Source organism: Malania oleifera, chromosome 6 (assembly GCF_029873635.1).
Source record: "Malania oleifera isolate guangnan ecotype guangnan chromosome 6, ASM2987363v1, whole genome shotgun sequence".
In the NCBI taxonomy this organism is placed as follows: domain Eukaryota; kingdom Viridiplantae; phylum Streptophyta; class Magnoliopsida; order Santalales; family Ximeniaceae; genus Malania; species Malania oleifera.
Window position 1 is genome coordinate 112,156,730 of NC_080422.1, and position 144,179 is coordinate 112,300,908.

The window sequence follows — 144,179 nt, forward strand, 5'->3', positions numbered from 1 at the left end:
AAATACCCGAAACGACTTCAAGAGAAATAATCCAACCATATTTAAGGTTTCGGCCAACCACTGCCAAGTCAAAAGTACAATCTGTAAGTCTGATGGGTCTGCCAGACCTGATCCGTACACCAGGGGCGCTCACACACTTCTTAAAAACCACATCGACCATCCAATCTCACACCACTTCGTACAACAGCGTTAACACAAATATCATGATCATGATGACCATGGACACATAGCAACGGTACCGTGCAAGTGCTAGCCTAAACCAAGCTAACCAGGTTCTGATATCATATAACATATACTGAAACTGTGATACATGAATATTTCATATCATTAATTATCAAATCAATCATATCATTTTGCATATATACGTATATCATGAAAATCATCGGCCCGTACGCCGATATTTCACATTTTACCATGGCTTGGCCTGTACACCGGCAAATCATATCTATAGCACAACCCGTATGCTGGCAAATCATTTCCATAGTTCGAACCGTACGCCGGTAAACATATCCATAGCTCAGCCTGTACACTGGCAAATTATACACATAGCTCAACCCATACACCGGCAAATCATACACATAGCTCGGCCCGTACGCCGGCAAATATATCAAAATCTCGGCCCGTACGCCGGTTTTCCATTATAAAAATCCGTATCATTAACACATTTCCAGAAAACAGTTTTTCATTATAATTTCTACTCATGTCACACTAAACAGGTTTTTCCTATATTTAACATACTATCATTTTCAACAGTATTTCCCAAATATAAAGCATATATACATAAAAATATATTTATTTTCCTAAAATCAAATGCTATAACAATATACATATTTTTTATAAAATACTAGCTTAGTTTATCCCCTTACCTGTGTTCTAAGAAGCCCCTAAGAAAAATACTCCTGCACTCGCAGGGTTCCCCGCTCAACACCCTGAAAACAACATTCCCCAGAACTAAAGTTCAGTATTTGTACACAAACTACACTTTCTACAACTGTCAAATAACCAAATACTGAGTAGAAAGTCTTACCCTGAATTTGGGATGGTTTCCAACTCAGCCCCACCGATGATCCGCTCCGACAGACTTGTAGAGAACTTTCCCAAGAGCGTCGTGGTGGCTTTAGATCGTTGAACCGGTGGAAATCTGGCCCAAAAACTTAGAGAGAAGGAGGAGAAACCAAATGATGAGAGAGATAAAAGTTCTTCGCAGGAAAATGAACTGAAAAATCACATTTAACCCTACTTATACTGCGAGATTCGTCAACAAGCCACGTCACCTTGTCGATGAGTCCTATAAAAAATTCGTCGACAAACCTCAACCCTCATCGACGAATTTCAGGCTTCCAAAAATTCTCTCTCAATATCTTCTTTCGATGAGACGGAACTTCGTCAACGAGATCCTAAAGAACCCTCGTCGACGAAACCTTTGTGTTTGTTGACGAGGCCTACAAAATTTCTTGGAATTATCCCATCCAAAATGCAACATCGTCGACTGCCTCCTTCTGTTCCTGTTTCCATTTCCCTTTCTTTTTATTATTTAAATACCATTATTCTTCAGGTCATTACACATAAGGTAAAAAGGGAAGTGGAAGCCAAGACAGGACTTAAAAGCGAATACAACTTGGTGTATTCCATGAAAACTGAAGAGCAAAAGACTAGAAGACATTTGAATTTGATTGTAATTGCATTTTGTTTTCTATTTGGTCTATAATAATGCATGACATGCATGATGTGAATGAAAAGGTCAAACTGACCATAGATTGACCATTAGGGATCCTACCCTTTCAAGAAAAACCTTTTTATTAAGTGTTAAAATCATATAAAAGGTTTTAGGGTCAAAAAGTAGGGCCAAACTGATACTTTAACTAGGCCTAACCTATGGAGACCCGAAGAATTATAGTAATTAAATAATAAAAGAAAGAGAGAAAAAGGAATTTTCTTAAGGGATTTCAGCAGGGTCTCGTCGACGAGTGAAGAAGTGCTCGTCGACAAGCAGGTTCTTGGGCTCTTTGACAGGGACATGCATCTCGTCAATGAAAAGTTATCGAAAGGACTATTTTCAGACTCTGAAACTCATCGACAAGGAGAAGGTGTTCGTCGACGAGCTCCCTTCATTGACTCGTCGACGAGGAAATATGACTCAGCGATAAGACACGTGGACAAGCTTTCTATATAAGCTCAAAAACCCTTTTTTTCCTGCGAAAAATTTATAGAATCTCTCTCTTTTTCTCTCCTACGACTCTCTCCCCCTTCTCTCTAGAAAGCCGGCCCCGTTCTTTGTCGGTTCGACGATCCAAAGCCGCCACGTTACTCCTAGGAAGATTCTCTACAAATCTGCTGGAGTGATTTGTTGGTTAGGCTAACTTGGGAACCATCCCAAAATTTGGGTAAGTTGATTATTTTAATATTTATTAAGGTATTTGGTATTTTTGGGTTGAATAAGGTATTATATGGGTTTATATTGAAGTTTTGTTGGGAAAAAATGTAAATTTCAGGGTGTTGAGCTGGGGAACGCACGGGTGTAATTTTGGAGTAATTTGTGGGTTTTTCCATAAGTGAGGTAAGGGGATAAACTAAGTCAGTATTTACATGAAATTATTTATTAATATTTAACTCTTATTTTCAAGGAAATTATGTATGTTATAGAACTAAGTTTGGAAATACTGCTGTTAACAGGAAAATGATTTTAATACAGTTCAGCATGGAATATGATATCGTGCAGATTTTACAAATTGGGCAATACACTAGTGGTTAAGGAATTTCCAGACGTTTTTCTAGAAGATCTACCTGGGTTACCTCCCGACTGCTAGGTAAATTTCACTGTTGATCTACTTCCCAAGACGACACCGATCTCTAAAGCTCCTTATAGGATGGCTCCAACAGAGTTGGGTGAGCTAAAGGGTCAATTGCAAGACTTGCTGGATAAGTGTTTTATTCGGCCTAGTGTATCACCATGAGGAGTTCCAATGTTATTTGTAAAGAAAAAGGACGGGTCTATGAGAATATGTATAGATTACAGGGAAATTAATAAGGTGACAACCAAGAACAAGTATCATCTACCCCGTATAAACGATTTATTTGACCAGCTTCAGGGTACGCAGGTCTATTCCAAGATTGACCTCAAATCAGGCTACCATTAAGTGAAAGTAAAAGCAAAATACATCTTGAAGACAGCCTTTAGGACTAGATATGAGCATTATGAATTCCTAGTTATGCCTTTTGGTCTGACGACTGCTCCTATTGTATTCATGGACTTGATGAATAGAGTCTTTCACCAGTATTTAGACTAGTTTGTTGTAATTTTCATTGATGATATACTGGTCTACTCGAGGAGTTTTGAAGAGCATGAAACGCATTTACGACTGGTACTTTAGATGCTTAGGGAAAAGAAGTTGTATGTCAAGTTTAGTAAATGTGAATTTTGGCTAGAGGAAACATCGTTTCTGGGGCATGTTATTTCAGGGGATGGTATTTTAGTGGATCCCAGCAAGATTGAGGCAGTGGTAAATTGGGAAAGATCGAGGAACGTTCAGGAAATTAGAAGTTTCTTGAGACTAGCGGGTTATTACCGTCGGTTTGTTGAAGGATTCTTAGCTTTATTAGGGCCTCTAACGTGTCTGACCAAGAAGAATGTCAAGTTTGAATGAGGTGATAGTTGTGAACAGAGCTTTCAAGAACTGAAACAGAGGCTTGTCACTACACCAGTGTTGATCATTCTGTCAGGGGTGATGGTTATGTAATTTACAGTGACGCATCTTTGAAAGGGCTCGGCTCTGTATTAATATGGCATGGTAGGGTTGTAGCTTATGCCTCCTAACAGTTGAAAGAGTATGAAAAGAACTACCCTACCCATGATTTAGAATTGGCTGCAGTGGTGCACACATTAAAGATTTAGAGGTATTACTTATATGGTGAGAGATGCGAGATATTCTCTAATCACTAAAGTTTGAAGTACTTCTTCACTTCAAAGGAGCTGAACATAAGATAGAGAAGGTGGTTGTAACTTATTAAAGATTATGACTGCACCATTAGTTACCACCCAGGAAAAGCAAACGAGGTAGCTAATGCTCTGAGCAGGAAATCAGTAGGACCAGCACTGGCAGCTTTGGAGGTTCAACATCCGATCCAGATGGATCTGGAGAGACTCGATGTAGAGTTGGTAGAGAGTGATCCTCAGGCATTTGTTGCCAGCCTGGTAGTGCAGCCTACTCTACAGGAAAGGATTAAGACAGCTCAGAGAGATGACGCAGAATTAGCAGAGCTGATAACTAAGGTACAGGATGGATAGGATAAGGAGTTCAGTATTTCAGATGACAGATTTCTGCGGTTCCGTACCAGATTATGTGTGCCTGTACATGCTGATATCAGAAGGACGATTTTAGAAGAGACTCACGGGTCTTTGTACACGGTTCATCCAGGTAGTACTAAAATGTATAGGGATCCGCAAGAGTCTTACTGGTGGAGCAGCATAAAGAGGGAAATTGCTGAGTTCATACAGCAGTGTTTGACGTGCCAACAGGTAAAGGCTGAGCACCAGAGGCCGGTAGGCCAGTTGCAGCCACTTTACATCCTAGAGTGGAAGTGAGATCATGTATCTATGGACTTTGTGATAGGTTTGCCACCGGCACCGCATGGTCAGAATGCTATTTGGATGGCCGTTGATAGATTGACGAAGACCGCTCACTTTATTCCTATTAAAGTCAACTACTCCATGGACAGACTAAAAGAGATTTATGTTCAGGAGATAGTCCATTCTCATGGTGTGCCAGTGTCTATAGTGTTAGACCGAGACCCACATTTCACGTCACGGTTTTGGAGGAGCTTTCAGGATGCTCTGGGTCTCAGTTGTCTTTTAGCACGGCGTTTCATCCTCGGACGGACAATCAGACTGAGAGGGTGATTCGGATATTAGAAGATATGTTGCGGGCGTGCGTGCTGGATTTTGAGGGTAGTTAGACCCAGTATATGCCACTGGTAGAGTTTGCGTATAATAATAGCTGTCAGGCTAGCATTGGCATGACACCCTATGAGGCGCTCTATGGTAGGAGATGTCATTCTCCTTTATACTGGGATGAGATAGGTGAGAGGCGAGTGGTGGGGCCAGAGCTAGTGCAGCAGGCATATGATAAAGTTCGGCTCATCAGAAACAGGATCAGTGCTGCTTGGAGTTGGCAGAAGAATTACACTGATACTCGCCGTAGGAAACTAGAGTTTGATATTGGAGATCACGTGTTTTTGAAAATAGCTTCATTAAAGGGAATTATGAGATTTGAAAGGAAGGATAAGCTTAGCCCTACGTTTATTGGTCTGTTTGAGATTCTGGAGAGAGTAGGGTCAGTTGCCTATAGGCTAGCCTTACCGCCCGTTTTGTTCAGAATACACGACGTATTCCATGTTTCCATGTTAAGGAAATACGTCCCAGACCCCTCTCATGTGATCATTTATGGTGAGATAGAGCTCAGGGATATTCGGGCATATGAGAAGGTATCGATGCAGATTCTCGGCAGGAAAGAACATGAATTGCGTAATAAGAAGATTCCTTCAGTAAAAGTCTTGTGGAGAAATCATGTGATAGAGAAAGTTTCATGGAAACTCGAGGAGCAGATATGACAAAAGTACCCGTATCTCTTCAGCGGGGATCAGTAGTAATCGAGAAAAGTTACCGGTGAATATGTGATGCCCCGAACCCTTAAACCCGGGTCCGGCACGTTGTACCTGATAAAATCCCTGATAATCCATAATCAACATATATGCAGCGAAAAACATAAATATAATCTCCATACATATAATACCATAATACTAAAGTTTACTAATTCCTATCTATAATCCATAGTAATCATCCATTACCTGCATTTCCATAAATCTACATAACTCCCAAAACATTTCAGTATTTTCACAATCATTCCTTACTCAACAGCCTTAAAACATAAAGACATAAAATATAAATATTTACATTCCCCAAAGTATTATTAGTATATACCCTTTCTTTTAATACTTCTCAAAAAGTCTAAAAACCCTCGAGCTCTTTAAGCCCGACCTCGAGGATGTCCTGAAAAAGAAATAATTATATTCAGGTGAGACACATCTCAGTAAAGGAAAAAAATATATATTAAAACAGTGTGTGACTAACATGAGTTTATATAACAACATAAAATTTAACATTTGAAAATCGTTAACATAATTTCTAAAATCATTATCTGATCCTAACCAAACACATGTAAAAGATTTAACCCACGAGATTACCCAAGGATATGGGTGATTAGCCACCCAAACAAGTAGCACCCCTCTACTCTGATACCTAGGCAACCCAAAGGTCACAACTAAAGCATACCAGGGTACTCACCTTACTCAATAAGCCCTCAAGTGATAAATTGATCTCATACTCACACAGTTCATGCAAAAGTTTACTGGCGAAGGCTTCCAAGAATAGGGAAATCTACCCACTCATACAAGTAATTTTTCTCTACCCTAGCACATTATGCAGCCTACTGCTACACCTGATACAACCAGAGCACTCGCCTTTCTTAGCAAGCCCTCGGGCGAAAAGTTTGCCTCGCCCAAACATAACATGTTCTACTAGTATAAATACTGCTAATACCATAATACATTATTCTTTCTGTCATTATTCAACCATTCACCTATGTTCATGTTCATAACTTTAACATTTCACTTCATTTCACTTTAAGTGACTCTTTCCCATTTTACATTGTTCACATTTCACATTTCACATTTCATTTCCATTTTATTCATTTCCCTTTTCATTTCATTTCATACCCAACATCTTTCAACTGTTTTACCCAACATTTTTCAACTGTCATACATTTACCCAACATCTTTTAGCTGTTTTACCCAACATTTTTCAATTGTTACACATTTACCCAACATCTTTCAGCTGTCTTACCCAACATCTTTCAGCAGTTTTACCCAACATATTTCAATTGTTTTACCTAATATTTTTCAGTTATTTACATGGTTGCATTAACATACACAAGCAACATAGTCCATATCATGTTTTATTCACAATGCATTACTTACTTAACTACATCTCATACATTTAACATATATTTCCACACAACATTCCTATTTACTCATGCCACACAATTTAGTAATAAAATTCATACACTGCCTGTAAAATAAGCAACCAACATTTAATGTTTATATACTGAAAATACCTTTCATTTCTTACATAATTATCCTGAAAATATTTTCTACTTTTATCAGTTTATTTTTACATATACGTGTCTAATGAACAACCCTAAACTCGAAAAAACATAATTTAAATGGTTGACATTTTAAATCCATACCGAAACATATTCACGTATATGTAACACAATTTATTTTTCATTAAATTTAATATATATTTTTCCCCTTACTTGGTTTCTTGAACTACACCAACAGGAATCTCGAAAAATATCTGCGGCACTCACCCAAATTCTGAATCAAAAATCCTAATTCCATGTAATTAATCCTGAATAAAATATTATTTTAATATTTTCTAGGCCATTAAATATCAAATAAATAATTATACCCTTAAATATAACTAAATTACAAAGTTTATCAAATCTCACTCTCGCTTTGGAGTGGGGCCTAAAAAATTCCAATTGGAACTTTACTTATGTCAAAATGACGACAATCACGACAAGGACCCCATGGTGGTGCCTAATCGTCAATTCAACAGCAGATTTAACAAGAAATTGAGAAATTAGGGGAAAGTTGTCTTATCCTAAGAATGGTACCTAAGCCGCTCCCACAATAAATCCGCTCCAGTAAAAATGTCTGTGACGGAGTTAGGAATCCAACGGCATCCAACGACACCTTCCATTTCTCGATCAATCGAATATTCGTCGAGATATGAGGAGAGAGAGAAAGGCGGAGACGGAGACGGAGATGGCTGAGAGACGTCGCAGCAGAGAGAGAGCGTAGAGCTCTCTGTAATTCAATCTCCTTCTCAGCTTCTTTCCTTTTCTTTTTTTCTTTTTTTCTTTTTACTTACTTTACTTATAATATAATAATATTATATTTTATATATATATATATATATATATATATATACTTTAACCATTATATATATATATATATCATATTATTTATTTAATACATCTGATTTAATAAGACTTAATTAATTAATTAATTCTTAATAATTTTTTCTTTAACATTTTTATTTATTTATTTATTTAATAATGTTTAATTAATTAATAATTACTTTTAAATTTTTTTTTTTCATACTATTTCTTTTTACTTGTTTATTTCGTACATTAATTTAATAATGTTTAACTAATTAATTGATTAATAATTTTAATTTATTAATTAATTTTTAAATTTTTTTTTCAGGTTATTACTGTGATGACCTAAAAATATATATACGATTAAAGCACAATAATAATAAAATAATAAAAATGGTCATTAAGTTAATATCAATACAGAAGTATTTTTTTGTAGGATCTTTGATTCCATGTTTGATGTCTAAGAAAGACCTTATCTTAGCAAGTGCTCAGAGAGCCTTGCGGCTTAGTCGCTCCTTGGAGGTCGGTCTGGTCTCATAAGATAAACAGGATAGACACTGTTTGTACACGTAAATAAGTACATAAAATAATGTTATAACTGACATAATTTGCAGAAATATATGATAAAATAATAATAATATAGGTATCCTATGCGGGACCGACAAGACTGTGTGGGGCCCACATAAGTCTCGAAGCCGTGTGAAGGTTTACACGAATCTCGAAACTATATAGGGCTCATAAAATCGTATGAGAATTATTGGAGTTACGTAGGATCCATTTGGGTCTCGAAGTTGTGTGGGGCCCCACATTAGTTTTCAAAATTTAAATTTAATTCTTTTTTAAAAATAAATAAATACTAAAAATAGTTTAAAAGTAATAACAATGATAATAATAATAAAAGAAAAATAAAATAATAAAATAATTAATTAAGTAATTAGAAATTTATTTAAATGGTGGCAAGCACTCCCACATGCCCTCCATCCTCATCCCATACTCAACCCATACCTTGCCCATCCCTTACCCATTCTTTAATTTTGAAAAAATTATAATTTCACCCATCTCCCCACACTTTTATAAATTTCATTGCTTCCCCAAAATTTTCCTATAAATAGGAAGCTCTCAATATTCATTTTTCACAATAATTTTTCCAAGAAAGAGAAAGATTAGTGAGTGAAAGAAATTGTGGTGGAGAGAGAATTTTTGAATAAGTTCTCATTCACCCACTCTTTCCGATCTCATTTCTTAGAAATAGTTATTGTATTCGTAGCACAAGGTAAAAGAAGAAGGTAAGTAAATTTGATTATGTTAGTTTCTTTTTTATTTAAAATTCATACCCGAGTTTATTTTGTAAGTAAATTTCAATTATGTTACTTAGTTCCATAAAATTTTCATGAGTTTATTTTTACGTATATTTAATTATACCAGTTCTATCTTTAATATACTTGCATTTATTTTTGAGTTAAGAAATGTTCTAATCCCCTCGGGTAAATTTTTAGCATATCTTTCTATTAAAAAAAAATTATATATATTGTTAATACAAAAATTGTGTGGCATGAGTTTATTTCTACATTGCATTATTCATGAAAATATGAGTAAAGATGAAATTTTCACGAGACTATTTTAAATTGCATAAATTATAATAAGATTAAAATCCCTTATGGTAAAGCAAGTTCAAAGTTATAGATGCTCGATACCGCAGCTTAAAGTTTATACGGATCAGAGTGCACCCACACTATTTACAGAGTGGTTATTTATGTTAGTGGATTTCTCCTGAGTGCACACCTGATTCCGGACCAGGACTTAATAAGGAAAATCTCACTTAAAGTTTACGTACGTTGATTTAGTTTGGTCGGTCAGCCAGTTAAGTTCAGTCTTCAGACCGCACAACCCAGTCATGGGGGTAAACATGACTTATGACAAATAAGCCTAAGGGTGGTTTTTACAATATATGTTTATACATATTTAATTACGTGTACAAAGTTACTGATGATTTAAAAGAAAAATGTAAGTTTACATGAAAAAGATCATTCTAGTGCTTAAATGACGATCTAAGGAAAACGTATAAAGAAAAGTATATGTATGTTTATCATTAAATATTTTTACAATTTTAAAGTTAAAAGTTTAATTTAACAGTTATAATATATGATTATAAAATTTTACTTTTGTAATTGATGGTAAAAGTTTTATGTAGTAAATTTTTTTAAATTTATATTTATTCTAAAAGTAGTTTTGAAGTTATAGTATTAAATATTATTTTATGAAATTTTTTTAAAACTCATTTTGACCACACACTAATAATAATCTTATTTACTTACTGAGCGTCGTCTCACTGAAATCATATTTTTATTTCAGATAACTCTGAAGAGCATTTTGGAAATCAGGCTTAGTAAGCATGCGGGTGGGGATAGAAAAATAAAGATTGATTAGAAATATTAGTATGATGTCAGATATTTATGCTTGTGTAATTTTTCTTCTTTTTAAATAAATGATTGTAATATGAATAATTAGTGCTCTGATTTAATAATTATTGAGTTTATTTACTTCCACTGTAAATCAATAATAAAAAGTAAATATCTCAGACCCTTCGGGGTTGGGGTGTTACAATTACATTCTTCCCTCCTTAAGAAATTTCGTCCTCGAAATTTTGCTAACTAATCAATCATTTTCTTAACCTCTAAAATCAACTAACTAACCTCATACCACACATTTCCATATACTCTAATTTAAATATCAAACACCCAACTTGACCACAAACCATTAAATCACATCACTTAAATTATTTTCCTTCAAAGATTTTCCTCTACTAATCAATCAACCTAACCTTCGAGTTCAAATTCCAAGTTCTAATTTCTCTACTCGGAAATATCACCATCGATGGATTTACCATAATTTTCTGAAGTTAGCTACTTCTTCAGAAAAACACAGAAGACCATCAAGGGATTTCTGCCCCCAAACTTAGGAAACACGACTCAGAATTCTTATTGATATCTTAATCTACCCATCTCTATCCTTATCACAACTCAATCCTATACTTTGGTATAAATGATCCCTAACCTAATACTCTAACATTTCCATATCTAGGCGATGTGAAATTAATCACACTTCCAGCTAGACATGGCTCTGATACCATAATGTGACGCCCCGAGCCCTTAAACCCGGGTCCAACGCGTTATACCTGATAAAATTCCTGATAATCCATAATCAACATATACGCAGTGGAAAACATAAATATAATCTTCATACATATAATACCATAATACCAGAGTTTACTAATTCCTATCTATAATCCATAGTAATCATCCATCACTTGCATTTCCATAAATCTACATAACTTCCAAAACATTTCAGTATTTTCACAATCATTCCTTACTCAACAGTCTTAAAACATAAAGACATAAAACATAAATATTTACATTCCCCAAAGTACTATCAATATATACCCTTTCTTTTAATACTTCTCAAAAAGTCTAAAAACCCTCAAGCTCTTTAAGCTCGACCTTAAAGATGTCCTGAAAAAGAAATAATTATATTCAGGTGAGACATATCTCAGTAAGGAAAGAAAAAATATATTAAAACAATGTGTGGCTAACATGAGTTTATATAACAACATAAAATTTAACATTTGAAAATCGTTAACATAATTTATGAAATCATTATCTAATCCTGACCAAACACATACAAAAAATTTAACCCATAAGATTACCCAAGGATATGGGTGATTACCCGCCCATACAAGTAGCACCCTTCTACTCTGATACCTAGGCAACCCAAAGGTCACAGTTAAAGCATATCAAGGCACTCATTTTACTCGGTAAGCCCTCAAGTGATAAATTGATCTCGTACTCACACAGTTCATAGAAAAGTTTACCGGCGAAGGCTCCCAAGAATAGGGAAATCTACCCGTCCATACAAGTAGTTTCCCTCTACTCTAATACGTTATGCAACCTACTACTACACCTAATAGAATCAGGTCACTCGCCTTTCTCAGCAAGCCCTTGGGCGAAAAGTTTGCCTCGCCCAAACGTAACATGTTCTATTAGCATAAATACTACTAATACCATAATACATTATTCATTCTGTCATTGTTCAACCATCCACCTATGTTTATGTTCATAACTTTAACGTTTCACTTCATTTCACTTTAAGTGACTCTTTCCTATTTTGCATTGTTCACATTTCACATTTCATTTCCATTTTATTCATTTCCCTTTTCATTTCATTTCATTTCATACCCAGCATCTTTCAGCTATTTTACCCAACATTTTCCAATTATCATACATTTACCCAACATTTTTCAGTTGTTTTACCCAACATTTTTCAGTCGTTACACATTTACTCAGCATCTTTCAGCTGTTTTACCCAGCATCTTTTAGCTATTTTACCCAACATCTTTCACCTATTTTACCTAACATTTTTCAACTGTTTATATGGTTGCATTAATATACACAAGTAACATAGTTCATATCATGTTTTATTCACAATGCATTACTTACTTAACCTGCATCTCATACATTTAACATATATTTCCACACAGCATTCCTATTTGTTCATACCACACAATTTAGCAATAAAGTTCATACACTGCCTGTAAAATAAGCCAACCAATATTCAACGTTTATATACTGAAAATACATTTCATTTCTTACATAATTATCCTGAAAATATTTTCCACTTTCATCAGTTCATTTTCGCGCATACATATCTAATAAACAACTCTAAACTTGGAAAAACATAATTTAAATAGTTGCCATTTTAAATTCATATCGAAACATATTCACGTATATATGACACAATTTATTTTTCATTAAATTTATAAAAATTCTGATTTAATATATATTTTTCTCCTTACTTGGTTTCTTGAACTACACCAATATGGATCCCAAAAAATATCTACGGTGTTCACCCGGACCTTGAATCAAAAATCCTAATTCCATGTAATTAATCTTGAATAAAACATTATTTTAATATTTCTTAGGCCCTTAAATATCAAATAAATAATTATACCATTAAATATAGTCAAATTACCAAAATTTTCAAATCTCACTCTCACTTTGGAGTGGGGCCTAGAAAACCTCAATTGAAACTTTACTTATGTCAAAATGACGACGATCATGACTAGGACCCCATCGTGGTGCTTGATCGTCAACTCAATAGCATATTTAATAAGAATTTGAGAAATTAGAGGAAAGTTGTCTTACCTCAAGAATGGTACCTACGCCGCTCCCATGACAAATCCGCTCTAGTAGAAATGTCAATGGCGGAGCTAGGAATCCAATAGCACATTCCATTTCCCGATCAGTCGAATATTTGTCGAGATATGAGGAGAGAGAGCGAGAGGCGGAGACGGAGACGACGGAGAGACGTCGCTTCTTTCCTTTTCTTTTTTTCTTTTTCTTTTTATTTTACTTACTTTATATATATAATAATATTATATATATACATATATACTTTAACCATTTTATATATATATATATATATATATCATATTATTTATTTAATACATCAGATTTAATAAGACTTAATTAATTAATTAATTCTTAATAATTTTTTCTTTATAATCTTTATTTATTTATTTAATTTAATAATGTTTAATTAATTAATTAATAATTAATTTTAACTTTTTTTTCATACTTTTTCTCTTTACTTGTTTATTTCGTACATTAATTTAATAATGTTTAACTAATTAATTGATTAATAAATTTAATTTATTAATTATTTTTTTTTTCAGGTTATTACATAATATGTAAAATTTCTTTTGTGCAGGTTAGTTAGATGTAAAAATTTTTATGGTAGTAGATAGTATTTTGGTTGTGGGAGAATTTTATTTTATTTGTATATGTAATCTCTCCCATAACCTTTAATGTAACCACGGTATTCCTTCGCGACAAGTGAGGGTAAGTAATAAAATAAGTAGCCCATTTTTTTTAAAAGATAGTGTCAATACAGATAGTAAATTTCGAGGACGAAATTTTTATAAGGATGAAAGAATATAGAGACCCAAAGAATTATAATAATTAAATAATAAAAGAAATAGAGAAGAAAGAATTTTCTTAAGGGATTTCAGCAGGGTCTCGTCAACGAGTGAAGAAGTGCTCGTCGACGCGCAAGGTTCTTGGGCTCGTCGACAGGGACATGCGTCTCGTTGACGCGAAGTTACCAAAAGGATTGTTTCCAAACTATGAAACTCGTCGATGAGGAGAAGGTGTTCGTCGACAAGCTCCCTTCATTGACTCGTCGGCGCGGCCACGTGGACAAGTTTTCTATATAAGCTCAAAAACCCATTTTTTTTCTGCGAAAAATTTACATAATCTCTCTCTCTTTCTCTCTTACGACTCTCTCCCCCTTCTCTCTAGAAATCTGGCCCCGTTCTTCGCCGATTCGACGATCCGAAGCCGCCACATTTCTCCTAGGAAGATTCTCTACAAATCTGCTGGAGTGATTTGTTGGTTAGACTAACTTGGGAACCATCCCAAAATTTGGGTAAGTTAATTATTTTAATATTTATTAAGGTATTTGGTATTTCTGGGTTGAGGAAGGTATTATATGGGTTTATACTAAAGTTTTGTTGGGAGAAATGCAAATTTCAGGGTATTGAGTTAGGGAACACACAAGTGTAATTTTGGAGTAATTTGTGGGTTTTTCCATAAGTCAGGTAAGGGGATAAACTAAGTTATTATTTTCATAAAATTATTTATTAATATTCAGCTTTTATTTTCAAGGAAATTATGTATGTTATAGAACTGAGTTTGGAAATACTGCTATTAACAGGAAAATGATTTTAATACAGTTCAGTGGGGAATATGATTTCGTGCAGATTTTACGAATAGAACAATATTCATTTTTGTGTGGCATGTGTATGCAATTATATGATTTTATGTAATATCAGAATATTATGTTTTCAGAATAAGCATGTTATTACTGATTTTCAGGAAGATATTAAAAATGATATAGGGATTTTCAAAATATGAATGTTATATGATATGCCAACGTGGTTTATATGATGTCGGCGTAAGGGCCGTGGTTTTTATATGACATGCTATGCAAGCGTAAGGGCCGTGGTTTTCATGTTTTATTGTGCCAATGTAAGGGCCGTGATTTACAAGATACAAAATGTCGTCATAAGGGCCGTGAATTTTGTACGATATGTTATGCAAAATTTTATGAAAATATTATCATGACATATATTATTATGAAATAACCATGTATCATTATTTGGAAATATACTATAGGTTACCAGAACTTGGATGGCTTGGTTTAGGCTTTCATGAAGCACTATACCGTAGCTATATGATCACGATTGTGTATATGTTAGTGCTACCACATATCGTAAGGGACAGTGGGAGATCGACAGTCGATGTGGTTTTATGGTAGTGCAGGCGTCCCTCTGGCATCCGAACCAGGAGGGGCAGTCCCACCGTATTTACAGACTTAGGTTGATCTAACGTGGTCAACCAGTCATTACTAGGTCCCGCCTTCGGGCCGCACAACCTAGTCATGTAAGGGTAAGACATAACACCAGCTGTAGCGACCTGAAGAATAATGGTAGATTTTTCAGTTCATTTTCCTGCGTAGAACTTATCTCTCTCTCATCATTCGGTTTCTCCTCCTTCTCTCTAAGTTTTTGGGCCGAATTTTCGCCGGTTCGATGATCTGAAGCCACGACGACGCTCCTGGGAAAGTTCTCTACAAGTCTACTGGAGCGGATCGTCGGTGGGGCTGAGTTAGAAAACATCCCAAATCCAGAGTAAGACTTTCTATTTAGTATTTGGTTATTTGACAGTTGTAGAAAGTGTAGTATGCGTAGAAATACTGAACTTTAGTTCTAGGGAATGTTGTTTTCAGGGTGTTGAACAAGGAACCCTGCGGGTGCAAGAGTGTTTGATTTAGGGGCTTTTCAGGACACAGGTAAAGGGATAAACTAAGATAGTATTTTATGAAAAGTATGTAAAATATTATAGTATTTGATTTCAGGGAAATAAATATATCTATATATGATCTATATTTGGAAAATATTGCTGAAAATGATGGTATATTAAATATATGAAAAACCTGTTTGGTGTGGCATGAGTAGAAATTGTTATGAAATACTGTTTTCTGAGAATGTGTTAATGATACGGATTTTTATAATGAAAAGCCGGCGTACAGGCTGAGATTTTTATATATGTTTGCCGACGTACAGGATGAGTTATGTGTATGATTTGCCGACGTACGGGCCGAGCTATGGAAATGATTTGCCAGCGTACGGACTATGCTATGTGTATGATTTGACAGCGTACGGGCCGAGCTATGAAAATGATTTGCCAATGAACGAGTTGTGCTATGTGTATGATTTTCCGGCGTACGGGCCGAGCTATGGAAATGATTTGCTAGCATACGGACTATGCTATGGATATGATTTACCAGCGTACGGGCCGAGCTATGGAAATGATTTGCCAGCGTACAGGCTATGCTATGGATATGATTTGCCGGCGTACGGACCGAACTATGGTAAAATGTGAAATATCAGCGTACGAGCCGATGATTTTCATGATATACGTATATATGCAAAATGATATGATTGATTTGATAATTAAAGATATGATGTAGTGACCCGAAGAATAATAATATTTTAATAATAAGAGGGAGAGAAAATAGAAATAGAAATAGAAGGAGCCCGTAGACTTCGTCGACGAACGCACATTGCATTTTGGAGATAATATTAAATAATCAAAATTTCAGAAAATTGTCAGGCTTCGTCGACGAATATAGGGTTTCATCGACGAAGGCCTTAAGGATTTCATCGATGAACACAGGGCTTCGTCGACGAGAAAATACCGAGAGAGGGTCAAGGGGCGGTCTGAATTTCGTCGACGAATACAGGGCTTCGTCGACAAAATTACTAAAGATTCATCGACGAAGTGACGTGGCTTATCGACGAATTTGACAGTATAAAAGGAGGAAAACCGGGATTTTTATTAGTTCTCTCGCTGCTCTCTCTCTCCTACGACTCTCTCTCCCTTCTCTCTTCATTTTCGGCCCCACCAGTCGCCGGATCGACCATCCGAAGCTACCACGACGCTCCTGGCAGAGTTCTCTACGCATCTACCGAAGCGGATCGTCGGGAAATCAGAGTTGGAAATCATCCCAAATTCAGGGTAAGGCCTTTTAGTCTCCTTTTGGCCTTGTGGTAGTTATAGGAAATGATACAGGCAGAAAAATACCGATGTTTAGTTCTGACAAATATTGGTTTCAGGGTGTTTTGTAGGAGGCCCTGCGGGTATCGGGCTAGAGTACAGTAGGGGTTTTTCAAAGATAAGGTAAGGGATATATGTTATGTTAGGAAATTTCTAAATATTATGCGGTGTATTTATTTATGAAAATTATGTACTCAAGTATGATGTGGCTTGAGAATATGTATGTAGTATGGGAGTATGTTTTATGAATTGTTGTTTCATGATTTTATGTATTTTAGTGCTATGATTATGTGAATTACAGTACCATGATTTTACGGATTTTAACACCATGATTATACGAATTACGGATACAGTATTATGATTACGTAGTTCCAGTATTATGATTTACAGAGTTTAAAGTATGTCATGTTTTCTATTACCATAACATTCAAAGTATACAGACAGAGCATTTACAGAATATATAGACAGTTATACAGAGATAACATCGAGATGCTACAGTTGTAGTATGTACAGAACAGAAAGATAGCGTTATGGTAATTTTGAAAACATGATGAAAACAGTGAAAGAGTATATATATGAATATGTATATAGTATCAGACCCTATTGGACCATACAGTTTACAAAGCATAGTACCGTAGCTACATGCAGTACACAATTTACAGAGTGCAACCGCCTATTCAGATAATAGGCTGTAGGTCAATCGTATAGTGCCCTTGACGTGGACAGGCTCCCCATCAGATATGGGTAGAGGTGGGCAGATCGACCGAGGGAGTATAGTGATTTACCTGGTCGGCCAGCCAGTGCAGATCCCACCTACGGGCCGCACAACCCTGTCATGAGGGGTTAAATCTGACATACAGATATCCATAGGGGAAAGTTTACGGTTATTATTATGTATATTCTGATTTATAGAGACAAGGGAATTACTTATGTATGTTAGAAGTATTTTGAATACAGATGTGTTAAATGACATGAAAATGGTAATGAATATTATGATTTGTACTGTATTTATAGATCCAGATATACATGATTATATGGAAACAAATTTTTATGATATGATGACTCATTTGCCACACACTAGTAATAGCATATATTGTCTTACTAAGAGTTGGCTCATCCCAATATTGAAACCTTTTTCAGGTGATTCAGGTAGGCGAGTAGATCAGGCTCGCAGGTAGAGGGGCGTCCGTAGTGCCCTGACAACAAAGTGAGTACAGTAGAGGGTTTTGTATTTGCCCTAACTAGCTGAGGGCAATTTTGGGGATTTAGTAACACATGTATATATTCTTTTGGGAAACATGATAGCACTTTGGTATTGTACAGGATGGTATATCATTATGTATGGAAATGTTCATTTGTATTATGCTTCTCGCTGCTTAGGATAATGTTATGGTATCAGTGTATGATGATTATTATAGTGGGAAAAAAAATCATGTTAATTAAGTAGGTCGTTACATATAAAATATCCATGTATCACAGTTTCAGTATATGTTATATGATATCAGAACTTGGTTGGCTTGGTCTAGGCTAGGACTTGCACGGTACATGATCATGATATTTGTGTTAACACCGCTGTATGGAGTGGTGTGAGATTGGATGGTCGATGTGGTTTTTAAGAAGTGTGTGAGCGCCCCTGGTGTACGGACCAGGTTTAGTAGACCCATCAGACTTACAGACTGTACTTTTTACTTGGCAATGGTCAGCCAACCATTATCAGGTCTCGCATTCAGGCCACACAACCCAGTCATGCGGGGGTAATACATGACAATAGCCAGCTAACCTTCTAGGGATGTTTGTTTTGTATTATTATTTATATGAGATGAATTATGCTATGGAAACCATTATGTTCTGCCATGTTGATTACACATGTTTTCCTAGAAAAGATGTATATATTGTTTTACTGGTTATGTTTACAATTATATGTATACCACAGAAATGCTCATGTTGACACACACTAGTGTTAGTTTATTTCCCTTACTGAGAGGTGTCTCACCCCGAATTTCATAAACATTTCAGGAGCCCTAATAGGAAAGCGGGTAAAGCTCTGATGTTATAGTTTCGTTGATCTGCCCTCTCTGAAGGGTAAGTTTTGGTGGGGACGGTTGGATTTTTTTTGTGAAAATGTCCCTAGATTATCTTTTTGGGATGTATAAGCTTAAATATAGTGGATGTAGTAACTCTGGTATTATGATGGATGAGTTGTGTTTATGATATATTGATTTTATGTTTCGCTGCTTAGGCTTCCGCATTGTGTTTCTGATGTAACTGGTTCAGGTGGATTATGATCTGCTGAACTTTGTGATATTGATTTTATTATATTATGAAAAAAAATGTGGAAATTAAGCAGATCGTCACACCAGTTAGCTATCTATCCGGGGTGTTATTTCATGTATAATTATATATGAGGATTTCATGTATAGAAACTCAATATGTTATACCATGTTATGATAAATTATTTTTTACCCAGATATGATTTACGTACTGCTATAAGTATAACATGAAAATACTGATACTGTCACATACTGATATTAGTTTATTTCCCTTGTTGAGAGGTGTCTCACCCCAGATATATAAACATTCCAGGAGCCCCGGATAGAAGAGTGGATAGAGCTCCGCAGCATTAGAGGTTGACTATTCTACCCTGTCAGAAGGGTAAGTCGTTATGCTAGGATCTGATGAATTTTTGGGTTGTGACCCTAGGGAACTTTTTGATCTTTTTGGGATATGTATATGTATATAACAATTTTAGTAAAACTTTGGTATTGTGTTGGTTGGATGATTTGATATGTATATGATTTTATATTTCCCGCTGCTTAGGTATCAGTATTGTATTTCAGGTATATCCCTGGTACCCATGGGTCCAGGTTGACTATGGTTTGTCAGGATTATTATATTAGATATTATTATGGAAGGGAAAAAAATCATGGTAAAATAGGCAGGTTGTTACAAGCCCGACCAACCTCTTATGTACTAAATGACTCGGTCGACCGACCCTGCCACGTGAGGCATGTGTTGTGAAGCTTCAATCAACCGAACCATTTACTATTTAAAAGGCTTAGTCGACCAACAATCCTTAGGCGACCGGTATTAATGACTAAGGTAGCCTCGGCCGATCGAACCTACGAAGGTTTGGAAGATCGCCTTTGGCTCAGCCGACTAACTATGTCCTCAGCCAACCGAGCCTTGAATAAAATTTGAAATTTATAATAAGGTTAGCCGACCGACATTGTGCTCAGTCAACCAACCCTCAAGAGTTGACTTTTATTTTAAAAGGTCAGTCGATTGGCGATGCGCTCGGTCGACCGAACCTCTTGGGAAATTCAAAATTCCAGCACTAATCAGGATTAATTTTTCAATTAAACATTTTCCAAAATTTCCTCCATATCCCTAAATGGTCAGATTTTCCAAAAATCTATATATACCTCTCTTATAAACATAATTAAAAAGATGATTAGTCTAAAAATTCTCTAAAAATATTTTTGCTAATTTTTCATCCCCAAAGCTTTTAATTCACTCTCTTCATTATTTCTTTAAAAAATCTTTTTCAAGAGAGCTATTGATTATTCTTTTACTCCCTTTCACTTGCAAATTAATTGCATTTGAGGGTTGTCTGAGAATCATTTATTTGGGCATTTTTTTAAGGCATATACTCTCATTCATTCTTAGTTTTTGAAAATCAATTTTTGAGAGTAGTGTAACGCCCCGAACCCTTAAACTCGGGTCCGGTGTGTTATACTTGATAAAATCCCTCATAATCCATAATATATGCAGCGAAAATATAATCATAATCTCCATATAACATAATACCAAAGTTTACTAATTCTAACTACCAACCATAATAAATTAATCATCCACCAGTATTCAAATATATGCATGTCTCCAAACCATTATTCACTAATACCAGCATGTTTCACAACTATCCTTTCATAACTGACTTAAAACATAAATTATAAAACATAAAATATACATATCAAAATTAACATAAAGATATACCATTTTTCTTATATCTTCCAAAAATGTTATAAAATCTCGAGCTCTCAAGCTCGATCCTGAGAAATCCTGAAAAGAAATGAATTCATATTCGGGTGAGACACATCTCAGTAAGGGAAGAAACAATATATTAAAACAGTGTGTGGCTAACATGAGTTTATATATAACATATTATTTAACATTTGAAAATCGCTAACATAATTTCTGAAATCATTCCCTGAACCTAATCAGACACATGCAAATGTTTAACCCACGAGATTACCCGAGGATAGGGGTGATTACCCGCCCATACAAGTAGCACCCCTCTGCTCTGATACTAGGCAACCCAAAGGACGCAGCTAAAGCATATCAGGGCACTCAAATTACTCAGTAAGCCCTCAAGTGTTAAATTAATCCCATACTCACGCATTCAACAATAGTTTACCGGCAAAAGCCCTAAGGATAGGGAATTCTACCCGCCCATACAAGTAAGTTCCCTCTGCCCTAGCGCGTTATGCAGCTACTGCCACATTTGAAGCTACTAGTGCACTCGCCTTACTCAGCAAGCCCTCAGGTGAAAGGTACGCCTTGCCGAATCGTAACATGTTCTATGTACATACATACTTCTAATATCATAATACATCATTCTTTCTATCATTATTTAATCATACACATCTTTTTATATTCATGGCTTAACATTGCATTGCATTTCACTTTAAGTGACTCTTTCCCATTTTACATTGTTCACATTGCACATTTCATTTCCATTTCATTCATTTCCCTTTTTATTTCATTTCATTTCATACCCAGCATCTTTCAGCTGTTTTACCCAGCATCTTTCAGCTGTTATACATTTACCCAGCCACTTTCAGCTGTTTCACATTTACCCAGCCACTTTCAGCTGTGACACATTTACCCAGCCACTTTTAGCTGTTTTACCCAGCATCTTTCAACTGTTTACCCAGCATCTTTCAGCTGTTTACATGGTTGCATTAACACACACAGGCAACATTGTTCATATCATATTTTATTTTCATGGTTTTGCTTACTTAGCCTGCATCTCATACATTTAACATATATTTGTACAGATTCTCATGCCACACAATTTAATAGTAAAATTTATACACTACCTGTAAAATAAGCCAACCAATATTTAATGTTTATATACTAAAAATACCTTTCATTTCTTATTTAATTATCCTAAAAATATGTCTCACTTTCATCAATTCATTTTCACATATACATATCTAATAAATAACCCTAAGCTAAAAAAAATATATAATTTAAACAGTTGGCATTTTACCCATACTGAAACATATACACGTACATATAACACAATTTATTTTTTCCATTAAATTTATAAAAATTTTGATTTAATATATATTTTTTCCCTTACCTGATTTCATGAACTACGCCAACAGGGACTCCGAAAAATACCTGCGGCGCTCACCCGGACCCTGAAATTAAATTCCTAGTTCCAATAAATTATTCATGAATAAAATATTAATTTAATACTTTCTAGGGCCATAATTCCTAAATAAATAAATATACTCTTAAATTTAGCCAAATTGCCAAATTTCTCAAATCCCACTCTCGCTTTAGAGTAGGTCCTAGAAAACCCCAATTGAAAAATTACCTATGTCAAAATGACGACAACAACGATTAGGATCCCATGGTGGTGCCTGATCGTCAATTCAATAGCAGATTTTACCAAAAATTGAGAAATTGGGAAAAAATTACCTTTCCCCAAGAGCAGTACCTAAGTCGTTCCCACGACAAATCCGCTCCAGTAGAAATGTCAGTAGCGGAGTTAGGAACCCAACGGCACCTTCCGTTTTTCGATTGGTTGAGTATTCATTGAGAAATAAGGGAAGAGAGAGAAGCGGAGACGAAGGAGTGAAAGGCGCAGGAAATCAGTTTCAGGGGGGGCGTGTCTCAGATGCCTGCAGACTTCTTCTTCTTCTTTCTTCTTCTTCTTCCTTCTTTTTGCTTTACATATATTTATATATATTTATTACTTTAACTTATCATAATAATATTATATCATATATATATATATATATATATATTATACTTTAACTTTTATATATACATATATTAAACTTACATATATATATATATATATATCTTTATTTTTTTTCTTTACTATTTATTTATTTAATTCAATAACATTTAATTAATTCATTAATTAATTAATAATTATTATTATTTTTTGTTTATTTAATACATTAATTTAATAATGTTTAACCACTTAATTAATTAATTATTTTTTTTATTTTAAAAATTTTTTTCTCGGGTTATTACAAGTAGTGTGAGGTTTCTCCACATATTTCTTCTTAACAAATATCTTTTTGGAAAAACAAATTTTTGCTTGTGAATACTTTTGCACACTATATTTTAAACCGAAGATCATACATTTTCACTTGTGCAAAAATCCCTTTGGGTGAAAACTCTAGGTTCTCCTACCTTTTTCATTGAAAAATATTGAAGGAGAAAATTTTCATTAGGGTTTAATCTTTGAAGCTTATATCATATATATTAATATTCAAATATTGCAAAATCATTTTAAGAAAACCATTTACTCACTTAAGCTTAAATTTCATATCATGTGTGAGAGCATTTGTGTTTATTGTTGTACATCATTTGCTTAGTGTAGAAGCATTCTATTTGTACACGGTCTTTTATTTTGTTGTATTTCCGACGTGTAATCGGAAGATGATTGCACTGGCCTATAACGTGCACTGGATTGGCTCAGACCCAATTAGGAGAGTTCCGGATAGACTTAGACCCGGCTAAGAAAGTCCCAGACTAGTTTAGACCCGGTTAGGAGAACTAGGAGTGCTGTCCTATAAGGTGTGGCTAGGTTGGGGTCAGCCGTGTAATGTGACATGGGGTATTCCTCACCCAGTAAGGAGAGGAGGTTGTAATTGGTGATGCTTCGCTCGTTAAGTGAGCATTAGTGGAATCCTCTTACTTGTGAGCTTGAGGTGGGGACGTAGGTAGTATTGGCCGAACCCCGATATCATATCGTGTTGTGCTTTTTCTTCCCTATGCTATTTAAATTTTAGCACTTATATGCTTATATTTTAATTGCTGTGAATGTTTGGGAAATATTGAGATTGCTTTAATTGTTTAAATTTCTGTTCAGTTAAATTATTGTTGGATTTTATGATTGCATAGAAAGACTCTATGTTGTGTATTACTGTCTGTGGTTTAAATTGAACACACTTGACCTAGGGGAAATTTTTAAATACCCAATTTACTCCCCCCTCTTGGGAAATACACCGATACTCTCAGCATTGTTGCCCCATTTCCCACCAACTAAGTGTGAGTTTATAAGAAATATCAAATTTCTTATTAACTGAGACAACCGTGGTCTTCATTCACATTTTTTCAGTCAACAACAAACTTCATGTATGGAAATGCTATATCATCCACTAAAGATTATCAGATATACTTTTCACCAACTAGCATCTTTTTCAACCAACTAAAGCAAGCTCTAGCTCCTCTGTAGTTGTTCAATGTTACCTAGTACAGACAAAATAACGAATTTAAGCTAAAAAATATAATGCCTACTACAGGCTGGCAAGTTTTCCAAATGCTAATAACTTATAGAAATTTAAATAAATCTACTTTTCTATACATGATAATTGATTGCCGAGGAATCAACCTGGAGTTGAGAGTAGCTAAACCCAATTTGTTTGCCTCAAAAAATTTGTCAGGTTTTTTTTTTTGGTCCGGTTGAAGTGTGGGAAGAAACATAGAAGGAAAAGAGCAGCGCACTATACCTAGTATTAGGATTGCCTTTCACCACTTTTTGTCCATACGTGCACCAACGATATCCATCATCTAGTATATCAACCTCACCAACAATCTGAACAACAACTCGTGGCTCCCGATTTGGCTTATCTAGTGGAATAATATCAGCACTACTGGAGTTTTGTTTCTTGCGCTTTAAGTCGGGATCTGGCTAAGCAAGTCCATGGTCATATCTATAAGTTTGGGCCAAAATCGAATAGCATGATAGAAAATGCACTTATAGATATATACGTAAAATTTGATAATTTAATAGAGGCGCACAAAATGTTTGAAGATATGACTGACAAAGATGCAATTTCATGGAAAAATTTTATTTCTGTATGTGCTAGATGGGGTCAGTTGTGTGGGGCAAAATCAATTTTTGACGAGATGCCCAATAAGACGATTGTTTCTTGGACATCAATGATATCTGGGTATGCTAGAATTGGGTGCTATGCCAATGCCTTAGGTGTTTCTCTTTAAATGCAAAAGGTTGGTATTAAACCTGATGAGATCAGTATTATTGCTTTCTTGCCTACTTGTGCGCACCTCAGAGCTATTGAACTAGGGAAATGGATTCACATTTACGCAAATAAAAATAAGTTTTTTGCAGAAGACTTACATTTGCAATGCACTTATTGAAATGTATGCAAAGTGTGGAAGCATAAATCAAGCCTTCCAGGTCTTTGATCAAATGTCTTAGAGGGATGTGCTTTCTTGGAGAACCATGATTGGAGGTTTGGTAAGTCATAGAAAGGCTAGTGAAACTGTTGAACTATTTCGTGAAATGCAAAAAGCGAAGGTTGAACCAAATGCTATTACCTTTCGTGATCAAGGATTGAAAAAGAAAGCCTCTCAAGAATTTCTCATAGATGGCGCCTGTAAGAACCTGGAAAAATATAAAATGGTTTTCTGTAGATTTCATCGACGAAGGCAGTAGACTTTTTGTTGATGAAATTCAGAGGTTCGTCGATGAAGAGAAGCCGAGAGGTCTGGAAAAGTTTAAATATTAGACTTCGTCGACGAGGCTGCCCACATCCACGACGAAATCCTTGACTTTTTGTCAACGAAGGTACTTTTCGTCAACAAAAACCGGGCGGGTCAAAGGCTTATAAAAGGGATATTTGGGTTTTCTTCTTCACTAAGTTTCTCTCTCTCTCTCTCTCTAAACTCTCTCTACTCTCTCTCTCTCTCTCTCTAGATTTCCTCACCGGTCATTGATAGAATCGGAAATCTGAGGTTATCACGAGGATCGTGGAAGGATTCTCTACGTTTTTGGTGGATCGGAATCTCGGTTCGAGCATTTTCGAGTTTTGGGCCAAAATCGAGGTAAGACTCAATTTTCATTTCTGATTGGGTATATGTATAGTAGTATGGATCGTAAGCATGTTTAGTACTGTGGTTTGTAGATTTCAGAGTCTTGGTTCGTAGTTTTGAGGGCTGTAGAGTTCGTGGTTTGGTTTCGGGTTGAGGTAAGGGGATTCTGTTTATATCAGTTCATTTTCGAAATCAGGATCGGTAAGCCTGTAGGCTACGATTGTATGTATGTTTTGGCTACTTATTTGGGGAAATCTATCAGGTAAAAACACGGGATTTTAGGTTACAGTTTTCAAAAAAATTGAGGATTTCGGGTATCATCTCTTACTTGATTGGAAAACCGTTTATGTTGTTTGAACTGTATTATTGAGGTGACTGTAATCCATATTTGCATAAATCATATACTTGAAATTGTAAACGATATGATTTGCTGTAAACCAAATAAGTGTGGTATGTGTGTATGTATGTATGTTGTTCCAGATGTTTGTGAAAAACAGCTATGTGGCGGCTTATTACCGTACGCTGAAATGTATAGGGACGTGAGTTCCAAAGTGATTCCAGGTTTTGTGAAATCGGCTAGGGGAAACTAATTACCGTACGCCGAGAGTGGCTGGCTCTATATCCAGAGTGTGAAATATCATCGAGAGTGGCTGGCTCTATATCCAGGGTGCGAAATATCACGGAGAGTGGCTAGCTCTATATTCGGGGTGAGAAATATCACCAGTATGATTCGGTCGGTCACCGAATGTAGCAACGGACCACAATGGACCTAGGTTGACGCAACGTAGTTTGCACATGGTAACGTAATTAGGGTTAGACCAGGTGACCTTGTGTAGTTGCATATGTAGCAATGGATTCACTATTGGGCCTGAGTTGGAAACCTTCGTAGTTTAATGTGTTGGAACGTAACCGCTGTGAGACTAGGTGACTTGTGTAGTTGTGAGTAGTGTGACGACACTGACCATATGTATGTATGTATGTATTTGAGTATCGTATGAACTGGAATGGTTTTGTGAAAATACTGGAACTGTATGGAATTGTATGGGAATGTATGGAACTTATTTTGAAACTGTACGTATGTGTTTCAAACTGTATAGTATGAATGTGTTATAAAGTATGAAAATGACATTGGTATGCCACACACTGATATAACCTGTTTTCTCCCTTACTGAGAGGTGTCTCACCCCGAATATATACAAATGTTTTTCAAGTCCTTCGAGTAGCCGAAACTAGCATCCTAGCATCCAGAAGCGGGGGTGTGTTTAGCTACTATTAGTACCTGATAGGTACGAATTTTGTAACTGGGATGTCCTGATGGATTTCATAGACACCAGTGGTATGTATGGTATTTGTAGGTATGTTTAACCCTGTATGGTATAGACTCTGGTATGGTACAGTTTGGTGTAAAGAAAGACCGTATTCTGTTGCGTATATTGATGAGTATGGATATGTGTATGTATGTAAATAGGGCATCCGTTCACCCCACGGGGTCGGACTCTCTTTGTATGTTGTATCATGAATGTTTTAATCGATATAGAGACAGGTTAGGTTACTTAAATTCACCCCTGGGTCCCATTTCCAGGTTCGGGGGGTGATAGCGCCAACTGTTGTTGCCAAAAATCGAACGACTTTCACGAATCGTTCATTGATCACAACCACCTGAAAAGAAACAAATAAGAATGAGTTGAAGGACCCCGGGTGTACCCCGGGGGATCACTCTGATGCCTAAGTAAGAGACTTGTTGAGAGGTTAATTGCAACAGTAAAAAAAATGGGCATGAAATTAGATGCCCTTACCTCTTCTTCGGGTCCCCTTTTATAGTGGTAGAGTTTGACCTTGTAGTGATATGGTTTTAATGGGTGCATTATTGCGCGGACATGAATCACTCTAACCTTTAAGAGTCTTGACTTGGGTGACATTGTAACTGCCCCATTAATGAGTGCTTTGGTCTTCTCTCACGTTTATGAAAGTCATAATAATGAGTGTGGTCAACTTTCGATAGTCTACTTAATGATGATAATTTTGGGTATATCATGTACCTTATCATAACCTTTTTTTTTTAAGTTGATGAAAACCATATGCAAACTCCTTTTATTTTTCTTAAATTTTTTATTAGTCTTTTAAAAAATATCTAGCTTGTGTAGTTGATTTCCCATGCATAAAACTAAGTTAATTATATGAAAACCTTGTTCACTTTCTCAATCTTTGTTCAGTTTCATTTCATTGTTTATGAGTTTAGTTGCATGATAGTTATTATAATTTTGAGTATCTCATTTATTTTATATGGTATTAAAGTGATTTTGCTCAATTTATATGATATATTTTTTTTAAGTTTTTATAATTGTATCAAATAAACTAGTTAATGAGATAACTAATTTTGATGTCATTTACTCCTATAAATTTTATATATTTTTTTTACGTAAACTTAACTTCAGTAATTTTTATTTTAGTACTTCCAATTTATAAATAAATCTCAAAATTTTAATTTTTTTCTCACATATCAATTATAGCTTTTAAGCCACAATGCTTGGATTTTTTTTTAAATCTTATTAAAATAAATTTGCCATATTATTGATTATATATATTTAAATATTTTTATTTAATAAATAAATAAATAAACCTCTGTTCTTTCTTTATCTAACTAAGCAAATTGAAAGTAAAAGAAAGGGGCATGACGGTCATTGTATATTGAACCAGCTCGAGCGACGGACCCCATAAGTGCCAGGGCACGGTTGGCGGAGCTGTAATAGAAAAGGGGAAGGCGTATTTCCATTGCAGTCTGACATTGCCCGACGGCGAGAGAGTGCAGTTAGGGTTTGGGGATTGGATATTGAAGATCAGTCCTTGCATAAGCATGGTAAGAGAAAGAGAGGCTCCGAAGCAGCCGATTTCTCTCACGGTTGAGCAACTTGTTGCTGTTAACCCCTATAATCCCGACATTCTTCCCGATCTCGAGAGCTTCGTCAACGAGCAGGTCTCTCTCTCTCTCCACACACACGCACACGGACCTCCTGTTGTTTGAAATTTTATCTTTTTTAGTATACTTCGTATTGCCAAGAGTAATTTTCGCATGTGTTTAAACAAAAGTTTTTTCTTCCAGGTTTCATCACAAACATACAGTCTCGATGCAAATCTTTGCCTGCTTCGACTCTATCAGGTCAATGCACGTGAATGTGCATGCTTGATGTTTCTTTATCTTTTTAATTATCCATGCTTTCAGTCATGTTAGTTTATTTTAACTTAACTGGTATCACATTTCTAATTTGCAGTTTGAGCCGGAGAGAATGAGTACTCAAATCGTTGCCCGCATTTTGGTCAAGGTCTAATTGAGAATTTCTGCAAAACCATTTAAAGTATGTGTGTTCCGTTGTTTTGTCATGCGTATTTGATGGTATTTCTTTTCTCCTTTTTTTATTTTTTATTTGTGCAGGCCCTTATGGCCATGCCGGCCCCAGATTTCAGCCTGTGTCTTTTTCTTATCCCAGAACGAGTGGTACCATTCCTTTCAATTTGTTTTTATTTTACCATAATCCATTATCAGTCTCTGCATGTGCACAATAATGCATTTGTTAAAGTTTCACTACTGCGGTGACAATATGATATTTTATGCTACTAAAATGAGTGAAAATATTTGAGCTTTGGAATGATTAAATCTGCAAGGATTGATTTCCTTACAGAAGTAAGCTAGTTCTCGTGATTTTGTTTAAATTTTCTTTTAAAAAGTGGTGTTTCATTTGTTTACCGGTTGTTAAAAAAATTTGCTCATATCCCATTGATTAAATTATTGAGAAAGTTCAATGATTGCACTGCTGATCCCCTATGGGATAGAGCAGTGTTCCTGGCCTCTCTTTGGGTCCATTCCTTCAGATTTTTTAGGGGCTCGTCACTGCCTGATCTTGTCAGAGATTGGCAGGCAGTACTATTGTAATTTTTTTGGTTGTTTCCTTTTGGTATTTGGAGGACATCTTGTTCTCCCACTCTTGTACCTTTTGGTTTGCTGTTAATAATCTTGTTTTCTTGTGAAAAGATTGTAGAAACTCGCTTTAAATCAATGATACCCAACCTTATTGTTAGCAGTAAAAATAGCAGCCATATAACAGGAAATTCTATTATACTGCACTGATAAAAAAGGAAATTATATTATATTGACAATTAGCTTCTTGACCCAGAGGACACTGGTTCTAGAACTCTAAAAATGGCTCATTTGGATAGCACAAAGTTGAGCTAATCATTGGCTTTGTTGACTCATTCTCTAGTCATTTAAAATTAAATAGAAAATGTTAGGTAGTTAATTAAATTGATTTTAATGAATATATGATGTAGTGCTCATATGCTAGCATCCTAAAGAAATAGAGGTTGGGTTTTAGAAGAAGAAACACGTTCAGAATTATGGATGTAATTAAGGGCGGGCACAGTAAGATACTAGCTAATATGAAAATAGTTGTAGGAGAGAGGTACATTTCATAAACTACAAATTGGCACCAAAGGTTGACTACTTCCCCACGCCCACCCAGAGCAAGGTGGCGGTGGATTCACAACCCATTGCCTTGATGCACTTGGCTATACTTGCCCCACTTTTGCTTTCTACTGTGTTTAGAATATTTAGAAGTTAAAAAATATTTAATTTATATGTTTTATCATTATTTCCTTCGTATTTTAATGCTGAACTATAAATATCAATTATTGAATTATATATATATTTTTATATTTATGTATGGCATTTATTTTGTTTATATATTATATTTTTGTTATATTCATTTCATATTGAATGGTCGTTCATGTCAGTTCTCTTATGGACCAAACTTGTCCTCCTTGTTGATATATATATATATATATTTGATTGAGTGAATGTTTTTGGGTTGTCTAGTTTGCGGTGGATGGTTGTGGGGGTGGGATTCAATGTTATGCGCAGTTTTGAGGATAGATTAGGGGGTTTGAGGGTTTCTAGCATGAGGAGGTGATTCAGGTCAGCATCAAGGTTTTGCAGCCGTGGAGAAATTAGAAGAGAGGGAGGAAGGGGAAGGGAGAATAAAGGAGATGGTATGGAGAAAACTCACGTTCAATTCAATTCAAATTCATCAACAACTATCTAGTACATGGCTTTCACATACTATTTATAAGAAAGCCTCTTCACCTGAAATTACACAAACCCCTAAAACTACATTACGTTACAAACATATCCCTAGAATACACGAATACTACAAACAAGCCCCCAAATATGCACAATACTCTACTAATGAAACTAAACGCATAATAAACTACTAACTTAAGTACTTAACCCAACAATTCCTTGACCCAACTCTTCTTAATTATTATTTAGCAAGGATAGTCCCCAGGTCTTGCTTATTGTCCTACATCAACTCTTCTCCAGTTAGAAAAAAATGGCCTTGATTTTTTAAATGTTGGAGGATCAAAAGTAAGAAGCAAGCTTGGATTCTTCAAAGCAAGCACTTTAGTGATATAAGAAACCTCGATCCTTTGGCAGCATCATAGACTTAAAGAGTTGAAGTGAGAGTTGGTATCAATAAACACATCGGGAATGACAAAATCAACAATAAGAATGTTTGAAAGACTTTGGATGTCTTCAATTCATTGCCTTGTTTATGGTGCCTTCAAGTTGAGTAACTTTGATAGATTCTGTCTTGGTTGACTGATAATGCAAACTATTCTTCCTACCATTATAGCGGAAGACGTGTGTTCTCATGTCCTTGATTCGCAGTCGAATCATCCAACCAAAGAGAACCAAGGAGAACATGACCAATCTGCATAGGTAGGATATCACACCAAACATTAGCCAAATATTCATTTGGATAAGAACCAAACATCTCTCGCAAACATGTTATCAACCCAAGATATCACATAAGGCTCTGGGCGAGGTTTCAGATGAAGTTGCATTCGAGTTGCTCCATTTATGGAAACTTCACTCATTGAACATCTTCCATCAATGATGATTTTGCAAACCTGTGCTTCACATTTGAGGAAGGTGTTGAAAAGCTTGAAATCGTGCCCAAAGTTTGGCAAATGGCATTCCTTTTTCCTATTATTTGTGACCATGTTGCCGAATTTATGCATATAAAGCAGCTATATTCATCAATAGCTAGCTGTACTCCAATTTCTCAGAAACTATATTCAATTTACCTTGGTATTGGTTGTATTGCTGAAATGAAACAAATCCACAAAGAAAACTCACAAATTACAGCAACAAACCTGATTTTTAATGTTGGGTGCGACAATTTCTAGGGTTTTGTGCCAACAATTATTGCGCTTGCTTGCAATATATTATGTACACAATCAAAATGTCTCCTTGCAGCTCAAAATATTGCAAAGAAAACTCAAAATATCGGGGCTGGGCAATTTGTTGTGAGACTGGAAACAAGATATTTTGGTACACTCTCACTTGCAGTTGCCAGTGTGTTGGCTGCCGTCGATGGTGCTCCTGCGATGACTTTTCAGGCGAGGGTAGATCAGGAGGTGGGGAATGCAGTGATGGTGGCTGTATGCCAAAATAACTCCGGCAAGGGTGGATTTTGAAGGGGTTGGTGACTTGAGAAGTTTGGCCGGACCATGGGACCACATGACTGGTCGGATGGTGATGCAATTTTGAGGGGAAGGGTTTCAGAGGTTTCTGTTTTCAATTGAATGGGTGGTGTTGCAGGATGGTGGCTGGAGAGGTGTTTGAACAAATAGGGACACGACTGGAATTTCTGAGAAAGTTCAGAAACTGCAGAACTGCTTTCTGTGTGTTTTTTTTTCAACTGAAATTTCAGAACAAAGAAGAATCAGAGATAGAATGATGGAAGGGAAACAGAGAGAGAAGAAGACAAGAAGGAAGAACGAAGAAGAAGAAAAGAAGAAGAAGGAGAAAAGAAGATGGAAGATTTTGAGGAATTGTTGGACAGAGACTGCTGCAAGTAGAGGAGACAGCAACAGGATTCAGAAATCAGAGAGTTGAGAGAATTATGGGAGAGAAGTAAGAGAAGAAGAAGACAAGGAGAAAAGAAACACATAATAAGAAGAGGGCAGAAAGCTGCTGGGCAGCAGGGGATTATGGACAGTAGATCAGAACAGAGAAAAGCAAGAAGAGAAGGAAGAAGAAGAGAAGAGGAGAAGAAAGAGGTAGAATGGGTGGACTGAAATGGAAGAATGGAGATCGTGGTTGGGATTTGATACCAAATGATGCAGGGGCAGCATCAAGGTTCTGCACACGTGGAGAAATTAGAAGAGAGGAAGGGGAAGGGAGGAGACAAGGAGATATCAGGGAGAAAACTCACGTTCAATTCAATTCGAATTTGTCGACGACTGTCTAGAGCATGGCTTTCACACACTATTTATAAGAAAGTCTCTTCAAATGAAATTACATATAAGCCCCTAAAATTACGTTACATTACAACAAATTTGTCAACTACTGTCTAGAACATGGCTTTCACACACTATTTATAAGAAAGTCTCTTCAAATGAAATTACATTTAAACCCCTAAAATTACGTTACATTACAAGCATACCCTTGGAATACACGAATACTACAAACAAGTCCCCATAGTAATAAAACTAAACACATAATAAACTACTAACTTAACCCAACAATTCTTGACCCAATCCTTCTTAATTATTCTCTGGCAAGGATATTCCGAAGGTCTTGCTTTCTTATCTACATTAGGAGGTTTGGTTTCTTTATTTGAGATTCAGGCTTAGGGACATGCCTTTGGGCAATGATTGATTCATGGGTGGCATTGACAGGTAGGTATCTTCTCACATTAATATATTCTTGTTCTTGTGGGAAGATGTTGGCTGTAAATTGATGACAAAGCTGTAAATTGATGTCAAACTGGAGACGGACCTTTTTTTTTTTTTTTTCGAAATAGTTGTTCTCGGCCTCTTTATGAATTCTCTATATAGATTTATCATTGCCATAATTGTGCAGAAACACCGATTCCTTTTGAACTGTACTTTTAACTTTCTTAAAATTTGCAAGATTGACTTTAGCCTCAAATAGACCAAGCTTGTGAATAGAATTAGTATTAACTAATCTAACGACCTCCTTCTACCTAAGTTGGTCATTTAGTACTTGACACCATTGTGTTAGTTTCCAGCCTGTTGTTAGGTAATCTGTCTTCTTCCAATTTTGGCTTGTAGTTGGCTCAAGTGTTAGTGCAGCTGGGAGTGAAAGTGGCCCTTCACGCCCAAAATAAGTTATAGCTAAATGGGCCACCTAATTAGACCCAAATTTATAACTCACTTGATCATGGTACTCAGCTCAATTTTGATTTGAGAGAAGGCTTTCCATCTCAATTACCTTCTCCGAAGCAAGCTCAATTTGCATCTATGCTTTGCAAGATATTCTTGTCAGCAATCAGGCCTAAAGCTCGCTTAATAATTTCTATGGGCTGCCATTATATAATTTTTTTTTTTTAAAATTGATATCTCATGGATTTAGTCAAATTTCCTTCTTTGAAGCAAGCTTGATGTCTATCTTTAACTTTACAATATGTTGGGGGCCAAAAATTAGTTAATATAGACTTGAATAAAAAAACTCTAGGAGTATGGTTGATGTTTTGTACCTTTAGTGCAAGAGGAAATCCTTGTGAAGGGGAGAAGAACAAGCGAGTCTCTAGTAGTGTTTGTTGTAAAAGGGGCGGGGGGAGCTTATAAAGGTCTAAGGAGCTCGTTTGCGCGAGATTCAGGAGCAAATTGATGTTATCTATTGATAAGTGAGATCCAACTTTGAAAAGTTTTAAGTGCTAGAAGGTTTATGCTTGACGGAAGGTGGTACATATGGATTTTGAAACGAGGAAAGGCTTGAAAAGAAACTAGATTTTTTTGTTGGAATAATGACCAAAATTCAATGTAATGTTGTTATTGAGTGGGGATTGCTTTTGGACAAGGTTCAGGAACAATATAGATGTGTTTCTGATTCATTTGATCTACTTGTGCATATATTTTATGTGCCACCAGCTCCAATGGAAGGATTAAAGGGGGTTTTATTTTTGGGGATGATGAATGGATAAAAGCTACTATGTAAGGATGGAAATTTGCCCTCCCCTTATGGAAGAGATTTTTGAGAAGGATATATTAGCTGGGCACTTGATGATTAAGATGGGCTCATGTTTGTCTGATCCTCCAAGGGAAATGGAGTTTTGAGTTGGTGGTAATTATAAAATTTTTATGTAATGATAGCAAGTTTCCAATCATTCGTAGGCACATGAACATGAAACTGTTAACACATCTTGCACTATGGATTCCATTTGTTTTTGTCTTATGTGAACTGTGCGTATCCTAGGAGGGCTTACAATCCTCTTCCCTTGCCAAACTATGTAACTTGATGGGGAATGACGCCAAAATTAGGGTGAGAGTAGGCCCTCTACTTGTTGCCTAAATACTGACATAAGAGAATCCAACCTGTCATGGGTTATTTGTGCAAACAAGGTGCACACATTCTCAATTCCAATTATTTGGTGCACTAAGCCAATAACAAATATGGTGACACTTACCAAATTACCATATGACCATCTTACATTAATTGTCCCAAAAGTTGTGACATTTATTCAGTCCAGGTTTTATAAAATTGCCTATGCAAATCCACAAGATTCTAATGGTAAAAGTTAGGTGAATAAGGTTTGAGCGAACTAGAAAATTTGAAGTGTTTTGTACAATGGAAACTACTTAAAGAGTGGGTTTCTTGGTTAAACCAGTTGTGTGGCCCCTGAGCTTCACTTTGTCGCCCTTGTTCTTTAGCAAGCCTAAGCCTAACCTCCTCTTGCTACTTCTTCCTTGACCGAAGACCATCGAAGGGAGGAGCCTTTGATGTCTGGATTTCTAGCAGATAAGCTAGCGACATCACTGTTGAGGAGCCAGAAACTTCAAATGCAGAAGACTACCACCCTTCTCATTCTTCAAGTTAGTTTATTATGCTGGATTTCGGTAGGCCCAGCTTCAAGTTGCAGAGTTTTGTGTCTCTTTTGAGGAAATTGAAGAAAAGAGAAGGAGATGAAAGGAAAGTCTTTGAGAAAAAGCAACAAGGCAGCAGTTGCAAGAAAGGTACAAGTAGGGAGCTGATGAGGTTGGAATTTTCTAGTTAATTATCACAAATCAGAAAGTGTTTTAAGTTGCTATTAGTAGTGTTTTTTTTTTTTTGAAGAGCTAAGAAATTCATTAGATAGAGTAAGAATGTACAACTAGGAGAAGAGACATCTCCTTAACGAAATTTGGGAAACCCCAGAGAAAACAAATGAAGAATTCAACAGCACAAGAAAATCGGTGCGCCCTAAGAATTCAACAAAGAATGCCAATTGTGCTGAATATCTGAAAAGCATATCCCCTTGAACTTTCCATTACCCACAGACCATCAAAAGCTAAATAATGAATCTTCTCCCACACCAACAAATATGATAACTTCTTCTATGAAAATATACGCAAGTTATATTCCTTCTACAAACCCCAAAAACTGTAAATAAAGCACGATTCCATAGCACTTTTCCTTCTTCCTAACAAACTCAACAAAAGATATTACCAAAAACTCGTCCACTATATTTGGACAAACCCAACTTTTTCCAAAATAAATGAATAGCTTGGTCCAAACCTTCCGTGTGAAGTCACAATACAAGAAAAATGTGGGGCAGATTTTGAGCAATTAAAACAAAGCGCGCATATATCTGGAGAAAGAGCCTTAAAGGCATGCTAACTTGCAGCAAGTTATTTATCCTGTTAAGCACAACCAACCATAGACTAGTTTTGATTTTAGAGGGGGATTGTGGCCTTCCAAATAGTTTTGTAGGGTGGAAAGGAAAAAAACCGCGCTAACGAAGAATTCACGAAATGGTTTGCAAGAATAAAACCCCGAGGAATCCAATCACTAGGATCAACTATCAACTTATGAGGATACTCGACAATCATTCAACAAGACCAATAATTAAGATAATTCATTTGTTTTCCCAATCATTGAAGGATCTCATAAAATGAAAATCCCAAGAAGGTAAGGATCATTTGGGTCTACACTAAAAGAAGAAATGAGATCATTTTGCCCTGAGCTCAAACGAAATAGGCGAGGAAAAGATGTGGACAAAACAACATTCCCCAACCAAAGGTCTTTTTGAAGACCAATATTACATCCTTTACCCAACACAAATTTAGTATGGGGAATAAATGGAGGGTAAATATGGGAAATAACTTTCCACAAACTTTCCAAAGAATATCTAAAACCCAAATTAGTATACACCCATCCCTATCAAGTCTAAACTTGCTTTTTATAACATTATGCAACAAGGAAGAATCTTCTAAAGGGATCTGCTAAAGCCATTTGGCCAAGGGAGTTGTGCTTTTAGACACCAAATTTCCAAGAGCCAAACCACCTTCCTGTTTAGACCTACAATCCACCTCCCATCTCACCAAATGATCCCTTAAACCCCTACCCCTAGCCAGATAAAATCTCTCATAATTCTCTCAATCTTACTAGAAATACCCGCTGGAAATTTGAAAATAGGAAGAGAATACAATGGGGACTAGAAAGATAAGCCTGAATTGTGGTAATCCTACCTCCTAAAGTAAAAAGGGCTCACTTCCATCCATTCAAATGCTTGGACACTCTCTCGACCACTAGACCCCAAAAGTAATTGATCTAGGATTACCCTCCAAAGGAACCTCTAGATTTGACAACGACCACTCCATCTTAGTGCACACTACCTCCAAAGACAACTCCCTAACACCCATGTTAATTGCCGCAATACCACTCTTCTCCATATTAATCTTAAGTCTTGAAACTTTTTCAAAAATATGGAGAAGGCCCAATATATTAAAAAAATGTTCTATGATAGTCCTAGAAAAAGATGGTATCATCAACAAACTAAAGGTGTGAAACTGTAATCTCCTCCCTTATGACTCCCAAACCTTTACCAAACTTCTATCTACCGCCTTATCAACCATCCTACCCAAAGATTAGCCACTAAAATGAACAAAAACTAGGAAAGAGGAGGATTCCCTTATCTAATCCCCCTCGTGACCCTAAACCAAGATTTAGGCTCACCATTCACGATCATTGAGTAATACACATGTGACATACAACCTTCGATCCATCTTTGCCATCTCTCTCCAAACCCCTTCCTTAAAAAAATCTTATTCGAAGAGTTTCAATTGACTTTATCGTAAGTCTTTTTGAAATCCAGCTTAAAAATGAGTCTGTTCTTCTTCCTCCTCTTAATTTCCTCCATGATTTCATCGCAATCAAAATGACATCCACAATTTGTCTTCCCCCCACAAAAGTTCTTTAGGCCTTAGAAATAGTCTTATCAAGAACCACACTCAACCTATTAGCTAGTACTTTAGTGATTATTTTATAAACATTAGGTACTAGACTAATAGGTCTGTAATCACAAATCTTAAAAGACCTACTTTTTTTTGGCACCAAAGTAAAGTATAATTAATACTCTTTGGTTAAAGTCCCATTCCAATAAAATTCATTGAAAACCTTCATCAACTCATTTTTCACTACCAACCAACAATCTTGATCGAAAGCTAAATTAAAACCAGCCAGCCCAAGAGCTCTATCCAAAATTGTAGTCCTAATTTCCTCTCCTCAAAAAGTCTCTACCAATGCTATAATCAACAGACAAAGGATCCTTGTCCAACCCTTCCACCATTGGTCTACTCTTATCCTCCTCAGAAAACAAGTTATAATAAAAATTAGTGATCTTAGAGGCAAAAATCTAGAATTACAATCACCATCTCTTACCCATTTAAACTTAGGCTTCTGGCTTCAACTTCTCATTTCCTTAAATATCGGCTCTTCAAATCTGTTCTTCAAGGAAACCTTTTTGCCTCTTCTTCCCTTGAAAGAATAACGCCTTCGTCCTTTCTATCTCTCTCATCCAACTCTATTAAAATACTTTTAACCTAATATCTCTAAACATCTTCATGTTCTAGTATTTTAGTTTTTCTTCAACCTCTTCATTTTCTTCATAAATCTAAACCCCTCCCAATCCCCTCTCCACATCCTCACTCCAAGAATTCCTTATTGAAAATTGGAAGGAGCCATGGTCTAACCATATATTTTTGAACCTAAAAGGAGTGGGACCCAAAGCACCTTCCTTGATTCCATTAAGATAGGAAAATAATCGTAGGTTGGTCTAGTTAGCATGACTTGGTAGAGATTAGAAAACTCCTCCTCTCACTCTCTAGTAAACAATAACTTGTTGATTCTACTAGCCACTTCCCTAGCTCCACCCATCAACCACGTAAAATTAGTTTTTCCCAAAGGAAGAGTCCTCAAACCACATTCCCTAATAACCAAATCAAACTTCTACATAGTTTTATTAGCCTTACCACTCCCTTCTCCTCTTGAGGGAACCTCATTGCATTAAAATCACCATCTGTAATCCACCTAGGCAAGCAAAAGCCAAGAGACAAAATAAAGCTTCTCCAAAAAGAGCCTCTAAGAGCAGTCGTAGAAGGATCATACATAGAGGAAACCCACCCACCATTGACCCCAATCTCTAAATTCTAGCAAGATATAAAGGGGAAAAAACCCACTAGACTATCCACTCTAATAAAAGAACATGTATCCCACAACATGAGAATGCCACCTGTCGACCTCCTTGAGGTACATAAACCTAGTCCTTGTAGCACCTTTCCAAAGTCTCTTTGACAACTTCCTCGTCAACTAAATCAAGCTTAGTATCCTAGATTAAAACAATATCAGGAGAATTCTTAAGCAAAACCTCGTGAGGCCCTTGTCTCCACTCAATTCAAAAGTGGTTTTTTTTTTTTTTTTAAAATTTCCTGAAACTCAAAAGTTCTTCCCAAACACCGAGTAGAGTTCTCCTTAATAGGACTCCAATGAAGGCCTTCTAGCATCGGTCTATTTGGAATTTCTTCCAAAAAATGGAATTTATAGAAATTAGTTTTCTCTACCAATATATGGTCTTTACCCCTCACCACATAACTAGAGTCCAAAACCAACTCCTTGATGTAATTTTTCTTCCTATTTTCAATCTTATGGAAATAACTTGAATTGCAATCCCCTTCCTTAACCCATTTCACCCTAGATTTCTAAAACCTACTCATGGCTTCTCTAACAGGAGGATGTCTAACTCATTTCTAATCTCGACCTTCCTACACCTATTCTCTTCCTCAAGAAGACCACACTCTTCTATCTATTCAAAGCCTCAATCTCAGAGAGGGGCACATTTTTTTGCAGCCATGACATTCCCAAAAGTCTCCATATTCCTAGCTTTCAACTTCAATTTTAGGAATTTCAGCACCTTAACAAATTTAGAACTCACTCAACTCGTCATTCAATACTCATTCCACCAACTTCAAACATTCTCCTGGAGGGAAGGATGAGTTAACCACATGTTCTCAAGGCGGAAAGTAATAGGCTACCATTGCATAGGTTGGACTATAAAAGGATAGGAAAGTGATTAGAGATAGGCCTGGGGAGTATTTGCTAGATGAGATGTGGAAAAGCATCCTCCTACTCATTAGTGAACAAAAATTTGTCAATACGGGAGTGGGCTCTGCTCTCCCCTAGAAGCTCCCTAGGCAAAATGGCCATTATCAATAGGGATATCTCTAAGCCCACACTCCCAATGAAATAGTTAAACTTCCTCATGGTCAAAGAAGTCCTAGAACTCCTCAGGATTTCTTTAGCATTGCGAACTACATTGAACCCCCCATTCCTTGCCATCCAACAAGGGTTGCATAGATAGAAAATGTCCCCCAACCCTCAAAGAACTAAGCCCTCAAAGCAGACGCTACTCCATAACCCCACATAATAATCGACTCCTAGAAGCCCTAACGAAGGGAAGACACCCGATCTCTATTTGTAATGTATCTAAAACTTCTAAGAAGGAAAGAATCTACCCTCTTTAGCTTAGTTTCTTGAAGGAATAAGATGTTAGGGCTGGATTTTGAGGTGAGTTCCCTAACCACTCTTCTTTTTCCATTACTACCTAGACCTCTCACATTTCAAGAAAGGATCTTCATTTTGTATGTAAGAAGGCCCTAGTTGGGATTCCGCCCTTGTCATACTCAACCAAAGACACCTACCTACTAGACTTCCTCCTTAACTTCTTAGCCTTCTTTCTATCCCCCAAATTGATACTTTTTGTTCCACAATTTTGATTATCTCCTTTATTTTTTTTGTATATAGTTAGTAAAATTTTTCCCTCCATTGCATTTTTTTACTTATCTAGCAAAAGCTACTTTGCCATAGAGTTGATCAAAATGCATAGCTCCTTTGGCAATGCTACTTTTCCATTGAGTTGTTGTATGATTTTGCTCCTCCGGTGAATACATTTGTGCTGTCGTGTTGAACTGGATTTTTACTATTCCCAAAGTGATGGGGGAGGTCAATTTCTTTCTAAGTAAAATGTTCTTTTCATTTGTGGACAATAGTTAGCTTTTTAGAATTATAAAGAAGAATGGTCGTTGTTTCTACCACATTTTCTTGGCAAGAGACGAAAGAAAATGGCTTTCCAAACAATTATAATGCTTTCTCTTTACAAAGATTGAAAACCTTTGGATCAAGACTTTCAGGGCACCAAACCACTTCTTTATGGTATTGAGAGCCCACGTTCTCGTTGGGTTTCAATCCTTGTAGAAGATACCAAACAAAGACATTGTAATGTTGACTTGTATTTAAGGAAAGGAAGTAGGCTAGGATGAAAGAAGGTTTTTGTGTTTGTAAAAGGAATTACAAAAGGAAAGTGATAAAGTTGATAATCATAGGGCTACATTGATATTGCATTGCATGTGTAGTGGCTACATAAACATATTGACTAGAATCTAAGAGCACATATAAACTTCTTTGTAAGAGTACCATGGAGTTACATGGAGCTTCAAAGCAACAACTTGGGAGGAATTTTGGTGAGGAACAACAAAGTGGGAGGAACACCAGCAAAGGAAAGTTTTTGTTTAAGGAAGGTTTGACCATCTTTAAAATGGTGGGATTGGGGAGGGCTTTGAGAAAAGGACACAATTTATTCACCACATTTTTACAGGGTAATCTAAGGTGTACAACTAAAGATTAAAGAGACATGGAAATAATGGGATTATTGGGAATTGGGCTGAAAGGAATAGGTTTTTGGGGCCTAAAACAATGCAGGAGAATACTAGGCCCAACCAAAGGAGTCACTTAGGTCTTGAAATCTAGGTAGGAGGATATGAGCTCACACAAGGCCCAATCAGAATTTCAATAAGGCCAAGGATTTTTGGGCTGAGGGATTTGTTGGGCATATGTTCAATTTAATGGGCAGGAGCCTTCTCTTTGAAATAGAGGGTTTTTTTGGGCTTAGAAGAAAGAGCAAGAGAGGAGAACTATAGCTTCACAATGGCCTTTTTTTAGAAATGTTGGGAAGTGCTAAAAGAGCATGTCTTGAATTTTTTTGAGAAATTCCACATGAGTGGTGTGCCAGAGCATTAACTCTACTTCCATTGTTCTTATATTGACGAAGGAATGGTCAAGGAGTGTGAAGGATATTATGCGTATTACTCTTGTTACTAGTGTCTATAAGGTGTTAACTAGGGTCTTTCAAAAAGGATCAAAGGGGTCTTAGGGGATACAATGTCTTTAGCCCAATATGCTGTTGTCAAAATGGTTGCAAATGACGTGGTTGAGGATGTGAGAAGGAGAGGTAAGAAGGATGTGGTCTTTAAATTGGGTTTTGGAAAAGTTTATGATATGGTTAAGTGGGGTCTATATTCTAATGACAAGTCTTTCAACTTTCACTATATCCATTGCTCTTGGAGATGCCTCTTCTTGTTGCTTCCTCTAGTAGACCCCATCCTTCAAGTTGACAACCATGTTGGATCCTCTTTTGCATCCTAGCCTGACCAAGAATCTCTTAACCTCCCCCTCTTGCCTATTTCTTCCCTTGTCCTCACTCCCTCTCCTCATAGGTAGCCATAAACCCTCCCCCTTCGTTCTACTCTTTCCTTCTCTCTCTTTTTTCTCTCGTGCTTTGTACCAATGGGGGTCTTCACCTATCCTTCTGCATTCATCCATGGTAGATGCGAAGTGCTCTAATTAATCGACTTGGTTATCAAAGGTGAGAAAACCGACATCTTGAGGTTGGCAAAGTATCGCAAAGGTCATTGCTCTTTAATTCTTTTGATGCCTAAGGAGCTTGCCTAGTTCCTTCAAGCATGGGAGGAGTTCTGGACTTCGAGTATAGCCACTCCCTCGACCTCTGTGTAACGCCCCGACCTAGGTCTGCCAGGGAGCACTGCGTCTCTCCTCCTCCACTTGGACCAGACAATAGGGGGGCGGGCCTTATCAGAGTAATGACTGGCTCCACAGACCAACACGTGTCATTTTCAGTGTGTTTTGTCCTCACTCACACACTTCCGGAGAAAACTTCCTAGAAGGTCACCCATCCCAAGATTACTCCAAGTCAAGCACGCTTAACCGTGGAGTTCCTATGGGAAGACTTTCGAAAAGAAAGGTGCACCTTGTTGATATGGGTAGTAACATCAAATCCTTTTTATGTCTTTCTTCCACGAGGTATCACACGTTTTGGTTTTGCAGAACGAGGTTTCTCACTCTTCTGGAAACAACAATGGTAGTTGGAGACATCTGGTCTTCCTAGAGGGATTTGATTAGAAGGGGTGGGAAAAAAAACTTAGATGCGGCTTTTGACCTAGGCCGACGCTTGCGCCCATCCTCCTTTTGGAAGCCTACGCTAGATTGCATGACTGACCTTCATCTCTCAATTCGAACTTGGAGGTAAAGATAACTTTAGCCCCACCTGAAGCTTCTTTGACCTGTGCAAAGCTTGCAACATTTCATTATTGCCCTCATTGTGGTGAACCCCTACAACTTATCCTCAGAGTTGACCAGCCGCAAGGGTCACATGGGATGGGTAAGAAGACTAGAGGTGTACAATATTTTACGAATGTCGTAGAGAAGGGCAAAAGCTTGTTTGGTTTTGGTTTCTTCATACCAAATTCTATCAGCTCCATGTATTTCTCCTCTGTTGAAATTGGGGTAGACACGAAGGGGGGGCATAAGCATTTTGTTCGAGGAAGATTCAGCCTTTGAATCTTCTTGATCAACTCAACCCAATGCTTTCAGGTTCTTCAATTTCTGAAGGTCTACCTAGGGCAGTGGGGAAGGTGGATAGCTTTTTGAACCTCCCTTTGTAGCCTTCATTTAATCCTGATTCCAGACCCCACAATCCTCTTTGAGGCTTTACAAATAAGCTCCCACATTCTGGAAATGCAGGAAAGCCCTAACTTTGGAGCGTTGAATGGTTTAGACCCACATAACACACATTTCAAGGAGTAGGTTTCTGATTGGTTGTCACAAAAGGTCAAAATGGTTGCAAAGCCATTGTTGTTTCTTTTGATGGCTTTGAAGACATAGTTTTGAGATTGTTTGAGGAGATTGAAAAGAAGAGAAGAGAAGAGAAGAGAAGAGAAGAGGCACAATTTAATTCTAAAAAACTTATGCGCAGCAACAAGGTATCGGATACAAAAAGGGAGCTAAAGTGCATGGAATGTTTAGTAACTTATGATAAATTGGAAGGATGCACATATATGGAGGAAGCAAGTAGTGGTGGGGCTGCTTTGTTAGATTATGTTGAGGAAAATCATCTCCTAGAATGTGAAGGGGCTAAATAAATTAATCCAAAAGGATTCTAATAAGATTTTTTCTTAAGGAGTGCAGAGGTGACATTGTCTGCTTACAAAAAACCAAAGTGGAAATTATTAATCAACTATAAGTCAAAGTTCTTTAGGGATCGGAGATTTGCGTTTGGGTCACCTTTGGCATTGTGGGAGATGCAGGTGGCATTCTTGTTTTGTGGAATCCTCAATGTTGTGGAGATGTTAGTTCAAAAACATGGATGACAACTTTTTATAGGTTCTCATCGGGGTATATGGCCTAGGTGAAGGACCTTACAGACACCTTTTTGGATCGAGCCCTTGGAGATTAAAAGCCGATGGGATGCATCATGGGTTATTGGAGGAGATTTCAATATGGTGATTTACCCTTATGAAAGAAATGGGGCCAAAGCGGAGAAGCATGAGAGAGTTTTTGGACTTCATCAATGTAAATGCCCGAATTGATCTTCCACTTATGGGTGAAACTTTCGCTTTGTCCAACACTAGAGAGCCACCTTCCTTCTTGAGGATTGATAAGAGTCTTTATCTCGGCGGATTGGGAAATGCACTTCCCCAAAGCCACGTAGGGATTCCTTCCAAGACTGCATTTTGGATCATTTCCCATTCTCATTGACATGACAAGAATCAAGTGGGGGTCAACCCTTTCCGTTTTGAGAACATTTGGTTGAAGCACAATGGTTTCAAAGATCTCATTAAGTTTTGGTGGTTCACACTTCAAATTGAGGGGAAAGCTAGCTTTGTGCTAGCATTGAAACTAAAGGAGTTGAAAGAAAAGCTCAAAATGTGGAACAAGAGCACCTTGGGAAATATTCAAGCAAATTAGACCACTATGCTAAATGACACCAAGGATCTTGACGAGCGGCTATTAGGACAAGGGCTCAATATTGATGGAAAGGGACAAAAAGGTATTGCTGAAGAAGGAATTTATTGAGATTATTAGCTTTGAAGAGATTGTCTAGAAGTAGAAATCTAGAGCCTTATGGCTTAAGGAGGAGGGAGATTGTAGTACCTGACTTTCCCATTGGATAGCATACTCACCGCAAATTGAACACCGGTGTAGCATTGACATCAAGGAGAACACCTTGATAGAGGAAGAGGAAATCAAGAGGGTCATTTGTGAGTTATATAAAGTCCTTTACTTTGAAATTGAAAACTAGAGACCTATGGTGAATGGTATCAATTTTAAATCTCTCAGATCCTCCATTGGAGTGTCCAAAGAGACCTCTTGAGTAAGATGAAATCCTCCAAGCTATTATAGATTCTAATGGAGACAAAGCACCTAGTTTGAATGGGTTCACCTCATCTTTCTTTTAGTCAAATTAGGGCACGCTCGAGCGGGACTATATCAGCACCATTGAGGATGTCTTTAGATTATGTAGATTTGAGTGCAGCATTAATGCCGCTTCTCTTACTTTGATTCTGAAGAAATCTGGGGTAGTTAATATTAAGGACTTTAGTGTAATAAACGTGGTGGGAACAATTATAAAATCTTTGTTGAAGTCCAAGCTACGAGGATCAAAAGAGTCATTTTTGAAAGTTATTGGGAAACACCAACATGCTTTTGTGACTGGAAGACAAATCATGGATGCAACGCTCATTGCTAATGAAGTGGTGGATGCCCATCGAATGGAAAGGAAAAGCAGTATGGTATGCAAGCTTGACATGAGGAAAGTCTTTGATCACCTCAATTGGAACTTTCTTCTCCATCTTAGAAAGATGGGTTTGGGGAGGGATGTTGTAGATGATTCGCCTATTGTATCAATACACCAAGATTCTAAGTGCTCATTAATGGGTGCCCTACTAATTTCTTTTGCTCCTCCAGATGATTGAGACCAGGGAAGCCTATGCCCCCCTTATTGTTCATTGTGAAGAAGTGATGGAGGTGTTGAGTTTCAAGTTGATTAAAACTATCAAAGGAGGGCTCCTTAAGGCCTTGCTCCTCCAGATAATTGAGACTAGGGAAGCCTATGCCCCCTTATTGTTCATTGTGAAGAATTGATGGAGGTGTTGAGTTTCAAGTTGATTAAAACTATCAAAGGAGGGCTCCTTAAGGCCCTGGAGTTGGCAAGAAATGGAAGGTCCATGGAGGTCTTATCTCTTGCTGTGGATGATACCGTCATTTTTTGTGAGGATGACCCTGGACATTCTAAATTTTTTATGTATTTGGCAGCATTTGAGGCTGTCTTGGATTTGAAAGTATATCTTGGAAAAAGTGAAATTATTATAATTGGTGTTAGTTCAGTAGGACATTCCTTGAGGGACGTTTGGGCTGCAAGATGGGTTCTTTCCCTATTAGCTACTTTAGCTACCTCTTGGAGTGAAATTCGAAGATAAGAGTGTGGTACCCCATTATTAAGAAGTTAGAAAAAATATTGGCAAGATGAAGAAGGAATTTTTTGTCCAAAAGTGGGTTACTCTTATTGAAAGCACCTTGACAAATATTCCTGTTTATTTCATGTCCCTCCTTCCACTTTTGGTTTCTATTGCCAAGAGACTTGAAGTAATTCAAAGGAGATTCCTGTGGGGGAGTTTGGGGCCGAAATTCAAGTTCCACCTTGTCAATTGGGGTATGGTGAAGCAACCTAATTGCTTAGGAGGCTTGGGTTTAAGTCCCTCCACATTTTCAATAAAGCCTTTCTTCGGAAATGGTTGTGGAGATTCATGGTAGAGAAAGATCATCTTTGGCAGGGTATCATAGCCACAAAATATGGACTTGAGTATAATGAGTGGATCTCTTGGGTTGGCAAAGGACCACATGGTGTAGGGGTGTGGAAATACATCAAGAAAGGCTACAATCACTTCTTTTCTTGTATTAGATTCCAAGTGGGAAATGGGGATATTTATTTTAGCATGATCAGGAGGCGCATAGGGTCTTATTTTGAGCCATTTAAAACATCGCCCACAATAATGTTGCCCACATCAGTCAACACCTTCAAACATCCAATTAGGGGTTTTTTTGGAACATCCCCTCCCATAGAAATATGGAAGACTTGGAACTCCATCAGCTCACCATCTTCCACAGTGATCTTTACAGTTTTTGGCAGCATAACAGTCCAAATCATCTAGTTTGGACCTTTGATTAGAAGAAGTCTTTTAGATCTTTCTATGGGAAACTTACTCCCCTTGGACTCAAATTGGGAATACAATTGCCCATACAAAGGTTGTCTTTTTTTTCATAGGAAGCAACTCATTGTAAGATCTTGACCTTGGACAACTTGCAAAGAAGCGGTTTGTTCGTCATCAATAGATGCCCCCTTTGCAAAGGAAAGGAGGTAGCGAAATTGGGGGATTTATTAGATAATTAAAGTGATAGTCTTAGTGGTGAGGGTTTACCGTTGGATAAAATTAGGGAACAGTGTAGATACGGTTCTTATTCAATGACGTTTTATAGGACTTATCATATGTACGTCCATCCCCTTAGAAGGATTGGAGGGGGAGATATTTGAAAATGATGATTTGCTTAATTAGATGCAATGCAAGGAAAGTATTTTACCAACACCATTGAAGGTGATAGGAAGGATTTAGAAGTTCAAGGTCTCATGGATAAATTGGATTTAGAGTTTTGTGATCCTAGGGAAATGAAGTACATTTTGATGGGTGTAAAAACATAACTGAAAAAGATTTAACGGAGTTAGCTAACTTGAAGGGTTTAGTGAATTATGAAGGAAAAGGTTCCTTGTTTAATTATCAATTTTTATTATTTTCTTATTTATCTTATTAATTTTTTCATTTCATTTTATTTTATTTTACTTTATTTTTATGAGGTGAACTTCTTGTTCTCTTTTGTTGTAATTTCTCTTTCTCTATCTAATACACCTTTTATTAACAACAAACAACAACAAAATCAAGCCTTAGTCCCATTAGGTAAGGTCGGCATATGAATCCTTTTCCGCCAATTTATGCGATCATGGACTATTTTTTTTGATAGATTTAAGGATATTAAAACTCACTATCTCTTTCCAAGTTATTTTAGGTCTACCCCTACCCCTTCTACTACCACCCATAGTAACTAAGTCAGTCTTCCTCACAGATGCACTATGTGGCCTACGTTGCAAATGTCCATACCATCTGAGTCGTCCTTCTCTTATCTTATCTTCTTTAGGAGCTACACCTAACTTACCACGAATATGTTCCTTCCTTAATTTATCTTTCAATGTTATACCACTCATCCATCTAAGCATTCTTATCTCGGCAACATTTACTTCTTGGATATTATGTTTCTTCATTGCCTAACATTCTGATCCATATAACATAGCTGGTCTTGTAGCTGTCCTATAAAACTTCCCTTTCAATTTTAAGGGTATTCTACGATCACAGAGCACACTCGAAGCACTTCTCCATTTTACCCAACCTACTTTAATTCTCTGCATTTCATCATCTTCGATTTCTCCTTCAGCTTACATAATAGATCCAAGGTATCAAAATCTACAAGTGCTACTTATTTCTTCATCATCAAGTTTAACTTTGTTTCCAATATTCTGCCTATCATTACTAAAATTACATTTAATATATTTAGTCTTATTTCTACTTATCCTTAAGCCTCTAAATTCCAAAATTTCTCTCCATAATTCTAACTCAGCTTCTACTCCGTCCCTAGTTTCGTCAATTAATACAATATCATCTGCAAACAACATACACCCTGGGACCTTCTTTTGAATACTCTTAGTCAATTGGTCCATCACTAAAGCAAAAAGATAAAGACTCAAAGCAGATCCTTGATGTTCACCTATGGTGATTGGAAATTCTCTAGTTTCTCCATCTATAGTCCTTGCACTAGTCATTACTCCATCGTACATATCTTTAATGACATCGGTATACCTACTACATACACCCTCTTTTTCTAAAACCCACCATAGAACTTCCTTAGGTATCCTATCATATGCAAGTCCCTTTTCTTTTCCCTAAACTTTTCTATTAATTTTCTTAAAAGATAAATAGCTTCTGTGGTAGATCTCCCAAGCATAAAACCAAATTGATTTGTGAGACCTTCGTTTCTAACATTAATCATTGCTCAACTACCCTTTCTCATAGTTTCATCGTATGACTCATAAGTTTAATTCCACAATAGTTATTACAATTTTGAATATCTCCTTTATTTTTGTATATAAGTATTAAAGTGTTTTTCCTCCATTCATCTGGCATTTTCTTAGTTTTTACAATTGTATTGAATAAATTAGTTAACCATATAATTCCGTTATCACCTAAGCATTTCCAAACTTCAATTGAGATGTTATTTGGTCCCATAGCTTTCCCATTTTTCATTTTTTTAGTGCAAACTTAACTTTGTTAACTCTAATTTTGCAAGTAAGTCTTATATTTTTAGTCTTTTCCTCATTTGACAATTCTAAGTTTAAGTCTTCTATTTGGTTTTCATTAAACAACTTACTAAAGTAACTTTGTCATCTTTCTTTAATGTCTTCGTCCTTAACCAAGACAATATCATCCTCATTTTTTATACATTTTACATTTCCTAAGTCCTTACTCTTCCGTGTTCAAATATATCTCTTTCCCCTTCTTTTGTACCTAATCTATCATACAAACTATTAAATGATCTATATTTAGCTTCATTAACGACCTTTTTTGCATCTTTTCTTGTCTCCTTATATTTTTCATAGTTATCTCTGTTTCTACATTTTGCCACGTTTTATACCTACTTTTTGTCTTTATGATTTTTTGTACATCTTTATCCCACCACCAACTCTCTTTGTTAGTTGAGAATTTTCCCCTTGATTCACCTAAAATCTATTTTGCTATCTTTTTAATAAAGCTAACTAATCTATTTCAAAGAGTATTTATATCTGTCCCATCCTCTATGGTCCAATCCCCATCTTTGATCATTTTATCTTTAAATTTTATTATATTTTCTCCTTTTAGGTTCCACCATCTAGTTCTCTTACATTGGTTTATTTTATCCTTTTTCTTCCATTTTTTTTATACATATATCTAACACTAAGACTCTGTGTTGTATGGTTAGGCTTTTACTTGGAATAACTTTACAATCCTTGCATGATAAATGATCAACCCTCCTAGTTAGAAAAAAAATCTATTTGACTTCTATTTTGTCCACTTTTAAAGATTATTAAGTGTTCTTCTTTTTTCTTAAAGCAAGTATTCATTATACTAAAATCATATGACAGAGCGAAGTCTAAGATCATCTCCCCAGACTCATTTTTGTCTCTATATCCATATTCTCTATGTATCCTCTCATAATTTTTATTATCTCTTCCAATGTATCCATTCAGATCTCCTCCTATAAATATTTTCTCAATTCCTGGTATGCCTTGTATAATTCTATCCATATTTTCCCAAAATTGGCTCTTAAGATTTTCTACTAAGCCAACTTGAGGAGCATAAGCACTAAGGATATTTATTATCTCTTGTCCTAATACCATCTTGATTTTTATAATTTTATCCTCTACTCTAGTTATATCCACAACACTATCTTTTAAGTTTTTGTCTATAATAATGCCTACTCCATTCTTATGTTTTTCTTTTCCAGTGTACTAGAGTTTAAATCCTGATTCATCAATTTCGCTAGCTTTCTCCCCCACCCACTTAGTTTCTTGAAAGCAAATTATATTAATTCTTCTTCTGATCATTATATCCACAATTTTCATGCTTTTACCCGTAAGTGTCCCTATATTCCAAGTTGCTAATCTAATCCGAGTTTCCTGAACTAACGTCTTTACCTGTCCATGTCCAAAATGACGTAGGAACCCTCGCATATTTGACACTATACCTAGGCGCTGACATGGCGCGTCACTTTGGGGCGACGACCTAGCCCACCCTCGCCCGCTTTTCGCTACACCCGGGAGGTTCAAGTGCAACGCGTCGCTTATAGGGGACGCCCTAACAAATATTCGATAAGGATTCATATCATAGTGATCTGACAAATTTTACGCTGGCTGTCAGCTTCCTAACGCAACCTCCTCCTTTTCTCGGGCTTGGAACCGGCTGTGTGAGAAAAAATTTGGACATTAAGTGCATCACAGGCGGAGTTAATACACCTTTTATTATCTCAAAAAAAAAAAAACAAAAAAAACAGACGTTCTCGTCCCTTTGCATGGCTGATGCAAAATGAGTTGAGCACATCTTTCTTCATTGTCCATGGACCATAGATCTTTGGGACATGGCTCTGACTCTGATTGGGCAACGGCGAGTTATTGCCATCTCTTTTGGGGGGGAGCTCTGGGGCTGGAGGGGTTTCAGGCAAAAAAGAAAGGACAAAGGCTTTGTCTCTGATTCCTATTGCAATTTTCTTGTGTGCTTGGATAGAGAGGAACAAAAGAGTGTTTAAATATTCAATCTCACTGTTTCAGATCAGCAAAGAGCAATGATTTACTGCAGTCACTGGCGTAATTTTTTTATTTTTGTGACGCTCTTTAGGATGATTAATTTTATGTATTTCAGGCTGGCATCCTCTTGATGCCCTTTCAATAAATTTCTTTTATTGATAAATATAAAATGGTTAATTTAGGTTTCCTGGAGAAAGTGCTACAGAAAAGGTCTTGCAGGGTTTAAGAGAAGAGGATTTGTTATCCCCCTTCTTGTTTACCTTAATAGTGGATGGTTTGAGTTGGATGACTGCTTGAGCATTGGAGTTGGTGTTATTAGCACTCTTTCTATATGTAGGGAGAATGTGGAGGCATCTCATCTTCAACTTGCAGATCCACTTTTCCCTTGAGAATAATGCTGTGAAAATTCGCATGGTTGTAACTTCTCCTAGAATTTTGGAGAAAATTTTATGGTAGAAGATTAATTTGTTCAAGTGGCTTAGCAGGTATCAATTTATGTAGTAGGGAATTAGATGTTTTTAGATGTTTAGCAAGTTGCGAGTCTCAAGCCTGGCCTTTGGCGTACCTTGGCCTTCCTTTAGGGGGTAATATTTTGTTCAATGTGTTTTGGGATCTATGATCGAAGAGTGGGGAAGAGATTTAGAGGGGTGGAAAAAGGCTTCTCTCTCATTAGGGCGTAGAATGACTCTTATTAGTGTTTCCCTTGCTAATATCCCTATTTATTTATTTTTTCTCGTTTCAAAATACTTTCAAGGGTGGTTGGGAATTTGGAGACCACCTAGTTTGTTGGGTAGTTGTGAAGAGACCTAAATCTGAGGGGGATCTGGGGCTTAGTAATGTGATTTCTAAGAACAACTCCTTAATTAGGGAATGATTGTGGATGTTTCCATTAGAATCTAATTACTTATGCACCAGGAATCTGATGGTGGCTTAACATCACTATGTGGAAGAAAAGAAAGAAGCAGTCTAGGGTATTAACGCATCCTTAACAAGGCTCAGAGATGAGTGGTTAAAGAGAGAAGAATTCTGATGTGCTAGTATTATTAAATGTGAATTCGCACTGCAATTTTAGATTTAGTTGACTTTTCATGTAACGCCCCGAACCCCTAAACCCGGGTCCGGCGCGTTATACCTGATAAAATCCTTGATAATTCATAATCAACATATACGCAGCGGAAAACATAAACATAATCTTCATATAACATAATACCAGAATTTACTAATTCTAACTATAAATCCATAAAAACCAACCATCACCTGTATTTTCATAAATACATACAGCTCCAAAACATTTCAGTATGTTCACGAACATTCCTTTCATAACTGACTTAAAACATAAAGACATGAAACATAAATTTTATACATTCCAAAATTAAGATAGAAATATACCATTTTCTTTTTCTATTCCTCAATAATGCTATAAAAACCTCGAGCTCTTAAAGTTCGATCTCGAGGAAATCCTGAAAAAGATAAATTTATATTCGGGTGAGACACATCTCAGTAAGGGAAGAAACAATATATTAAAACAGTGTGTGGTCAACATGAGTCTATATAACAACAAAATATTTAACATTTTAAAATCATTAACATAATTTCTGAAATTATTCTCTGAACCTAATCAATCACATGCAAAGATTTAACTCATGAGATTACGCGAGGATAGGGGTGATTACCCGTGCATACAAGTAGCGCCTCTCTGCTATGATATTTAGGTAACCCTAAGGTCACTAATAAAGCATATTAGGACACTCACCTTACTCAGTAAGCCTTTAAGTGTTCGATTGATCTTGTACTCACACTAGCTTACCTGCAAAGGCCCTAAGGATAGGGAAATCTACCCGCCTATACAAGTAGGTTCCCTCTGCCCTAGTACGTTATGCAACTACTTGCCACATCTGAAGCTACTAGTGTCCTCGCCTTACTCAGCAAGCCCTCAAGCGAAGAGTGCGCCCCGCCCAAACGCAAAATGTTCTACATACATAAATACTTCTAATATCATAATACATTATTCTTTTTTGTCATTATTCAATGATACACATCCGTTCATGTTCATAGCTTAAACATTACATTTTATTTTTCTTTAAGTAACTTTTTCCCATTTTACATTGTTCACATTTCACATTTCATTTCCATTCCATTCATTTCCCTTTTCATTTCATTTCATACCCAGCATCTTTCAGCTGTTTTATCCAGCATTTTTAGCTGTTTTACCAAACATTTTTCAGTTGTCATACATTTACCCAACATCTTTCAGTTGTTTTACCCAACATTTTTCAGCTGTTTACATGGTTGCATTAACACACACAAACAGCATAGTCCATATCATGTTTTATTCACAATGCATTACTTACTTAACATGCATCTCATACATTTAACATATATTTGCATAGAACTTACATTTACTCATGCCACACAATTTAACAATAAAATTCATACACTGCCTGTAAAATCAGTCAACCAACATTTAATGTTTATATACTGAAAATACCTTTCATTCCTTACATAATTATCCTGAAAATATTTTTCCACTTTCATAAGTTCTTTTTCCCATATACATATCTAATAAACAACTCTAAACTCTAAAAAAATATAATTTAAATGGCTGACATTTTACCCATACCGAAACATATACATGTACATATAACACAATTTACTTTTCCATTAAATTTATAAAAATTTTGGTTTAATATATATTTTTTCCCTTACCTGGTTTCTTGAACTACGCCAACAGGGATTCCGAAAAATACCTGTGGCGCTCACTCGGACCCTGAATAAAAATCCTAGTTCTATGTAATTAATCATGAATAAAATATTATTTTAATATTTCCTGAATCCATAAATTCTAAATAAATAAATATACCCTTAAATATAGCCAAATTACCAAATTTCTCAAATCTCACTCTTGCTTTGGAGTAGGGCTTAGAAAATCTCAATTGAAAAATTACCTACATCAAAATGACGACGTCGACGACTAGGACCCCATGGTGGTGCCCGATCATTGATTTAACAGTAGATTTAATGAGAAATTGAGAAATTAGGGGAAATATACCTTTTCTCATGAATGGTGCCTACGCCGCTCCTATGACAAATCCACTCCAGTAGAAATGTCGGTGGCGGAGTTAGGAATCCAACGATACCTTCTGTTTCTCGATCGACGCTTGTTAGGCCGACGAAATTGAGAGAGAGAGAGGCGGAGACGGAGACGGCGGAGAGACAAAAAAAGAACAGAGAGAGCTGCGTGCAGAAGATAAGGAAGCTCAGACTTCCTTATCTTTTTTTTTTTTTTTTTTACTTTATATATTATAACATATCATATTATATACTTACATATATATACATAACCACCATTTCACTTAACTTAATTAATTAATAATTACTCTTAATTAATTTTTTTTCCCTACTATTTCTTTTATTTGTTTGTTTAATACAATAATTTAATAATGTTTAACTCATAGTAGTCAGAGGCGCAAGGCGAGCCGAGGCGTAAAGGGTCTTTGAAGCCGAGGCGCGAGGCGCGAGGCGAAGGCGCGCGCCTCACGAAGGTGAGGCGCACAATTATTAAAATGGTGTAAAATATCTATTTGGGGTAATTTATATATGAACATATGAATATCTAGTCATATTAGAATTTAAAATGTCAAAACATTCAATAAAAAAATTGAAAATTTAATAAAATTGCCAAGACAAAGCCCAAAAGCCTCAACAATTCAACATAGTTCAACATCAAAAGAAAAGAGTACAATAAAAGATTTCAAAATATAAAATCTAAAAATCCTCCTCAATCATCACTCATCACTCATCATCAACTAGGTCGGTGAAGATATCATCATCTTCCTCTTCATCATTAGAACTGTTTTCTCCAACATCTTTTTCCTCTTCCGTCTCCTCTACACTATCCACTTGGATTTCATCCTCATCTACAAGTTCCAACATTGTGGTCTGACCCCTAGCAGTGGTTGCACTACTAGATGAAGCCCTTCCTCTTCCTTTAGACGATGATGGCATATTTGTACTTATTCTTGATCTAGTGTGATGCGGGGGGTTATTTAGTCCAGCGGCTCTAGCAACAGAATCCCAAGTCAAATTATCATCTTCAAACACAAGTTCATCATCCTCATCAGAATCACCATCCATCCTACCAATCAACCACTCATTACTATCATCAATGTCCTTTAGGAGGATGGGATCAATGGTGTCACGTTTGTCGTATCGACGCCTCAAAGTTCGATTATATTTCACAAATACCAAATCATTCAAGCGTTGCTGGGATAGCCTATTTCTCCTTTTGCTATGAAGCTGCAAAAAGTTTAAAGTAATATGGTTAATAATGATTCTAAAAAGCAATAGATTGGTAGTTCTTGTTCTTTAATAATTAATCCATGATATACTAATGACTTACATGTTGGAATATGCTCCAATTTCTTTCGCAGCCGGTAGCACTACACGTGAGGCTAAGAATTTTCACAGCAAACTTTTGCAAGTTTGGAGTTGTTGATCCATATGCCATCCACCATTGCGCTGTTATAAAATAAATTTTAAATGAATACCTACTAGGTAAATAGCAAAAATAATTTTCAAAAATGAAGAGGTAGTACAAATGCCACTTTACCTGGTGCTTTTGTCTTCCTTTGTCTCACTGCCAAACTAATTCCAAAGACGCCACTAGCGGCATTGTATTTTTCCAACTCATTTGAAACTTTATCTTGCATTTCAATAGTTGGCACTAACCTTCCAACACATTTGTACAAACCCGTCATAATTTCTTCATCTTGCAAAATGTTGGGGTTTGAATTAAAAAATTCTGGATTCAAGTAGTTTGCAGCTGCATGCAACGGTTGATGGAGTTGGCATCCCCACCTCGTATCAATAATTTCAAATGCCTCCTTGAATTTATCCTCTCTCTCACCAAAAGCCTTAGCTATGGCTTCCTTAGCCCTATCCATTGCTTCATAAATATATCCCATTGCAGGCTTCTTTTCCCCATCAACCAAACGGAGTACACGAACAAGTGGACCTGTTAACTTAAGAGCATAGACGATGGTACTCCAAAAAGTAGGCATCAAAACAATAGTAGCTGCTCTTTTGCCAGCCGTCTCCTTTGCCCATTTAGTAGTATTCCAATCTTCAGAAGTAAACATCTTCCTCAAGTTATTCTTTTGAAGATGGATTGAACGAAGAGTGATGAAGGCAGTTGCAAATCTTGTAACTGCAGGTCTTAGCAACTCCTTTCCTCCAGTGAATTGTCTCATCAAGTTGACAACGCCAACACGATTATAGATATAGCCATTCAAAAAAATTGCCCTTTTCAAAGTTGCATGAATTGAAGGCATCTTCCCAATATCCTCCAAAATTAAATCAATGCAATGAGCAGCACACGGTGTCCAATATAAATGTGGCCTCTTTGCTTCCAACAATCTCCCTGTTGAAAAATCAAGGAATGAAGCCATTAAAATATTAAAATAAACAATATATACACTATAGAAAGTAGTTCTAAAAATAAGTTCTTACCTGCTGCAACATAGTTTGACGCATTGTCAGTTACCACTTGAATCACATTTGATTCTCCAATTTCTTCGACCATCTCATCAAGTAATCTATACATTCTATCTGCATTCTTGACAATATTAGAAGCATCAATAGACTTGATGAATACTGATCCCCTTGGAGAGTTCACTAAAAAGTTGATTATGTCCTTATTAGCAACTGAATCTCTCCAACCATCAGACATAATTGAGCAGCCATATTTTGTCCATTCCTCCTTATGGACCTTCAACAACTCTTTCATTCGACTGACTTCCTCCTTTAGGTAAGGAACTCTCACTTTATGATAGCTAAGTGGCTTTATTCCAGAACCATATTGTCCAATCGATTCAAGTGCCACTACAAAGCTACTCAAACGTACAGCATTAAATGGTATCCCAGCATCATACATCCACCTAGCAAAATCTCCCATTGCCTTTTTTCTAAGTTCTTTTTTGCACGCTTCATTTATTGATGTTTGCTTCATCTTCCCTTCTTTCCTAGCTTGAATCGCTTTCTTTGGATCGGGAGTAAAAAACAAGTCTATAGGCCCCTTCTGTTTTGGTTTCTTCAAGTTGGATTGGTATGATCTTTTACTTCCATCACTAGTAAACACTCTCTTGCCACGAATGTCAATTTCTTGAACTTCATCTTCTTCATCTTCACCGTAATGATCTATATCATCAAAGTCGGGCAATAACTCATTTTCCTCCTTTTCCATATCTTTCTTCAACATGTACTCTTTAATCTCCTCACGTACATGAGTAGGGCACTTAGAGCATTCTTTCACATTTCGAAATCCTCCGACAATGTGTTGTTTTGCTCGAAATATTCCTCCCCTTGTGACTTTAGCACAAAAATTGCAAGTCAAATTATTTCTATTTTTTTGATCCTCCAAATGTGCATACTTCCATGCGGGATCTTTCTTTGACGAGGCCTCACATCCTGAACTAGAATCCATTTAAGATTTTAGACTTGGTATCCCGTATCCTAACTGAAAAAACAATGCATCATATATTTATAATTTAAGACTTACATAATGCATTTCCAAACAAATTAAAAAACAGTACCTAAATTTCAATAAAAAGAATAAATATTATGTATTAGTTATAATTTATAAACTTACATTAATTAAACTAAATATTATAAATTAAAAAACAGTAGCTAAATTTCTGTAAAAAAATTAAATATTATGTATTAGTTATAATTTGTAAGCTTACATTAATTAAACTTAATATTATAAATTAAAAAACAGTAGCTAAATTTCTGTAAAAAATATACATATTATGTATTAGTTATAAATTGTAAGCTTACATTAATTGAACTTAATATTATAAATTAAAAAACAGTAGCTAAATTTCTGTGAAAAAAATAAATATTATGTTATTAGTTATAATTTATAAGCTTACATTAATTAAACTAAATATTATAAATTAAAAAACAGTAAGCTTACATATAAAGAAGAAGAAGAAGAAGAAAAAAAGCAGGCAGCAGTCAGCAGTCAGCAGCACGCAGCAAGCATGCAGCAGGAAGAAGAAGAAGAAGAAGAAGAAGAAGAAGAAGAGAAGCAGCAGCAGAAGAAGAAGAAGAAGAAGAAGAGAAGAGAAGCAGCAGGCAGCGGGACGCAAGCAGCTGCAGCAGCAGAAGAAGAAGAAGAAGAAGAAGAAGAAGAAGACTTACAAAGGTTCGAAGTGTTGAAGGCGACGTGACGAACTCATGTCGTGCTCGAAGGCAGTCAGACGAACTCACGACTGCTTCGAAGGCAGGCAGACGAACTCGCGAGGGCTCCAGCTGGTTCGAAACGAAGTTGCGCAGGTCGTGCTTCTTCAAAATGTCGAAGATGAACTCACGATCCTGGTCGAAGCTCGAAGACGAAGTCGCGAAGGCTTCCGGCTGGTTCAAAGGCTCGCAAACGAACTCACAAAGGGCTTCGAAGGGTCGAAAGGGGCTAGGGCTCTGTTCGTTTGAGTCGAATAAGGGATACGAGTCTGGCTTGGGCTATTTGTCTCCTTTAAGTGGCTTAAAAATACACAAGGCGCACCTCACTGCGCCTCGTCTCGCCTAGGGTCGCCTCTTGCAGGTCGCCTCGCCCCACCTGGTATGAGGTGGCGGACTCATCGCCTCACTGCGCCTTGCGCCTAGGAGGCGCGCTTTTAACTACTATGGTTTAACTAATTAATTAATTAATAATTTTAATTAATTAATTTAATTTTTTTTTTTTTTTTCGGGTTATTACATTTCACTTGTAATATGAGTTTTTATTTGGTTGGCATCCACATTTTATATTTTTATTGAACCAAAAAGGTCAGCATACTGACCAGTCTTTTGAAGAGAAATGCTTGGGGAGAAAGTGTTTGGGGGAGCCACCACTATCAATATACCTTGAGCTAGGTGGTTAAATAAATCTGGATTCTTACCAAGGTTAATTCTTGAAGGAGAGCCTTGGCGCAATGGTAGAGTTGTCGCTATCTGAGCTGGAGGTCACTAGTTCGAGGCGTGGAAACAGCCTTTTGCAAAAATGCAAAGGCAAGGCTGGACCCATTCTGGTCCACCCCTTGGACCGTACATATGCAGGAGCTTTGTGCATCGGGCTGCCCTTATCAGGGTTAATTCTTGGACCCATGTTAATTAATCAGTTTACCATTGGGCTGACATCATGTGCTGGGAAATTTAAATTAAATGGTACCTGGTTTTTTGCAGATCTTGTAACCTAGATCATCAAATTTTAAAATGGACGACAATGTTCAAAATGAATCTAGGCAGCCATTCCAAATTTTTAAGTTCCCTAGGGTTCTGCATTCTTGAAATTTGATTGAAAAGGACCCCTTGGGAGTTTCATTTTCTTTGTCTGTTATATGCACTTGTTTTGAAGTTTGAATGCTAGTAAGTTTATTGTTACAGTTACTGAAACTTTATTCTTTCCTTTTTTCCAATTATTAGCAAATGGAGGAACAATTCAAGACACTGATTGTCCTTTCCCATTATCTAGAGGTATGTCTTCATTGTGCTTCCTAACTTGCAGTTTTGAGTGTACTAACTTACTTACCTACAGACAGCGAGATTTCGTCAATTCTGGGATGAAGCAGCTAAGAGTCGTCACATACTTGAAGTTGTTCCTGGTAATGACAAATGGCATGGTAGTGAGTTGTCATGCATGTGCCTAGTGAAATATATAGTTTTGGTTTCTTTAATATTCCAGCTAACTATAAAAGTTATTTTTTATGGCTTATTTTTACCCTCCTAAATTCTCTTAGTCTAATGTTTAGGAGATGTTATGACTCAAAACCCAAATTTCTCATTAACGATCCCTCTCCTTACTCTCCTAATCTTTCTGTTAAAGTCTGTTCACATTCCTATTCTCCTAATCTTTCTGTCGAAGTCTGTTCACATTCCTATTCTTCTATGTGATCCCTGTTCATTCATAATAGTACCTTTTGTAATCATGAGAACAAAATATAATCTTTAGAGATCAGATAGCTGATGAGGCAATTATGAAATTTGGGGAGCATGACCTACGGAATCCCATGGATCCAGGATTTTGGGTTCTGGTGCATGATGTGTTAATTTTGATCTGTATGTTTTACGTCTTCTGTTTAAACATTTAGAGATCAGATAGCTGATGAGGCAAATTATGAAATTTGGGGAGCATGACTTATGGAATCCTACTACAAATGGTTTGGGTTCTGGTGCATGATGTGTTAATTTTGATCTGTATGTTTACCCCTTCTGTTTAAACATTTGGAAATTAACTCAATTCAAATTCATCAAAAATTGACTTTGGCTTTCACACCCTACTTATGAAAAAACCCAAAATACTACATATATACCTCTAAAGATACATGAAACTATGAAAGTACAATCCAACTCCTAAAACACATATATTGCAAGTGAACCCCCAAATACACGTAGTCCTACTACAAATAAACTGAACGCATTTGGGTTTAGGAGCCAACAGTCCCTTGGCCTTATTAGTTGAAACTGGTCAAATTGATCCATCCAAGGACTCTACAGCAATAGGCTACGGACTAAGGCCCTCTAGTAAGTCATATTCTTAGATGCTATAGTTTTTAATAATAAATAACATTTTCAGGGATCAACTTCATGCTAGGGTTTATAGATAATTAACTCCTAATATCTACTAATTTATGAAGATTTAAAATAATTCTTTGGATAGTAAAGTATTTGAGTGTCTAAGTGTATATACATTATTATTGATTTAGAAAAATTAAATTATGCAGGTAAAACCCAATGATTTTTTTTTTTTAAAGTAATCCCTAGGTAAAATGAAAAAGCTGACCTTTTTTTTTGGCTAGAAATAAATTTAGCTGGTTATAGAATTAATATTGTGCTCAGCACTTTTTACAGTTCTATAGAAAATCGAAGGCATACAAACAACAATCCAAAGGTAGGGTCAAACTATACGAATCCTTTTTCTCCATTTATGGATCGTGAGCCGTTTCCTTTGATAATTTAAGGGCTATAATATCTTTACTCACTATCTCAATACTTGATGCAAATTATGGAGGCCTGTTTCAGCTAGATAATTTACGAAGAAAATAGATTATGTGCCCATTTAGGCATATTTACATTTTTTTTTTCCTAATTAACTTTATGTTTCTATTTTATGTTTAGATTGAAATTATCATTGGTGATATCGCTTGTAATGATATACCTAAAATAAGGCCATAGATATTATTTTTTTGCATTTACTGACAAATCAATCTTTAATACAAACAAACCAAAGCTAAATATTCAGCTTAATTTTCTTTGTTGTTTGGTTTAGCCAAAAATATATGGTATATAATAAATTTTTCGTGTATAAATATATAAAAAAATATTCTCTATATGTTTTATATGTACTCAGTTATGTATTAATAGCTCAATTTTAACTTCGGTTTGTTTAGTTCATATTTTCAAATGATTTCATTTGTTCCGTTTCTTTGTCAAGTCTTTGCCTTTCAATTCTCTGTTCTATGAGCACGGTAAAAGGAAAGAATTTATTTAGTTAATTATTACTACAATGTTTATACACAAACATTTTTTCTTTCCATCATGAAAATTTTTTATGTTGGGGTATCGTCCTCAGTTATGTTTTTGTCTTATTTCTTTCCTTGATATGTGCGAGCCACGACTTACTAGGGATAGAATGCAGGTTTTGAGCAAGCAATCCAAGACTATGCAATTCATGTCCTTTCCCTGACTTATCAGAAGGTTCCCAGGCCCTTGCTTGCGGAGGTATGTTTGATTGTGCTCTTTCCACTTAATATTCTAATGTGCTTTGATTGTTGACTTCTCTTTTTTAATGTTATTTCTTTTGAAAAGCTTCTCTTCAAAAATGGGGTCTATATTGTCAGGATATTGCGTGAAGTTTTATATGCTCTGGAAAGTTGGTTTGAGGAAATGGATAGTAAAAAATGGATAGTTTAATTTTATCCTTTGGTTGACAATGAGTTTTATTCAATGGCTAGCAATATTTATTCATGGTTACATCACAGGCTATCAATATTGAAGGCCTCTCACTAGACAAATTCCTTGAGCACCAGGTTGCCAATTGTGGTTGGATTCTTGAGAAAAGTCATGGTAGGGGGCAACTCATTGCCCTGCCTCACAGTGAATTTAACCAACCAGAGCTAAAGAAAAAAGTTGCAGATGGCATCCTGATAGAGCACATTACCCGAATCTTCCCTATTCTTGGCTAACCTCTGTGCCATGAGTCTGAGAGTATTCTACCTTGGGATCCATGGATGAGAAAATTAGTGCTTCAGTAATCTTGTTTTCTGTGGTTGTTTCAATTTACATTGGTCTTGTGTTTTTGTATTTTTTTTTTTTTTTTTTTGGGATTATGTTGGAAAAAATATATTTGAAGTGCCTTACATGAGATGATAAAACATTCGAGCTATTACTGAATGACTGCATTCTTATGCCTTTTACTTTACCGAAAGCTTTTTTTGTACTAAAATCTGAGTAGACCAATTTTTGCCCTACGTCTTCTTAACATGCAAGCTATTTTGTACGCCATTCAGGCTGTCCTCGCCAATTCAATTTTCTAGCGTTGAAATACTTCAGAACATACAATTGCTCAACACACATTGACCTTGTGCTAATCAAAACCCTTGTATTCATTTGACCTAATTGTCAGCTGGGCAGCACAGACGGATCAAACTTTCATTGTAGGGAACCCTGCGATGACTAGAACGCATCAATGTTCCTTTTGCCAATTTAGCTATGGCGCATAACTGACATCTTAAATTAGGCATGCGTTTAGCTCACGAACCAATCATTTTTACCAGAACACGTCAATGTTCCTTTTGCCAATTGAGAAATGGATGAATCTTAAATTAGGCATGTGATAGCCAATTGTATTTAGCTCACAAACCAATCATTTTGCTGCTAGATTACCATGTCAGTGGTGGTGCTAGATCAGCCTTTGAATTGCTAATACTCATCTGACTTGTAGAAAACATACAAAATAAGCAACAGCTAAAAAGTTAAAATCAAAATACATCCTAGACACAGAAATCAAAACGGCTGTGGCTCATTAGTGTAGCCAAACACCACCTGTCTGGGCACTCATCCAAGGATGACGGGGATTTGGACGTAGCTTCCTAATCCAACACAACATTAAAGTGGTCATTTTCCCTTGTAGAAAACTTCCATGCAATTTTTACACCACCCACAGCATAAACAAAGATTATCAGCATTCCCACAAGCCACCTCTCTCCTCTCTCCCTCAAGACCAAATGGGGAGGGAGAAAAAAGAAGAAAAAAGAATTGACATTGAAGGATATAAAGAATCAATGGCCTACAATGGTAAATGTGGAGCCCCAGTGAATGCCGTGTTTATTTACATGATTGAACCCTATGGAGTCCACAAACTGATGGGGGGAAAGGGAAAAAGATGAAACTCCAAACACCCCACCCCCACCCCGGCAAATGGTTGGCTATTTACTTCAGTATCAGGTTCATACTGAAATCTTGACAATAGAGTTGATGTTGAAAAGGATGGCTTCCTTGCAGAAGATTGCTGGAACCACTTCCTCAGTTTCTTGTTGCAAATACTTCAATGCTCTAGAAGAGGATGGCTTCCTTGCAGAAGGTTGCTGGAACCACTTCCTCAGCTTCTTGATGCAAATACTTAAATGCTCTAGAAATTCTCCACAGATTATCATATTCTCAGTAAAGGCAGGAATAAATATTTAGAACAAAACTGAGCCAAACTTCAATGGCAGAGCGTCTCTCCATGGGTTACCCAGTGCACAAAGCTATCAGAAAATTCCTCAAGTGCATCACAATTCTGCATACTACTGTAAGAAAGCTCTGTTCCTGTCTGCTCCCTTCCCTACAAAGTGTAACGTGCAAAACTGTGGTTATCTCAATGCATCTCATGAAAATGAAAACGTCACTGCATTCACTGTTGGACCTGTAAACTGAGAACAAATTATGGTAGTTTCGCAAGGCACCTTTCAAGCTTACCATTTTGGTTTTATTTTATTTTTGTAATTCAATTTCCCCATCAAGATCACTGCAATTAGTCAAATTGGGCACAATTGTGATACATATTTCTTATTTCAATATTGAACCTAGAGAGAAAATATAAGAAAAACCAATCAAAAACATAAATATAAATCAATATATGCCAAAACAAAAACAATCTTTCTAGGTTGGAATTGGCGGCTTGATATTTTTTTTTTATAATAAAAGAAAATATATTAAGAGAATGTACAATTACAGAGAGGATATTAAGTCCTCAAAACAACAAGCAGCCTCGAGTGTTTTCCTCTATTCGATTAAGGGCTATTAAATTCTTTCTCACTATCTCATTCTAAGTTATTTTAGGCTAGCCCTACCGCTTTTCATGCCAAAAACAATAATCAATTCACTCCTCCTCACAGGTGCTCTACTAAGCCTGCACTTCAAATGCCCAAAACATTCAAGCCGCTCCTCTCATCTTGTTTTCAACCGGTGCTATACCTAACTAATTGCGTATATGTCATTTCTTGCTTTATCTTTTTTTAATGTTAAACCATTCATCCACCTCAACAAAGTATCTCAGCAACTTTTATTTTTTGTACATGTTTCTTAGTTGCCCAACATTTTGAACCATAAAGCATAGTTGACTTTATAGTCATCTTATAAAACTTTCTTTTTTTATTTTAAGGATATTCTACGATCACACAACACATCTAATGCACTCCTCCATTTTAACCAACTTGTCTTAATTTATATATTACATCTTCTTCAATTTCCCTTTCAATTTGCATAATAGATCCAAGATATCTAAATCTATCGATGCTATTAATCTCTTGATTATCCAGTTTAATCTTGTCTCTATTGCTATTCCTTACATTATTGAAATTACGTTTCATATATTCTCCAAAAATGTAGCTTAGATTTCACTTTGCTTTTACTATCATCAATTAATATGATATTATCTGCAAATAACATATACCAACGGATCTCATTTTGGATATTCCTTATTAGCATTAATTAATAAAGTAAAAAGATAAGAAAAATAAAATAAAATAAAAAAGTAAAGTAATAACACAAAAAGAAAAGGAAAAAAAAAAAGAAAAAAAAAAAGGTACTTTGATCAACCAATAAATTCCCTCCTTAATCCCTTCCCATCATAGTTCACCAAACACTTCAAATTAAATTAGCTCATTCCTGTTGATCCTTCTTCACCTTGGATTAACCACCATCAAGCCTAACTTTGTTTGCTCCTTGATCAGACAACATGAGGCCCAATTCATCTAACAATGCTGAGTTTCAATGTGCTTCCCAGAAATTTCTTATTGAACTGGAGTAGGCAGAATTCCAACATGCTCAAACACAACAATTTCTCTCTTTTTCAATGAGCATTTCTCTTCAGTCGAGTTGATCGGCCTTTGACCTCGGTTCATGACAGTTCGAATTGGGTCGACTGGGTCAATACCGATTCACCTCATTTTCAGTTCTAGAGTGCTGACTGGACCGGCCTATTGGCCGGTTCCAATTGAACTGGGTTGAATTGGCCAATCCGGTCCAGATTAAAAACCATGCTCTAAACCTTCTGAAAAAGGAGGTGACACATAAAATAAATCCCCAAGGCAATCAATAGAATAATCAGAGGAATATCCACATTTATCTTGAATATGATTCAAAATCACTACTCCTTACGTTGTCCTCACCTGAAACATCTCCTCATCTCTTCCTTTACTTATCTAAATTTTGCCCTCTTACTGAACACCTTTGGAGTCCCTCTTTATAATTTTGTGTGTTTTCTTACCAAACAATTCTCACTTATCTTCATAAAGTTTCCTCCCTTTAGAACCCATTTGCACTTCCTTGCCTGAATGTAAAGTTACAACTCCTCAAGTTATTTGAATTGGCTCCCGTACTAGCTAGATTTCCCACCCAAAAATAAAATCCTGGTTTTCAAACTCAAAAGAATTAAAATTCTTAGAAACAAACTCCCCCCTTTACATACCCAAAGCTTCCCCTACTATCATTTTCCTCCAGCCGAGGAGAAAGCAACATACCTTTGTGCTTCCGTTGCTTGCTCTTTACTTTTACGGGAGCATCCCCCTCCTCATGACCACCAAAGATGTTATTCGAAGAAGAGCTCACTAGCTTCATTCTCATCATATTATTGACATAGTTTAAAAAAAAAAAGCGAACGGACAAACCAAGGCCAACGATTTGGTAAATAAGCAATTAAGGAAATACTTCATGCTTTTATTCACATAAACACCTCATGCATTTTTTATTTTTTTTTTGGTATGGCGGTGGTGAGTGGGGATGGTTTGGTAAAAGGGGTTATGGTGTAATGGTCCCATTATTAGATCTAATTGGCCATGTAGGAACCAAGTTGTCAACTTTTAAGCTAAAATGTCTTTCAAATTTGGCAACGCATCTATCAATCAGAAAAATCTCCAGAAATTCAATACAATCTAGACTCAATTAATTCGAGTAAAAATGTTTCCCTTGAAACAAGATTAAAAGATGATATTTTTTGGATGGCTCATGCATTAAATCAAAACAAGGGTAATCAATAAAACTAGTGAGAATGACTTATCCTAGTAAACCTACTCGTTCATAGGGTCAAAAGATAATTATGAATGCCAACAAGCAGATTACCAACATAGAGGTACCTTTACCATTACACAAAAAGTCCACAATATATTGTATAACAATTTTATGGATCCATGTTCACTGTATTCATCAAAAGATAGCTGATGATTAAAAACATCAAAATTTTTTCAGAAAGGTTTTTGATCAGATATTTTTTTCACTGCAGATAACAGGTGGATAATACTCATGCAGCTTATCCCCATATACGATGTTGACTGTCTCACTATACAGAATAAATCATGTTTATTTTATCATAAAAATGCTACTAGTGTGGCAGAAAAAAAGTACCTTAATGATGGACCCATATTCACTCGTGGATGGAATTGCTTCTCCCATGATTCCATTGATGACATTCTCTGATGACATCCCAGCAATTGGAGAATTTGGGAACATTGACCTGTAGCCATTAATATAGTGGGAAAGTAAAATTCTCTGCAATTGAAAAGCTAAAAAAGCAATTAGGATTAAATGTCACATGTCCTGCACGTTCACTGTGAGCAAAATAATGAGCCACTGACGACAGCATAGTGCATAAAAAATCATGAAACCAAAGACAAAATCATGCCCTATTTTTCATAAGTAAGCAGTCCAAAAAAACTGCAATGTTAACCTCCCTGCATGGCACTACTCAAACCCCCAACAAATTAATAATTAGTATAGACCATGGGCTCCATAGAACCCAAACAAAATACAATTGGGCAACAGGATTTTCACTGACAACATTAATAAGCCAGGATGAGAATAAGATTGGAATAGTGTTGGTTTGCATTGTTTAGATTTTTTGTTTTCACAAGACAAAAATAAATCAGTCAAAAAATAGTTGTAAGCTTTTTAGATAACATGTTTTCACATTTTTGGAATCAAAACATGTGTTATAAACATACTTCATAGATTCATGTTTTAAAAAAGTGAAGGGAAAAAAACCAACATGTTCCGTACGCACTGAGATCTGCAAAAAAAATTAACTGGCAGTGAAGCCAGTTTATTCATTCTAAAACAATGTAGGGAGGAGAGTTATCAGTTATCGCAATGTTAGGTATAACAACTAGCAGCAACTCCATTTATATTTTCCAAAACTATTTACCCAAAAAGGGGTTATTACAATGTTACAGATAAGCTTAAATTATCCCAGTGGTTAATCCTAATAACAGCAATTCCATTCAGCAGATAAAGTGATTTGAATAATCCTTTAGAGTAATTTAAACTAACAGCTAAAACTTTTAGGTGAAGTGGTAACCCAACATGGTATAAGAGCTGGTTACCAGAGGTCTTGTTGCCTGTGTTTATTGTATGGTGTTTAAAAAAAAAAAATTGTATTCCCTGTAATGGGTTTCCTTTATTGTGTGATTATCTCTCCATGTGCTATAGGGCTGCATGTGTGGGGGGAGCGTTAAAGCTTAATATATATTGTTGCCCCCACAACCTAGCAGCTTAAGCTTTGAGGTGAAGTGGTGACAGATTGCATACATAAATTGAACATACTTTCTGATCAAGTACAAACATTGATGATCAAATTCATCCTGCAAACAAAACAAGCTAAGCATAACCTAGGTAAATTATAATCACTCCAATACCAAAAAAAAAAAATCCAAATAATTAACATGATTTATATTGCTCAATTCAACACTATACATACCTAATGATTGCTCATTTTTCCAAAAACTAAATTAAGATGCGCGCTCCTAAATTTCAGTAAAAGAAACTTCTTGCTCATCAGCACTCATCAAAAGAGTTACCTCTCATATGGGTCTTCCTCACAAGAATTTCCAGAGGAAGATAGCCAGTCTAGATCAACAAAATTTGAGCAGTTAATTCCATCCCCATGTTCATTATGGTCACTGTCAATGCATCGATCTCTTTGTATATCTGTGAAGAGCTGCCTGCGGGGCATTGAGGGCATATACCTACATAAAAAACAGTTGATCACAAAGCCATACCAATTGAGAGTTCACATTGATGATCACCACAAATATTATGAAACTGAAATCTATACTAATTCTACAACAGCATTAATAAAAGCAAAGGAGGCCCAAAATCACAAACTAAACAAGCAGTTAGACAAAGCAGCAACGTCGAATGTAGAAGTTGCATACGTTGCAGCATTGACATGACTGTCAACATGCACATGAATCATGAAGTGATTGACAAATATTATAGACTCCCTTCGAGGGAGTCCTCTCCATCACAGAAGTCCTCTTCACCTCTCATCTCACTATTGCTCTTCGTTATTGTGCTGTTATTTCTTGATGGTGGAGATTCATTCAGTCCAGATCAAAAAGAAATCCTTCAATCTGAGATTGGATAAAGTGGGGAAGGTTGTAGCTTACTTTGTTCTTGAGAAAAATTGCCAACGCGATCAATGGGCAAGACTCATCACTGGCAGGTAAGTTCTTGGAACTAGAGCATGGATGAAGAGGCTAAAGGAATTCTATCTTTGTCCCTGAAGGGTCCAAAGGCGACGGGTGGCTTCAATTTCGGGAAGAATTTAGTGCCTTAGTGAGTTCTTTACTTCCTAGCACTGTTGGTGAAGATAGCAAAAAGATCACCAAGAATCACTCTTGGAGTCTAGTAGTTTCAGGAAGTACTGATGATGTCGGTGTTCATTTACAGGGTGTGTTGGAGGCTGTTTGTGCTCATAGGGGGAAGACACAAGAGGAAGTCCTTTGGCCTGCTTTGCACGATCAATTGAAGTTGTTAAAGGTAAAGATTCCGTCTTGAGGGGTTGAGTCCAAAGGCAGCTAGGGTTTCATGAATGGATAAAGGGATGATGAAGGCTGCCTGAGTTTTGCCTAGGTCTTTGATGATTATTTTAGACCTGGGCTGGGACTTAAGACAGTTATGAAGGCCTATTAAAACCACTGATGGGCCAGTAACTCCGCCATCCAAGCACAAATACCTTCGTTTAAGAGAATATTTTTGGTGTAGAAAGTCTCAAATTCCAGATCTTCCGCTGCACGGATTTCCTGGGAAACAAAGTCATAGGCACGCAGGTTCAAAGCCAAACCAACTACTCCAAGAGCACTCATCCATAAATCGGTTACTAGTACAAATAACATAAAGAAATGTAACCAACGTTTATTAGAAAAAGCAACCCAAAGATTTGGGACCAAAATTGGTTAGCGGTGATCATTGAATAAGTTTCTTCAGCTTGGGTTGGATTAAAAGCACGGAATGTATTTGCACCATATTTATGATTCTATCTTGGGCTTGGTTAATGAGAAGGAAAACTCCTGGAAAGTCTCAGCTGGGCAAGCCAAAATTTAATCCCTGTAACTAATATCCTGATCGAATGTCAGGTCTCCACTCAGAATGAAGCCCATTGTCCTTTTATAACCTGCAGCGGTGGGACTTCATCTTCCTTCGGAGTGGAAGCAAGTAGCGACTGTCATAGTGCTTTGCTTGACTTCTCATCAGATCCATGGCGGTTAGGAGAGAAGCAGCAGTACCGAAAAAATAAAAATAAAAATAAAAAAGAGAGAAAGAGGTGGAATTAGAAGGGTAGTTTCTAAAAATTCAATCAATATTCCAGAGGTAAATTTTTCTCCTGTTAAGGAAAAAGAATTTAGCGAGCAGGGTTTTAGGTATGAAAAAGGGGGAGGAATTTTTGTGGGGATGAGGAATTTGTTGTTTGTTCTGAGGGACAATCAGCTGATGAGGGAGTAAATTCAGATAATTTGAGTGTCAAAAGGTTTACATTGCTGTAAGGAAGTGCAAATGGGTTTTGAAATGAAGAAACATCTTGAAAAAAATTGAGATTTTTTCTGGTGAGAAAATTATTAAAAAAAGAAAACCTTGAGATTTTCAAAAAAGTGTTTTGAAGCATAATGGAGGAGCGAATTGGTGAGAGGGCTAATACTTGTAAGGATAGAAAGAGATGGGGGGATGTCTCGGATGATAATAGTGCAGGCAGCAGTGATTTTTCATGTGACAGCGGCTTAATTTTGGATCAAATTCAGGATCAGCATAGACATTCTTCCAACTCTTCTTCTGATCGCCTCAGGAACCTATCTTATATGCCACCACCTCCTTAAGAAGGTTTGGATGGAATTAATATCTTTGAGGATGATGCTTCTAATGAAGACGAAAAGGTAATAGATGGAATTCTGCCCACTCTAGTTCAAAAAATTTCTGGGAAGGACCTTCAAACTCAGAGTTTGTTGGATAACTTGGGCCTCAGTTTATCTGATCAAGGAGGCTGATCATGGAGGAAATGAAGTTAGGCTTCATGGTGGTAATCAACGGTAAAGACAGGACAGAAGGGAATTAGCTAATTTGAATGTTAGTGAACTATGATGGGAAGGGCTTAAAGAGGGGTTTTCTTGGCTGATCTTGTTATTTATATATTTTTATTTTTTCTTTTTATGTTCTTCTTGTTTTTCCATTTTATTTTTATGATTTAGTATCCTCACTATGATTGTATATTCTCTCTCTTAATATATCTTCTCTTGTCATAATACAAAAATAACAAGACACTGAATGGAATAATGGACAAATGGATTACAAACTAAACACATATTTACATGAATGACACAATATATAGCAGCTGAGTAAACTGCACATAATCAAAGTGCAAACACTTGAAGCAAGATTCTTGACAAAGTAACCACAAAAGAGTGCAGAATAGTTATATCATTTCAATGCATGTCCAATGCACATAAAGGCCAACATGGAGAGGGAGGGTGGAGGGGAGAGAAGCGGAGCTGGAATCTTTGAGACTTAGTAAAGCAATATTCCTAATCAACTCTCTGCATATGGAACATGCCCACAGAACTTTCACCTATGAGGGGGAAGGCAACTAAAACAGCGGAGCTGGAATCTTTGAGACTTAGTAAAGCAATCTTCCTCATCAACTCTCTGCATATGGCACATGCCCACAGAACCTTCATTTATGAGAACGCAATGGGCTTTGGATTGACTTAGGGCTTCGGTATGGCAATGGACAAATTCAGTACATGCATTCTCTCCCTAAGCTTACGAAGATTATATTAATGAACTTATGATTGATTGGGATAATCATTTACAAGAAAGTTTGAGAATTAGGTATCTTGTCACTGGAGTGAGCGAGGGCATTAGTTGGATTTATGTTTCTTATTTTTTTGGATCGGATGCAATATTTTTAGGGCAATAACCTTTGAATAACATCCACCCAATTTTATCAGGAAATAATTTCCTATAGGTTTTTATTGCACAAGACATAATTATAGAACATAGACAGAATTTGTATTGTAGTAAGGTCATCAATGTCATTGAGAAGACTTGATGGCAGTTTATGTAATAAAGCAGAAAAATGAAAATTGGATTCTTTGTTTCACAATTGACTTTCACTGAAACAATAGGAGATGTTTTCATCTTGATATTTCTTTCTAGTTCATGTAAGGATTATTTTCTACATTCTTCTAACATCAGCAACACCCACATGCATGCATGTGTAAAAAGACATTCTCATGATTTCTGGGTTTATTGAATTTTCAATGCCTACAATTGATGAATTTATTTCCCTACAAGAAAGTAGCTTTCCAAATTGTTTATTGACCTTTTTTGTCTTTATATTGATAAAATATTATTATTTTGTTTTTCCTTTAGAATCTCTAGTTAGAACTTTGTTTTCTCATTTACTAGATGGAATCTATTAGTGAAAATACTAAATCAATAGCAGAGTCCAAGTGACAATATTGCTCATACTGTGGTTCCACCTACTCAGCACAACAAAATGTTGAAGGTTTATAAAAAAATCCACCCCTTTCAATAACTGTTTCTTTAAAATTTAATGGTTCTAAGAAATGATCATGGACATGGGATCACTTTACTAAATTTGACAATGACGATAAAGATGATTCAAAAGCATCATGCAATTATTATGATAAATTAATTAGTTGTCATATAATTTTTGAAAATATTTTTTTAATCATTTCTTGGACACACTAATACTTTTTTGACATATAATGGCACATTGTAATATGACATTGTTGTATGTTATAAATTTAAAAAATCATAATCATAAAAAGAATAACTCCTAAAATCTTAAATTTTACAAAAATTACAATATTCTTGTGGAGTGCAATGATTAAACACTTGGGTGGGTGTACAAGGATTAATGAAGCTAGTAATATGTGTGAAGAATGGACTGGGCTACAAGCTTTATTCTCTAATGAGTTTCCTTCAACATATTACATTGGGCTGCAAGCTTTATTCTCTAATGAGTTTCCTTCAACATATTACATTCATTACCTTGCTCATTGTCTAGCATTATTTGGGGCATCAAGAGAGGTTATCCCCACCCATCGATTTTTCTCCAGATTGGCTTTTGTTGTGAGTATTGTTGGCTCCTCTTGCAAGAGGTATGACTGATTGAAAGTTGCTCGAGTTTCAAACATTGAAATACTACTTAATAGTAAAGAACATGATAATGGTAAGGAATTGAATCGAAGTTGGCACTTAAATTTTGGAGTTCTCGAGCTATATTTGTAGCTTATTTATGTTTGCAGCCACTTGTTCTGTCTCAAAAAATATAATTGTTGAAGGGGCTAACTATGCTCAAAGAGTTGATGCAGAGGTAGTATATGATGCAATCACTTGTGTCTGTCCTTCATTTGATGATAGAGATTATGGAGATCACTAGTGATCTTTGCCAAGCATTGCAATACAAATCTCAAGATATAGTAAATGCAACTCATTCAGTGTCAACAACAAAAAATCTCATTAAAAAAGTTAGAAAAGATAAACATCAATGCATTGATTCCAAAATTGATCCATTGTTATAAAAGGTGGAAGTGTTTTGTGAAAAGCATTACATAGACGTTCCTGACATGAGTTGCCTGCATACAGCAAGTCAAGGTTGATCTGAGTGTTACCCAGAACGCAAAATGTTTTGGTTCATGGGATCATGGCACATGCTCTAAAACGTGGAACATTAGGGGCATATTTATGTCGATTAATATGTAATGAAATTTGTATATTTTAGGGAGGATGTTGAAATGTTTCAAAATCTAGAAGAGATTTTGTATCGCGAAAATAGGTAAATAATGAACTAAGATGTAATATTAATGTGATAATTCTCCACTTTAACTAATAAAAAATCTTAAGTGAAATATTGAATTAAAACTTAGGATAATTGGATTTACCATTCTAGAACGAAAATGTACCACATTTTGGAATGTTTATGCCAATCCTTGGTTCACTAGGGTGTTAGTGTTTTCTAGTAACTGTCTATGGGCGATCTCATCATAAAAAAGAAGCTCATATAAAGGGCCATCATTTCCAATTGATGTGTTTCTTGCTGCCATTAACTCTCAATTGCAAGAATTGAACACAAGATTTACGAAAGATGCAATGGAGCTGCTTCTTAGCTCAACATTGGATCCCCAGTATGGTCACAAATCTTTGTCATATTCCAACCTTGCAAATTAATTTTATCCCAAGGATTTTAGTGAAGAAGAGAAGTCACATTTGAGATATTAGTTACAACATTATCCAAAGTTCCAAAAACTGTCAAAGCATTTTCAAATTATGAAGAGAGCTGGTGAAAACAAGGAAGTTGGTAACCTATCCTCTTGTCAACAAATTGATTTGACTCATTTTAACTCTCATTGTTTCTACAGCTACAATAGAGTGTGCTTTTTTAGATATGAATCTTGCTAAAATTAGGCTTTGGAATATGAGAGAATATGAGTATCTTGCTAATTACTTGATTATATACTGAGAAAGAATTGCTCTTTGATTATGATTTGACAATTGATGATTTTTTTCCTTCAATGTTTCATCTTACTTCACGTCATATTGCACTTCTTTGTTCTTCCCTGAGTTATGGATATCTATGAGGTTTCTTGGGCTTTTCAGTTTCATAGCAATCTCATTGATAGGGAGGTGAACTTTCATCACACGTAGGTTGTTGGAATCTTTTTGTTATTCTCAATGTGGTGATGTTACGATCTGTGTTTGGTTGATTCCATTGTTTCCTACTGTAATGTTCTAAACAAGCCTTTTCATTCTTTTCCCCTTGCCAATAGATTGTGAAGAGCTAAAGTTCCTTCAATGGCACAGGATTTTTTCTAGATAGCCATTAATATAACTAACACCAATGATCTATTCCAGGTTTAGAGAGGCTGAGAGACTACACATGGCTCTATCTCTAGAGGTGTATATTATACCTTTCGTAGTAATGAGGATCATTCTCATTTACTTTTGTAGTGTCCATATCTTGGTGTCTATGGAACAAACTATTTAGTTTGTTGGGAGAGTGTTGGGTGTGCATTTAGTCTTTCCAGCTTTCTTGATGGCAGATTTTAGAACTTTTGGTAAGCATAAAAATGCCAGGACTTTGTGATTTGTGGTTATTTGGTAGGAGAGAGATGCCCAGATTTTTCAAGATCTTGGGACTTCAATGGAATTGATTTGGCACAAGAGTGTTTCCTCAGCCTCCATGTGGGTGTTCACTACGAAGTGTTTTGGCAATACGGCTTTTGCTGATATTTATCGCACCTAGATAATTCTTCTAACTTAATCTTGGTTTTTTCTTGTAATAGCTTCCTCTGTTTCTTTTTTGTTTTATTTTAGGATTTCTCGTCCTTCTTGTACATGTTCACCCTAAATAATTTCTTTTTCTATCAAAAAAATCTTTATTAATTTGTCTGTCCTATATATGGTCTAGTCAACGTGTGTCATTTCATAAGTCCAACTTTACTTACAAATTTTATTTATGAGCCTAGTTCCAAAGAGTATTGATGAGGTATTTTGAGTCCTAGGGAAGTCAAGTCAGTTGCAGTCAAGAATAGTCATTTTCCTACACACATTTAATGGCCATGGCTGTCATGTATTTATATTTATGTTAGTCCAGATAAAGAAGAAAACAAGAAAAAAATTTCGCCTTTCCATTTGCTTATCAACTCTAATATGTTCGTAATTTTCATGAGATGTCAGCAGACTAGGTTGAGGATTTATCTAGTGGCACCTTCAATAGCTTCAACTGCGGCATTTCTGTGCAAGGATCCCTCGTCGTCGCTGAATATCCCTGCAATTAATCCTACTATGCCCTATTTCTAATTTGACAAATTCTACATGCTGTTTGCACCACTCATGCTGCATCAAAAATATAATAGAACTTACAGATTAAATGATAAAGAAAGCAACTGGAATGCAGTAGTTGACGCAGACAAACATTCTATGGATGTGATAGCTAGTATTATTAAAGAGATATCAAAATAAGGTTAGATGAATCTAATGGAAGATGCATGACTAGTACAGTGAGTAGGTGTCTAGGTGGTGGGATCAAGACATCTATAAAAGCAAATAAGACCCAAAAAAAGGACAGTTAGCTAAACATAGGGCATATAATAATTTATACCCTAGAAGGAATACTAAAGGTAAAAAAGACATTTAAACTTGCTAGCGCTAGAGAAAGAAAGAGCAGAGACTTAGGTACTATCAAACACATAAGAGATGAGGATCATAGTGATTTAGTTAAAACACAAAACCATTCAGATCAAGGAAAATCCTTCAATCTGAAATTGGATAAGATTGGGGAGATCTCTTTTCTGTTCATGGTCAAGAATAATATTTCTCATAATAACTGGGTTAGGTTTTCTAGAGAGGCTGTAATATGGTCTGCGGACGGATTATCAGTTTTTGGTCCGATGGAAAGGGGTTTTCGAAGTGTTTGAATGGTCTTATGCAGCATTGGGTGTCATTTAGGTGGACAAAGGTGGAAAGTATTTGAAATTATCCCTGTTGATGCAAAAGCTGATGGGTGGTGAAGCTTTGCTATTGATTTCTGTACGTTAGCTAAGGAATTTCATCAAGACTCTGGAGGTAGAGTGAAGCTAGCTCTTCAGCTCACAGATTGTGGAAACCTGTGGTGTTGGAAGGGAAGAAAGGAGAAGATGATGGTTGCAGAAGTCAAGTCCAATCTGGTAATCAGGGTGTGGTGGTTGGGAAAGAAAAGCTGTGTTGTCATTGTGGGGATAAGTTGCAACTGAAGGAATCAGGGGCTTTGATGACAAAAACCATTGTAGCTCCATTGTAGGTGAATGATCATAATGTGAAGGTAGCTAGGGTTCCAGAAGGAGCTGCGATTCTAATAGAGGTGGCTAGGGTTGCATTTGGGGAACAGGAAGCGAAGAAAATTGGCCAGGATCTTTACTCCTCATTTTCGATCTAGCCCAAGTAATTGAAAAACGAGGAGCTTCTTTTGTGATTGAAGTTGAGTCACTTAATTGAACAGGTCCAAATTCAGGCTTTTCTATGGATCCAAAGGGTGGCTCTTTTCATTTGGCCTAGGGCCAAGGTTGTAATCAGGTCCATTCTTCAGAAAAGGTGACCTGGGCACTTCCTTGCTTGATCCTGTTAATGGGCAGGCCCAAGCTTCGACGCAAGTTCAGGATGCTAGCAGCCTGGTTTTGAAACAGCATCACAGAGCGTTAAAAAAGTTCCTAGTTTCATAGAGGGAGTAGAAGGGGTGTGGGAAAGAGTAAAGAGAAGATGTTGGTTTGGGGGAAAATCTGATGCTCGGGTTTTAATTCTGATAAATTTAAGGGTAACAAGGCATATGCTCGTTGAACAGCAGCTCAGATGGGTACAGAGATGAGAAAGTTATATGAAGATAAGGACGAAAATTCTGGTGAGTTAGCAACAAAGTCTTTAAGGAGAAATCCAAAAGGAGAGTTAGGTATGTGGAAGACCTACATGCTAAGAAGGATAGATTTGGTGATAATGCTAGTAAACGAAAGGAGGTAAATAAATGAGGGGGCCTTTTCAGATATTGACAGTGATGATCTTAGTGAGTTTGATTGTGGTGGGGATTGCTTTTGGCTGAGAATCAAGAGCAATATGGGTACGGTTCTGGTAATGGTGATGAACTAGGGGATTTATCATATGTTCATCCACCTCCGATGAACAGGTTGGAGGGGGTTTCTCTTTTTGATAGTGATGGATCAGTTAATAAATTACAGTGTAAGGATGAGATTCTGCCTACAACTGTGGAGGAGATCCCTAAGGAGGAGTCAGAAGTTCAAGATCCATTGGATAAAATGAAATTAAAGATGTGTGGTTCTGGAGGAAATGAAGTACTTATGAATGGTGGTAAAAGTAAAATGATAAAGGGTTAAAAGGAATTAGCTAATTTGAGGACCTTGATGAATTATGATGGAAAGGGACTGAAAAGGGATTTCTTTCATTAATATTGTTTAGTTTAAATTTGGTTATTTTTTGTTTTGGTCTTCTTTGTTTTACATTGGTATGTTTTTTGTTTTTTCAATTTGTTGGACTTCATCCCTTTATGATGTACTTTCTCTTTTCTCTATCTAATGCATCTTCTTTTTATTTTTTTTTACCAAAAAAAAAATAGTGGTTTGGTTAAGGAAGAAGAAAGATTGCAAACTTGGCAGGCTTAAACTTAGACTGAAAAATGAGGAAAAGGTTAGAAATTTGAGATATATCTGCAAAATTAGAGTCAATGAAGTCAAGCATCCATTAAAATGATGAAAAATGGGCAAACTACAGGATCATATGACATCCTTTGGAAATGCCTAAGAGGAATATTGGATAAAATTTTAAACTTGATGGTCAAGAAATTCTTACGATGAGTAGATTTCAAGGCCTTAAATCTATCACACATGAACAAATACAAGAGTTCAAGAAAGTCACATAAAATGGAGAAATGCTTCAGGTGTGTTGGGTGATCATAGAACACCATAAAATATAAAGGAAAGTTCTATAGGGCAGCTATAAGACCAGCTATGCTATGTGGATAGAATGTTAGCAACTAAGAAGCAACATATCCAGAAAGTAAAAGTTGTTGAAATGAGAAAATTTAGGTATACGGTCGCTACAACTTTAAAAGGTAAATTTGTGGTATGTTAGGCATAGAACCTTTACGAGATATAAGACTGTTTAAGATGGTTTGGGCACTTTCAAAGTAGGCCAATCAATGCACAAGTGAGGAGTAGCTAGTTTATATTAGGTGCAATTATTATTATTATTTGTTTGGGTTGGGGGGGGGGGGGGGGACACCATCTAGTGTAGAATGGCGGAAGAGTATTCAAGCAACGGACACCATTTAGTGCAGCCAAAGGCTTAGTTGTTGTTGTCTTTGTGTTTGTACTTCCAATAAGGGATAAAGATTATAGGTGTACTTATAAGTGATAGCAAACAGAGGCTAGGTTGATAATTGGAAATTTGAACATGCATACTTCCATGATTAAATATGAAAAAGGTAAATATTTATAAATCACGACATATTCATAGAATATAAATGTTTATAAAAGTAATGTAGTTGTATCATAATGAACACTCATGCTCAAATTGCATCACAAAGAACTTTACATGCTAAAAAATTGCACGTAGAGCAGTGACATGTTTGGGTACTGGTTCAATTTGAACCTAGAACCATACAATCCCCAAAACACATCAACCACCCAATAATGAATTCAACCAAAATTCTGAAAGAGAGAGAGGGCAAGAGAGATTACAATGCTGAATTTTTGCAACTGAAAAAAATTGCAGATCCAAGAACAATCGGATCTGTCCAGAAAGGAAACTCACTCTCCAGAGAAAATATTGAAATCGCAGATCAAGCCTCCACAGGCCACAACACCTTTCACATGTTGTGGAGAAAAATTAGTAGAACAAAGACACCACAATTGCCTCTGATCAAGACCCATGGTCACCAGACTCACCACTGATCGAGAGATGCCTGTCTTGAGAGAGAGAGAGAGAGACAGAGAGAGATGGGGAGGAAAGGAAACAAGAGGGCGAGTATTGTGAGCATTGAAGAGCGAGTTACATAAGCTCCACTGCATCAACTCTATAAATTGCTTTAAGCAACATATTTGTGATTAAGGGGCAAATTGGAGGCAAATCAGCCATGCAAGTAAACCAGGCCAACCTCTCAATTTAGTGGAAAGTCCCATTTACAGCCTATTTAGTACAAACAATGCCACCTTAATCCTAACAGGAGCAGAATCAATCTCCCTGTGTGTGTGTGTTCGTGCAAATCAATCTCCCTCTGTGCATGCGTGTGTGTTCATGCATGCTCTTTCAATTCAATTAATAACAACTTCTGAAGAAAATTTAAAATGATTCTGATTTTAAGGATTGTGCAGTGCAACCTACCCTAGGCATGGGGCCAAAAGGCACGGGGCTTAGACTTTCATATTCTTACTCTCTCCTGTTCAATATCTAAGCACTTTCAAACCCAATAATCAGAGTCAGACACTCAGACCTTGTTTATCATTCTTATTAAAATCAAATACTACTACTCTCTCAATAGCTCAAATATTATTTTGATAAGCTTGATCCTTCCATCAATATTCAACCTTAGCACCCTAAACTCCCAAACAATCATTGTTACTCTCCACAACACCAAAACTTACTGTCGTCCAATCTACAATCCATAACCTAACTAAACTATTTTTCCATCCATATAATCTGCACCCTTTCTTCCATATTTAAAACCATAAAGCCACAATCTTTACTAAAACCATAGCCGAACATGAAGTCAGTCATAAACAGCATTATTTAACACTGTTCTACATTTTAATCTCTAGCTGATTGAAAGTTTAAAGACTTAACCCACACTTCAAGCATACGCAACATGAATAGTGAGCATGGGAAAATCACACATTTTCATCTCAATGGCATATGCCTCAAAGGTTTCCGTGGCTCTTAATGAATAAAAGATGCATATTTATGAAGGAAACAAGTAGTAATGCATCCAAAGAAAGAAGAGTGAATATGAAGACCTGGAAAAGGCTACATCACTTTCAGCATTAGATGTATCTGGTGATGACTCCAATAGAACCTTTTCTCCTTGCAACTGCCCATGCAAATCCGAGTTAGAAAGTTTCTCCTCGTCAATATTTGTGGCTGAAATAGGTGAGCTGCCTTCACGAAGGATGTTTCCATCCGATAAGGACCTTTTAAAAAATGCCCTAAAATACAGAACTCAAATGTTACTATAAAAGCTGCATCCAGCAGGAACATAATTTGTCAGCAAAAGAAAGCATAATGGTGAACCACATTTGGCGAGCTTTACAGTCATTGACCAACTTAAAAAGATAAAATAAGAAATGAAGATATCATATCATATTGGGAGTAAAAGCCAAGGGAAGGACATTTCTTAAAAATTGTACCTTAGACAGACCCGCCTTTGACTGACCTCACATCCTTAAAATGTGCAACCATCAACACTTTACAGAACAAGTGAAGCGATAGAGCAGATTCATACTTATGTATTTTATCCATTAAAAGTGATGAATTATAAAGTTAGAGAGGTTTGCATGACCAAAGCTCAGTACCTTCCGTTTTCATCCATAGTTGTATGTAATTGCCACCCAGCGTTGTAATGCTGGTCGGAGTCCAGCTCCCAGAGTGCAGGTTTACCTTGTTGTGGCTGGAAGTGCCCCAAGAATCTGAACATTTTTTGCATAAAAATTATCATTTATAACATGAAATACACAACCTTACACACATGGAATATAAAACAAATGATATGCTTGCAACTAAACCTTATCTCACAATAAGCCAAATTATTATCTCAACAGAAACAAGAATTAGATAGGTTATATAAATAGCCAATTAACATGGGTTTGAGCATGTAAATAGCAGATGTGGGTTAAATAATACAGGATTCAAATCACATGCATATCCAACTTGTTGAACAGAGTCTATGTTAAACACTTCATAGCGCGCGCATGAAGAATCGTGTTGCACATAACAAAGCATAGGTTCATAGGTATCGGTATGACATGTTTCAAACACACACCGAGCATTGGAAGCAAAATCTACAGTCATGTCCAACAAGGAAATAATGTTCTGGGCTAATCAAGAGATTTCTAGCTCTCTATATTTGCTTCTTTATATGTAAGACATGCTATGTCAGGCAAGACTGTAGAGTAAGGAAGAAAAAAGAATGCCATATCTTAATAATTTGGCAGTGTCCAAACTTCAAGGACTAAACACACCTAGACACACCCCACCAAACACTCATGCCCAAGATATCCAAGTCTTCGTCGTGTAGAGCAGCATATAACAGCCAGACACGAAAGATCATACCACGTATTTCCTTTGGTTGTTTTTTCCAAAGCAAAACATGATTCAGTATGAGTGACTCAAAAATTGACTTACACATTTATCGCATTTTGTTTCTCCGCATCCATATATGCATTGCTATAATAACGTTGAAGAGTTCTGAAGAATTCCTGGGACTGGGTTGCTGCTTTCCATTGGCCCCTTCTCTGAGAGAATATCTATTTATCATCAAAACGTCAAAAGGTCAAGCATCAAGATAGACCATATAGTTTAATTGCAATTGTCGATCAGGCTGTTTTCTAGACTATAAAGATAAGATGGTAGGAAACTCTTCAGCCGAACCATACAATTAATAAAAATTAAATTTCTAATCACGAATGCAAACAAAATCAATTGATGGAACTTTTCAGCACCATAATATATTAGCATTACCTTGTTGTGAGCAGCTGAGCCACCATATTGGTGTGCAAGTGTGTCACCCATTCTCTCATATAGCCCCATCAAATCATCAGCTAAAGGTGCATCAAGGTCTATCTTTGGGGAATCTATAACTCCAAGAGCATGAAGCTGGTGTCCAAGAGCAGCCAACCCATATGCATATTGTGCAACATTTGTGCGATCTAAGCAGTCTATGCAATTGGTTCTGAGAACCCCTTTTTGAAACATTGGTGCCCTGACAGAATGGTTTCCATTGGCAACGTTGTTCCGTTCACTATGTTTCCTCTCTAAACTATCAGCATCTTCATTGTTCTTATCAAAACGTTTCAGGGGATACGCATCACAAGTGGACACACCACAAGCATCCATATTCCTGCATTATATGTGTGTGTGTGTGTGTGTGTATCCAGTATAACCATCAGCAAAGCAAAAGTTACAGCGCAAATAAAATACAAATGAAAATATGGCCAATCTTACCTTCTATATTACCTTTTGTATATGTTTTTTTTTTAATTACTAGTCAATATGTCATTGCAAGTGAATAGTCTTGAGTGACATATTTAGATTTTTTTAATCGAAAAAGAAGAAATATTATTAAGAAAGAAAGAATGTAAAAAGAAAGAGAATAAGGAACCCTCCTAAGAAAAAACACAATAAACCTAAAAAAGAAGAGAACAGTCGATGCAAAACAGCCAACCAATCAAACTGAGCACCCTCAAAACACGTCCCCTTGAAAAAACCTGCAGCACCAGCTCAAAAAGAAGCCAAATGTGTCTTATTCCAAGCCAAAATCCAAGAATTCTTCCCCTTAAAATTGAGTGTGTTCCTTTCCATCCAAAGACCCCACAACACAGCATATAACCCACATCTCCATAAGGCTGACATGTTTTTACTCCTAAAAAAAAAAAAAAACTGAAAAAAACTGAAAAAAAAAAAATGAAAAAGTTAAAAAAACAAAGATGAACTGGCCAATATATCCTTCACCAAATCCAATTTTCTCCAATAATATCAAATAATGTGTTCCATATCCTCCAAGATATGCAAATTCAGAACTATTGAAGCAAAACATGCACACATCTGGAGATAATGACCTAGGAGGCCTACTACTCTCAAATAAACGGTTAGTGCTAACTCTATTAAGAACAACCAACCAAATAAAAGCCTTAATTTTGGAGGGAACTTTGCCCTTCAAATACTGTGATGGTGTGAAAAGGCACATTCACCCAGATCAAAAACTCCAACAAATATTTGCAAAAAAAAAAAAAGCGCCCCCCTCCCCCCAAAAAAATCCAGAAGAATCCATCACTCACTTCCACACACCCTCCTTGTTGGAAGGACAGCAACCCTCCAAGGCTCCAACAAACACAACAAAGACAATAGCTCCTTTGCCACCCTATCATTAGGAGACATGGAAACAGAAATCCCACAAAAAATTCTCCCCACTAGATTACGAAAAATAAGAAATGTCCTAATTATGCAATGAAGAGAGACGATATAAAATGAGGAAAAGGCAAAATGTCGATCCACCACATGGGTTTTCCTAGAAACAAATGCAAAGCCCATTGGCCATCCCAAAGTTGGTGCTTGGAATAAACATGGGTAAAGCTGTGATATACATCTCCAAGGAGGAAAAGAAGATCTAAAACCCACACTAGCATCCCACACATTTACTTGTAATCCAATTTTACTTTTAATTACTTTATGCCAAATGGAGTTCTCCTTTAATTACTTTGAGAGGGTTACCATTTTCCCAAAAAAGGTAAGTAAAAAAAAAAAAAACTAACACTGAAGCTGCACTCAACACCTCACAATGGACAAAAGTTCACTTGTTTCATTAGAAGCTAAGCACTCACACAAATATCCAGGCTAATAGCATTATTAGGCCTCCTCGCCAATAACAGACCATTAGTATTAATTGTGAAAAAAACAAAGTCCATGTGTATGCCTTAATTTTAGGACGTGTTTTGGGCGGCATATCCGGCACTATTCATGGGAATGTGGCTCTTGGAATGTTGGATGCCTATGCTTGAGAACCCATGGGATTGCCAAGGATCATAGGCTCCATCAGAATGCAAGATGCCCCTAAAACATGGGCATTCATAATCCACATCTCTTAGATAATCTTGGATTCCCTAGGAATCCAACCTCATGGGACAAAAATAACCCAGGACGAAATTGCCCCTCCTCATTCATTATTATTGTACTACTATTGTTTGATAAAAAGTAAAAACAGAAGATATATTACAAAGAAATATGAGAAATTACAACCTACGCGAAGACACGAAATCCTCCAAAAATTAAAAAAACCATAATCCAAAGAGAAAGAAAAGTAAAAACAAAAAACTCACCAACAAAGCCACTTTTTAATACCTTTCATTGTAGTTCACCATCCACTTCAAATTAGCCAAATTCCTCTATCCCACTTCCCCTTACTTTTACCACCATCTAGTCGAATTTCATTTCTGCTAAGATCAAACAACTATAAAATTCATTTTATCCATCAATTTCTAAGCCTCTGAATTCTTTCAAGAAGTCTCCTCCACAGGGGTAGGCAGAATTTCATCCTAAAATTATTATTTTATATCCATTCCATCATCCTCAAATAGAAATCTCCTTCAATTCTACCATTAGAGATGAAGGAACATACGATATTCCCAAGAAAATCAAACGAATCAAAACCATATCCATTCTTAGATTGCTACTTTACCTAAAAGCTTAAGTTGTTAGGTTGTGGGCCAACAATGTATACAAAGCTTCAATACTCCCCTGCATGTGCAGCAGCCCAACAACACGTGGATGGATAAACACACAACAGATAATACCCATTGCAAGAAATATAATAATTTTTTAGCCATGACATAATAAACGTGGGCAAGAAGACTAGAACTAAGGACCTCCTGATAACCAGCTCTAATACCATCTTGAATAAATGGATAAAATGGAAGAGCTAACCTCAATGATAGGTCTCTCCTTCTATTTAAAATATATGTCAAGTACATACTAATGACATTAATGTCCTTACTAAGTCACACTTACTAACATAACTCTAGCACATACTAATAATGCCAAATGACTAAAATAACCATTAACAATCCCCCTCTAGCTCAAGGAGGCTCTCCTCCTTTGAGTCATCGTGCGTATACCAACAAATTGGGATCATCCAAGCGACAAGAACGACTCAAATTGGACGAAGATGTAGGAGGATTGGGCACAATCATTAGGCTAGGATTTGGAAGGCAAGGCAGAGGAAGAGACACATTAAGGTCAACAAAACTCAAGAAATCAAAGTAGAATGGTGTAGACTTAAACAAGGTGACATAAAAAAAGAATCGATGTAAACTAGAGCTATAACATCAATATCCCTTTTGAGTATAGGCATACCCCAAAAAAATACATTTGATAGCACGAGGATCCAACTTATCCGTTCGTGGAGTTAAGTGATGGACAAAAGACACACAACCAAACATACAAGGAGGAAGGCAGAACAAAGGAACCTTAGGAAGATAACTAGATATGGATTTTACCACCACGGACAAAGGATGGCATTTTATTAATGAGAGAACAAGCAGTGTGCATAGCATCACTCCAAAAAACCTTGGAGGACATTCATTTGATACAATAGGGTATGAGTGGCTTCAAGATATTTGTTTTTCCATTTTGCAACTTCATTTTGTTATGGAGTGTAGGCACAAGATGATTGATGGATTATACCATAATTAATCATATAAGTAATGAATTGGGTACTGAAGTACTCCTTGGCATTATCACTAGGAAGTATCCTGACTAGCATATCAAATAGGACAGAATGCACAAAAGATATTAAACAATTCAAAACGATCTTTCATTAATTAAAGTTGAGTCATTCTAGAGTAGTCAATTTGACATGACACGACTAGGATCCCAAACATCATAATGGACAGAGTGAAATGACTAACTGCCCGTTTATTGACCTAGAAGCAATGGGAACATGATGATGTTTTCCCAATTGACAAAACTCACACTCAAGACTAGACGCAGAGCTCAAGGTAGGAACTAGCTATTTCAATTTGTCCAAGGACGGATAACCAAAGCAACAAAGGATTTGAAGTGGTGTAGCAATGGCTGTGTAGGCAATGGGAGTAAAGAGTGACTCAAAGCATTAAAGTCCACAAGCCTCGCGTCCTGTGCCAATTATCTTCCTCATCATCAAATCCTAAATAACCAGAGACCAATAAAGAAGGTTACAAAACAATTTAGTGGCTTTGTAAGCTTACTAACTGACATAAGATTGAAAGGAAGCTTAGGAATGTACAATACAGAACAAAGAGTGATGGAGGAGTAGGATTTACTGTTCCTATCCCCTCAATTGTAGTTGTGGATCCATCAGCAAGGGAAACTTGAGGTAGATTTCTAAGATACTGAAGGGTAGAAAAAAAGTTTGTTACACCAATCATATGGTTAGTAGCAGCAAAGTTGATAATCCAATTGACTAATGGGAGAGATACAAGATGGCATACAAAATGTAGGATTACCCTTTTAAGCAAAAGATGTAATGTGATGAGATGCTTGTTGGGATGCTTGATACCGTAAGAACCTTGAATACTCTTTCTCCAAGATAATTATGGTATGCTATTTACCTAAACAAATGCCCAATGAGGGAAACAAACTGTTGGGATTTGAGGACATCATCCCAACACACACACAACTTCGATACAGCAGCAAATCAGATATACACAGCAAACAAAATGCTCTTGGGATTCCAAAAGTGAACTTCTGAACCAAGCAAAACAACAACTGAACTTTCAGACCAACTGAAACAACACGAGTCAACCATTAAATCAACCACGAACGAGTCACCAACAACTAGACATAGCACAGCCACAACCCTACGAAATCGATGTATAAACACTGGTGCTGCTCCAAGAGACTCACTAATGAACTTTACTAATACTGAACAACACCAGATTGCCATGAGTGCATGGTCAAAAAAGGTTAGATTTTTAAAAAAAAAACATGCCCAATAGCCCGATATTTTGGTCAATGGAAGTGATCAAGACTTCCTGCCAAAAAAAATGCAGAAAATGGTGGCTGAAATTTGTTTCACGCGCCGGCATGTAGGGTCAGCACTGCCAACAGTCAGCCTGTGCGTGAAGGCGCATGAGGAGGTTTCTAGCAAAGAGGTTTTGCAGATCTACAAATCGAAGGGTTCTGTTGTCGGTTTTACTGTTGGTTTTGTGAAATATGAAAGATTTTGAAGGTACTGAGTTGGGCAGCGGCAACCAGGGAATTTTCTAGCAACAACAGAGTTTCCAACAATCCCTGAACTTGTTTCTAGCCTGTAGGAGTGTGGTTAATCCTCCTATACTGACTGATTTGCATGGGATGGCTAAGCTTAGGGTTTGGTTTGATGATAGGGTTTAAGGTTTTGTTTTGTGATAGGGTTTAGTGTTTCATTTCGTGACAGAGTTTAGGGTTTGGTTTGTTGGTGGTGGTAAGGTTTAGATTGGATCTTGCTCTAATACCATGTTGAACAATTGGGTAAAATGGAAGACCTAACATCAACGAAAGATCTCTCCCTCTATTTATGATATATGTCAAGTACAATACCAATGACCAACCCTTACTCGCACTTACTAATGTAACACATACTAATAATGCTAAATGACTAAACAACCATTAACACCTCCCACCAGCTTCCTCTCAAACATTTTGACCACCCCATCACAAACTGCTTTTGGCTTGAAAGAAGCACCCCACTCCACAATGCATTTTTTATAGGAAAAAAATTATATTAAGGAAGAAGAAATATGCAGATTCTTAGATCTGATGAAGCTTGAAACCACAAAAAAACAAATCTTAGGTAGCTAACATCCTCTTCATTCACTCAACAATCAATCATCTGCAAAGAGCAGATGAAATATCATAAGCATTTCAGTCCTCAGCCCAACCAAAAAGCATCTAATGAAGCATTCCTCCACCATTCTGCCAAGAAGATGAGTTAGGGCTACTATGATCTAAAGAATATAAAGGGAGATTGGATTTCCCTGTCTCAACCCCGTGGCACTCAGAAATTTTTTGGTGGCCTTCTAACAATAATTGAGTAGCACGTAGTTGAGATGCAAAATCCAGTCTACAGCATTTTCTTCCAAATCCCATTCTATGTGACAAGTGCAAAGGGAAATCACAACGGTCACAATCATAGGCCTTTTTATATATGACTCCACAAATCATCATTGGCTCTAAGCTTTTAATTCTTGAGTCTACGCACTCTCCACTAAAATGGCATCAAGGATTTGGCCCTCAGGTACAGGAGCATTTTGATTATCCAAGACCACTTCCCAACTGCCCCTTTCAGTCCAAGAGCCAACACCTTTGCCAATGTTGCCACCAAAATTTGTCAAGGAGAATTTGGATCAATCGCGACTTTGATCACCTGCCAAGAATGAGAGAAAAAGGGCTTGGAGGACCCGGGGCGTACTCCGGGGGATCACTCCAATGCCTAGTCAAGGAATTTGGAAGGATTATATAAATGCAAAAGTAAAGGAGTGAGGGATGATGAGATAAGATCCCTTACCTTCCTAAGCAGGTCCTTTTTATAGGCATTTCGTATACCTCCTTATTGATTTCCCTACTAATGGATATTCATTTGGATCACAAGAGTTACACTTCGGCTATTGATATGTTACTAGGGAGTAAAGCTTGGTGTACTAACCTCTTGCTTTAACTAATGGACGTTACCTCCTTTCTATTGGTCCCTTTATGCCTTTTCATTTTTTGATCTTACGTAAGTTAATGTTGAGTTTAATGTTGGGGTCTCTTTTAGTTTACATCAGCCAGCAACTTTGAGGAACTCGAAAACTCCCTGCCAAACTGATCAGTCTTAGTTTAGACTCCTTTCAAGCCTATGATGCTCAAAGAACTAATGGAAGGCTGACATTACCTCACCTTTGTGGTGTTCCAATCATGCTTGCAGAACACCGTAGTGATTCCATCAAGACCAGTGGCTAGGCCTTTATAACATTGGCATGTCTTCAAAGTTGCCTCCACTTCCTCATCCATTAAGGCCCCCCAAGTCGATCCTATCTCCCTCGCCACTAGGTTTTTAGTTCCATGTTATAAAGGGGTCTTCTGTACCCGCTTCTTCATATAAGAACCCATAAAACCCGCTATTGTCACACCCATCATCCCATCAATAATGATATAACCTCTCCCGAGGATTAGCAATTCTAAGGGAAAAAAATTTAGTATTATTGTAGCTTTCTAGCAGCCACAAAGATCTAGCTTTTTTTTGTGAGACATCAATAGCTTCACTACCTCTCCTTAAAAGGCTATCCCCCGCTTTTGTTATGCTCCTCCACAAACATGTTACAATTTCCTTCTTTGATATCTAGCTCCTTGATTTCCATGAGAATTTGAGACATTCTCACCCAAAAGTGTCTTTATTCTACCCCTTTCAAATCATCCTTCAATACTTTTATTTTCCTAGCCAAATTGCAGTAGGATCAAGGTCTTAAATTTCTATTTCGACTCAAATTTCGAAGCTCCAAAAGTACGGAAATTTCGATTTCGATGTCAATTTCGATTTCGATTTGAAAAAATAACAGAAATTAGTAGTAAAGCATGGAATTCTTTGTGAAACTTTAGAAATGGTTAACAAACATAATAATATAAGTTTTAGGACTAATATATTACAAATTAAATACATCTATGTTTTGTGTGAGGTGGAAAAGTTGTAAAATAGTATGTGTATCAAACATATGTGTAAGATAATATACATTAAACATATTCAGCTAATGCAAATGGAATTCATAAATCATTTAAATATTATTTGTTATACAAATAATGATAATTTAGACATGAATGGTTAAATAAAATATCACTGTAAGTTTATTTTTTCATATAATTTCAAAAGCAATTGTAATAATCTTTTGCTTTGATAATATAAATGAAAGAAATTAAGATAGAAATTTCACTTTACTCCTAAATTTCTCATTTGAATCCTGACAAAATTTCATCGTATGGTTAAAATTTCGACAAGTTTCGCTAAAATTTCAAGATTTCGAATTTTCAGATGATTCATTGATATTTTGACGGAAATTATGCAAGACGGAAATCGACTGCCATTTCGATTTCAAGGGTGGCGGAAATCGGAAATTTCGACGGAAATTTCAACAGTTTCGTGGAAATTTAAGACCATGAGTAGGATATCCTTCCATCTCACGGAGCTTTTCCACCACCCCAAGTCAACTCCCTTGTCCCAATCTATTTAAGCCACATATTTTGAAATAGAAAGTGTTTTTACCTTTGTCCATGCCTCCACATTCCATAAACAAAGGCGAGTGACCTGACATAGTTTAAAGAGACACTACAACATATCAGAATAGTTCCCTCACACTCGGTGGAAATGAGGAATATGTCAATTGTGGACACTTAACACCTATAGTTTGACGGTAACAGTTGCAGTGGAACGGTTGCAGTTATCGCAAACGTTATGTAATAGGTAAAGGTCACCACAACCATGAATTCATTTTTTACATTAGCAAACTTCTTAAAAACATATAATTCACATGCTTTAATCCTAGAATCCTATACACTAATGCTTTAAATGATTTTTAATAAATTTTAATCAATCTAAATGTAATATATACCACAAGTATTGGATGTCATCATGGTCGTTTTAGTTGTCACTGGCGAGAAGAAGCATGCATTTGCTACTTTTCATTACTTTATTGACTATAAGTAAATTTTAATCTAGGAAATCATAAATATAAAGAAATATAAATATATAGAAAGCCATCTTTTGTACTCTTTTAAGTCTTCAATGGGATTTTTGTTATCCAAAAAATAAAATATTCATATGTTAAACAAGAAAAAAATTGCATACAATAGGACCTATTTCACTCTCCAAAATAGGCGAATGAAAAACTGGGGGAAAAAAATAAAATTGAAAGTACTTAGAATACGAACATATGTAATTTAATGAGGGAAAAAGTTGGGTTTATTATGATGGTAGTTAATGAAAAAAATGCACACTAAATGTCAAGGAAAATAAACCATTTTTTATTTTTTTTAAAAAAATCACCAACTAAATAAGCAAACTTAGTTTTTAAGGTTCAGTAAAGGGAAAAGAGACTGGGGAAATGCACAAAAAGGACTAAAAACCTATTTTAATCATTCACATCCAGTTTGGCACTATAACAACCCGTAACAGCCTATAACGGCCTGTAATATTTTGTAATAGCCATTATGGTCTCGTAACAACCATTACGATTGTGAATCAACATTCCTCCTAGATACATGTAACAATCTCAAAAAGGCACTGATACTATTACATAACATCTACAACGGCCATTAAGTTCCGCTTTTTAATACTATGCCTGGGAGAACACCTTTTGTTCTAGAGCACCTTTTCTTTCTTCTTGAAACCAAAATTAGCCATCTTACTGGGTAAAGGGCCCAAATCCAATACAATTGTGAAGGACCCAGGCCCAAACCAACCAATCTTCAATCTCTGATTTACCTCGAGCAAACCCTACCCACCAATGTTTCATGCCCATAGTCTTCCTCAACTAACCCTTGTAGCTCCTCACTATTTTCTGTTGGTACTTAGTTCTTCGCATCACCAAACTTTGAACAATCATGGACATTTTCAAACAACCACTATTCCTTGCACCATCAATATCCTCGTTGCCCAGCAAATACAATGCCCTTAACAAAAGGAGGATCTTTCTTACTTGTAACTCCCACCACCGATAAAGCTCCCCAATTGCCCAACCACCGAGGACAAACTTTCAGCAATCCATCCCTCTGCCTCCAAAGAAACCCTAACCCATGATTATGTGCTGACTTTCTCTCTAATTCAAACACAAAGCTGCCCTTTCCCACTTTCTCTAGTTGCGAATTGAAGGATTCCCTTCAAATTCGATAGTACACGCCATGGTTTTAAATAACGGCCGTTACGTAGCGTAACGGCTGATACGTAACGGAAATCAGAGGGCCCGAAACCGATAAGGGCCGATATTGCGGTTCGGAAAAAATTCACGGCCGTAACGGCTGTTACGGAGGCGTAACGGCACGTAACGGCCGATACTCCAACGTTACATGTCGTAACGTCCGTTACGGACCGTTACATGGCCGACAGGTAGCATATTCGCTGAAGGGCAGCAGGCAGCAGCGGTACTTTCCCCCTCTCCCCAGTCCCCACACCCATCTGCCATTCAAAGGGTAAAAAGGAAAGTTACAAACTGACCTTGAAAATTTGTTGGCCTTCGGCAATAAGAAGGCTTCGAAGCCTGAGAGTGAGCACACCGAAGCTACCGAGCAGATCTACTCAGAATTGCAGACTTGCAGTTCCAGGCTTCCAGTTCCAGCAACTTGGCGAGTCACCGGCGACGGCGAAAGGTCTGCAGCAGCTCCGCCAGTCGTCGCAGTAGGCACCTTCCTCCGCCAGTCGTCGCAGTCGGCACCTTCCTCCGCCAGTCGTCGCAGTCGGCACCAGCCAGCCTCTCGATTTCAGCTTCGGAGGCTCGGAGCTTGGAGTCATCGCTGGCTCGCTGCTTTGTGCTTCGCTCCTTCGACTGTTCGAGGCTCCTCCGAGTTCCCTCGAATCCCTCCCCTCTCTCGGTCTGACTCGACTACAGGCCTCAGCGTATGAGACACTCTAACACCCACAGCACTTTTCATTATGTTTTTTTTGTTTTTTAAATTATATTTTGTTGTACCACAGCCCTTTTCATTCTTTTCATTCTGTTTATTTTTTTAAATTATATTTTGTTGTAAAATAGGTTTGTTAAATTGAATTAAAAAAAAAGTAATTTAATAGAGTAAAAAATTAGAAATCATTAATAATTATGTAAAATAAAATTTTCTTAATTTATAAATATCTTAATTGTATTATATTTTTTGAAAGATAATTATGAAAATTAATTCCATGACATAGCAAGCAATTATTAATATTATATAATTAATATTTTTTAAGGTTAGTAAATAATTAATATTTACCAATAATAATTGAAGCCTTTTTTATAATAATATTTGAATATCAATAATCCACTACTGCATTCACCATCTAAACAAAGCATTAAAATAATGTATGTACACAAGACATCCATGTGATGGCATTTTATATTATCTAGGCTTAATTGAGCTCTATTTTTCACCATTCTTAAAGAATTCCAAGGAATACTCTGCACAATTATTATAATATTTAGTCTTAGGATTTGCCAAACTTATAGAAATAAAATTAATTCATGGCACCAATTGGCTAACATACTATTTATGTCAGCTGGACAAAGTGGTCATTTTGATAAAGAAGATATCATATTCACTCCCATCTATTGAAAAAATATTAAATAATATTCATATTATAAAAGAAAAAAAAATTAAATAACATCACCCATTTTATGTTACATGTGTATCTACTTGCCATTTCTTGAGTAGGTTGACCCTGTTTATTAATATTTTTTAAGTTTTAAAACATTATTTTGACCTTAAATTTAAAATTAGGTAAAATAAATGTTTACATCTATTTTTTGTTTTTAGTTATCAAATAAAGTAAAAATTAATAACTTAATAAAAAAAAAATTAACCTAATAGTTAATACATTAATAAATTTGATTTTTACTAATTACTACTGGAATTTGTAGAAAATTTTAATTTTAATCCATATACTGAGAAAATGTTTAAAAAATTAAATAGTCAATTTGTAATGTATGGATCTCTATTTGTGATGCTATGATGTATATGAAAGTAGAGCAAAAATCTTTTTCACCTGTTAATTTCTTATAGTTATAAATGAAAATAAAATCAAGCTATAAAAAATAATGAAAATATCTTTTTAAAGATAAAGGAATATATTTTTTTGGTAATAAAATATCTAATATTTTATAATTTTGTTTATTTAAATATAAAAATAATAAACATTACTTATTATTTTTAATCAAATATTATACTTATTTTTACGTAATAAGTATTTAAAATTAGGACTATTTAGTACTTATTATTTAATATTTACTAAATTACTAATTATATTATTCCTGTCATTGTAGGAAGGTTGTAACTTTGTATTTTCTTTATATTTTGGGTAGAGATCATCAAATTAAATCTATCAATATGTCACGTGATAGAGGAAATGAAAACTTACCTAGTGAAGATATTGGATGGCATTTTGGTACTGCGGTAGACGGTAATAGACATGTTATTATGTGTAAGTTATGTGGGAAGATAATCAAAGGGGGCATTACACACTTGAAACAACACTTGGCACATTAAAAGGGTCAAGTAGCTGGATGCTCAAATGTGACCACACAAGTAAGAAAACAAATGATGAAACATCTACAACAGTATGCTGAGAAGAAAAGAGATAAACAAAAAAGGCAAGAAGAAGCAGAAGCCCAAATTAGAGGAGATTTTAAGAATTTGGGCGATGAAGAAGACTTGGAAGAAGAAAGTATGAGATTTGCTCGACAAGAAAGCATGCGATCACAACAACAATGGGAAGAGAGACAAAGATTTCGAGCAAGAACAACTGGAAGGGGTAATATTTATGAAGAGGGAGGTGGCTCTGGCAGTGGTGCTACCAGTGGTTTCAATAGAGCAGGAGCTCGATCTTATAGTGGTCGAGAAGCTGGAGGTAGTGGACGACAATGGATCAATCCTGATGCCCCTGAAGCTAGACTAAAGGCAATGGATCCTATTTTAGAAAGAAGCAAGAGTGCGAAACAACCAAAACTCAATACAAAGTTACTGAAAGGTTTAAGAAGTAAATTAGGAAAAGCGGTTGGAAAATTCCTAATTTATAATCGGATTCCAGCGAATGTAGTTGACTCTCCATTTATGCAGCCTATGCTTGATATTGCTGCAGAGGTTGGAAAGGGGGTGAAGGGTCCATCACCCTATGAGATATCTGAAATTTATTTGGAGCAAGAGTATCAAGAAATGAAAAATTATATAGCTTCTTTTACTGGAATTTGGAAGGAAAGAGGTGTAACACTTATGTGTGATGGTTGGTCAGGACCAACTAGAAAACACATTATAAACTTTTTAGTTTATTGCGATAGAGGCACCGTGTTTCATAAATCAGTTGATGCCTCTGATGTGCCAAGCAGAACAGCTGAATATTATTTCAGGTAATTTTCTAATTTTAATTGTATATGCAAATAGTATTATGAACTTGCATGTTTTTAATTAAATAGTAGTAATTATTGAATCTATAATTTCATTTCAGATTAATGGATGAGGTGGTTGAAGAAATTGGAGAGGAGAATGTTGTCCAAGTAGTGACTGATAATGAAGCTGCAATGAAGGCAGGAGGAAAATTATTAATGCAGAAGAGGCCCAATCTCTATTGGACAGCATGTGCAGCTCATTGCATAGACCTTATTCTTGAAGATATTGGTAAGAAAAGTAACGTGAAGAAGGTCTTAGAAGATGCAAGAACAATAACCTCATTTATTTACAACCACACATGGACAGTGAATTTCATGAAGAAATTCACAAATAATAAAGAGTTACTTCGCCCTGCCATCACTCGATTTGCCACAAATTTCATTGCTTTGGAGACTATTGTCAGGCATAAACAAGCACTAAGGGAAATGTTTACATCTGATGCTTGGAAAAACTCAAGGTTTGGAATGGCAAAATCAGGCCCAGCATATGATTCAAAGAAAATTATCTTAGGCAAAGAGTTTTGGCAAAAGGCCTCTGATATAATTAAAGTGCAAGAACCCTTGGTGAAAGTTCTTAAATTGGTTGATGGTGATGAAAAACCAACCATGGGCTTCATATACGAGGCAATTGATAGGGCGAAGTTGGCCATTCAAAAAGATTGCCGGTTTTACAAAGACTATTGGAAAATTATTGACAACCGGTGGAGTTTTCAGTTGCACCAAGATTTGCACGCTGCTGGTAAGTGTAAATCAAATACAATTTCTTATTATTTTAACTTTTAAATTATGCATAGTTGCATTAGAAAACTACTGATTAATATGTTTCTAAATTTAATTGTAGGGTATTTTTTGAACCCACAATTTCTTTATGGTGCCCCACCCTCTCCTGAAGTTGCTAGAGAAGTCATGGATGGAGTTAAAAAAGTGATAACCAAGTTGGTACCCGATATAGATACTCAAATTCGGGCTATTAATCAAGTAAGTATTGGTTCCATTAAATTGAATAATGAATTGTTCTAGTATTCTGTAATACTTTCAAGAATAATTATTAATACATCTAATTAATTAATTATATTTCACAATCATCATTTTTTAGTTGTTGCTATATCGAGATAGGCAGGAGACTTTTGGAACCCCGTTGGCTCAAAGGGCAGTGAAACAAACAAATCCTGGTAAATATGGCTATATAGCTAAATAATGGAGAATTACTCTATTTTCTCTCTTTGTGTTCAAATTTGACTTTTGAAATACGCTATACTAACATAAAACTCTTTTTAATTATTCATGCAGCTGAATGGTGGATTCATTATGGCTTGTGTGCTCCTGAGCTCCAAAGAATAGCAATTAGAGTTCTTAGCCAGACCACATCAGCTTCGAACTGTGAGCGTAATTGGAGCACCTTTAGCCTCATCCATACGACAACAAGAAATAGATTAAAGTACATGAGACTACAAAAACTTGTTTTCGTACATTACAACATGAGGTTAAAGTTAAGACGTACAATGAGAAGAAGCCAACGAGAAATTGAAGAGGGTTTCAATCCTATCAATTTGGACTACATTTTCGAAGAAGATGATCCTTTAAGTCAATGGTTAGAGGAGAGAGAGACACCACTACTCGACGGTCAGGACAATTCAAATTGGTTAAATGAAGAGGTTGGTGGTACTACAGAAGGAGGTGATCAACCACCAATAAACGCGCATGATGATTCAGGTTCAAGCCCTGAACGTACACAAAGTGATGACAATCTTGGTTTGAGCCCACCAAGTGATGATGATGGTAATAGTGGTGCTGGAGCTGGGGTTGGGGGGGGTGGCAGTGGTGGTGGTGGAGGCGGCGGTGTAGAATATAATTATGGATATGATACAGGGACATCATTTGGAAGGGATATATATCCTTCTGATCCTTATGGACTACATGACATACCTGAAAATTATGACTTGGGTATTCCTCCAGGGAACCAATCTTCACAACCCAGGAGAAGGAGGAGTGCTGTGGTGACCCTAGCGATTCTACTGAAGATTCATATGGTGTGGTTCGTAGTTTTGGCGAGTTTGGTTTAGATGGTTCATCATCACAATCATATGGATCTCATCCAGCATATCCACATTATGCATCTCGTGACTCACATTTTTATCCCAGTGGATCAGGAATCTCAGGATCTAGTGAGTCTTCTTCTACACACTACCCAGAGCCAGCCCCTGCCCCAACTTATAGACATTATTCAGGAGAATTTTCATCACCAATACATTTTCAAGAGCAACAACAAAATGATGCAAACTTGGGTTCATTCAACTATGTATTTCCACAAGGATGGGGAGATAATTTCCCATCCCAATCTCAAGATACAGATGCAAATTATGAAGACCCTCCACGTCATTCTTTTTGGTGGTGACATGTGTTATATTATAAATTTGTAATATTGTATTCATGTATTTTCAACTATTTATTGATATTTGATATTAATCACTTTTTAAATTCATGTATGTGTAATGTGTATATTGAGTATTAAGTCTATTGAGTATTGATTCATTTTTAGTAACTTTATGACTTAAATTAATTGATTCTTACATTTCTACATCTTTTTACTCATTAAAGTAATATAAACTATAAAAAAATATGCTTTTTTTTGTAAACAGCGCACTAAAATTAATATAAAAATCATAATGCCTATTAAAAAGCATTTGTAGGTTGAATGAAAGCCTTCAAAATTCATTAAAAATCATGTATTAATGGATTTCATGCTTATTTTTTAATTTTCGCATGGTTGTGCATGCGTGAAAAAAATTCACGACCGTTACGCCCGCTTCCCGTTACGTAACACCCGCGTCTCCCGCGACCCGCGACACCCGCGACCGTTTCGCGACGTTATCCGCGACCGCGATTTCGAACCATGGTACACGCCAAACACAATCGTCTCCCATAGTGAGAGATAATCATGGTTGAAAATCAACAATAAGTGCATGAGAGCTTCAAGAGAGGTGGGGGGAAGTGAGAGCAAGAGCAACATCCTATAGTGGAGTCATAGGTGAACTTCATTACATTCAAGGAGATAAAAAGGCAGTCAAGGAAAGAAGATTAAAGAAGAAAGAAAGAGGCCTCATCCATTGCCCTTCACGCTGTCATTGCAGAAGCAATCAGCCTACTTAGTTGGATGAATTCACATTGTAATCAGAGGTCATAGTCCAAGCATTATCAACCTTGATCTCCGCCTTTTCAGATAACCATGATATGGCTTTCCAGTTAGAATCCTAGTTTGAAGGTTTAATTGCCTTCAATCTCCTCTTGCTAGCTAAGGATCTTTTTCTTTGCCCTCTTTTTTTGGGGAGGGAGGGAGGAGGGTCTAAGATATAGAGGGAGGTATTTTTTTCTTTTGTGAAATGACCTATGACAAGTTCCGAGAGTTATTTTGCCAATATGTGCCCACTTTAGAATAAGATGGATTGCATTGCAAAATGTTTTTGATGTTTTACTTACTAGCACAAAAAATTTCTTTTTCATGGGGGATTCAAATCAAAACAAATCAGTCGGGGGGAAAAAAAAAACAGAAAAATTGCACAAGTTTTTGGTTTATTTTGTTTATTATTTTTTACATAAACTGCAAACAAGGCAAGAACAACTCAGCAAGTCACAGCCCATGGTTTGCAGAGAGTTGTAAAATGTTCAGTTGTTTTACTTCTTCAAATGGAAGAAAACTTTGACAAATCATGGATGAGTAGTTAAGGCTATTTGTAGAAATTATGTATACAATGGGTCATACAAGATGGAAACCAAAACTATGGTTGTCAAAATTCAACAAAAAATGAACTTCTTACCCAATATAGGGCCAATTTAGCTGCTCCTCACGTCTCAATGCTGGTGTTACTTGGCAATAAAAGAAACCAGTTAGCGTCAACGCATATGCAGCCACTCTGCCTAGTAGTAGCAAAACATTTGTAGCTTTGCTGGGAGAGGAAAACAGGATTTTTTTTGTTACCCAACAACAATCAAATTCTCAGAAAAGCATACAAGCATACAACAAGGCCTAAGTTTAAGAGGCTACAAACCAAATACCTCCGTGAATGTTTGTGTAGGTCCCAGTGAAGAAACTTAAGACGGTTCTCCTCCGATAAATCTTTATTAATATAATCAATTGCATTAGCAAACTCTGCACGAAGAATGGACTCTCGTGGCTTCTTCTCATATGTCTGTTGATTGCATGGAGCGGCATCAATCAAGATGGAATTAGAAGATTAAATAATTCAAAATCTGAGAATTAAGCATATAACTTGATTTTCCTTTTTGGTAGAAAAATAAAATAAGAAAGGGCATTCAGTTTTTCAAGTTTTTCTATCACCCACCATTCTTTGTGGTAATAATATCATCAGCATCAATTAAGTTACTCACCTTCCACTTAAAATCTTTTCCCAAGCAGATGAATATAAATATTAAGATTATGAAAAATATGAAAACTTAAGAGAACTAAAAGTTGTACACCCATTAATCAATTCAAAAACATACCTTAATCAAATTCAAAATAATTATAGGGTTGTCATATCTCTTGACAAGATTTTCAAAATGAAGTCTGGTGGCTTCATAATTTTGATCCTTCTTTGACACTGAAAGAGACAGAAATCAGCAGAAAGATTGAAACACATACACCATTACCTACTATGCTACACTTGACATTCAAGGACATACATATAATATCAGGTTTAAGATTCAATCGTGAAGTTTCCTGCGACCAGAAAAGAGGGATTGACCCACGGTTCTGAACAACAGAACTAATTCGCACAGGAAATCCTTGAGGGACATCCTCAAACACAATCTGTTCTGTCTCAACATCATTAGCTACTCTGCCCTTCTCGTTTACACCTCGCTTCAGATACCTGAATCAGGGACAAAGCAATGAATGACACGCGTTAACATCAACACATTATGTAGAGAAAAGAATGGTCTATGCGCTTCAGGACACAATCTCCATCTTCCCTTCTATTTTTTTCTTTTAAGACAAAGCAATGCGATAGAAGAAACCACATCAAACAAATCAGATAATCATAAACATATCACCTTCATTCACTTATTCAAAATATATAGTGAGTGGATTACACATTTAAATTTTTACATGACACACAGTAGTGACCAAATGGCCAACTTGAAATCAGGAGACACAGCAATGCAACAATAGAAACCAAAATCAAACAATCAGATAATCATTAATATATCACAGTCAATCTTATATTCAGAAAATACAGTGACCGGATCACACATTTAAATTTTACATGAAATTAGTTAATGACAAAATAATCAACTTTCTATTCAGGACAGTGGGTTCCAGAAGAAGATACAAAAAACACAATCTGTTTCCTTAAAAAATATTATCATTATTAATAAATGACAGACAAGCAAATACATTCTTTTCATCTACACAACCAGTCCTACCTTGTTCCAGCATAATGGCGTGAGCGTCTCGCAATGAGGGTCAGTTTGAAGTCCCGCCCAGATACTGAAAGTTTGGCCTGAATTCAGAGCATTAAAAGGCATCAATAAAACAGAAAACTCATGAAGCTTTCAGAAAAAGTAAAAAATATTCAAATTATTGAATGAAAAACGCAAACAAGAAAGCCCACTACGTCAAATCATACAAAGAAGCCAACAGTAACAATTTCCAGCAGAAAATGTTACACTCAAGCAATATGATCCTGCCTCATTATAAATCCCTAGGAAATTCACTCTAGTGCTCAATGATAGGTTCACAAACATGTTAAAAAAACCAGTCATACTCAATATAAACAAAAAAGCTCTCAAATTTTTTTAAACAAAACAAGCATTAAATAAATTGCAGAAAATGACTATCTATCAAGGTAGACATCAATTGAAAACATTGAAAAAATGAAACTTTCAGGCTGGAAAACTTGGTTTTACATAAATCATCAAAGCTAAAATTAGAAGGGGACAATAAAGGTCAATAAAATTCCTGTATAACACAGCCAAAGGAAAAGCTCAGAAAGATATAGTAGGGAAAAAGTAAGTGGACATATCATGCTCAATATTTTTATTCCCACAGACCAGTTAATTTATTCATTTGATTATATGTCAGAAGAACTCATGCAAACGTTATACAAGCCTCACCTGTTTGAAAAAACCATACACCAATGCAACAGTCCAAAGAGTATTTTGAAGGTGATTCCTGATTCCCCGTGTCAAGAACTCATTCCAGACAAACATAGTTTCATAGAGTACTTGCCCTGATGCATTATCTAATAAGTTCTTTTGAAGACTGCGCATAACATGGTATGAATAGCTGAAGAAGAAGTCCTTCGTAAGATCCACTGTGCACAGGAGCTTCTTGTACCTGCACCATGAACAGAAACATGAAACAAATCACCGAAGCCATGCAAAAAGCTAAATAAATCATAAGAAAGATATAAAGCATTATAAACTGCAACTAGGAAAAAAGAAGTTTCGTGCCCCCTTCAAGCATCATGACATCTAGCTTAAAAAGGCTATATATTGATTCTAGACACACAATCAGTATCCAGATATAACCACCAAAAAAACAATAACCAAACAAAATGCCAAAAATGAAATGTTCTAATGTCTGTTGCTAGAAATTCACAACTATCATTTATTGAGAAGTATAGGACTATGGTACACAATGACCTGAAAAAAATACATAAACAAAGACCAAGTTTTTTTCCTGTTTAAATGACATATACAGTTTCCTTCAGAAACACAAGGGAAAAATTACATTTACATGGAGCATGGACAAAAGACCTGTTCTCATTCTTAGAAATGGCGACGTTGGACTGAACAGAAGAATTTGGAAGAGGAATCATCTCACTCTTGGAGACAGCATACACAGTATGGCCACATATTGCACCAATCTGCCTCCTCCTTGTGATAAGCAGCATGTAATAAGGCCCCAAAAATTTAATGAAGCCTAATAAAACACAACGCACAGAAAGCACTGTTAGACAATGGAACAAGACTTGCAAGATAATGGAGACTTGGGGCACAAATTCAAACTAATTTTTACCGACCAACAATTCCATAACATGTAGTTACAAATTTCAGTCCACCAGTTGACCTGTTGCCTTCATGTATCCGTCTCAACAGGTCAGAGCATTCACTTTCACTGTATGTGGTTGAATCTTCACGAATGTTTAGCTCAGATGGCTCCAACCTATCAATCTTTAGTACTCTCCAAAATGTCCTGCTCTTGTCCCTACCTATCATGTAAAACTTCTGTAGAATAATACACCGGAAACAATGGTGTAAAATGATTTAGAAATACGAACACAAAAATTCTGCACAAAATATGATACATTAACTCTTATCCAAATATATATGTGGTATATATGTTTTTTACTCATTAGAAATAGATATTCCACTATTGCTTTGTAAAGCAAAGATAAAAATAAAATTGTGCAAAAAAAAAAAAAAACAAATCATAAGTCTAACAAGTTGGGCTCACCTATATGAATCATTTTGCACAATTGTGCAAAATCTAGGGCAAGAACCAAAGAAATTGAAGTGCTGTTGACCAGCATCCTCTAATTTTGCGTGATCTACCTCTACCCCTATCTCTCCTACATCCTCTAATGACAATTACATCACTCTTTGTAACAGGAAATCAATTAGTCTGTGCTGCAAATGCACGACCCATCGTGGCCTTCCTTCCCTTTTCTCATCTTCTACAAATGTTATGCCCCTTCCACCGGTCCACACTACAAATGCGTTCGTTCATTAATTCATTCTTTTCAAGGTTATGCCACTCATCCATCTTTACATTCTAATTTCAGCTACATTTACATTTTGAATATGTTGTGTAGCTGCCCTATAAATTTTTCATTTTAATTGTAGGAATAATCTACGATCACATACACACCAAATGCACTTCTCCAATTACCCAACCCGACTATGTATCATCCTCTTCAATTCTCCTTCAGTTTTCATAATAAAAGACAAGTATAACATTGTTCAATGGACAAAAGCACAAACCTGAAGTGGGGGAAATACTAGAAACTCAATACAATAAAGTATCACACTACAACTCAAAAGGAAGAATGCTAAAAAAAAAAAAAAAATTAGAAGTTCAACAATTGCTCATAAATTTCTGGCAGGTAAAGAAAAAAGCTAAGTGTGAATTAAATAACAATAAAGACCAGGCAACGGTTGAATAAGTTGTGATAACATAGCCTCACATGCAGTACGTGACTAGGTGTACATTTCACAATCATATCAACATAAATTTGGTATTTGACTGCAATCTCAATTAGGAGCAATGAAGAAAGAGAGAAAAGGATTAAGAAAATTGAAAATAAGGGGGTAGAAAGGGAGAAGGTTTAGGCCTTAGAAAGTTTAAATAAGAAACATAAGTCTATATACAACAAGAAATATATCTTTGTCCTGATTCTTTGCATGTGTATGACAAATTAATGTACGAAAAAATAATAACAATAAATTGATTGATATTTGTTAAATAGAAGAGGTTTTCCCATCTCTATTTTGAAATTAAAAAAAAAAATTGCATTCAACAAAATGTTTTGTAATGAAGAAGTTTCTTAGGGTAAACTCGGTGGGGAAAAACTAGCAGTTTCCGGATAACTTAATCTCATACAAGGTACTTTGAGACCCAATAATGATTGAACTAAATAATGAACAAGGGTCACACATTCTAAGTATGCTTTATGTAAGATTTAAAACAAATTGATTAACGTTCGGTGAGTATTATGGAGGCATCAGTGTCATCATTAAAAGAAACTATTAAAAAACCAGGGTATAGGATAATTCCAGGCAAGCATCTCTTAAAAAAGACCAGGTACATGGATGTCAATGATGTCAACAACACCAGCGCGAACACAACGTTTGATCAGCGATCATTTTAGACAATCTAAAGCCCACAAGTGGCAAAGGGATGCTAAGATCCGCATGCAATTACACAGGCACATACACCCAAAACCCCCCAGAGCAACAATGCTCACGAGTATGGACTAATTCAGAGGTCCGGTTAATAACTTAATCGAGGTCTAGAAAAGCACCCCCAAAAAAAACATACATGGGAAAGAAACATGGGCTTATATACCGAGCGAGTCTCGTAGAGCCTGAATTTCTGCATACATCCAGGGGCAGGGGCAGGAGGTTGTTCGTCTTCAATGAAAGAGTGCGATTGTGTCCGCGGGGACTCATTCTCCGATGTCATGGAATAGGAGCTCAGATCCCGAGCCTCGGGCTCGGGAACCGATCAGACCGGCATGCGAGGGTGGGCTCGAAGAATTACTCACCGGAGGCCCGAGCACGAACAACGCCGACGCCAATACCACATTCTAGTGTTTGGCTGCTTCAAATACAGCATCTTTACTTCGAATACAATTCCTCCTCTTCCATTCACCAGGGATGTCCAAGCACCAGAATCGCGGATCTCATTTATGGAAATAAATGTGTCTGCACGCACTCAGGCGCACCGGCACGGAGAAAAAAATAACCCAAAAAAAAAAAAGAGGAAAGAATTAAACAACCAAAGGATCGAACGAATTTAAAACAGCTAGGAATAGTTGAAAATTGAAGCTTCGCCGATCAGAAAATCAAAGAAAAAAAAGTTTGCAGGCTTCGTTTGGCAAAGATACGGAGAGAGAAACAAGAAAATTAGGGATAAAAAATCCAAGAAACCAGAGTGGAGTTTGTTTTGCTGCTGTTGTCGGCGATGATGACGACGATCATGATGAATGATGCTGCTAGAGAGAGAGAGAGAGAGAGAGAGAGAGAGGGAGAATGAGAGGGATTCAGATCCCAGAGACCGAATTGAAACCACTGCTTGGATGACCGCAGCACCGTCCACTCAATATACCGAAATGCAGAAATTATTAATCATGGTTTGCTTCTGCTGACCTTCTTATTTTATGCCTCCGGCGGCACTAAAATACTTGCTTTTTGTTCTTAATAATGGTTGATTAATGACTCCGCCTGCCGCTGGCTGATTCATCATTGCGTTTTTTCATTTATAGCTAGCCATCCGTGGTCTCTATTTTTAAAATTTTAAAAAAATTATAAAAATAAAATAACAAAAAAAATTAAATTATATTAAGGCCATTTAGATAATTATAAGTATATTTTGAAATAATTATACGTAGTTATATGGATAAATATAACATAATCATTACCTTATATTTTATGAGCATTTGAATTTGAAGCTGTATTAAATTGGGATAAAATGTAATATAAAATTGTATTAAAATTTGTTTAAATTAATGTTAATCCAAATCCAAAATCTAAAATTCATACTTCCAAACGTAATATAAGGGCATTTAAAAAAGTTATAGATAATTAAAAAATTATTTTAAAATAATTATTGATAATTATAGGATAAATTTGTCATTTTTGAAAAATAACACCCAAGAAACAATATTCGAGACAAGACTAAAAAATGATCATATGATGAAAAATAAAATTTAAAAATATTAATATATTTTAACATGATTATTTATAGAATTAGTAACATGTCCATAGGACTCAAATTTTAAATTACTAAGCACATTAAATTAAGCATACATTCAAAATTTTTAAACAAATATTGTCGATTGAATATTGAAAATAATAATTTAGTTGCATGCTAAAGAATTTAAGAATATTTGTTAGGGCAACTAGTAATATAAATTGATAAACAAATATAAAAAGTACAATTTGAAGTACAAATCTTTTGTGTATGCAAGTTCCGAAAAAGGGGCGGATCACGGGAGGTTGTTTCCACAGTTCGAATCCGTAACCTCCTATTGATTTTTTGAGTTCTATCCCATTTTGATAATGACAAATCACAGCATCTCTATGTGCATTTTGTATTTGAAGCTGACTTTAAAAGAATATTCAGTTAAAGTTAAGCCACGTGATACATATGAATGTATCCAATTTTATAATAAGTACCATGTTTATGTTTAAGCATTATTGTGAGTTTTAAAGATAGAGATAAAAGCAAAAATAGTTATAGTAACTTCTTGCTTGAAATCATTTCCACTTTTGAAAAATAAAAGGCAGGAGGATACCAATTGTAGAAGGATTATGATAATTTTGTATTTTGCTCAAAAACTTTTCCCCCTTTTGTCATTAGTTAAAGGGCTAAAATTCTCCCCTTTTCAGGAATAGCAATTTAAACAATAAAGCCCTAAAATTTTTTAACTTCATGACAAAAATTAAATTTTAAAAAATTACAAATAGCACATGTTATGATGCCTTTAAGCTTACAAATTGCTGCAAGAGATAAGATTTATCTCTTATAAGTTCATTTCTTGTCATAAAGATTTCAAAAAATTTTGCCCTTTTTATATCATCAACAGGAATTAGGGATTATGCTTGTTGTACATTTCAAAATGAATTTAAACATGAAGCTCAATAGTGTATGGGTAATCCTCTCAAAAATATTTTTGCAAGAAAATGAGAGTATGGAAAATGATTTCTTCAAGATTGACCTTTGAAATATCAAATTGCAAAAAGGTTTTCAAACAATATATATGAGTGTGAATAAAATGCTCAAGCCTTTCAATAATAACTCACAAGATTTTCTCCAAAAGAGTTTTCCAAAAGAAGAGAAGGAGAAATTTGAATTTGATGCTCAAAATAGTATAAAATATGTTTAAGAATCAAAGGAATTGCAAGTATGCTCCCAATATATTTTTCTAACCTTATCCAAGGGATTGGGCAAGGTATTTTAGCCAAAAACCCCTTGTGGCCGTTTTATGGTCGTTTGGGAAATAAAATATAATTTCATTTCAAAAAATTTGATTGTTTTATAGTCGTTTGATGCTCTGCCCGTTGTTAATCATCGATGAGTGGCCTTCATTCGTCAAGGACTCACCTCATTTCGTCGACGAGTCACCTGGGCTGAAAAACATATTTGGCTACTGGAAAAGTTTGTTGACGACTCAAATACCATTCGTTGACGAGTAATGCCCATTCGTCGATGAGTCAAGTCCGTTCATCAATAATTCACCTGGGTAGAAACTCAATTAAGGCTACTGATTTAATTAGTCAACGGATGCATGCCATTAGTAGACTATTCCCCTGTTTTTCACACTAACAAGCATCTAAATGAAATTACTCATGCTAGGACAAGTTGTATATTAAATATATTGAGTCTAATGATGATTAAAACTTGTCCTAATGATTTTCCAAAAGACCATAAGATATCTTGTATATGAAAACGCCTTTAAAACTTATTTTGATATCTTATGCACTAGTATGAGTTTAACTTTTTAAGTAAAAAGTTTTCCATGAAAAATATGAGTTCCTAGGGTTAATTTATGGTTATATGAGAGCTTGAATTCAAACCAAATGATCATGCATGCATAATTGAAACCAAATAACATTACAATTGAAACATAAGGTCTTCAAGCTTTGCTCTTCGGTATTCCATGGAATGCGCCAAGATTGTGCTCATTTAGGTACTTCATGGCTTCCATTTTGTATCGACCATTTGTGCCTTCTGAAACTTAAACTTGTTCAAATACTCAACGCATAAATGAGATGTTGTGATTTGTTAATATCAAAATGGGATAAGACTAAAAAATTCAACAACCTCTCATTTTTTTTATGATGACAAACACAAGAGTAAAATGAGGTTAGCTTGACAAAGCTCCTCCTTACAATATGCATAATTTCAAGAAATAGTCAATATAATTTAGGCATATTTGAAATGAAGACTTTGGAATTTTTTTTTTAAGTTGAGAATTTAAGTTTAGTTTAGTTTGGTTCAATGTGCATTTTGTATTTGAAGTTGACTTTTAAAGAATATTTAGTTAAAGCTAAGCCATATGATACACATGAATGAATCCAGTTTTATAATAAGTATCATGTCTGTAATAACCCAGAAAAATTACACAGGGTCTCGTCGACGAACACAGGGAGTTCATCGACGAGCGCATAAGGAGACCTCGTCGACGAAATCACGTCTCGTCGACGAGAAGATACCGAGAAAGGTTTAGCGCAGTCTGAAATTCGTCGATGAGGAAGTAAGGTTCGTCAACGAAATGACTTAAGAACTCGTCGACGAGATGACGTGTCTCATTGACGAATCTAGGCCTATAAGTACTTCTAAACCCGGATTTTCACACGGAATTTGCGCAGGAAATCCTCTATTTCTCTCTCTACGCCCCTCCCTCCTTCTCTCTTCGATTTCGGCCCCGTTTCTCGCTGAATCGAAAATCCGAGGCCACCACAACGCTTCTAGTGAAGTTCTTTGCAAGACTGCTAGAGCTGATCATTGGCGGAAGTGGTTTGAAATTCATCCCAAAATAAAGGTAAAGTGTTTTATTCAGAATATGTTTTCCTTGCAATTATAAGAAATGTTGTGTATATAAAAATACTGATGTTTTGTTATGGAGGATGTCGTTTTTAGGGTGTTGAGTGGAGGACCCTGCGGGGGTAGGGCCAGAGATCAGTAAGGGCTTTTCAGAAACTAGGTAAGGGAAATATGCTATGCAAGGAGATTTACTCACGTTATCAGAAATTTTATATATATGCATGAATACCAATTATTATACGGAATATGAATTTTTAAAGTATATGTCGTCTGAGTAGATATTATCTGATATGGAGTTTTATACAGTTTTTCAGTATATCAAGTTATGCAAATATAGTTAGATATTTACATATTTTATATAGACAGAATGTGTATACATATACTGTAGTGACCCGAAGCATATTGGTATTTAAATAATAAAGAGGGAGGGAAATGAAAACAGAAACAGAAGGAAGCAGCACTTTGGGAGTAATAACCCAAGAAAATTTATTAGGGATTCGTCAACGAGGGTACAGAAGGACCTTGTCAACGAGGGCAAAATTCGTTAAAGAGAAAATACCGAGAGAGATTTTAGGTAGTTTGAAATTCGTCGATGAGGAAGTAAGGTTCGTCGATGAAATTACTTAAGGAATTGTCGACGAAATGACATGGCTCGTTGACGAAGCTCGCAGTATAAATAGTGCTGAACTCAGATTTTCTCGCAAAATTTTCAGCGCAAACCTCCTCTCTCTCTCTTTCTCCTATAGTCCCTCACCATTCTCTCTTTGATTTCGGCCCCGTCAGTTGCCGGATCGACGATTGGAGGCCACCACGATGCTCCTGGCAGAGTTTTCTTCAAGTTTGTTGGGGCGGATCGTTGGTGGAATCAAGTTGAATTTCTCCCCAGATTCAGGGTAAGGTCTTTTAGGCAAATTGGCTTCCCAGCAGTTGTAGGAAATGTTGTAAACGTAGAAATAGTGACATTTTGTTTTGGGATATATGATTTTTAGGGTGTTGAGTAAGGAACTCTGCGGGTGTAGGACCCGTCTTAGTAGGGGATTTTAGCAGGAGTCAAGTAAGGGAAATATGCTATGCTAGGAAAATCAATTTTGAATTCAGTATAAATTATATAATTTTACAGATTATTATTCAGAGTAGGAATTTATACAGTACATAGATATATTTCTTAATATATTTCAGTTATTGTGTGGCGTGTGAATACGAATATAGTACAAAAACATGTTTTATAGTATTTTCAGAAGTATGATTTACAAACTAAACAGACAGTGAAATGCCTTTACAGTATTATTCAGAATACCATGACTATACAGTTTTACAGTACCATGACATACAAATTTACAAATCAGTTCAGAAATACAGTTGATTCAATTACTGTTTATTACAGCGTCAAGGTTAATACAGTTATTTTAGAATCATGGTAAAATAGTTAATTGTATATAGAAATGTATTATATAGTATCAGACCCTGTTGAACAATACAGCAGACCATGGTACCATAGCTACAGATATTCAGTTCAGAGTGCGACCACCTATTCAAATAACACGTGGTATGGTAGGTCGATCGTGCCTAGTTGGGACAGGCTCCCCATCAGATATGGGTTGAGGAGTGGGCGATCTGACTGACGGAGTATAGTGGTTTATCCTGGTAGGCCAGCCAGTGATAGATCCCGCCTGCAGGCCGCACAACCTTGTCATGAGGGATTAAATCATGACATACAGTTATCCATAGGGAAGTTTTTAGTTATTATATGTATATACAGTTTTACAGAAACAGATGATATACCTATGTATAGTAGAAGTATAATGAATAGTAGACATATAAAGATAAATAAGTTAAGCAATGTGAATTAAGGTGGGATATGTTATTTGTACCTGTATTCTTAAATTTAATTATTCATGATTTTATAGAATTGGATTTTAATGGAAATGTAGCTCACTTGCCACACACTAGCAATAGCATATTTCTTCTTACTGAGCATCGTCTCATCCCAATAAATTTACATTTTTCAAGTGATCTAGCTAGGCAAGCCAATCAGGCTCGTAGATAGAAGGGCCTCAGTCTTGCCTTGCTAGTAGAGTGAGTATCATTTGGGGAGATTGATTTTTGTATAGCTCTAGTTCAGATGAGGATGTTTATATGGAACATTTATTATATGTATATTCTGGGGAACATCTTAGCACTCTAGTATTGTGTTGTATATGTATATGATTGTGAGTACTTGACTTTAGCTTCCTATTGCTTAGGTGGATGTATTATATATGTATATGACAGATGGTATTAGATATGGGATTTTATAGTACTTAATATTGGGTAGTTATAAAATATTTATAACAGATTATAGTAGGTCGTTACAGTTTGGTATCAGAGCAAAGGGGTAGTTACCCCTGATTCCCGGGAACTCTCACTTATGAATGATTATGGCGAAGTAAGACTCTTCGCCCGGGGGCTTGCTGAATTGAGGGATGGCGATACGTAACGCCTCAATCTCAGTGAGTGCTTTGATAGGTACCCATTGTTGCCACGGGCGCAAGGCCCACAAGGTTAAGTGACAACACCCATAAGGGGAACATTACATATACAATTTTATTAAGATGATTACACAGACAGATATATATATATATATATATATATATATATATATATAAGTATATAGATGTTTATTCAGATTAGTATATGCAGTGTATATAGAAAGCTATGTTTTCTTAAATGCCATAACACTTAGAGAGTTAGAGTATATAGATAGATTATACAGACAGAGTATACAGACAGATGATACAGTTTAGCATCAAGATGCTATAGTTATTTAGATATTACAGAATTTAGAGTACAAAACTACAGTGTTATGGTTATTTTGGAAACATAATGAAAACAGTAAAAAGAGTATAGTATATATGTATATAGTAACAAATCCCTGTGGAAAAGATTACAGACAGATATAGTTTATAGAGCACGGTACCGTTACTATATATAGAATAGAGTGCAACCACATATCTCAGATAATGTGTGGGTACCATCAAACTGTGTTCGAAGAGAATGCAACTCCCCAGTTCACTGGGTTAAGGGGGCCAGTTTGACGAGGTAGCAGCCAGTCCCGAGCTTAGGAGTGGATGCAATTTAGTCAGGTTGAGGTAGTGTAGAGTATGATGACTTACCTGGAGGGCCGACCAGCTTTAGTCCCACCTACGAGCCGCACAACCTTGTCATGAGGGGTCAAATCATGACATACATAGTCCCAGGGAAAGAGCACAGTTATGTATATGTATATGTATACTGTTGACCTGATAGGTCACACCCAGTTTTGATAATGACAAATACTCGGGTATTTAATGTCTATCAAGTTTGTGTGCAGGTTCATAATAACAAGATCATTTGACAGCACGTGAAGACTTGAAGACTAAAGACCCTGAAGACTTATTATAGTTTATATTTGGTGTAATTTGGGTCTGTAATAGTTATATAGAGCAAAGGTCTGTAATAATCTACATTGCATGCATGTAGGAACTTATAAAGCTCAAGACCTTAGAGACCTTACGGTTGACTTACGCCAGGTTTTTTGGAGTATTTAAAAAGGCCTTAGAAAGCCCCTAGGTTCCTACATATTGTGCACAAAGTCCTCAATATCACTTAACATATTAGGGGAATTAATCAAAGTGAAAATGAATTAAAATGGCATAAAATGTGTGAGGTCAGGCGACCGAACCCTTAGTGTGTAAAACACTTCGGGGGACCAAACCCTTGCTAAGTCAAAATGTTGACCAAGTTTCGAGCTACTGAAACTTATTGAACCTATCTTCCTCGGGCGCCCGAACCCATGTCAAAGTGCTTTTCACCAACCCGAGCGACCGAACTGTATAGTTCAAAATGACCTCGGGTGACCGAACTGTGAGTTATGGCCTCAGACTTAACTCTCTGACTTTTGTTCAGCCAACTGAATGACAATTCAGGCACCCAAACCTCGGACTTAACTCTTTGACTTTTGTTCAGCCAACCGAATGATAATTTAGACACTTGAACTATTTTATATGAATTTTCAAGATGAGTCTATTCGGGGGACCGAACTTAAGTTCAGCCACCCGAATTCCTTCGGGTTGATTAATATTTTTACCGAGGTTAAAGGGTTAAATGGGGTCAATTTTTGCTAACTTTTTTTAAAAAATTTAAGAATACCCTATGTGTCCCCCAACAGTCATAATTTACCCTTTCTCTATATATAGGGGTTCATTTGTCAAGATTAAGTGGTCATTAGCAAATAGGATTAGCCAAAAATTCTCTCAAATTTCCTAAACCTTATTTGTTCATTCTAACCCCATAACACTCAAATACCTTCATTCCCTTGAGAACTCTTACTTTGTGAGCGTTTATTTATTGTTTGATATTGCTAGATACTCCCACTATTTTTCTTGATTGATTGTTATTGATTTTGGGGAGTTAAGCAAGAGTTTTCCCATAGATTTTTATTTGATAAATCTAGTGTTGGGAAAAACTCATTAGCTTAAGGATCTTTGCATTGTCATTGCAAAGATTCCTATAGCAATAATTTTTTGTGTGCAAAATAATTTTCTTCAAGGTATACACTTCAAACTACTCTTGTGCTTATTTCATTGAAAGAAAATATTTTGAGTTAGTTTGAATATTTGATCAGCATCTTTGAAACCCTAATCTAGTATTGAGATTTGTTATAACTAGTTTCAAAGAAATAACTTGTTAGAACTCTCTTGCGCTTGATTGTTTATAGACATAACATTGAGTGTAGATTGCACAAGTAGAGCACCGAGCTTATAGTTCATACATTCATTGAGGTGCATTGATTATATTGTGCGTACTGGTACACATACCTGCTTATGTAAGAAGTGTATTTCCATGTACAAAATTTTATACACATTGATTGTATTCTAAGCACGAGCCTGAAGAGGGAGACTAGCCCTATTGAATAGTCCCGGATTGGCTTAGACCCGGTTAGGAAAGTTAGGTGCGCCATCCTGGTAAGGCGTGTTGGTTGAGGTCGGCCCCTTAATTAACCTGGTTAAGGTTGAGGTCAGCCTAGTGGTAATTGACCTGATTGTAATCGGTGCCGCTCCACCCTTTAAGTGAGCTTTAGTGGAATCCTCAGGCTTGCGAGCTAGAGGAGGGGACGTAGGCACAGTTGGCCGAACCCCGATAACATATCGTATGTTTATTTACATTTCCGCACTTTATATTTACCACACGTGTATGTTATAGTGTGAATGATGCGCTTGATTTAAATTTTCGCATATCTTATATATCAGCGCATTTGGAATTATATAGACCGACCCTAGGTTGTATTATACGGGCATTTCATTTAACCTAGGTGATAAATTTGAAAATTCCAATTCACCCCCCCTCTTGGGAATACACCAAAGCTAACATATATAGTTTTACAGCTTTTGTCGTATGTAGTATGATATAGTAGTATGAATGATAGAAAGTTCAGATGATATAAATATTTTAAGCTACTATACATGTGTTTTACCGTTTTGCCAGATCATGCAGTTTTTAATACTATTATTATAGTTTTACGACTCGGTTACCACACATTAGTAATAGCATATTTCCATTTACTGAGCGTCATCTCACCCCATTATTTTACCACTTTTTAGGTGAGCCAACTAGGCGAGCAGATCAGGCCCATGGATAGAGAGTTGATTTGGTTACCCTAGTTGTAGGGTAAGTTTGTGACAAGATTTTGTACTTTTGAGGTATATGATATTGGAGGGAGTTATTGTATATGACTATGGTCTGAATGTACCGAATTCTGATATTATTTAGTATGTATGGTTGTATGACTTGTTTATCTGCTGCGTAGAAATGGTTATTTAAAAAAAATGATGAGTATTTTTTAGGACGTTACATTTTGGCATCATAGCCTAGGCTGCTAGGTTCTGTAGACTCTGGAGTGCAGCAGGAAACAATATCAGAATATAGGAAAACGAATTTGAGGGTTTGTTATGTGATCTGGATATATGACTTTCGTGATGGTTTCTGTGTTTTTCCTGAAGTGACGATTTCAAGAAAGTCATAGTAAACTATCGACGAGTTGTGTGTTTGGGTTTCAGGATTGGATTTTGGGATTAGGACCAGGAGGGATGATTAATAAAAGATTTGAAGTTTTAGTTGAATAAGTTAGGTTTGTATGGGGAATTGGATTCTAAAACGGTGTTCTACATATTTGCAGGATGGACATAGGAGGCAGTAGCGCTCACACCAGTGGTGATGACGGAGTGGGTCCTTCTAGTGCAGGAGGTGAGATTCAGATGCTGTGCTACGTAGTGTGGCTCGGCAAATTATGGCTGCGATAGCACGGAGCTCTAAAGAGCAGGGAGGTCCACCTCCAGTTCAGGGATGTACCAAGGACAGGAGGAATTGAGTAGCCAAATGAAGAGGATACTGGACTTGCTGTTAAACAAGGGAAAGACAGTCCAGGATTAGGATCATGAAGAAGAAATAGATCCTATCCATCCACCAGGCTTCACGCCGATTCATGGGCAGTCATCAGGACTGCCACCATTCACCTCAGAGAGACTACCGCCTGGTGTGCCCCCCTTTGTTCTAGCAACGATGACTCCAGGAATGGGAATGCCTTCGTTAGCAACGGCAGTTGCGAGGACAAGCAAGACTGCGACAGAATACTGCTATGATGAGCTTGAAGAGCGGATAAGAGCCATGGAAGGAACCCGAACCTCCAATACCATCGGACCCTCAAATTATTGCTCAGTGTACAATGTAGTGTTCCCTCTAAAATTTAAAATGCCTGACTTCGAGAAGTTTGATAGAACTACATGCCCCCGAACCCACATGCACATGTATAACCAGTCAATGGCCACTTATGCTAACAATGAGAAATTGATGATGCATTGCTTTCATAGCAGTCTTACGGGGGTAGCGGCTAGAGGGTTTGTCCAACAAGACAAGGCCCAAATCTACACATGGGGGAATTTGGTAGATGCTTTTGAGGCACAATACAGCCATGTCCTAGAAATGGCTTCTGATACTCTTCAAAATGGAGAAGAAACCCACAAAGACTTTCATAGAATACGAGTATTGTTGGAGGAATGCAGCAATCAAAGTGGACCCCCAGGTAGGCGACCGGGAAGCTATCACGTTATTCATAAATACACTGAAAGACCCCTACCACGGGCATCTTCGGGGTGCAACTCCCCATGACTTCATGGACATCGTGGCTGTGAGAGGTAGGATTGAAGCCAACATCAAGGCAGGTCTAGTCAAAGACAGTGGAAATGTGACTGATTAGAGCAAGAATTGGATTAACAAGAAGAAGGACGAAGAAGCCCACATGATTCAGGGGCGTTATCACCAAGGCAACCGGAATAGGGGGTTAAAGAGAAATTTTGTTGCCAAACCCACCATTAATCAGGTAGCACATGCAAGCACTAGACCTACGTTCACTCAACGAAATGTTCAGACACAGGGAAGCGGCCCTAATAGGATCGAGCCAATTCCTATGTCCTATTCAAAACTATTCCCCCAATTACTTAAAAGGAAGCTTATCTCGGTCATCCCTGAAATAGATGTATGACATCCCATGCCACAGTGGTATGACCCGGACATTTGCTGCGCATATCACTCCAATTCACCGGGCCACAACGTTGACCGATGTTGGATATTTAAGCACAAGGTACAATCGCTGAGGGACTTCGGTTCTTTGACTTTCGATGATATTTAGTCAGGGAAGGACATGATTAGCATGTCAGAAGTAGCTGAAATCGGAGTATCAACCATGGATCCTGGAATAGCCTGAATGGAGGGGTTTATCATTTTACAATAGGAGTGGAAACACAGAATTGACAGACTGTTGACTATCCAATCCATTTCATATGATGCTTTTGTTTTCTTTATTTCTTTATTTCCATTTTCTCTTTGTAATTCTATGACATTTCCATCTTAGAAAATTTCATCCTCATCAGTGAAATGAAGTTATGCACTTTCTTATATCATTTGTATCATGAGTTCAATTGCAAAATTTTGTTTGCTCGTGTTTTTATGCGAGAATAGGATAAGTAACATTGTTAGTATTCACGAGCTAGGAAGAGATTTTGAATTTGAAAATCTAACCCAAAGGCAGAAGAAGAGGAGGATGGAATAATTGTATTTACCCCCATTGAATTCAAATGTTCTGAAGGAATATTTTACTCTAGAAGGAACTCAACAAAATGACTGTGTTGTTCTAACAACTTCTTGTCGGTTCATTACTCTCATTTTCATCAAATGATAGATGGCCATCTTTGGCCAACCAGACCTCCTAAAATGAACCCTAATCTGGATTTACCATTTGTTAACCTGTTTGAGCTTGAATGTTAAGCATTTTCCTTCAAAAGTCATTTTCCAAAAACTTAACTGGGTTTGGGGTTTGAAAGGTCCGACAAATCATATGAAACAGTAATGGGTTACCCAAAGTGACGGCAGGCCATTTTTCAGCTACTGAGAAAAGAAAAGAAAAAAAAGGAAAAACCCCTTGCAAACCCTCTTGAGCCTAAAAGAATTCAATTATTGATCAACTCGTCAAAAGATCACACCCCACACTATGGCAGTTTGAAAAAATCGGTCCCAATTGAGCTTCCAATGAACATAATGCCCAAAAATACTCCGTAAAAGGAAAAGAAAAAAATAAGAAAACACAGAAAAAGCAGAAAAAGAAAGGAAATGAAAAGGGACATGCTTAAGATGTGATCTTTAGCCAAGGATTACCCCTTTTAAATCTAGCAAAGTTTGAGTTGTATTGTACCTTTTTTCTTCTCTAACTAATACCCTAAGCCTACATTACGGTCCAAAGGAAAGACCTAACTAGATTGGTACTCACGTTGTTGTCTCAAAATGATTTGTCAAGCTCAGTGTTGAGTTTGAACTACATATTGACCTAATCTTGAAAAGGTACATAGGCAGCTCATTCAAATAAACAAGTTCAGTCAAATTCTCGCAAAAAATGCCTCGCCACAAACTGGGGCATCAAGAGATATCATTCGGGGAACGAGATGTTTGAGCCTTTGTTTCCATTTTATTCTGAGAGCCTAAATCCCTAAGCCTACGTTTCGTCCCGAGTCTTAAAGACCATCTTGAGATCAAAACATAGGTCGGACTAGCTAAACTAGGAACAATAGTTAAACAAGAGATTTCCAGTGGGTTCACAACAAAATAAGACAGAAGAGGAGAAGTTTCCCTCAATAGAACAGGGGCAATCGAAAAAGGGAGAGAGTCAGTTATTCGTCCTGGTAGACTAGCATCAATGTCACTTGACTTTTGAATACTGACCTAAAAATTTTTCCTTTCAAAAAGCATGAACATGATAAAACATCTATTTTATGTATCTGATCTCTTGATTTAGCAAATTGATGACCTAAATGCATGAACCCTCATCCTTTGAAAAAGAGACTCCCTTTATCACTCTTCAAAAGCTCTAAAATGTGGAATGGATAGTCAAAGAAGGTATCTTGCAAGGAATCGCCAAGAAAGTCCCTATTGAAAGAATGCCAAGTGAACAAAATCAGTCACAAATGAATGTAACTGGGGCAAACTCAATGTTGAGTTCCTGTTGAAATGTCACGACCTGCTCATTCTCACATATATTTTTTTTTTCAACATCAAAACATAAAATCAATATCATACATCTCACATTCCAGCTCAGTAGGTCACCATCCACCTGGACCCGTGGGTACCAAGGATATAACAGAACATACAGCAGAAGCCTATGCAGTAGAAAGTATAAAATCATGTACATCTCATCATAATGTGCATAACATATACCAGAGTACTACAAACACCATCTCTCAGTATATACATCCCAAAAATAAATCTAGGGATAATTCCCACAAAAATCTAACTGTCCCAATCAAGACTTACCCTTCCAACAAGGGCAGATAACTGCTCTATATCAGCTGGGCTTTTCTCGCGTTCCTATCTGGGGCTCCTGAAAAGTTAATGAAATTTAGGGGTGAGACACCTCTCAGTAAGGGAAATAAACTAATACTAGTGTATGGCAACATGAGTATCTATGTTATACATATATCATATATAACATATTCAATACTGTTTATCAAATCTGGGAAAACATATGTATTTTAAAACACGACAGAACATACTGCATTTTCATCACATAATATCTCATCTCATATCATAACAATAATATCGTAAAACAATCCTGGTAGGTTAGCTAATTGTTGTCATGTATTACCCCCATATGACTGGGTTGTGTGGCCCGAAGGCGAGAGCTGACAATGGTTGGTCAACCACTGCCAAGTCAATAGTCTAATCTGTAGGTCCGATGGGTCTACCCAGACTGGTTCGTACACCAGGGGCGATAACAGCACACTTCTTGAAATAACCACATCGACTATCCAATCTCACACCACTCCGTACAGCAGCGTTAACACAGATATCATGATCACGAGGACCATGGACACATAACAACGGTACCATGCAAGTGCTAGCCTAGACCAAGCTAACCAGGTTCTGATATCATATACATATACTAAAACCGTGGTACATAGATATCTCATATCACTCATTTTCACATCGATCATATCATTTGCATATATATATATATATATATATATATATATATATATATATATATATATATACGTGTATCATGAAAATCATTGGCCCGTACGCCTGTAATACACATTTTAACATAGCTCGGCCCGTACGCCAGCAAATCACAAATCCCAGCCCGTATGCTGGCAAATCACATAGCCCAGCCTCGTATGCTGGCAAATCACATAGCACAGCCCGTACACTGGCAAATCTCATCCACATAGCATGGCCCGTACGCCGGCAACCATATCCACATAGCACGGCCCGTATGCCGGCAAATCACATATATATATAAAAATATATTGGCCCGTACGCCGATTTTTCCATCCACATTCCCAGAAAACAGTATTTCACAACATTTTATACTCATGCCACACAACCGAATTTTCCAAATATTCAACATATGATCATTTTTACAGTATTTTGCAAATAAATAAATAAATAAATATATATATATAAGCATTTTCTCAAAAACAGAAACTAGCTTAGTTTATCCCCTTACTTGGTTCCTGAACAACCCCTAAGAAAGTCTTCCCCGCCCTCGCAGGGTTCCTAACTCAACACCTTGAAAATGAAAACTCACAAAATTAAACTTCAGTATTACTAAGCATATAATACTTTCCTCAACTGTCAAAAACCCACATATTGAGTAGAAAGTTTTTACCCAAAAGCATTCAAGTTTAACACCTGAGGGGTTCCCTGACCAATACCCTGAAACTGAAAACCCCCAGTATTAAACTTTAATATTTTCATGTGCACAACATTTCTTATAACTAGCGCAAGACCAAATATGGCTTAAAAAGCCTTACCTTAACTTTGGGATGATTTCCAACTAGCTTTCTCCCACGATCCGCTCCAGCAGATTTGAAGAGAACTCTGCCAAGAGCGTCGTGGTGACTTTGGATTGTCGATCCAGTGAAGATCTGGCCTGAAATCAACGAAAGAAAAAGAGAAAACCAAAGGGGAGAGAGAGAGAGTGTGAGTTAGCTTCTTAATGAAGCTTTAAAAATCTGGATTTTCATATTTATAGGATAGCGGAATTCGTCGATGAGCCCGACCTTCGTCGACGAGTCCTTCACAAATTTTGTCGACCAAATCCACTCCTTGTCGACGAAATTCAGTCAACTCAGAAACCTCTCTCGGCATTTTCTCGTCGACGAAGCCCTGTGTTCATCGACGAAATCTTTAAAGCCTTCGTCGACGAAACCCTGTGTTCGTCGACGAAACTTGGCGGCTTCCCTTCTTTTCCCAACTTCCATTTCCCTTTTATTTTATCATTTAAATTCCATTTTAAATTCGGGTCGTTACATGAAAGCAGTGGCCAAGATTAGTTGCAAACAAATGTTACTAGGGCAGATTTTATGTTGAACTGATGTAGAGCCAGCTCCTTTGCTTTTCATATCAAAATAGAAGTTGAAAGCATAACCAAGATCAATGACATGTAACTGGGGCAGATCTTGGGATGAGTCTCATTTGGTCTAGATTCAGGGGCATTCAAATCAGAATGGAGTTCGAAAACATGGCCAAACTCAGAATTTGGGTCGTTGATTACAGGTGCATTGGAAAAAGATATTTCATCATCATGAAATTAGGATAGCTTCCCAAGAGGGGGGCGAATTGAAAGCATAACCAAGATCAGTGACATGTAACTGGGGCAGATCTTGGGATGAGTCTCATTTGGGCCAGATTCAGGGGCATTCAAATAAGAATAGAGTTTGAAAACATGGCCAAACTCAGAATTTTGGTCAATGATTACAGGCGCATTGGAAAAAGAAATTTCATACATCATGAAATTAGGATAGCTTCCCAAGAGGGGGGTGAATTGGGATTTTAAAATTTTTTCCATTTTAATACTTTGTGTTTTATCAACAATCACAACAAGCAATCACAAAATCAAGTCAACCACAACCAATCAACAAAATAATCAAAATCTTGATCTTTATATTAATAGCCCTGTATCAAAATGTAAAGCATACAAACTTTCAAATTAATAAGTTTAGGATCATCAACCAACGTAATCCCTTTCGATTTCCGCAATTAATGCTGATCAAGTCAAAACAAATTATCTTCCAATCTATTTAACAACCATATACTTATAATTTTAACAATTTAAAGCATACACGCAGGTTGTAAGTTTTGCTGAAAAATAAAGAGTAAGGAAGAAGAGAGACACAAGTTTTTACGAGGTTCGGCTTATACCCAGCCTACGTCCTCGCCTTTGGCAAACTACCAAAGGATTCACTAATTCAGTTCCGTTGATGGGTGGAACAATACCGATTACAACCACTCATTCCTTTAGGCTAGAGCCCGCCTCTCCAAACGATATTCCCTCATTCGGTCCAACGATTCTACAACCTTGAATCGTCTATAAACAAGAAACAAGATAGAGAAAAGTTTGTGTACAAAAGACACTCTCACAGCAAAGTAGATTAGTATAAGATTCAGCACAAGTATACTTCAAAGTAAATCAAATATAAAAGGATTGAAGCTCAAACTGAATTTAGATCACCAAATATCTTCCACGTATTGAAAGATTCAGACTTTGAAGACTCTACTTCGGAATTTGTATCAACAATAACTCAGTAGTTGAAGTAGGATGAACACAAGAGAGTTTGAGAGTTTTTAGGGAATTTTGATTGCTGAAAAATTTCTTGGTGTCAAGATCTTCGAAGTTTGGGGCTATTTATAGATATTTAAAAGTAATTCCTTGCCCTCCAAGTTTACTTGGAGTAATCCCCAAGTTTTTCAAAAGAGTAGTGCCCAAGAAATCCATTTAAAAAATCTTCCCATTAGATATTTTAAAAAATTGTTCGAGTGGCAGTCGCCTGCCATAGAGGAAATTCAAAACTAAGAATACTGGCAGTCGCTTGCCAGAATCCAGGCAGTCGCTTGGCTTAACCACCCAGGTGCTTAGCTGTGCTCAAGCAGTCACCTAGCACCCCACTGCCTCTTTTAAAAAAGTTTTTCTTATTTTGGCGGTCGCCTGACATATCAGATTTCAAAAAAATTTCTTCTTTTGAACCCTCATTCATTTTGATTTTTTAAACATTCTTTAGGGTTTTTATAACATCACTTTTCTAAGTTTCTTTTGTTTTATAAGAGCTTCAATTCAGTTTATACTTGAAGTTTACTTGAAGTACTTACATTCAACCATTCTTAAAACTATATTCTTTTGATCTTCAATTGACTCTTTGTTCTTCTATCATCTTTAAGCTTCTGATCATCTTTCTTTCTTGATCTTTTTGAATAGTACTATCATCATAAGCTTTATCATCCTTCTGAGCTTTGAACTCTCTCTAAGCTTTGCCTTCTTCCTGAAAAACTTTCGTTTGAAACAAACAATATTAAATATATCATGATTTGTTATCATCAAAATAAGAATTTTAAGCCTTGTTAGGCCAACAATCTCCCCCTTTTTTATATGACAAATCTAGAGCAAAAAAAATAGGAAATAATGCTCATGGCTCCCCCTTTCAATGGGTATGAGATTTTTATACATAAGTATATTTTTATACATAAGTATATAACAATTTCATTCATACAAGCATTACCAAATGTATTCATACAAACCATGTCAGTATCAAATTCAAAATGCATTCATACAAGCATTCCATACATATGCATTCATATTCTTACAAGCCCATAGCATATTTATTTTTGCATTGCTTTCTCTCAAACACTCTCCCCCTTTGGACATCAATCAAAAAGGAAAAGGGAGCGATACAAAAAAAATATAGTGAAGAGCTGTAATACATAGGACTTGTATATCTTACAAACACAAAGGAAATGCTATCAGGTGAAGTACTCAGAAATACTAACACATAAGCAAAAGTTTTAAACATCACAAAGAGGAAGCAAATCAATCGGAGGCTTCCATAGACCCACTTTCATCTTCCTCTTCTTCTTGTTCACCAGATTTTTCAGCAGATTCATCATCACTAGATGGAGCAGAGCTGATATCCATCTGAGCTTTGTCTTTGGAAGAGCTAGCCAAATGTTTCTCAATCTTGTCAACACGTTGAACAAGGCTTGAACAATGATTTTCCACAGTGGAAACCTTCTCCTGAAGTGTACCAAGTTCATATTGCATTCTATCACTGAAGGTCATATAGTGATTATAAAATGGAACGAACCAAGAGGGAGTTTTTGGGTCAAGTTGTACTGAAGGGGCTGGCATGGAAGGCTGAGGAGGTGGTGCAGATGAGATGTGACGATGTCTCTTGTGAAACCATCCTTGAGAAGTTTGTTTATATCCCATACGCTTAAGAATAGTATTAGAAAAGATATCGTAATAGGTTTTGCTAGTGAAGTTGAATGATGGTGTGAGAACATTAAAATGGGAAAATACCATATTTAAGATCCCAACATATGGTAGAATGATACGAGGGGCATCAACTTTCATATTGATCCATTTGAGAAGTAAACTTGGAAGATCCAGCTTTTTCCCTTCGAGAATACACCACATAACAAAACAATCTAAGAAGGAAATATGATCATGAGAATCGGAACGTGGTAGGATATTATATGTAATAAGTTTGTGCAGGATTAAATCTTGGAGATTGAGCTATTTGTAAAGAGGTGGATGCCCAAAGGAGATAGGTGTATCAGTTATGACTAAAGGTAAAAATTCCTCTAGAGTAAATCCTTTGGTCATTATCGATTGTTTCTCAACAATTTGAATCTCAAAATCTCCTAGCTTGACTCGAAGAATTTTTCCCAAAGATACGGGAGTAAGATGAATACTTTGGGCTAGAAGATTTGTTTTTATCCCATTTTCAAATTTCTCCATGTTAGCATTGAAAATCCGAATCACGTTTGGATAGTACCCTCTTGCTTGATACGTGATAAACTGTTCCCACCCAATTTCCTTAAAAAGTTCCATGATTTCAGGAAAATCAAAATTGAAGAATGTAACATCAAGTATTTTACCTAAGATTGGTTTGGCTGAAGCGATTTGATTCCTATAGAGAGTTTTAGCATGAGGAGTCACTAACCACTTCTCTACTCCATCTTTGTTGATCCTTGTGGAGGAGGAGGAACCCTTGTTACCAACCGATTTGATCTATGGTATGTTTGTGTTGAAGAGGGACGGTGATAAACCCTAGGTTTTTACGCGAAATGATGTAGAGGTTAGGTTTGATTCAAGGTTTCAGGCTGATTTAAAAGAGGAATTGGTTTGGAAAAGAATAGGAATGAGGATTTTTAGAGAGAGACGAGAAGTGGTAGGCGCCCGAGGGAAGTTAAAAAGACATATAACAGGGTTTTAAACCCTACCCGTCGTGAGGCAGTCGCCTGCTAGGAGAAGGCAAGCGCTTGTCAAACAAGAAAATATAAAGTCAGTAGCATGGCAATCACCTGGCCCCTAGGTGGTAGTCGCCTGCCAAGCAGGAAACTTGTTTAGGTTGCTTCTCGTATATGCATCATTCCTAATTCTCATCTAATGAATATGAACCACTCTTCAGAGAGTGGTTTTGTGAATATATCTACTAATTGGTCGTTTGTATTTACAAATTCTAGCATTATGTCTTCGTTTTGCACATGATCTCTCATGAAGTGATGGCTTATGTCAATATGTTTTGTTCTTAAGTGAGATACCAAATTTTTTGAAATATTTATGGCACTTGTGTTGTCACATTTTATTGGAATAGTTTGATATTGAATTTTGAAATCTTTTAGTTGTTGTTTCATATACAATATTTGGGCACAACAACTCCCTACTGCTGTGTATTATGCTTCTGCTATGAATAATGCCACAGAGTTTTGTTTCTTTGAAGATCAGGAGACTAAAGAGTGTCCTAAAAAATGACAAGTTCCACTAGTGCTTTTTCTATCTATCTTACATCCAGCAAAGTCGGTATCAGAATAGCTTATCATTTCAAATTCAGTTTCCTTTGGATACCATAAGCCTAGTTCAAGTGTGCCAAGTAGATATCTAAGGATTCGTTTAACTGCTATTTGGTGTGATTCCTTAGGAGCCGATTGGAACCTAGCACACATACATACACTAAACATAATATCTGGTTTACTTGCTGTTAAGTAAAGTAAGCTTCCTATCATGCCTCGGTAGTGCTTGGTATCTACTTGTTTCCCTTTTTCATCCTTGTCAAGACTAGTTGAAGTGCTCATGGGAGTTCCTATAGGTTTACTTTCTTCCATATCAAACTTCTTTAACATGTCTTTAATATACTTAGTTTGATTTATGAAAGTTCCATTTTTTGCTTGTTTGATTTGTAACCTTAGGAAGTAATTTAACTCTCTCATCATGCTCATCTCAAATTCTTTTTGCATAGACTTAGCAAATTCATTATACAAATAATATCATCAACATAAATTTGTACTATAAGCATGTCTTTGTTTTTGGATTTTATAAATAAAGTGTTATCTATCTTTCCTCTTGAAAAATTGTTTTGAATTAGGAATTTGCTTGGTCTTTCATACCAAGCTCTAGGAGTTTGTTTCAATCCATATAAATCTTTTGTTAACTTAAATACATGATTTGGATTTTTTGAATTTTCAAACCCTGGAGGTTGTTTGACATATACTTCTTTATTTATATATCCATTTAAGAATGCACTATTTACGTCCATTTGGTATAATTTAAAATCCTTATAGGCTGCATAAGCTAAGAGCATCCTAATTGCTTCCATTCTTGCTACAAGAGCAAAGGTTTCATCGTAACTAATACCATCTTCTTGATTATAACCTTGTGCTACTAGCCTAACTTTATTTCTTATAACTATCCCATTTTCATCCTTTTTATTTCTAAAAACCCATTTAGTTCCTATGATTGATTTGTCTTTGGGTTTAGGTATAAGTTCCCACACTTGACTTCTTTCAAATTAATTTAGTTCCTCTTGCATAGTTATAATCCAAGAATCATCTTTTAAGGTTTCTTCAATATTCTTGGGTTCATCTTGAGATAAAAAGGCATAATGGTTGCAAATATTTTTCAATGAGGCTCGAGTGGTTATTCCTTTTGATGTTTCACCAAGAATTTGTTCTTTTTGGTGACTTTTAACATATCTCCATTCTTTAGGTAGTTCTGGATTTTCTACAATGTTTTCATTTGAAGTTTCATCATTATTTTCTTCTTTTATTTCAAGATCTTCTTTTTTTTTGTGAAATATCTTCTTTTTCATCAATTTTAATTTAATTGTTATAAATGTTTGATTCATCAAATGTTATGTGTATTGATTCAATGATAGTAAAGTTCTTCTATTATAAACCCTATAGGCTTTGCTATTTGTAAAGTAGCCTAAAAAGATACCTTCATCAGATTTTGCATCAAACTTTCCTAAATCATCTTTAGTGTTAAGGAGAAAATATTTGTATCTAAATACATGAAAGTAGGAGATATTAGGTTTTCTATCTTTTCATAGTTCATACAACGTTTTGTCTATACTTGATCTTATAGACACCCTATTTACAATATAACACGCTATATTTACAACTTCAGCCCAAAAGTATTTAAGTAAGTTATTTTCGTTTATCATTGTTCTTGCCATTTCTTGTAGGGTTCTATTTTTTATTTCTACCACTCCATTTTGTTGTGGAGTTTTAGGTGCTAAGAAATTATGATTTATTCCATATTCATTACATAATTTATCAACCTCTTTGTTTCTAAACTCCCTACCTATGTCACAGGCTTCATATTTGTGTGCTAGGAATAATACCCAAGTGAGTCTTGAATAATCATCCACTATTACAAAAGCATATTATTCTCCTCCTAGGCTTAAGGTTTTAGTTGGACCAAATAAGTTTAGGTGTAATAGTTCTGGGGTCTTTTAGTAGATATATATTTTTTCTTTTTAAAGCTTGTTTTAATTTGCTTTCCCTTTTGGCATGCATCACACATCTTATCTTTTATTAATTTGGTATTAGGTAATTCTTTTACAAGATTTTTCTTTGATAATTTGGATAATAGGTTCATGCTAGCATGTCCTAATTTCCTATGCCATAGCCAACTTATTTCATTCATTGCTGCCAAATAAGTTACGTTTTGATTCACTAGGTTCTCAGGGTTTAAAAAATAAACATTATTTATCCTATAAGCTATAAACAAGGTTTTATTTTCTTTAGGATTTTAGATAACACATTTTTCTTTCTTAAAGGTTATTTCAAACACTTTGTCACTTAATTGGCTAATGCTTAAAAAGTTGTGTTTTAATCCTTGTACTAATAACACATTATCAATGGTAATAGAAGGTTCTTTACCTATTCCTTCGATGCCAATAATCTTACCTTTGGCATTATTGCTGAAGGTAACATATCCTCCATCCTTTTGTCTTAAAGAGGTAAACTTGGACTTATCACCGGTCATGTGTCTTGAACACCCGCTGTCCAAATACCACTTATCCGTTAACGATGTTGTCCTAAAACATACCTACAATGGAGGACTCATTGTGTTAGTCTTTGGAACCCAAATTCTTTTAACTTTCTTTGTTTTGTTGTTAGTTTCATTATTAACTTTCCATTCTCCTTGTACTTTAATATACTTTCTTTTTAGTGGGTAATCAAACATTACGTGACCTTTAGTCTTGCACATATAGCAAGTAGTGTGTTCATGTTTGTTGTTTGAAAAAGTGCTAGCATAGTGTTTGGCTTCCTTGACGAAGTATCTTATGTATAATTTCTTATTCCTGTTATTTGTTTTATCATTATAACCTATTCCTTCTTCATTTCCATGTAGCATTTGCTGCCCAATCATCTTTTCAAAATTATCTTTACCTTTTGTAAAGTTATATATAATTTTTTCCTTATCCTCTACTAATTTCTTAAGTTCATTCACTTCTAAATCCTTATTATTCAAGTTTTCTTTATGAGTTTTGTCTAATTCTTGAGTTACTTTATTTACTTCCTCCTCTAAGTTCTCAATACAAGAATCTTTTTCTTTTTGAATGTTTTTGAATGATTCAAGTTGCTTCAATAGTTCTTTATTTTGATGCTTCAAGGTTATATTTCTTTTGGAAATTTTTATAAATCTTTTATGTAGGGAAAACAATTCAGCTTGTAATTCCTTGTATGAGGGCAAACTATCACATGACTCATCACAAGATTCATTGCAAGATTCTGTTGAAGAGTACTAGGAATTTACCTCTTCGTCATTCGCCATGAAGCATATGTTTGTCATCTCTTGTCCACTTGATTCGTTTTCCGCTTCGCTGGAACTTGAGTCATCCCACGTAGCCTTCATAGCTTCCTTCTTTTTCTTCTTGTCTTTCTTGAGCAATGGACAGTCTGGTTTGATATGCCCTGGTTTCTTGTAGTGATAGCATATTGGAGGTTCATTTTTACTTTAATTTTCTTTTCTACTTGATTCTCCTTTTTCAATTTTCCTTTTATTGAACTTTCTAGGAAAACTTTTATTCCTTCCATTAAACTTACCTAGTCTCTTAGTGATGAATGCTAATTTATCTTGATCTAAGTCACTTGTTTCACTTTCCTCTTCACTTGAGCTGTGACTAGATGCTTTTAGTGCAATAGATTTCTTATGCTTTGGTTCAAGATTTTTTTTCTTTTAGAGTCATTTCATAGGTAAGGAGTGAACCTATGAGTTCATCTAAGGAGGTGGTCTTAAGGTTTCTTCTTTCGGTAATTGTTGTAGCCTTTGGTTCCCATATAGAGGGAGGACCTCTCAAAATTTTCCTAATCATTTCATAGGTGGTATAAGTTTTTCCTAAGGCACTTAAGGAATTGATTATGTGGGTGAATCTTGTGTACATACTTGATATGTTTTCATCTAGATTCATCTTGAATGCTTCATACTCACTTGATAACATGTCTATCCTATTGTCCCTAACATCAATAGTTCATTTATATGTAACTTCTAATTTGTCGCATATTTCTTTAGTCGTCTTGCAAGCCATGGCCCTATTAAATTTGTTAGCGTCTAAAGCACAATACAAAGCATTTATAGCACTCGAATTTATTTGAAGCATTTTATAATCTAAATCGATCACATCATTTTTCTCTTTTGGAATATGTTTTCCATCTACTATTTTAGTGGGAATAAGGTCTCCATCCATAATTACTTCCCATGCTTTCCAATCCATGTGTTGGAGATAGATTTGTATTCTCTTTTTCCAAAAGGTGTAGTTGTGTCAACCAAAGATTGGTGGATGAGTTGAGGACTGGTCCTCTCCAAAAGGAGCTACTCCTATGTTTGCCATTTAGATATTTTTATAGCTTCTTGTTAGGAATTTGCTATAACGAAGCTCTGATACCAATTGAAATTAGGATAGCTTCCCAAGAGGGGGGTGAATTGGGATTTTAAAATTCTTTCCTTTTTAATACTTTGTTTTATATCAACAATCACAACAAGCAATCAAAAAATCAAGTCAACCACAACCAATCAAAAAAATAATCAAAATCTTGATCTTTATATCAATAACCCTCTATCAAAATGTAAAGCATGCATAATTTATATAAGCCCTGTGTTATTCCACAATCACACTTCTTCCTTGTGTTTAGTAATTAAACAAACTTTTAGATTAATAAGTTTGGGATGATCAACCAACGTAGTCTCTTTCGGTTTCTGCAATTAATGCTGATCAAACCAAAACAAATTATCTTTTAGTCTATTTAACAACCATACACTTAGAATTTTAACAATTTAAAGCATACACGCAGGTTGTAAGTTTTGCTGAAAAATAAAGAGTAAGGAAGAATAGAGACACAAGGTTTTACGAGGTTCGGCTTATACCCAGCTTACGTCCTCGCCTTTGGCAAACCACCAAAGGATTCACTAATTCAGTTCTATTGACGGGTAGAACTGTAACAACCTGCTATTTAACTTGGGGTTTTTTTTTATATATATACTATAACATTTAAAACGCTCTTATACCACACTAGATTAAACCCAATCATCAACCTAAGCAGCGAGAAGCAGAAATCAAACAAACATAACCATATGTAATTATATATAATACCAGAGTGCTAAAATGTTTCCCAATATATACATATATGACTGTTCCCCAAAATACTCACCACTGGCTAGGGCTATACAAAAATACTCCAAAACAAATACTCACTCTCTACTGACAGGGCAGTATTGAAGCCCCTCTACCAGCGAGCCTAATCTGCTCGCCTACCTGGATTACCTGAAAAATGTTAAATTAATTGGGATGAGCCAATGCTCAGTAAGATGAAATATGCTATTGCTAGTGTGTGGCAAATGAGTTACAATACTGTGAAAATCTATTACTATATAATCGTGTATCACTGAATATGTAAAGTACAATACCAGTAATATAAATCATCATCTTTTATCTGTTACTTAACATTTCTATACTTTAGGCTTCTACTCAAAATACTTCTAATAAATATATATATTTTCTGTCTCTGTAAATCTGTATAAACATAGTAATAACTGAAATCTTCCCTGTGGATAACTATGTGTCATGATTTAACCCCTTATGACAGGGTTGTGTGGCCCGTAGGCAGGATCTACCCTGATTGGCCAACCAGAAATATATTACTATACTCCATAAGTCTGATTAGCCCTCCTCTACCCATATCTGATGGAGAGCCTGTCCACTCGTGGGTTTTATGCGATCGACCTTTATACCACGTATTATCTAAATAGGTGGTTGCACTCTATAAATTGTATGTAGATACGGTACCAAGCTCTATAACTGTATAGTCCAATAGGGTCTGATACTATATAATACATCTCTATATATAACTATCGATTTTACCATGATTCTGTAATAACTGTATAAACCATGACGCTGTAGAAAGCTGTATTTATATCAACTATATTTCTGTAATTAACTGTAAATCTGTATGTCATGGTACTGTAAAACTGTATAATCATGATATTTCTGTAATTGCTGTAAAATACATTCACTGTCTATCTATTCTGTAAAACACATCTCTGAAAAATACTGTAAAGCATGTTTCTATACTATATCTATATTCTCAAGCCACATAGTAATTTTAAAACATATTAATCATACTTGATAAACTGTATAAATCTCTCCTATGAATAATACTCTGGTAGAATATATATATATATATATATGTAAAATTTTATACTGAAATTATACTCAAATAACCTAGCATAGCATATTTTCCTTACCTGATTTTTGCTAAAATCCCCCTACTATAGCGGGTCCTACACCTGTAGGGTTCTCCACTCAACACCCTAAAAACAACATTCGTTAGAACAGAATATCAATATTTATTTGCCTACATCATTTCCTACAACTGACAGGAGGCCAAAATTTGACTGAAAGACCTTACCCTGATTCTGGGAAGAAATTCGACTCAATCCCACCGACGATTCACCCCAGCAAACTTGAAGAGAATTCCGCCAAGAGCATCATGGTGGCCTCAGATCGTCGATTCGGCGACTGATGGAGCCGAAATGAAAGAAAGAAAAGAAAGAAACCGTAGGGAAAGAAGAGAGAGAGAGTCTGTGACCAAATTTTTGCGATTAAAATCAGTTTAGAGCTATTTATACTGCGGGATTCATCGATGAGCCACGTCACCTCGTCAACGAGTTTTGTAGAAAGTTCATTGACGAACTTGCACCTTCGTCGACAAATTTCAGGCTTCTCAAAAATCCTTCTCGGTATCTTCTCGTCAACGAGATGGGACCTTGTCGACGAGATCTTGAAGTACCCTCATTGACGAAATCCTTGTGTTCGTCGACGAGGCCTAAAAAATTTTCTTGAAAATTTTACCTCCAAAATGCAATGTCGTCGATGAACGCGAAACATTCGTCGACAAAGTTGGCTACCTCCTTCTGTTACTGTTTTCATTTCTCTCCCTCTTTATTATTTAAATACTATTATTCTTCGGGTCACTACATTCTCCCCTCCTTATAAAATTTTGTCCTCAAAATTTACTATTTATATAGCTCATCATCCCTTAAGGACAAAATGGTCTACTTATTTTATTAGCTACCCTCACTTATGGCGGAGGAATACCGTGGTTACATAGGTAGTTCTGGGAGATTACAAATATAAAGAAAATTCCCCCAAAACCAAAATACTACCTATCCTATACACTACATTACAATTCCACTATGTTAAACAAAATAAAATTACTATTACTATAATTATACATCACTGTTATGACCCACTAAACAAGTGAGGATATTTTTGTCTAATCTCGCTTTCAAGCTCCCAAGAAGCTTCTTCTATTACGTGATTCCTCCATAGGACATTTACCAACTGTAACGACCTGCTTAATTAATTGATATTTTTTCCACTGTAAATAATTATCATACTCTGATACCATAACATTATCCTAAGCAGCGAGAAGCATAATTATATAAACAAAGCCTAAACCATTACATACAATACCAGAGTTCTGAAATGTTTTGCAATATATATAACATAACTGTATCCCCAAAAATGCCCTAAACTAGCTAGGTCTACACAAAATCACTCCCAAAAATGATACTCACTCTCTGATGGGGCACTATAGACGCCCTCTATTTGCAAGCCTGATTTGCTCGCCTACCTGGATCACCTGAAAAAAATATATCAACACTGGGATGAGCCAACACTCAGTAAGAGAAAATATGCTATTACTAGTGTGTAGCAAAAGAGCTACTATATATCATGAAATCTGTTTCATACAAACATGAATAACTGAGTACAAAAGTACTGTATAAATGATAAAACACACCACCCCTTTTCCTTATTGCTTAACATATAAGTATTATGGTTATAATTCAAAATACTTCTCGTGTATATAGTAGGATCCCTGTTTCTGTAAATCAATACGTAAGTAATAGTAACTGAAACTATTCCTTGTGGCTATCTATGTCATGACATGCCCCTCATGACAAGGTTGTGCGGCCCGTAGGCTGGATTTACCCTGGCTGGCCAATTAGGAATAAATCACTGAACTTCGTCAATCGACCTGCCCACCTCAACCCATATCTGGATGGGGAGCCTAACCTCTTCAAGGGCCTAGGTGGTCGACCGTACCACGTATATCTGAATAGGTGGTTGCACTCATATAGTAACATAGTATCTATAGCAACAGTACCGTGCTCTGTAGCTGTAAGACCAACAGGGTCTGATAACGTATAATATATTTCTATATTCATGTTTATCTGATTTACAATGATTCTGAAGTACTGAAATAAACATGATACTGCATAACGTACTGAAATCTGAATAATCATAACATGGAACTGCATATTCGTAATACTGGAATTTGTGTCATCATGGTACTGAAATTCATAAGATCATGGTACTGAAATATCGAAAAATCATGGTATTGAAATTCGTATAATCATGGTACTGAAATGCGTATAATCATAATACTGAAATTCGTAAAATCATGAAACTAAATTCATAAACATATCCCCGTACCATATACATAATCATAAGCCACACCATACTAAAATACATAATTTTCGTAAATAAATAAACTGCATAATATTCAGAACTTTCCTAACATAGCATATTTCCCTTACCTTAACTCTGAAAAGCCCCTACTGTACTCTAGCCTGATACCCGCAGGGCCTCCTATAAAACACCCTGAAACCAATATTTGCCAGAACTAAACATCAATATTTTCCTACCTACATTATTTCCTATAACTGCCATGAGGCCAAAAAGTGGCTAAAAGGACTTACCCTGAATTTGGGATGATTTCCAACTCTGATTTCCTGACGATCCGCTCCGGTAGAAGCATAGAGAACTCCGCCAGGAGCATCGTGGTAGCTTTGGATCGTCGATCCGGCGACTGGTGGGGCCAAAAATAAAGAGAGAAGGGAGAGAGAGTCGTAGGAGAGAGAGAGGCGAGAGAAATGAATAAAAATCCCGTCTTTCTACTATTTATAGGGCCAGGTTCGTCGATAAGACCCTGTGTTTGTCAATGAAATTCAGAGCAGCTCGAACCGCCTCTTGGTATTTTCTCGTTGACGAAGCCCTGTGTTCGTTGACGAAATTCTGAAGGCCTTCTTTGACGAGACCCTGTGTTCGTCGACGAAGCTGAGCAATTTCCTTGAAATTATTATTATTTAATATTATCTCCAAAATGTAATGTTGTCGACGAAGTCTACGGCCTCCTTCTGTTTCTGTTTCTATTTTCTCTCCCTCTAATATTTAAAAATGTTATTATTCTTCGGGTCACTACACCAACTGTATCTTCTTATTGTGCAATTCTTGTTTTTTCCTATCTAGGATCTGTACTAGAGCTTCTTCATATGCAAAAGCCTCACTGACTTCCAGTTTTGTATGGCTGATGATATGGGAAGGATCCGTGACGTATTTCCTTAGCATAAAAACATGAAATACGTCATGAACTCGAAATAAAGATGGCGGTAAAGCTAGCCGATGGGCTACTGACCCTATCTTCTCAAGTATCTCAAATAGGCCAATAAACTTAGGGCTCAATTTACCCTTCTTCCCAAATCTCAGGATCCCCTTCAGTGGAGTTATTATCATAAATACATGATCACCCACTTCAAATTTCAGTTCTCGGCGGCGAGTATGCGCGTAGCTTTTCTGCCGACTTTGCACTGCACTGGTCCTATCTCGAATAAGTTGGGCTTTATCGTATGTCTGCTGTACTATTTCAGGCCCCATAACTCGCCTCTCACCCAGCTCACTCCAGTATAAAGGGGAACGACACTTCCTACCATGAAGTGCCTCATAAGGAGCCATACCTATGCTTGCCTAATAGCTATTGTTGTAAGCAAATTCCACCAATGGCATATACTGAGTCCAGCTACCCCCAAAATCCAAAACACATGCTCGCAACATATCCTCGAGTACCTGAATGGTCCTCTCTGTCTGACTGTCAGTCTGAGGATGGAAAGCGGTGCCGAATGCTAGCTGGGTCCCTAATACCTCCTGTAAACTCCTCTAGAACCGCGATGTGAAACGTAGATCACAGTTTGAGACTATGGATACTGGCACCCCATGGGGTCGAACAATTTCCTATATGTAAATCTCTGCTAACCTGTTCATAGGGTAGTTAACCTTAATAGGCAGAAAGTGCGCTGTCTTCATCAACCTATCAACTATTACCCAGATGGAATTCTAACAATGCAGCGCCGGCGATAGCCCCGTAACAAAATCCATGGATACGTGGTCCCACTTCCATTCAGGAATGAAAAGTGGCTGCAATTGACCAGCCGACCTCTGGTGCTCAGCCTTAACCTGCTGGCACGTCAAACATTGCTGCACAAACTCTACTATTTCCCTTTTCATACCACTCTACCAGAAATACTCCAGCAGATCCCTATACATTTTTGTGCTTCCAGGATGGACAGTGTATAAAGATCTGTGTGGCTCTTCTAGAATCGTCCTCCTAATACTGTCATCTGCAGGCACACATAATTTGGTGCGAAATCTTAGAGCTCCATCGTCAGACATACTGAATTCTTCCCCCTAACAATCTTGTATTCTGGCTATCACTTTTGCCAATTCCGGATCATCCCTCTGAGCAGCTTTAATTCTCTCATAAAGTGTAGGCTGTACAACCAAACTGGCAATAAGCGTCTGAGGATCATCTTCCACTAACTCCACACCGAGTCTTTCCAAGTCCATTTGAATTGGATGCTGAACTACCGCTGCTAGTTGTGCTGTGTCTTCTGATTTACGGCTCAAAGCATCAGCCACCATATTTGCTTTACCTGGGTGGTAACTGATGGTACAGTCGTAATCCTTGATAAATTCCAACCACCTCCTCTGCCGCATGTTCAACTTTTTTTATGTGAAGAAATACTTTAGACTCTTGTGATTAGAAAATATCTCACACCTCTCACCATATAAATAATGTCTCTAGATCTTTAGTGCATGTACAATCGCAGCCAATTCTAGATCGTGAGTAGGGTAGTTCTTTTCATTTCTAGATCGTGAGTAGGGTAGTTCCTTTCATATTCTTTCAACTGCCTAGACACATATGCTATCACCCTACCATGCTGTATCAATACACAACCGAGCCCTTTCAAAGACGCGTCACTGTAGATAACAGAACCATCACCTCCCGATGGAATCGTTAGTGCTAGTGCAGTGACGAGCTGCTGGTTTAATTCCTGGAAGCTCTGCTCACACTCCTCATCCCACAAAAATTTGGAATTCTTCCTAGTCAAACGCGCGAGAGGTCTTGATAAAGCTTAAAACCCCTCAACGAATCGTCAGTAATAACCTGCCAGTCCCAAGAAACTCTTGACTTCCTGTACATTCCTCAGCCTGACCCAATTTACCATCGCGTCAATCTTGCTGGGATCCACTATTATACCGTTTCTTGAGATCACATGACCTAAAAATGCAACCTTATCAAGCTAGAACTCACACTTAGTAAACTTGACATAAAGCTTCTCCTCCTTGAGTGTCTACAGCACCTGCCTCAAATGCACCTCATGATCCTCAAAACTCCTCAAGTACACCAGTATATCATCAATGAAAACTACTACAAACTGATTAAGATACTGGTGAAAAACTCTAGTCATCAAATCCATGAACACGACTGGGGCATTTTTCAAACCAAAAGGCATAATGAGGAATTCATAGTGCCCATACCTGGTCCTGAAGGCTGTCTTTGCGATGTCCTCTGATTTTACTCTCACTTGATGATACTCGGATCTGAGGTCGATCTTGGAATATACCCGTGTACCCTAGAGCTAATCAAATAAATCGTCTATATGGGGTAGAGGATATTTATTCTTAATAATAACCTTGTTGATTTCTCTGTAATCAATGCACATCCTTATAGACCCGTCTTTCTTCTTTACAAGCAACACTGGAGCTCCCCACGGCGATACACTAGGTCGTATAAATCCCTTGTCCAGCAAGCCTTGCAACTGTTCCTTTAATTCTCCTAATTTGGTTGGAGCCATACGGTAAGGAACCTTAGAAATTGGCGCGGTCCCTAGAGATAAATCTATAGGAAAATCCACCTCACGCACAGGACGCAACCCAAGTATTTCCTCTAGAAAAACATCTAGAAAGTCACGTACCATTAGGGTGCTATCAATCTTCAATTCATTTTTGGGTACTTCTTTCACAAACGCTATAAACCTTTGACCTCTGTCTAGGAGTAATCTGTTCTCCTGCACGGCTGACACCAGCTACGTTGGAGCACGTACCCGTGAACCAACGAATCTGAATTCCTGTGTATCAGGGGGTCTGAAAATTACCTCTTTATGATGACAATCAATGCTGGTATGATTGGCATCCAACCAATCCATACCCTGTATTATATCAAACCCGCACATCTCAAACACAATCAGGTCAGCTAGTAGCACTCTCCCTTAAATTTCTATAGGATAACCTCTGAGCACCCTTTTACACCTCAACACTGACCCTAATAGTGTAGCTACTGACAGTCCTCTATCTAATATCTGAGTCTCACTTCTAGATAATTTAACGTTCGATGCAAACACAAAGGAATGAGTAGCACTTGAATCAAATAAAACAATAACGGAATGTGATAAAACAGTAAAAGTATGAGTCACCACATTCGCGGCAGCCTCCGCATCACCCGGCGTCAACACGTAAACCCTCGCCGGGGCCACATTCCTTTGCTGTCCTCCACGAGGTGCCTGATATCCTCCCCGATAGGGGCTGGGAGCTGGGACCTAATCTGGCGGACCTGGGCATGCATGTGCCATGTGGCCGGGTCTCCTACAATGATAGCATACATCGCTCCCTACTCGGCACTCCCTCGGACGACGTCTCTCGCACGTTTGACATATCAGGACGATCGGCGCACCCTGATTCCCCCGAGGTCTTGCCATCTGCCTCTGATCTCCTTTATCGCGACCTCCTCTCCATGGACCCCTACTGGAGCCAGCCTAAAAACCTTGAGGCGCAGGTCTCTTCCTCTGACTCTTAGCTGCTACACCCCTTTGTATACCACTCTCAATAACTGCAGCTCTATCTACAACTTCCGTAAATGTCTGAGCTCTGAAACCAATCACCTACTTAAATAAATTCTGCCTCAGTCCCTCCTCAAACTTCTTTGCCTTTTTCGCTTCATCGGGTGCTAGATGCGGAGCAAAACACAACAACTTGATAAATCGAGTCGCGTATTGGGATACGATCTTTTGCCCCTGCACCAGATGCATAAACTCTGCTGCCTTCGCGCTCCGAATCATAGCAGGGAAATACCGCTCGAAGAATAGCTCCTTGAATTGGTCCCACATCACTGGTACTAGAACCGGCCTCTGCTCCTCTATCAGTCACGCTGATCTCTACCTGCGCTTCGCCTCCCCTGTCAACTTAAATGCTGCAAATACTACCTTCTGCTTATCCATACAAGGAAGCACAACCAGTGTCTCTTCAATATCCTGGACCCAATTTTCAGTTATGATCGGGCCTCCAGCAAAGGATGGGGGCTTCATCCGCGTAATCTACTCTATCGAATAGCCACGCTCCCCAGAGCTCCTAGCCATCTCAGCCATCACCTGCTGAGTGACGCTACGCAGTACATCATCTGTATCTCCTCCACCTATGTTAGAAGGTCCTGGCCTATCCTCCTCAACATTCGTGCCACTACTTCCTGGGCCCATCCTGAAAACAAGAAACACACTTAAGTACCTCATCTCCTACACTGACCTATCCTATACCAATTCAAAATTAACTGCCTTCCCTGACCTTAACACAATATTCAGTAATGTCATCTAGACACACAACCCGACAATAGTTTACTATGGTTTTCCTGAAATCATCACCCTAAAAAAAACACAGAAACCACCATAGAAATCCTGTACCCAAACCACAGAACAAACCTCAAATCCTTTTCCTATACTCTAGTATTGCTTCCGCTGCACTCTAAAGTCTACAAAACCTAGCAACCTAGGCTCTGATACCAAATTGTAACGACCTACTATTTAACCTGGTTTTTATTTATTTATATATATATATATATATATATATATATATATACTATAACATTTAAAATGCTCTAATACCACACTGGATTAAACCCAATCATCAACCTAAGCAGCGAGAAGCAGAAATCAAACAAACTTAACCATATGTAATTATAAAATGTTTCCTTATATATACATATATGATTGTTCCCCAAAATACTCACGACTGGATAGGGCTATACAGAAATACTCCAAAACAAATACTCACTCTCTACTGATAGGGTAGTATTGAAGCCCCTCTACCTGTGAGCCTGATCTGCTCGCCTACTTGGATCACCTGAAAAATGTTAAATTAATTGGGATGAGCCAACGCTCAGTAAGACAAAATATGCTATTGCTAGTGTGTGGTAAATGAGTTACAATACTGTGAAAATTTATTACTATATAATCATGTATCACTGAATATGTAAAGTACAATACCAGCAATATAAATCATCATCTTTTATCTGTTGCTTAACATTTCTATACTTTAGGCATCTACTCAAAATACTTCTAATAAAAATATATATATTCTCTGTCTTTGTAAATTTGTATAAACATAGTAATAACTGAAATCTTCCCTGTGGATAACTATGTGTCATGATTTAACCCCTCATGACAAGGTTGTGCGGCCCGTAGGTGGGATCTACCCTAGCTGGCCAACTAGGAATAGATCACTATACTCCCTATGTCTGATCAGCCCTCCTCTACCCATATCTGATGGGGAGCCTGTCCACTCGTGGGCTCTATGCGATCGACCTTTATACAATGTATTATCTAAATAGGTGGTTGCACTTTATAAATTGTATGTAGCTACGGTACAGTGCTCTGTAACTATATGGTTCAACAGGGTTTGATACTATATAATACATCTCTATATACAACTATCTGTTTTACCATGATTCTATAATAACTGTATAAACCATGACGCTGTAGAAAACCGTATCTATATCAACTATATTTTTGTAATTAACTGTAAATCTGTATGTCATGGTACTGTAAAACTATATAATCACGGTATTTTCATAATTTCTGTAAAAAACATTCACTGTCTGTCTATTCTATAAAACACATCTCTGAAAAATACTGTAAAGCATGTTTCTATACTATATCTATATTCTCAATTCACACAGTAATTTTAGAACATATTAATCATACTTGATAAAATGTATAAATCTCTGCTGTGAATAATACTCTGGTAGAATATATATAATTTTATACTGAAATCATACTCGAATAACCTAATATAACATATTTCCCTTACCTGATTTCTGCTAAAATCCCCCTACCGTAGCAGGTCTTACACCCGTAGGGTTCTCTACTCAACACCCTGAAAATAACATTCGTTAGAATAGAATATCAATATTTCTTTGCCTACATCATTTCCTACAACTGACAGAAGACCAAGATTTGACTAAAAGGCCTTACCCTGATTCTGGGAAGAAATTCGACTCGATCCCACCGACGATCCATCCTAGCAAACTTGAAAAGAATTCTGCTAGGAGCATCGTGGTGGCCTCAGATCGTCGATCCGGCGATTGACGGAGCCAAAATCGAAGAAAGAAAAGGAAGAAACCGTAGGGAAAGAAAAGAGAGAGAGTTTGCGGCTGAATTTTTTGTGATTAAAATCAGTTTTGAGCTATTTATACTGCGGGATTCGTCGACGAGCCACGTCACCTCGTCGACGAGTCCTGTAGAAAGTTTGTTGACGAACCTGCACCTTCGTCGACGAATTTTAAACTTCTCAAAAATCTTTCTCTATATCTTCTTGTCAACGAGATGGGACCTCGTCGACGAGATCCTGAAGTATCCTTGTCGACGAAATCCCTGTGTTCGTCGACGAGGCCTGGAAAATTTTCTTGGAAATTGCTGCCTCCTTCTATTACTATTTCCATTTCTCTCCCTCTTTATTATTTAAATAGTATTATTCTTCGGATCACTATAGGAACAATACTGATTACAACCACTCATTCCTTTAGGCTAGAGCCCGCCTCTCCAAATGATATTCCTTCATTCGGTCCAACAATTCTACAACCTTGAATCGTCTATAAATAAGAAACAAGATAGAGAAAAGTTTGTGTACAAAAGACACTCTCACAATAGAGTAGATTAGTTAAGATTCAACACAAGTATACTTCAAAGTAAATCAAATATAAAAGGATTGAAACTTAAACTGAATTTAGATCACCAAATATCTTCCAAATATTGAAAGATTCAGACTTTGAAGGCTCTACTTCGGAATTTGTATCTGCAGTAACTCAGTAGTTGAAGTAGGATGAACATAAGAGAGTTTGAGACTTTTAAGGAATTTTAATTGCTGAAAAATTTCTTGGTGTCAAGATCTTTGAAGTTTGGGGGAATTTATAGATGTTTAAAAGTAATTCCTTGTCTCCCAAGTTTACTTGGAGTAATCCCCAAGTTTTTCAAAGGAGTAGTGCCCAAGAAATCCATTTAAAAAATCTTCCTGTTGGATATTTTAAAAAACTGTTCGAATGACAGTCGCCTGCCTTGACCACCTAGGCGCCTAGCTATGCTCAGGCAATCGCCTGGCACCCTACTACTTCTTTTAAAAAAGCTTTTCTTATTTTGGCAGTCGCCTGCCACAAGGAGGTAGTCGCCTGGCATATCAGATTTCAAAATATTTTCTTCTTTTGAACCCTCATTCATTTTGATTTTTTAAACATTCTTTAGGGTTAACTTTTCTAAGTTTCTTTTGTTTTATAAGAGCTTCAATTCAGTTTATACTTGAAGTTTACTTGAAGTACTTACATTCAACCATTCTTAAAACTATATTCTTTTGATCTTCAATTGACTCTTTGTTCTTCTATCATCTTTAAGCTTCTAATCATCTTTCTTTCTTGATCTTTTTGAATAGTATTGTCATCATAAGCTTTATCATCCTTCTAAACTTTGAACTCTCTCTAAGCTTTGCCTTCTTCCTGAAAAACTTTCTTTTGAAACAAACCATATTAAATATATCATGATTTGTTATCATCAAAATAAGAATTGTAAGCCTTGTTGGACCAACACATCATCATGCATTTCATTACACAAAAAAGAAAAATGCATACATGACTTTACGTCATAGGTAGCACTGTGCATACATATAGTAACATATCCCTGCATTCTAGAATCACAAGTAGCTACATGCATACCTATAGCAACAGAGCATCATTCAGTCATACTTGTCTTGTTGAAAAAGCTTTTGAACATCCTTATTGCATCATTGACTAAGTAATTTTTGAAATTGGGGCAGTCGTCCCAGGCACAAATTGGCACACTTTGAAACTGGGGCAGGTGACCCCAGGCACAGATTCATATGCTTTGAAACTGGGGTAGGTGACCCCAGGAACAAACTGAGACATCTGCTTTGAAACTAGGGCAGTTGACCCAGGAGCAGATTAACCCATTAGTTTTAAAACCCAAGCAGCCAACAGGCTCTCAGAATCCTACATCTGAGAATTCAATGAGATCCTACACTCGAATGATCATTTGGACTTTCAGAACCTTACATCTGAGAAATCCTTGAGTTCCTACACTTGACTAATCAGTATACTCTTAGAATCCTACATCTGAGAAGTCCTCGAGGTTCTACACTCGAGCAATCAGCATATCCTCAGAATCCTACATCTGACAAGACTCTCATGACTCTACACTTGAGTAGTCTTCGGGATCATACACCCAAATTTTCATCCGACTCTTATGATTCTACACTTGAGTAGTCTTCAGAATCATACACTCGAATTTTCATCCAACTCTTATGATTCTACACTTGAGTAGCCTTTAGGATCATACACCCGAATTTTCATCTGACTCTCATGATTTTACACTTGAGTGGTCTTCGAGATCATACACCTGAATCTTCATCCGACTCTCATGATTCTACACTTGAGTAGTCTTCGGGATCATACACCCAAATTTTCATCCGACTCTCATGATTCTACACTTGAGTAGTCTTCGGGATCATACACCCGAATCTTCATCCGACTCTCATGATTCTACACTTGAGTAGTCTTCGGGATCATACACCTGAATTTTTATCCGACTCTCATGATTTTACACTTGAGTAGTCTTCGAGATCATACACCTGAATCTTCATCTGACTCTCATGATTCTA

General features: G+C 36.5%; 3 protein-coding genes across 4 annotated transcripts; 1 reads left to right on the forward strand and 2 right to left on the reverse strand.

Annotated features, from left to right (window-relative positions):
* The first annotated feature begins 28,903 nt into the window (after positions 1-28,903).
* On the forward strand, positions 28,904-63,591 carry LOC131157280 (eukaryotic translation initiation factor 3 subunit K). Its single transcript, XM_058111301.1, has 8 exons — positions 28,904-29,231; positions 29,358-29,414; positions 29,527-29,577; positions 29,688-29,750; positions 60,625-60,675; positions 60,737-60,803; positions 62,837-62,919; positions 63,180-63,591. The coding sequence occupies exons 1-8, from the start codon at positions 29,112-29,114 to the stop codon at positions 63,381-63,383; spliced, it is 696 nt and encodes a 231-aa protein (XP_057967284.1). The 5' UTR covers positions 28,904-29,111; the 3' UTR covers positions 63,384-63,591.
* On the reverse strand, positions 55,771-57,975 carry LOC131157279 (uncharacterized). Its single transcript, XM_058111300.1, has 4 exons — positions 57,673-57,975; positions 56,774-57,583; positions 56,564-56,682; positions 55,771-56,460 (listed from the first exon to the last, which is right to left on the reverse strand). Exons 1-4 carry the CDS (start codon positions 57,947-57,949, stop codon positions 55,957-55,959), a joined length of 1,710 nt encoding a protein of 569 aa, XP_057967283.1. The 5' UTR covers positions 57,950-57,975; the 3' UTR covers positions 55,771-55,956.
* Positions 63,592-64,324: 733 nt separating the features above from the next.
* On the reverse strand, positions 64,325-106,350 carry LOC131157281 (phosphoinositide phosphatase SAC3-like). 2 transcript variants are annotated; one of them, XM_058111303.1, is made up of 16 exons: positions 105,466-106,350; positions 103,421-103,625; positions 103,155-103,320; positions 102,510-102,732; positions 101,820-101,896; positions 101,079-101,266; positions 100,899-100,996; positions 100,452-100,585; positions 100,214-100,342; positions 83,248-83,626; positions 82,912-83,033; positions 82,083-82,196; positions 81,528-81,716; positions 69,531-69,698; positions 68,083-68,191; positions 64,325-65,023 (listed from the first exon to the last, which is right to left on the reverse strand). In XM_058111303.1, the coding sequence occupies exons 1-16, from the start codon at positions 105,580-105,582 to the stop codon at positions 64,904-64,906; spliced, it is 2,538 nt and encodes an 845-aa protein (XP_057967286.1). In that variant the 5' UTR covers positions 105,583-106,350; the 3' UTR covers positions 64,325-64,903. The 2 variants fall into 2 exon arrangements, with proteins under 2 accessions (XP_057967286.1, XP_057967287.1); XM_058111304.1 differs by lacking the exon at positions 105,466-106,350 and having other exon boundaries at positions 103,417-103,572.
* Positions 106,351-144,179: the final 37,829 nt, after the last annotated feature.

Coding starts and splice junctions, on each gene's coding strand:
- LOC131157280 (XM_058111301.1), top strand. CDS start 29,112: ATGGTAAGAGAAAGAGAGGCTCCGAAGCAGCCGATTTCTCTCACGGTT. Junction 29,232..29,357: donor AGAGCTTCGTCAACGAGCAG/GTCTCTCTCTCT, acceptor TTTTTCTTCCAG/GTTTCATCACAAACATACAG. Junction 29,415..29,526: donor GCCTGCTTCGACTCTATCAG/GTCAATGCACGT, acceptor TCTAATTTGCAG/TTTGAGCCGGAGAGAATGAG.
- LOC131157279 (XM_058111300.1), bottom strand. CDS start 57,949: ATGAAAGAGTTGTTGAAGGTCCATAAGGAGGAATGGACAAAATATGGC. Junction 57,584..57,672: donor GTCAAACTATGTTGCAGCAG/GTAAGAACTTAT, acceptor ATTTTTCAACAG/GGAGATTGTTGGAAGCAAAG. Junction 56,461..56,563: donor ATTGGAGCATATTCCAACAT/GTAAGTCATTAG, acceptor AACTTTTTGCAG/CTTCATAGCAAAAGGAGAAA.
- LOC131157281 (XM_058111303.1), bottom strand. CDS start 105,582: ATGACATCGGAGAATGAGTCCCCGCGGACACAATCGCACTCTTTCATT. Junction 101,897..102,509: donor TGTATGGTTTTTTCAAACAG/GTGAGGCTTGTA, acceptor CTCTGAATTCAG/GCCAAACTTTCAGTATCTGG. Junction 83,034..83,247: donor GCTCAGCTGCTCACAACAAG/GTAATGCTAATA, acceptor GATGATAAATAG/ATATTCTCTCAGAGAAGGGG.